This window comes from Castanea sativa, chromosome 3 (genome assembly GCF_040712315.1).
Source record: "Castanea sativa cultivar Marrone di Chiusa Pesio chromosome 3, ASM4071231v1".
Classification (NCBI taxonomy): Eukaryota; Viridiplantae; Streptophyta; class Magnoliopsida; order Fagales; family Fagaceae; genus Castanea; species Castanea sativa.
Window position 1 is genome coordinate 9,165,264 of NC_134015.1, and position 144,179 is coordinate 9,309,442.

At 35.7% G+C, this 144,179-nt stretch overlaps 6 protein-coding genes, 3 long non-coding RNA genes and 1 pseudogene across 37 annotated transcripts in view; 9 read left to right on the forward strand and 1 right to left on the reverse strand.

Annotated features, from left to right (window-relative positions):
- The first annotated feature begins 212 nt into the window (after positions 1–212).
- LOC142626934 (uncharacterized) lies at positions 213–33,544 on the forward strand. 16 transcript variants are annotated; one of them, XR_012842695.1, is made up of 8 exons: positions 24,193–25,029; positions 29,604–29,676; positions 29,784–29,899; positions 29,978–30,337; positions 30,440–31,734; positions 32,121–32,196; positions 32,290–32,375; positions 33,293–33,544. XR_012842695.1 is itself a non-coding variant. In XM_075800668.1 (7 exons), exons 1-6 carry the CDS (start codon positions 24,934–24,936, stop codon positions 32,184–32,186), a joined length of 1,896 nt encoding a protein of 631 aa, XP_075656783.1. In that variant the 5' UTR covers positions 24,193–24,933; the 3' UTR covers positions 32,187–32,196; positions 32,290–32,689. The 16 variants fall into 16 exon arrangements, 3 of the variants coding, with proteins under 3 accessions (XP_075656783.1, XP_075656781.1, XP_075656782.1); XR_012842696.1 differs by lacking the exon at positions 33,293–33,544 and adding an exon at positions 32,783–32,859 and having other exon boundaries at positions 32,290–32,387; XR_012842698.1 differs by lacking the exon at positions 33,293–33,544 and adding an exon at positions 32,783–32,859 and having other exon boundaries at positions 30,440–31,624; positions 32,290–32,387.
- On the forward strand, positions 9,424–11,669 carry LOC142626935 (uncharacterized). The gene has a single exon (XM_075800669.1). The coding sequence runs from the start codon at positions 9,615–9,617 to the stop codon at positions 11,322–11,324; it is 1,710 nt and encodes a 569-aa protein (XP_075656784.1). The 5' UTR covers positions 9,424–9,614; the 3' UTR covers positions 11,325–11,669.
- Positions 16,633–18,917, forward strand: LOC142629866 (uncharacterized). Its single transcript, XR_012843135.1, has 4 exons — positions 16,633–16,885; positions 16,969–17,056; positions 17,781–18,562; positions 18,690–18,917. It is a non-coding gene; the product is annotated as an uncharacterized LOC142629866 (long non-coding RNA).
- A 4,620-nt stretch (positions 33,545–38,164) lies between the features above and the next one.
- On the forward strand, positions 38,165–39,864 carry LOC142628460 (uncharacterized). The gene is made up of 2 exons (XM_075802560.1): positions 38,165–38,304; positions 38,665–39,864. The coding sequence occupies exons 1-2, from the start codon at positions 38,165–38,167 to the stop codon at positions 39,686–39,688; spliced, it is 1,164 nt and encodes a 387-aa protein (XP_075658675.1). The 3' UTR covers positions 39,689–39,864.
- An 8,041-nt stretch (positions 39,865–47,905) lies between these two features.
- Positions 47,906–54,016, forward strand: LOC142627175 (uncharacterized). 4 transcript variants are annotated; one of them, XR_012842776.1, is made up of 7 exons: positions 47,906–47,995; positions 48,347–48,435; positions 49,277–49,376; positions 51,364–52,204; positions 52,356–52,965; positions 53,123–53,340; positions 53,765–54,016. It is a non-coding gene; the product is annotated as an uncharacterized LOC142627175 (long non-coding RNA). The 4 variants fall into 4 exon arrangements; XR_012842777.1 differs by lacking the exon at positions 47,906–47,995 and having other exon boundaries at positions 48,071–49,376; positions 51,384–52,204; positions 52,592–52,667; positions 52,761–52,965; XR_012842778.1 differs by lacking the exon at positions 47,906–47,995 and having other exon boundaries at positions 48,071–49,376; positions 51,384–52,204; positions 52,592–52,667; positions 52,761–52,846; positions 53,254–53,340.
- A 3,131-nt stretch (positions 54,017–57,147) lies between these two features.
- On the forward strand, positions 57,148–58,911 carry LOC142628461 (uncharacterized; annotated as a pseudogene).
- Positions 58,912–59,204: 293 nt separating this feature from the next.
- LOC142626709 (uncharacterized) lies at positions 59,205–65,691 on the forward strand. Of its 2 annotated transcripts, XR_012842599.1 has the most exons (6): positions 59,205–59,447; positions 59,533–59,680; positions 60,924–60,998; positions 64,279–64,373; positions 64,457–64,544; positions 65,392–65,691. It is a non-coding gene; the product is annotated as an uncharacterized LOC142626709 (long non-coding RNA). The 2 variants fall into 2 exon arrangements; XR_012842600.1 differs by lacking the exons at positions 59,205–59,447; positions 59,533–59,680 and adding an exon at positions 60,635–60,760.
- Positions 65,692–82,735: 17,044 nt separating this feature from the next.
- Positions 82,736–94,758, forward strand: LOC142628036 (cysteine-tryptophan domain-containing zinc finger protein 3-like). Of its 3 annotated transcripts, XM_075801975.1 has the most exons (14): positions 82,736–83,542; positions 85,460–85,532; positions 85,640–85,755; positions 85,834–86,193; positions 86,296–87,797; positions 88,276–88,637; positions 89,267–89,986; positions 90,095–91,170; positions 91,320–91,477; positions 92,075–92,235; positions 92,980–93,140; positions 93,646–94,018; positions 94,132–94,426; positions 94,496–94,758. In XM_075801975.1, exons 1-12 carry the CDS (start codon positions 83,447–83,449, stop codon positions 93,841–93,843), a joined length of 4,983 nt encoding a protein of 1,660 aa, XP_075658090.1. In that variant the 5' UTR covers positions 82,736–83,446; the 3' UTR covers positions 93,844–94,018; positions 94,132–94,426; positions 94,496–94,758. The 3 variants fall into 3 exon arrangements, with proteins under 3 accessions (XP_075658090.1, XP_075658088.1, XP_075658089.1); XM_075801973.1 differs by having other exon boundaries at positions 89,267–91,170; XM_075801974.1 differs by having other exon boundaries at positions 89,267–91,170; positions 93,646–93,876.
- Positions 94,759–99,772: 5,014 nt separating this feature from the next.
- Positions 99,773–112,842, forward strand: LOC142627964 (sucrose nonfermenting 4-like protein). Of its 3 annotated transcripts, XM_075801873.1 has the most exons (14): positions 99,773–100,774; positions 100,975–101,062; positions 105,639–105,809; positions 106,430–106,537; positions 106,660–106,719; positions 107,246–107,335; positions 108,574–108,714; positions 109,546–109,690; positions 109,761–109,928; positions 110,454–110,517; positions 110,628–110,697; positions 111,876–111,937; positions 112,025–112,142; positions 112,226–112,842. In XM_075801873.1, exons 1-13 carry the CDS (start codon positions 100,650–100,652, stop codon positions 112,119–112,121), a joined length of 1,389 nt encoding a protein of 462 aa, XP_075657988.1. In that variant the 5' UTR covers positions 99,773–100,649; the 3' UTR covers positions 112,122–112,142; positions 112,226–112,842. The 3 variants fall into 3 exon arrangements, with proteins under 3 accessions (XP_075657988.1, XP_075657987.1, XP_075657989.1); XM_075801872.1 differs by lacking the exon at positions 111,876–111,937; XM_075801874.1 differs by lacking the exons at positions 99,773–100,774; positions 100,975–101,062; positions 111,876–111,937 and adding an exon at positions 105,904–105,946 and having other exon boundaries at positions 105,645–105,809.
- A 20,139-nt stretch (positions 112,843–132,981) lies between these two features.
- LOC142628306 (protein ALWAYS EARLY 2) overlaps positions 132,982–144,179 on the reverse strand; it is a 17,908-nt gene continuing 6,710 nt past the window's right edge. Inside the window, exons 6-20 of one of the 6 annotated variants that reach the window (XM_075802406.1) lie at positions 144,074–144,179; positions 142,939–143,204; positions 142,462–142,837; positions 141,600–141,677; positions 141,145–141,428; positions 140,962–141,018; positions 139,462–139,785; positions 139,199–139,377; positions 138,814–139,096; positions 137,918–138,124; positions 137,038–137,199; positions 136,303–136,413; positions 135,350–135,565; positions 134,482–134,763; positions 132,982–133,467 (exon numbers count right to left, since the gene is read on the reverse strand). The exon at positions 144,074–144,179 is cut by the window's right edge and continues 63 nt beyond it. In XM_075802406.1, the coding sequence (XP_075658521.1) occupies positions 133,300–133,467; positions 134,482–134,763; positions 135,350–135,565; positions 136,303–136,413; positions 137,038–137,199; positions 137,918–138,124; positions 138,814–139,096; positions 139,199–139,377; positions 139,462–139,785; positions 140,962–141,018; positions 141,145–141,428; positions 141,600–141,677; positions 142,462–142,837; positions 142,939–143,204; positions 144,074–144,179 (3,099 nt within the window). In that variant the 3' untranslated portion in view covers positions 132,982–133,299. Of the gene's footprint in view, positions 133,468–134,481; positions 134,764–135,349; positions 135,566–136,269; positions 136,414–137,037; positions 137,200–137,917; positions 138,125–138,813; positions 139,097–139,198; positions 139,378–139,461; positions 139,786–140,961; positions 141,025–141,144; positions 141,429–141,599; positions 141,678–142,461; positions 142,838–142,938; positions 143,205–144,073 lie in introns of all 6 variants that reach the window. The other 5 variants (XM_075802404.1, XM_075802405.1, XM_075802403.1 and 2 more) reach the window with 5 other exon arrangements.

Sequence of the window (144,179 nt, forward strand, 5' to 3'; positions counted from 1 at the left end):
TTTTGCCCCGACGATAACAACTAGTAATAACCTGTCACTTAAGATTTATTATGAAAATGTTGTGGATATATCATTTCTCTTTTTATATTTTTGTTATGTTTTTGGTGGATTACGAAAGTTTGACGAAGTAAACCTCATTAAATACGAACTTTTAAGCTACAAGTAAACAATTTAAATTTCAACTAAACAACAAATGAGTAAATTGTAATTTGTCATCCTCAACTGATTTCATAATTTGATGCGCATCACCACCCTCCAGTTTCTGATTTGTTCTCTGGTGAAGATTACGTGAAGTATTATAAGTATTCTTTCTTTGATTTTATTGGGTTCTCTTGGCTTCTTTTGTTGGTTGAGTAATTTGTTGTAACTTACGCGTTTATTTTGTTATGTTCATGTGGTTTTTCGAGTAATATTATAATGGGTTAAGTAAATTGTTGTCAAGTACAAGTTAATATGTTGTGTTCATGTAGTTTTTCAAGTACCCTTTTTCAAAATTATAATGGGTTTCTCTTGATTTGTTTTGTCGATTGATTTTCTGTTTAGAAACAATAAACAATTAGAAACATCCCTCACATAAATAGATGAGTTCCAACCATCTTCATTGCTCATCATTTTCCTACTGCACAATTCCAAAGATTGTTTTTTTTTTGTGGATTTTACAGCTAGCCTTGTCAAGAGTAACAGAGAAGGCGTGGAGAGTCATTTTGAAACTGAAAGTGGTGATCTTGATTAAATTTAGAGGTACGTTCCTTTTAGGTTAATGGACTGTTAAATATCAAGGATGAAGTTCTTGAGCGTGGTAATATCGATTAGCTTAGTTTTACTAAAAATTTTCAAATTAAATGAAGTCGGTATATGTATTTTTCTTATTATTAAGCATTTTCAAAAGCGATTCTATAATTTTTTGACACGTATAATACTTGAAACTTTATGCTATTAGCTAACGTTAGGACAATAATGCTATTTGCACACTTTGTATTAAAATAGAGATCGCATTTCCATTAAATTCAAATATGCTCTCATTTTTCCTGTATCACTCATGTAAGCTCATTTTGTAATAACTTGTTATTTAGTCTATGTCATAATCAAGCTCACATGCTATAAGATGCTACACTTATTTCTGTTGGGACCCTTTCTTCCTCTTTCTTCCTCCCTTTTGTTTTCTTCATGTAATGGATTCTGGTGCCATGTCATCTTGTAGGTCACTACTCTGGACATTAGTAGATGCAGACTTATCATTGGACATGGCGATTCTAATTTTTGGACTGAGTGTTGGTTTGATCTGAATTTGTTCCTTTAATTTATTTTTGCGCCATTATTTATAATCTTTGAGAGATGGAGTGAGGTTAAGGAATCAATTGGCATTCATTTGGAGCACAAGCTATAGTATTTGATTATACTAAAAACATTCATTTTCTTGTATCAAAGTTACCAAGCTTTAGGGTGTGGTTTTTGAGTGATGCATTAGTACAATTTTTTAATTTCATTCTGCCACATTATTGTAATTTCCTTTTGGTGATATTTTGAATCAATTTTCCCTCTATTTGGGTTACACTTTCTTCCTTCTTTCTTGAATGTGCAGACGCAGATAGTTTTTTATTCTCCAGTAGGTTTCATTAGCAATATTTTAATATATTGGGTGGAAATTTAGAGAAGCAATGCTTTCAACATCTTATTCTCAGGTACCTTCATTCTTTGACTCTTACAATCTTTAGCAAATCATATTTTATTTTATTTATTTATTTTTAAGTTTTGGAAGTTTTCACCTTTTGGAGTTTTATCTCTACACTGTTTTTTGTTTTTTGTTTTTTTTTTTCATTTTCTTGCTTATAAACAGTCAGTGCAAGTTCAACTTTTACTGCCATTGTTATAACTTAGGCACAGAGCAATCGTTACAAAATTTAATCGGAACATATTTTTGTCATGAATATGGAGATCTTTTTCTTAAAAGATCAAAAACCCAATTACTATAAAGGTTTATATTGTGGTTTGGATCAACCAATTATTCCAATGTGGTGGAGGGATTGTGTCTTGCTTTGCTGGTGTTTAATGAAATGGCTGTCTTCTTGCTCACAGCATTGGCTGCACTTAAGATTGTACTCCATTAAACGTTATTTTGTTTAGAATAACAAAAAATGTGACAGGTGCATGCAAGTCATTCCGCCTCCTTTTTTTAGTTGTGTGAAAAGTTGCTTCTTTCTTTGTAAATCTTGTGTTAATTACCTATAATAAAGAGACATCTACTAACTCACCTCCTAAAGACATAATATAGGACTGATTGTAATAACTTCAATTTGCCTACAAAGGATAAGTATTAAAATGTCCTAGAATTTATTCTTCTATTTTTTTTTTTTTCAATTAGGGGCTTGCATCATGATAGCTCAGTTTACCAGGTACTAGACGCATACCTAGATATATAACTAGGAAACTACCTTCCTTAAAGTGAAAGCACATCCAAAATCTAGTTTTTAGACCCACATACACCTGCACAAAATACTTTACTTTTAGAGTATTAATCTACCAGCCAGAAATCACTATAAAGTTTTCCAAACACTTTTCACTAACTGGACTGGGAGTAGATCAGCTCTTGTGAAAGTCATTTTAGTAGAATAAAGGTTTATAAGCTGCATATTCTCACATTTGCGATGGAATTTGAAGTCCTTGCAACCAATAATCCTTTTTTTTCAGCATCTAAGTTAGGAACTCCATTGCTAGCAAAAACAAAAAGGGGACAATGGATCCCTTTGTCTCTTCCCCTTAGCTCCTTGAAAATAACCAGCTAGCCTTCCTCCTCCATTTATGGCCACAAAGTACATAGGAATAGTAATACGCTCCCTTACCCGATCAACATATATTTTGGGAAAACCCACAACCTGAAGGCACTGAAAAGTAAACCATCATTCCACTGAATCATAAGCTTTCCTAATGCCCACCTGCCTTGGTGAGTTGGCATTTTTCTCTATGGTAATTCTTAACAATTTCATGAGTTAATGGGTTCTCTTGGTCTACTTTGTTAAGTGATTTGTTGTAAAGTACTAGTTAATTTGTTATGTTCATGTAGTTTTTTTTAGTACCCTTTTTGAAAATTATATTGGGTTGTCTTGGTTTGCTTTGTTAAGTAATTTTTATTAGAGTACGCACTTATTTGTTATATTCATGTAGTTTTTCAAGTATCATTTTTGAAATTATAATAGGTTCTCTTGGTTTGTTGTGTGAAGTTGTTTGTTGTAAGACTCATGTTAATTTGTCATGTAATGTAGTTTTTGGAGTATCCTTTATGAAAACTAAAATGAGTTGTCATGGTTTATTGTTAATTTTTTATGTGCATCTTATAATCATATCATTTTTGTGAAAATTTTAATTAATTCTTTTGGTTTTCTTTGTAATTTATTATTGCCGTTCACACATGTTAATTTCTTTTATTAATGAAGTTCTTTAAGTAACCTTTACTAAAATTATGATGAGCTCTCTTGGTTTCTTGTTTGTTTGTTATGTATATATATGCATGTGTGTTTGCTTACATTCTCAATTCTAATTAGATTATTACTAACTGTGAGGTGGTTGAAGTAAAGAATTACCGTAAGTTGCTATAATTAGATTTTTTTTTTTTTTTTTTCTGAAAAAAAACAGAAAGGTTGTTGTTTAGCTCTTTCCAGGAATATGTTAAGGGAATTATATATTCGTTGAGCTATGATTGCTTTTTGTCACATGATCATTCTTCTCCGTGAAGATTTCTTTAAAATATGCTTACATGTATTGAATATCCTTCACTTGGTTGATAGCTATGTTTACACCATGTGTTCTCACAGATGACCTTATGATTATTCAGGGCGGCTTTATGAAAGATACAAAACGGCTTTGGAAGAGAGCATTGCTTCAGTGGTGCGATTCTAAACGTTTAGACAACTTCTTCAATAGTTTAGTGTAATTTGCATATGGGATCAGTAGTGCAGAATGCATAATTGGATGGTAGAACTTTGGCTACTGAACACTTCCCCCTCCACACCATAAAACAAAAAAATAAAAAATGCAAATCAAAACAACAACAATAGAAAGAACCAATATTTTCTTTTGTATGTTAGCTTTACTAATAATAAGGTTGTTGATGTTCTAAAGAATATTTATATTCACTGTGTCTTTTATGTTGTCTTGGATGGATCCATAATGTAAGCTAAACTTGATATCACATTAGCCCTATTAGTCTGTGTCATGAGCTCTTTTTTCTAACGAAATGGTATCTTGGTGAAAATTAAGGACGGGCAAACAGATGGAGCTTTTCTACCTCATGTCTAGGGCTACCTAGCTACGTATAGATTAGCCTCCCAATTCACTCGACTAAGGTTTTTACAACTAGGCAATATCTGGACACCTTGGTTACCCTAATGTTTTACGGCATATAACCCCATCAACTTGTATTGCACTGTTATCCTCTGTTAATTTCCCTGCTTTCAAGTGTACTATTATTGGCTGCCATCTCTAAATGACAAATGCAACACCTATTTATTTATAGAACTTTTGCAAATGTTGGGAAATTACAAGGTGATGACAAAGTGTTTTTCAGGATTTTTTATGTACCTTGATCATCACTTTGTTGGTAGAAGAAGCATTCCATCACTCAATGATCTTGCAATTCTTTGCTTCCATGATCTTGTAAGCATGCTCTTTTATGTGTAAAATAGCTTCCTTGATTTCGCATGGTTCTTTTGTATCTTTTTTGTTTGTTATCACCTTCCTTTTCTGGTTAAGGCTTGTAGACAACCCATAGGCTAAGCTAAGTTTTACTTTCATTTTGAGTATCAGGTATGCAGTAAGTTGAATGGTAGCTTTAAAGATGCTGCAATTTCCCTTGTATGTTGACATGCTATATTAATTTTACGAATTGGTTACTACTCCAAATTAGTGTCAGAGTTGCTTTGCTGCATATCATATGCAGAGTACATTCGAAAGGTTGTTCTTTATCGACGGTAGCAGCTTGAAAAGTTAATATATTTAATACAAAGTGAAAAATGTGGGCTTACTTTTTCTGAATGATCCAGGTTGCGTGGTTTTTGATTCAAGAGAAAGAAAGAGTTTTTCAGTACTTACAGCAGGCCTCTACATAATTTACTTGAGGTATTTCTATCGTTTTATTAATTTTTTACCACCAATGCATAGTCGTTGATCATTGGGCTTCCTGATAGTGCTTTAAATTGATCTTACATGAAGGTGAAGAACTCAGCAAAGTAAATAAGTTGAAGCAACTCTATGTTTGATGATTAATTTGCTATGGAAGCTGGTCCATTTTCAAACATGTAAGGTGAAAGGTGTTCTAACCGGGTTGAGTTTTCCATGCTTTCAGAATTGGTCTTTACAGTTATAACTTGAATTAGCCATTGCCTTTCCTAGAAAAAGATTACAAAAGCTAGCACATTGTAAGATTTATTTTCTCCTAGAAGCACTTTTTGGTTTTATAGTTTTGCAATTATTTTTTTTCTCAAAAGAAGTTCACATTTATATCCAATTTATATCCACTCTTTCCTGCCAAATTCTATACACTGGGTATGCACTGCTTCTTTGTTTTGAGCTTTTCAGCATTGTGTGTAGGTAACTAGAAAGGATAAATCTGTTCACACTAATACTGGGATCTGAAATTTGGTTCTTATTACAAAGAGAATGGTCTTTCTCCTGAACAAACTGGTCCATTGATGTTCTGCTCTCTCTGGTATCTCTTGCAGATTGTGAAATGGAAGTTGATGGATGAAACTGCACAAGTATTGATTGAAAAACAAAAGACTGAGAACCGTGACACAGCAACTTATCATGTATTCTTCATTATTTTGTTTACTTGCCTCTGGGAAATTTAGGTTTGAGATTGGTTTCTCCTACAAAGTAACTTCCACTGTGTGACAGTTTTGTCATAGTTTCTTCATATTATTGGGCTGCAATCTGTCACCACCATGTTTTTGGTAGAACACGTATAATGGCTTCAGTGTTTGCTGTTTTATCCTTCTTCATTGTCTGTATTTTTTCTTTTCTATTTAAAAATGATATCTGTATTGATCCAGTAGAATGTCAATTCACTTTCTTTCAAACACATAAGAGCCAGACACTCATTTCTTTCCAAATTTTGATCGTCAGTTCATTTAATGCATGTCTTAGTGTTGTATTTATTTATGGACAGGAAGTTTTATACTCTCTCTCTCTCACACACACAAATGTTCTTCTGATTTATGGCTATTTCTGTAGGATTTTCTATTAAAATATGCTGACATGAGACTTGAAGTGGGAAGTTCTGTGTCACTGTCAAAACAATGGCCCATGCAATGGTGAAAGCTCATCTTTTTGTAATTAGGAGGTGTTAGTGGAACAAGCAACACAAATACACTGATTTTTGTAAGCAAATTAATGATGCGTAATCTATGCTGGAAGTGATAGGATTAACGTGCCATTTTGAAATAAAAAGTCCACATGTATGTGTATGTATGTGCCTTTCTTCAACGATTAAGCAGTTTTGGTTGTGATTTTGTGTGTTGATTCATTAAATTACTAGCAAACCACCTACAATTCTGACATTTTTTACACTTGCAAATAGTTTTTCTCTTTTGATGGAAGATCAAGTTAACTTTAGCTATAGTGGTGGTGACTGAACAGCTCTTAGTGGATGCAATTAAGTAATAGTGAGCACTTAGTGAAAAGTGTTGGTACAGACAAGCAAGCAAAAAGAAAGAAAACGTAAATGTCAATATGAGTTTTGGAAATGAATAAAAAAAGAAGAAGATTAAATTAAAGGGAATATATAAGTCTAAGTTGGCAAGTAAGCATAAATACTTGTCTACTTGTTTCTCTTGTTCCACATGAGTTATACAAGTATAAGTTGGCAAGTAAACATAAATGCCTTGCTTTGCCTACTTACTTCTCTTTTTTGACACAATGGCATAATAATTTTCTATATATAGTAGAGGTTATAGATGATTTCGACATGAATTTGGTTTTCACAAAACTGAAATTGAGGCTAACTTGGAAGCTTTCTTAGGGTGTCTTGAAGCCAAAATTGTATTCTAGTCTTTGTAAGTATTGATTATTTTTCTGCAAAGTTGTTCATATATATGTGTGTTTTTCTATCGTTATTCATAAACAATAGAGTGCTTTGCTTGCATAAAATTGGTCATATAGATGTTAAATGTGGTAAAATTTCATTGCACTTGAAATTGACACTAAATGGTCTAGTTTATGTTACATTTAATGTATCTTTGATAAAATGTATATCACCTAAATAGCTATTTTCTTGAATCCGAGTTTTATGTAATATCTATTATAAGTTTTTTTTGTGTTGAGCGACATCTATTATAAGTTAATCGCATACAATATTTCAAAATAATCAGTTGTCATTTACTTTTAAATCTATAAGATTAGTAATTTATTATACCTATATATGTCAATAGTGTTAAGTTTTTCACTTTTAACATTGCCTCCCACCACTTTTTACAGTTTAAAATTGAAAATACCCCACCAGGTTCAACCCAAAATTCTTAATTTCATTCAAAAAATCCAATTTTTGTACTTAAGTTTTGTTTGACCCAAGTAACATCAAACACGCACCCAAATCCTCCTCTGTATATTCTCTCGATAATGGAATGAACCCCAAAAGCTTTCAATCTTTCTTATTAAAATCCTATAATCACCTCAATATCTCTCGCAACCAAACTCCACATCAGTCATTTTACATTGAAATTGAGAGCAATTTAAGAAAATGTTGTTGTTAGATTCGAAACCAATTCTCACGCATTGTGCCCCTTTCTCTTTGTTTCTTTTCGTATGTGATCCATCTACATTTGGATGCACCTACCCTTTTGTGTCTAATGCCATTTTCTTTTCGTAGTTATAGATAAATGTTACATGAACTTCAACAAACTCAAAATTGAGGCCAATTGGAAGCCTTTTTTAGGTGTGTTTGGAAGCCAAATTGTATTATTCTTGCTGTAAGTATTGATACTTTTACAAATTTGTTCATATGTGTGTGTGTGTGTGTGTGTGTGTGTTTTATTGTTATTTATAAACTATAAGTTACTTTGCTTGATTAAAATTTTTCATATAAACATTAAATGTTGTAAAATTTGGGCTGTGTTTGGTTCAATTAAAATTGATTTCATGAATACATTTTCCTCATTTATGGGTGTTTGGGTGACTGAAAATGTTAGTCAACTATAAATTTTTTTTCCACTTGACCATAAGATAAGAGCATTTATGGCGAAAATTAATCTATGCTTTTATTTTTCATAAATCATTTTTCACATCACCCAAACTCATCAATTGAACTTCCATCCCCCACCCCCCACTTAAATTCCCGGCCTTTGGTGGCCAACCACTGACGCTTTGATTTTGCTTTTTTTTTTTAATCTAAAATTTTATTTTATTTTATTATATATGTGCTTGGGAGATGAGAATGTGTTAAAGTAGTAGAAAATATGTTTTTCATAACATTTATACAACTAGACACTTACAAATATTTTCCATAGTGTTTTTAGAAATGCAATCAAACGCTTGGAAATATTTTTTTTTTGAAAAACATTTTCACATGAAAATATTTTATTGGACATGAATTGGCTCTATAGTTTTGTGAGATATATTATTGTTAAATTATGAGATAATAATAGGTATATCATGTTTCTTTTGTTGGATTATGAAAGGTATATCTTTTAATTGTTTTTTTTTTTTATAAATCACTATTTTCTTGTTTCTAAGTTTTTTATTTGATATTTATTATAGGTTAATCACATGTAAAATTTCAAAACAATTAGTTGTCATTTACTATTAAATCTATAAAATTAGTTGTTTATTATGTTGAAGAATACCAAAAAAAAAACCTAATTTGTTTCATAGATTAGTGAGCTGTTAATGCCCAATTACCATAATATTTGAAAGAAAGAATAGATCACACTAATATTTGGTAAGGAAGGTAATTGTAGGAAATAAAATTATTCCAATAGTGGGTTTAGCAAAATTTTTTTTTTTTAGAAGAATCTAATCCCTATTAAATTTTGTCCCATAAAGATAGTTTACATTCTTTGTTGAGCTAAGCTGCAAAATCTTGTCAAAATATTATAAAGATTAAGGGAGTGGTAGAATGAGCATTAAAAAAAAAAATTAAAGAGAGTGATTGAATGAAAGAAAGAGACACGAAAAAAGAAGAAGAAGCCATTATTCTTATTATATATCCAAAGAAATAATATTTCTCTAGTCAAGTAAAAAAATCACGTTTTAATTATAATGAAATCAATTTATAAAATTCCTAATCCTGTGTCTATGTCAATAGTTTGTAGGTTATTAAAATTGTCTTCCACTTTTAACATTGCAAAATTGAAAAGACCCACCCAACAAAAATACCCACCCGGGCCAAACCCATGCCTTTTAAACAATCTGGTCCGAATAGAACTCTTCACGTCCAAATCCTCTATTTCTGAATCTTTGAATCTTTTTGTTTCTGACTCATCACTAATCCATCTGACTATCTACGTTTCTTCGATTCACCCACCCACCCCCCTTTGTGTCTGATCTGGTGCCCTTTTCTTTCTTTTTCTCTAAACTAAATTTGCTGACGATGTCTGTGATTGTGACTGTGCATGTCATAAAACCAGATGGCGGAGGAGGAGCAGCAGCAGCAGCTTCTACATTTTTGCGATTCAAGGCATCCATTGGTCTACCGTCAAGACTACAGAGGTGGAGATACTTGTTGTGGGTGCCAAGAATCAGTTTATGGTCCTTGCTACCGTTGTGAACAATGCGGACGCCTTCCGTGGTTCTTTTGGCCGATATACTTTCATCATAAATCATGTGCGGAATTACCCATTGGGTTGCACCATCCCTTGCACCCAATCCATCCTCTCATTCTCTTTGATGAAAAGACACATTATCCTGAAGATGAAGAAGACAAACAAAAGACCAAATGCCAACTCTGCAATGAATCTCGCCAACAATACACTTATCGCTGTTACCGCTGCGACTTCAACCTTCACGCCACTTGTGCTTCCTTACCGCCCACCATCGAATCTTCTCAAGTCCACCACCACCCATTAACCCCCTTTTGGAAGTGGATGTCCTTCACTTGTGACCTTTGTGCCAAAGAAGTCAAGGGTATACCCAATCAGTGTGCCCTATGTAGTTATTGTGTTGATAATACTTGTGCTTCTTTGCCACGCACACTCCAAGTTCTATTTCACTGGCACCCCCTCCACCTCACCCATTCTTCTCTTGAAGTTGAACTCCATCAATCCGACTCCCGATTTTGTCAGCTCTGTGCTCAAAAAGTGAACACAAACTTTGGGTTTTACTATTGCTCCAAATGCGATTTCATTGCCCACCTCGATTGTGCTGCGGACTTCAGAAATAGGGAGAACATAAATTTGCGGAAACTTAAAGAGGAGGAGAATGAAGATCCAGAGCTCGATCAATCTGTTAACTCGGCAGCTTACGAAGTCAAAAATATCAAAGTGGGGGAGGACGGAACTGAAATAGCCACAGAAATCCAACATTTCAGTCATGAGCATGACTTAAAGCTTTCGGATGATGAGGTACTAAATATTGAAAAATGCGACGGGTGCGTACAAGCTATTTTCCCTCCCTTTTATAGTTGTGTAAATTGTAGCTTCTTTCTACATGAATCTTGTGCTAAATTACCAAAGAAAAAGAGACACCCGCTTCATCAACACTTACTCACCCTCTTCCCAAAGTCACCTTATCGGCTTAATACATTTTGGTGTTATGCCTGTGAGCGTTATTGCAATGGCTTCATCTATAGCTGTGGGAGATGCAATTTTTATCTTGATGTTACATGTAGTTTAATCTCAGACATCCTTACCCACCCTGGTCATGAGCATCGACTTCTTCTCTCAAGCACAAGATTTAGACATAATTGCAGTTGTTGTGATTCTAAAATTAACCCCATATTCCGCTGTACCACTTGTGAATTTGCTTTGGACTTCAAATGTGCTACACTACCACAAACCGCAAGGTACAAACAACATGAGCATCCCTTCACTCTCCGTTATATTGCTGAAGATGATTTCGGTGAATATTATTGTGATATCTGTGAAGAAGAACGTGATCCAAAGCATTGGTTCTACTATTGTGCAAATTGTGATTATCCTGTACATCTCAAATGTATTCTTGGAAAATACCCAACTATCAAGTTTGGAAGTGCATACAAATTTTACTGTCACTCACACCCCCTTACTCTCATTGAGGAAACTAAAGACCACCTTAAATGTGACAGTTGTGGTAATGATTGCATAGAGTATTTTGGTCAATGTGCCCAGTGTAATTTCAACATACATTATGGATGTATATAATAAGGACAATTGTGGTTTTACTTTTTATTTATTTATTTTCCAGTTGGGTTGAGCCTTAGTTCTTTATTATGATACCAAATGTTTTATTACAACAATCCATTAGTGTAATTTACAGGGGAACTTTTTTTCTTTTTCTTAATTCCTTTTGCTTGTAAGCTTATTAGGATCGTTATTTCATACGTCCAAACTAACGAAAACAATTAACATGTTGTCACATTTATTAAAGTTAGATTTCAATTCTGCTAAATTTTTCAGTGAACCTACCAACCTACCAATAAGCCTGAGATGAGTTTTTTCTCTTTTTTTTTTTTTTAGTATGATTGGGTGTCTTGAGCAAAATCTGAGTTGCTGGTGTGTATGTTGGGACATTGGGCAATTGCCAATGATTTGATCGTTTTGGGGCTATGGGTGGTGGTTTGGGTGTATCCTACCTTATCGAAAAATGTCTTATAAACCTCTAGTGTTCAATTACATGGTACAGAAGCAGCATAATCTCATAAGTTTAAAAATAGTCTATGAGGGCAACCATGCAGTCTTAGAGAAGATAAGAATCCACAAAAGCAGGTAGCCAAATCAGCAAGAATATAAAGGTTGGTTTTTCTCTAAATTTGTAATTAATGAAGTCTTTTTTTTTTTTTTTTTACTTCCTTTAAGTGACTAATATTCTTTTGGCAGTGGACCTACTCCTTGCCTTTGGTGCCTCCTTGTGGTCCTTCCACTGCTAGTATGGGAAGTCCTTATCTATAAATGTCTGAATCTCACTTCCTCGTGTTCTATTCCATCTTTTAAGATGGGGTATTGGAGATATGATGTCACCATCCAGGTAGAAATTGCTCCTTCACCCATCTATTGACCTCGGTAATATTGTTACAAATGTAACTCAGCATTTCTTTTATTGTTGCAAATGATGAATTGCATATATTTGTGTAATCTTGTAGTTTTCCATCTAATAATTGATTTGTTAGCTCCAAAGATGCCAAAACATGATTAAAATTGAAATAGTAGATCAACTCAATGATTCATTTTATAAACTTGTTTGTGGATAACAGTGATGGTCATAGACTGTCCATTTCTGGCAAAGATTTTGCCACTTACAAGAAGGGTGGGTTTATCTTTGACAGAAAGAATATGATTAGTATCCCTTGAAGGGGAATGCTTTGAAGAGAGAAACGAAAAAGCTTATGCTGGATCTGATTAATGTGTTGATTAATACTAGAATAATGGAGAACGAGATCCAAACTTGTCTTTAGTAATTCTACTTGGCTCCTTCAAGTTTCAATGCTATAATAGCTTGGATAATTCAAGGCCACCTTATAGTAGTTCTTGTCTTCATTCGTCATCATTTGCCTACACACCTCCAAAGAGTGTATTTTTAGTAGGATTTTACAGCTAGCTTGGTCATTGTCTTGTGGTATACCCACAATGTTGAAATCAATCTTAGCAGGGGCAGAACCTGCAAGAATTCACAATGGCAGAGAATAAACTGAATGGGATGGTTCTTGGATGCCAATAGAAACCAAGGGCTTTGTAAATAATAATGCGATATGCTGCACTTATCTATGTAAAGACCCTTTCTTTCTCCCTTTTGTTTTCTTCCCAATTACTTGTATTTAATTGAACTTCTTCATGTAATGGCTTCCTGTGCCATGCTATCTTGGAGGTCACTAATCTGGACATTAGTAGACACTGTCTTATCATTAGCCATGGCAATTCTAATTTTTGGACTGAGTGTTGGTTTAATCTGAATTTGAGCCTTTATTTTATTTTTGCACCAGTAATTATAGTCTTTGAGAGATGGAGTAAGGTTAAGGAACCAATTGGCATTCATTTGGAGCACAGGCAACAACATATGATTATGCTAAAAAACTTACACTTGCTTGTACCTAAGTTACCAAGCTTTAGGGTGAGGTTTTCAAGTGATGCATTTGTACAAATTTTGAATTTCATTCTGCCTCATTATTTTAATATCCTTTTGGTCATATTTTAATCTATTTTCTCTCTTTTTGGGTTACAATCTCTTCCTTTTTTCTCAGATGTGCTGATGTGGATGATCTTTTATTCTCCAGCGGGGTTCATTAACAATATTTTAATATATTGGGTGGAAATTTAGAGAAGCAATGCTTTCAACATCTTATTCTAAGGTACCTTCATTCTTACACACTTACATTCTTTAGAATATCTCTTTTATTTGTTGTTTATTTATTTTCAAGTTTTGGGAGTTTTTCACTTTTTCGAGTTAAATCTCTATAGTGTGTGTGTGTGTGTGTGTGTGTGTTTTTTTTTTTTTTTTTGGGTTTATTTTCTTGCTTATACACAATCAGTACAAGTTCAACTTTTTAATGCTATTGTTATAACTTAGGTACAGAGCAGTCATTAAAAGTTAATAAGAACATATTTTTGTCATAGATATGGAGATCTTTTTTTAAGAAGATCAAAAATCCAATTGCTATAAAGATCTGTATTGTGGTTTGGATCAACCAGTTATTCCAATGTGATGGAGGGAATGAGTCTTGCTCTCATGATACACAGTAGAAATTGTAATAACTTCAATTTGCCTGCAAAGGATAAGTATTAAAATGTCCAAGCATTTATTCTTCTTGATGTTCTCTCAATTAAGGGCTTGCAATCATGACACCTCAATTTGTCAAGGACTAGAGGCATACCCAGATTTCTAGCCAAGAGATTACCATCCTTAAAGTGAAGAGCATCCAAATTTCTGGTTCCTTTGACCAGCAGATACCCCTGCACAAAATACTTACTTTTAGAGTATTAATCTATAATCCAAAAATCACTTTAAAGTTTTCCCCACACTTTTCACTAACTGGACTGGGAGTTGATAACTCTTGCGAAAATCATTCAGTCATTTGCAAAATAAAGATTAATAATCTGCATATTCTCACATCTGGGATGGAATTTGAAGTCCTTGCAACAAAGAATCCTTTTTTTAAGCATCTGAGATAGGAATTCTATTGCTAGCAAACAGATAAGGGGACAATGGATCCCTTTTTCTCATCCACTTGGCACCTCGAAAAAAACCAACTAGTCCTTCATTTACAGCCACAAGGTACATAGGGGTGGTAATACACTCCCTCACCCAATTAGCATATCTTGAGGGAAAAGCCACAACCTAAAGGCACTGAAAAATAAACCACCATTCCACTGACCCATAAGCTTTCCTAATTTCCACCTCTATGGTAGTTCTTAACAATTTCATGAGCTCATAACATAGTTTCTGCTATATTCCTGCCAGGCACAAAGGCAGTTTGGTTGGGGCTAATAATATAATTCTAGCCTGATTTAAGTCTTTTAATTAAGTTCTGTGTGATGAATTTATAAATTATATTTCAACAAGAATTGGTTTATAATTCCCCATGCTTGAAGGATTGCTCACTTTAGGGACAAGAGTAATAATTGTTGCATTCACCTCTCCAAGTAACCTACCTGAATTGAGAATCAATTGGATGGCATGGGCTACATCTGAATGGATAATAACAGGCCAAACTTTTTTGAAAAAACAAGATGTGAACCCATCAAGGCCTGGTGCCTTCTATCCATCCAAGAAAACATAGTCTGCTGGATCTCCAAACTTGAAACTAGAGAACTTGTTGAAAGTCTACCCAAATTTCTTGAGGCAGATGCTCCTTAGAGTTATCTAATAGATTCTGATTGTTTAATTTGTTGAGGATCCATTATCCTATTCCCCTGATCATCCTTCAGAAAAAGTATTGAGTTTCTAGCATTTCCTATTATAACAACTCGATGAAAGGATGCAGTACTGTTATCTCAAATTGAGGCAACTATTTTAAGATGTTTGTTTCATAAGTGCCTCCTCTCCTCTGCTAATATTCTCAGAGAATTCTCCAACATAGGATTGCGGCATCTGTGGGTTGGGCTGCAAAATTCACAGTATTGTCTTTGGGTCTTAATCCTTACGCTCATAATTGACGGTTATGCCCTCACCCACGTGCTTTAACTTTACCTACCAACAACAATGATTGATGTGGCAAAACAACTTTCTCAAATTGATCAGTCTATCTTACATTCTTGTTAGCTTATACCTTTGTGTTTTAAAGTTGCATGCGGTGGTATGAAATTGTCACCAAGAATGGTGTTGTAGAAATTGGCAGCCTTATTGTGATAGAACATGCAGTTAAAAGTTAGAAACTTAATTGGATTCCATTGGCAGTTCAATAGCCAATACATTAGAGGCCCTATGAAATACTACTAAAGATGGGGGGGGTGCATTTATGTTCATAGTGGTTTCTCATTCCCTGATTCAAGTTACCATGTCACAATATTATATATGGTTGAGATGGTGTGGTACAATTCACCAGTTTGACACTAAAAAGTAAACATATCTTCCCAATAAAACCATATATATATATATATATATATATATATATATTAAAACTAGCAATCCCAACAATATGATCTATCAGTCCAGCCCAAGCCCCAAAGAAGAAATTGGTGAGAATTAATAATAAAAAAATTAGACCTAAAGCACAATTGTTATGGCAAAGCAAAACAATAGGAGGTCCAAATAGGTCTCAAATCTTAACATGACATAGAAGCACTTAGTAAAATCCAACTTAGACTGGGAAAGGATCCCTCCAATTTCCTCTGATAATCCACATAGGATGCTTTCACAAAAATCCAGAATAATTTCTTTGGGTATGTTACATGTCTGCTGTGTGTTGCCAAAGTGCTATTGTGCTTTCTATGTGCTGCTGCACTGAAATGCTGGGCTGGATGCTTTACAGATGTGCTGTTTAGTCTCCTTCTTATCTTTAGCTTTAAAGGTAGCTAGACGATTGTGTTGTTTGTGCACTTTTGCTTTGCTACTAGCTTTCTTTTTTTCTTTTTCTTTTTTGATTTGTAATTTGGTTGCTGTAGTAGGGAGGTTCCCTATGCTGGTACCTTCCCTACTCTGGTTTTGGGGTTTATCCCTGTGTACTCTGTTTTTTTTCAATGAATATAAGCTGAATTAAAAAATAACAACAACAACAACAACAACAACAATAATAATAATATAAAAAAATTACAATTTACCACTTGTGGTTTGGCAGTGTCAAAATTTAATCCAAAAAGTTTCATTTACTACATTTATAGTTCTGTAGTTTGTACTCTTAGGACTAAAAAGAAACTATTAGGGTTCTATTTAAATTAATAGCTTTTATATTTTGTGGACAAATGTACCCTAAATTATCCAAGTTTGACCATGAATGAACAACACTAGTAATAATTAGTTGCCACTGCCAGCACTTCCATGCTATTAAAAAGAATCATGTGCAGTAAATATTGTGATATTAGATTTCTATTTGTTGGAGCCATGCAATTGAGAGAAACAGGACTAACATTGAAAACCTCACCTCCAATTAAAAGATTGATTAGGAAGTTGGTCCACTAATTTGATCTCTTTTACTTTTTGTTTGAATTTGTTTCTTAACAACCTGGTCTGGCACACATGTTTGTTGAAGAGAAACTCCAACTCCAAGAAAACAGCCAAGTCATTGTGATAAAATTTCCCACTAGTTTCCTGCTTGGTCATTATCAGTTTATTAGTAAGCCTTTCTTTGACTCTTTGAAAATATTTTATGATATGTACTATATAATTGAGCTCATACTATAATGATATTGTCAATAGGATAAGGGTAAGGCTCAGATCCACAAGCTACCAAATTCTGGAGCTTCTTATGTTATAGCTGCATCTCTCTTTCTCTGGGTAGAATAAGGTACATTCTCTATGAAACCCTTACTTAGTTTACAATAATTTTTTTTGCCTCCATGCCTATGAAGCTGTATTGAGTTTCAAGATTTCTGTTAATAGATCATGATATTTTGAGATTTATGTTCTTGGATCATGCTAATTTAATATTTGTGTTCCTAGTCCTACTGATTTGCTGCTAAAAAGTATTGTTTGAGGTGGATCTAGGTTCATATTTCAACTTCAAAAGTCAAAACTCACAGATTCATATCTCAAATTATCACTTTTGTTTAATATTTAAGTAAAATAATTATTATATAAATATTTCAAAAAACCTAATATGACATATATAATGCTTTAAAAGACTTAAGAATTCAATGGACAAGGTGTCCATGGAAAATTTCTTGAGGTACAAAACATTTGTTGATCGAACAAATAAACCATGATGACCTGATTGGTCTAAACTCTCGTATACTTCCAAATTGCTCAAAGATGTAAATCATGAGTTATGAGAATGGTCATAGAACATGTTTGATTTCTTATAGTGTAATATGTTTCAAATTCTAGTGATTCATTTTTTACATTGTGGTAGAGTACAACCAATTTCAAACTCTAAATTGTTCATGACCCTTGATCTCTAAGCAAAAAGATTGATCAATGGCCTCCAAGCATCTTGGTTTACAGCAATATTATAGCCTCTTCATGTCATAACATATTATGTGTATATTAATATTTCTATCTGTAATCTAAAGGTTTGGTGGACAAGATGAATTTGTGTTTGCAAATGAAGAGGAAAGCAAAATAGGAGACATCTCTTATGAAGAATGGAAGACTATTGTTATAGGAGCTAATTGCCTTTTGCAATGGGAAAAGCAATTCTATCCGTGTCTTCTCTACTGAGGAGCTCAAAAGAGCAACAAACTATGACCAGCATCAATGTATTTTGCAGGATAGTGATTTTAAGTTATTCAAGGGTTCTCTAGAAGGCCGCTTACTTCAGTTAAAAAGTACTACACAGAAGAAAAAGGATTTATTGTTATGGAAGAAGTTACGCTTGTCATTATTAAAGACATTCTGGTGGGATCGCAAATGAGTGTCCACCAAAATGTTCTAAAACTCTTAAGACGCTACTTAGAGACCAAATATCCAACTCCAGTGTATGAATTTGTCAAGGATAAAATTCTCTTCAATTATGTTGGGACAATCCATTTTGAGCCCTTAAAATGGAAATGCAGGACATAGTTAATGCCATTGCATATCTTCATACTTCATTTTAAGTCTGTTATCCATAGAGATATTAGGTCAGCCATCATTATATTAGACAAGAAAAATGTAGCCAAACTGATTGATTTCTCACTCTTATCTAAACCTAAAGGTGAACTGCATGTATTCGACGCCATACGTGAGAGAATGGGGTGTGGTGCACTGAATATATTGCTACAGGCTATATAACTGAGAAGGTTGGTGTGTATATTTATGGTGTGCTCCTACTTCTGCTTTTGGCTGGATGGATGTTGAATTCTCCACAGTACAGGTATAGTCCCTCCTTTCTACCAATGTTGGTGAACCCATATGATGAACAAAATTGGTTGATTGAAATCATAGATTCTATGTTACTAAAAGAAGGAATTAATCAGGAACATTTTCTTGCTTTTGCACAGATTGCCTTGCGTTGCATCTCTGATACAGCAGAAGATAGGCCGACAATTATTGATGCAGGAAAACAACTCAGTGAATTTTGAGTCTGTCTCACCTCCTTAGTTTATCTTAGCTCTAACCTGGTAGATTAACATACAAGATATTCTATGCTTTATATAGCATTTGAATGCACAAACTTGTCACCAAGACTGGAGTCACTAAATAAAATGGCAATCATGTTTATGATAAAACCATGGTTTGATTTCCATTGGGCAGCTAGAGTGGACTGTAATAAGACTTCTTATTTTTATTTTTGGATGGCTTGAATTGAACAAACTTTCTATCATTGCATGTAGTATTTTCTGGTCAATAGGAAAGTATCTCCTATGACAGGTATCTCAAATCAGCCATGTACGGGTAGTCTCTATTGCATTACCAGTCTCTTTTTCTTCTTCTTCTTCTTCTTCTTTTTTTTTTTTTTTTCTTTTTTTAATATACTCCATTGCATTACCAGTCATTTTTGCTTACTAATGTCACTAAAATTTCTTCATAAAGGTGACCGGTTAATGGTATAAGGCTTTTAAGTCTTAACGACTCAAATGTAAATTATGAATGTGACATAAATCGATATAAATCAATATAATTTACACTAAGATTACATTATTATATACTATAATTATATTGCAATGACTTAATTTGAGCACCAATAGTAATTGACCGAGTAACTCTTTAAAATTCATATTGAGTTTTAAAAAATAAAATAATTCAAGCAGCTTTAGTAATCTACTTGCTGACAAATAGCCTTATTTATATTTATCCACTTTGTTGATTTCATATTTAACATGCTTATATCTATAATAAAAAAAAAAAGTAGTACCTGATACCAAAAAAAAAAAAAAAAAACTCATTTTTGTAAAATCTATGAAAGGTTATGATAGACAATGTTAATTGGAGAGGCTAATTCACAAACTCAAAGCTGCTACTTTTTGTTTTTGATGGAGGACGCTTACCATCATATCAAGACCCAACCTCAGAAAGCCTTGGTAGTTGTATAGTAGTTCTAAAGGCCTCATGAAATTTATGAGATATTGAGTTCGAATCCCTACCCTTAATTTTTGGGACCCCTAAGGGATTCCTTCAATTAAGCCAATCTATTCTAATTTAGACTAGGATAAGATCTCTTCCTATTTAAATACTACAATTTTTATTGATCACACAATTTCAAATAAATGCCATGTGTCTCACATCTAATTAAAACCAGAAGAATTTTATGGGAGTGAATCTTATTCCAATTTTTTTTTAATTTAAAATTTAATTATCGTTAATTGAAATACAAAACTTTTTGTTTTTTGTGAATGAATTGAAATACGAACTTCAATGAAAAACTTATTGATAATATCATAGTCCAAAAAAATAATTTTACGTATGAAATAAATAAACTAAGTATATAAATAGTTAAATAAGATTCTTCTTCTTTTTATTTTTTACCAAAATGGAATAATAAATGAGCTATTCTACTCAAGTAACTAATATTTTTGCCCAAGGCCTTGTAACTCAACCAGTTGGTATCTCCTAGCTAGTCTTTCCAATTAAGGCATCCAATGTTTAAATCTCCATACTCCAAGGCCTCAATCTGACCCAACTATCATACTATCAATATATATATATATATATATATATATATATATATATATATATATATATATTGATAACCTTACCAAGGATTTTTCATGAGTTGGAAAAAATAGAAGCTAATTCTAAGATAATGCCTAAACATTCAATATTTTCTTTAAAAAAATGTAAAGTTATAATATATATATATATATATATATATCTTGTTGCTATTAATATATAAATAAATGAATTATGTGTACTAAATAAAATTCAAATATTTGAATTTCAATATTATTTTAAATTATGAACGCCACATATCATATGAACGGTATTAGTTTATGAAATAAACTCAAATAAAATTATTTAAAAATATATATTCTTTTAAAATAACATTACTTTAATAACAATAAATAAATAAAAATCCATGTTATAAAGGTAGAGTGGTAACTCTTTTTAAGAGTGATTTATCAACTAAATTGTGCTTCTAATCCTGTGCACTTGTAAATCATTTTAAGGTTTAGGAGTTGCAACTCCTTTGAGATTGTGTCGTTACAAAACAAAATTCTTTTTTCTCTTTTATAGCAAATGACATTCAATTTATTGAGAATGTAAATCAGATTATGAGGGCAACCCTCAAGCAAAACCTGGGTGGAGCCCTCCTTATATTGTGATGTCCTTGCCAAAGCAAAGCATGAGCAACTCTCTTGCAATGTCTAATTAAATATAGGAAAAAGAAACATTAGGGAACTCAAGAATAGGCACTTTCCTCCGCTGCTAAGCAACCCTTCTTTATTACCACTACGAATTTTGGTTCGATGGTACGAGCCTTTGTATAGTTTCACATGATGCTTGGTAAGAGTTAAATAATTTGTGTAGTGGCGTTTCAACTTTCAATGAATGTATTGTACCCACTGTGTTTCTCTTTTTATTCATTAAATACAAAAAACAAGCCTCCTTCAGCTAGACACATTTCAATTCCGTTATCCATTGGCAAATGGACCAACACTTTGTCCTCACAATCAACAAAGCATGAGTTTCACTTCTCAAAAAAAAAAAAAAAAGCATGAGTTTCAGATAGTTTAATTGAAAAAAAAAAATCAATAAAAAAATGTAAAATTTTGTGTCTTTAAATAAGAGATTTGAAGTCAAACCTTGCATATACTAAAATTTAATTTGTGTGAGTTTCAGTTAACTTAATTAGTAAAAAAATATTTGATGGTTAAATAAGAGATCTGAGATTCAATCTCAACCTACATTAAAAATCGATGAGTGTCTTGGTCTGATGATAAAATGCTATCTTATCAGGAGTGAACGCCATAGATTGAAACTCTCTCTAAAAAAAAAAAAAAATCTAATTGGTGTTTTGATCTATGATAGAATACAATATTCATAGAACATACATCATAATTTAAAATTTTATCTATATATTAAAAAAAATGATCCTCATAATTATTAGACTTTCACTTTTTAAAATTTTCTTTGCAACTCAAGAATTACAAAGAAAACAACATAAAAACAAAAGTTTTCAATTATTCTTGAAAACTCTAGAATCTTTTTGAGTATAAAACGCTCTGTTTGTTTTGTTGAAAAACTTTATGTGAAGATAGTTTTCCACATTTTTCAGTGTTTGGTAGCACAAAAAAAAACTGGTCAGAAAACTATCTTTAGTCAATAGAAAATCTTAATAAAAATAAAGCTTGTTTTTTATAGGTTGTTTTCCAAAAGAAAATTTTGGAAAACAATCTCTCTCTCACAGTACACTCTCTCATTCTTTCTCTCTTCCTTTTTCTTTTTCTTTCCTCACACCCTCACTATCACTAACTCTAGTCTTTCATCTTCCATAGATCTCTCTCCCTCACTCTCTCTCCATATTTCTCTTCCCCTTTATAACATAGTTCTCTGAGTAGATTTTTTTCCCTCATTGTTCAATAATTATTTCATTCCTCTCTACCAACTTGCAAAAGTAAACATATTTGCAGCGGTAATTATTTCATTCCTCTATACCGAAATCTCAATTCTTTACTTTGAATTTCAAACTTGATTTTATTTTTTCTCTAAGAAATTTTTGGTTTGATGGATTCCAAGTAGAAGTTTTTTTTGCACATAAAAGTGCTAAAAAGAAAAAGAAAAAAAGAAGAAAGAATGAATGAATGAATGAATAAAGTAAAAGACAAAAATTTTAAACACAGTGCCTATATGGCTCTAAATTGCTTTTACATAGGATAATCTTTTTTGTTGATAGATACATTATGCAGATACTATGTAGTGATAATATATTATGTAGATATATTATATGAATACATAATTTTGAGTAATCTTAAAAACTTGTGGTTGACTATAGTAGACAATTAGTGTACCAACAAAAAGAGTAAACAATTAAAAATTATTGTTATTTGTACTAATTAAAGATGTATTCTCCTGTCAATTCTATGTATATAGACAAATGGTTGATATATATATATATATATATATATATATATGTGTGTGTGTGTGTGTGTGTGTGTGTGTGTGTGTGGACGTTTCTGTCCATATATATGAGCAAAATAAGTGGTAAAGATCATGAAAATTTGACAACTAATTTTGATTGTATCTATTGTCAAAATTTTAGTATGAAAACCAAATTTATTCTTGGTTTATTATTATTATTTATATTGATTACTTTAGTTGGTTTACATAATACACATATTTTAAATTACACAAGAAATATAAAAAATAAAAATTTGCATACTAAACGCCAGAAAACATTCTTAAGCTCATTTTCAAAGCTGTTACCAAACACTGGAAAATGATATAGTTTTCCAGAAAATGTTCTTTGGAAAATGAACTATTTTCCAAAAAACGTTGATGCTGAAACAAACAGAGCGAAAGTTTTATTTGTATCCACAAACCTCCTATGTTTATTGGTCTTTTTATGCTTCCGTATATGTGTTTTAAAAATATTACAATTTTCCAAAATCATATTATGAAATTTTCCCTATGAAGTACTAAAAAAATAATGTCAATAGCCTTCTGACTTTGCATCGATTAATTCTTTCCTATAGAAGATTTCCCATTTCCATTTGCTATAAGGAAAAATAAAATATTAAAGTTAATAAATACACAATTACACCGTTCATGGGAATTTTATCTCATAGCTGTAATATATATAAAAATATAAAGGGAAAAAATCAATTTACCCACTTTTTATTTTTTATTATTATTTATCATTCCTATATTTTATTATGTTTTTCACACAAAAAAAAATTGAATGAACAAAAAGCAAGAAAACATAGAAAATACTTTATCCGTTTTCCAAAAGTAAAAACACAACCTTTTAAAAAAAATTCGTCAATTCATTGATATTTTTTACTACAAAACAGTTCCAAAAGCTAAATTATATATTTCAATATATTTTCCAAAATTACATTATGACTAATTCTTCATACCAATTACTAGTAAGATAATTTCAATAGTTCATATAAATAAAATAATAATAAGCATTCCTTCATTCCTAAAAAAGATTTCCATTTATTATAAGGAAAAAAAATTTAACTATCATAAAAATGTTAATAAATACACAATTACATCATTCATTGTATGGCTACATTAACATGCGAGTTTTATGATTATATGAAATTAAAAATAAAAATAAACACACACACACACTTTGCCCACGTTTTCATTTTGTATTTTTTTTATTATATATCATTCCAATATTTATTATAATTTATTATATAAAATCTTTTATATTTTCTTTTATAAAATCTTTTATATTTTCTTTTGGGATTTAAAATTTTCCTTTTCAAGTAATAAAGGAATATTTAAGTAATTTTAACTTAATTAGCAAAAACAAAAACAAAAATAAAAAATAAAATACTTGTAAGCTGTAACCCAATTTTGTGACTTTGTCAATGAGGTAGGTAAGCCAATTTCTTCACTTGAATGAACAAAAAACAAGAAAATACAGAAAACACTTTCTCTGTTTTCCAAAAGCAAAAACAAAACCTCAAAAAAAAAAAAAAAAAAAATCCCTCCTAGTCAGTTCCAACTTTTATAAGCACCGCATTATAGAGAACCTTTTTTTTCACTGACGTATTAAATGCTTGGCCGTGTACAGAGATTGCGTATTAAAGTGCTTTTACGAAACGTGTTTTGGGATTTTGTGTATATTTGGAAAAGTATCTGAAAGGTGGGTTTTGATTGGGCAAGTTGAATAAGGTCCAAGAATGGTGATTCTGAGGGATTTGCTTCATGGGTTTTTCTGGGTTTTGGATTTCCGGAGCGGGGTTTTCTGATATTTTGTGGTTTTGATCAAATATCAATTCAGTGCCTCTGATAGTTTGGAGGAAATTTTGGATGATCAAGAACTGAATTTGGTGATTTTCAGGGATTTTGGGATGTGGGTTTTTGATATTTTTTGGTCTTGATCAACTATTATTTCAGGGCATATGATATTTTTTGGAGGTTTTTTTTTTTTTTTTGGATGATCAAGAACTGAATTTGGTGATTTTAAGGGGTTTTGATTATTGGGTTTTACTGGGTTTTGGATTTTCTGAAGTGGGTTTTTGATATTTTGTGGCCTTGATCATAATTCAGTTGAGGCCAAGTGAAATATTTGGTTATTGTAGTTTAAATTAGGTTAGTGTTAAGGGTTTTCCATTGGTGGTAGTGAAGATGGGGAAGACTGAGCTTGAAGAGGGAGCGGCTTGTTGTTCTTCTTACATAGACAATGATCAAAACATCGATATTGATATTGCTTTCTCTTACATTGTAAGGGTTCTTTTATTGATGTTTTATGTTGATCCTTTTATGGTGTGATCAATGCAAATTTGGTTGCTTTTTGAGAATTTGTGTTTGGATGTTGTTATCATGGGCTGCACTTGTAAGCTTGAGCTAAAGTCCTAAATAAAGAATGAAAATAAAAATAAAAATAGAGCTGGAGTGTGTAATATTTTACAGTTTATGTCTTCCAGTCCTGTAAAAACCTTGTTCAATATAATAATATCTATCAGTTTGTTGTATATTGTTTTGTGTTCTATCCCATATTCTGCAGTTAGTTTCTATAGTATTTTAGCAATATATACCATCAATAAGCTTCCATGATCTTCTTACACCCTCCTATGTTCGTCTTGTAGTTGTCTCGTCCTTATCCACATTCCATCCTTTCCACTTCTCCTCCCGTAGCTTCCTAAGTTCATGAAATAAATTAGTTTTGTAGTTTTGTTGTTCTTTGTATTTTAGTTTTCTTTCGTCTTTTAGTCTTTTACATTTGGTTTCTCCTACTTCTTCGTCCCTTTCTCCCTATAATTGGTATCAGAGCCTTGCACTTGCACTTGCACTCTCCATGCACATGCACTCATCATACACACATGCAATTTCAAAAACCTGGTAAAGCCTCAGCATCGGTTTCTCTCTCCTTTGATTAGTACACTTGAATTATTGTCCTGATTAGTATGCTCTGTGATTAACAGTTGCCACTTATTGTGGATCCTCTGTAATAATCACATCAGAAAACGTGATTTGATAATCAAGTAGAAAACTAAGGAGTTGTACTAAAAGTGTCAAAGAATTATTTTTCCTGAGTAGTCTAGTGGACGTGAGCCTAGGAGTGGCGTTGTAGTCCTGTCAAGATCTTAGGAAAATTGTTCTTCATTTTAGAAACAGTCATGGCCAGTTCCAGTTCAACATCCTCAACAGTCACATCCTCAGCAATCACTGATACCATTACCACTTCTTGTGATCTTTCCCTTAGAAAATCTACTGCAAATAGATTAGAATATTTATATGAAATATCCCATATTCCTGAAGATAGTAAAATACCTATTACAGACTTTCCCATTGTAAATCCCTATACTGTGTTTGATAAACCCCAAAAAACTTTCAAAAAATCCATAAAAAAATTTCTAGGTCCTTCTCAACCTTCTAATGTTAAGGAGTATGTCCAAGCTTCAAAATTTGACCAGTTTAATATTCCGGCCAGTGAGAAAGAAAATTTCATCACTCTTGCTCTTCCTAGAGAATTTGTCATCCCATGGCAAAGACAAGGTTATACTCACCTCCATTTTGGTGCAGTAAGACTCGCACTCACTTTTCATGGCAGAAAAGGACTCCCTATAGCTTCTAGAATTGCTCTCCTTGATTCTAGATTTATGGAATATCACAATGCAGTCATAGGTACAGTCCAAACCACACTCAATGCGGGAACAATCTTTGTCACCCTTTTCCCCAATTTCAACATGTCCCTCAGAGACCCTCACCTTTGTGATGCTCTTAAAGTTCAAGTTCAGATTACAGGAGCCTCTCAAGTACCAGATACTTTTGCAGCCACACTTCACTATTAGCTTGCCTACAGACTCCAGAACCATGCTTTTGATGTAGCCATACCAGAGATAGCCCAATCCAATGATGCTCTTTTAATCCAAGTTGATCCAGGCATGACACCCATGTGTACATTTGTTCCAAGACAGTTGGATAAAGAACATATGAAAAAACTTTTTCCAGAGAAATGGATTACAAAATATGAGACTCTCCATCAGGCATCTCAGCCAATCCAGTCCAACACTCCTTTCTTCATCAGAAATCAAAATGGTGATGTTGAAGTCAGATTTATGACGACCACACCAGAAAAAGAAGAAGTGACAGTCTTTCCAACAGCTATGCTCCAGCCAGTTTCTTATGAAGGTCTTGATGGTCTTCAGATCAAAGCATTTCAAGAAAATGGAAAACCTGTCTATGAAGGAAAATCACCCACAGGCCACATATGGTGGGATGTTTGTAACTGTGAAGAATGCAGAGAAGAAGAAATTTTTGAAGAAGATAAGAAAAGAAGAAAGAAGAAGTCTTCACAGCAGATTCTTAAAGAAAGGTATGAAGCAGGTGACCCAGAAGTTGACCTCCTTGGAGAACCCTCAGGAAAGTTTGACTACTATGTCCTTTATCCCAGATCCAGAAAACAAAAACCTCCATCCCTTTTCCCATGCAAAGAAAGTCATGATCAAAACCAACAAAACCAGAAACCACCTTTGATCCCATATTACCAGAAAGTCTTTCCCCAAATACAAAAATGTCAACCCAAGCCTCCCAGTCAAACCCACACACAAAAGCCCTTACCCTGTTACATGTTTGACCATGCATCACCCTCATACTCACAAAATTTTCCTCCTTTAGAAAATTTTGATCACCCACAAGTCAATGTAAAACATGTTTGGAAGATAAAAAACCCTGTTGGAACCAATCCAGATGGAAGTAAAAAACAGGTCTCATCAGCTGAAGCAGCCCTCAATTGGCAGGCAGAAAATGCTGTAGCACAGAATCAAGTCCTTTCGAAGATTCTTGACAATCAACAAAAATTGACTGAAGCGGTATCCAATACCTTTTTATCCTCAAATTCCCTCATTGAAGATTTGAAGAAGAAGATAAAGTCAATTGAACAAGAATTTGAGACAATTGTTTCTACAGTAAAAGATTTGTCTGTCTCCTTTCCACTCATCGGGCAAAAAGAAAAAGAAAAAAAGCAGTTGTTGATGCAACTCCAGTCTTTGGAGAATTCACAAAAGGCAGCTACCCAAGCACTTCCAATGCAAGTTTACATGCCATACCAACCTCGTCAATCACTGTATAAAGATCTGTCCATACCAGTACCCTCACCATTTTCCCCAGTTTCCCCTGAAAAAATCTCCTCCAGCATGGAATTCAGTTCATACAGAAGCAGTAAAATGTTTGGTTTTCGTTGTTCATGTATTGATTTTTCATTATACAAAAGACTTATGTCAACAAATTGTTGGATTAGGAGGATGTTTCTTTAATGGATAATAGATGATTATGAGACTAGTCTAAATCAAGGAATTGTTTCAAGGATTATTACTGTTGATGTGTAGTTTATCAATTGAAAAGATTTGTATGTTTTATTTCTTTCTTTTCTATTTTCCTGCATCTTCTCAACTAGCAAAAGCATTTATAAATTAGTTGTGTAATAGAATACAACTAACTCATGGGAATATATCATGTTTTCTATTATTTCTGTTTGTGTCTAGAGACATTGTTGGTCATGTGGTTTTACAGTTCATACCAATGCTGCTCTTCATTAGATGCCTCAAGTGATTTACAAAATTTTTGGCTTGATTAATAGTTCAATTGATGCGATTTTGCTGGACTTTGAGATAATGGGATACTACATCCCATCTATATTGGATATTGCTTCTTCTGGGACTTCTTACTTGCTTGGATAGTCAAAGGCTGATCATCATCTCAAGCTTGAATGAGGTTGCTTCTGTTAATTTCTATCAAAAAGTTAACTAAGGCTATGTCCGAACCGTTTGGATTTATACCTCCAAATATAAAAATATCAAAAGATATGTTTGCTGTCACAAATTATCATGTTGAGGATGGAATAGCCATAATTTCCTAATTGTCACACGCTGACTAGATTCCAGAAGAAGGAAAGAGATATTTACTTTGAACAGTTTTTAAATGGTAGGGGGTGCCACAAGCCTAGATCCCCAACAGAGATATTTGATATGGGTTTGGTGGTGAGAGCCTAGGTTACCAAACCTAAAACTTGTGGCATAGAATGTAGATCACTATGTTTCAAGTTAGGCTGTGGTTGTATTTGCTGCATGGGGAATGTAGGTGTTTTGGGTGTGAATTAAATCATAAAGAGACACAATGAAAACTGGAAGAGCTTCCACATGCATAGGGAACATCATTTGTTGGTTTAACTGTTTCCTCTATTTCTGGTAGTCAACTGCAATTAAATCTCCATCTGAACTTATTCACTCATCAAATATGCTGCAAGAACATCAGTTCCATAGATTGCATTCAGTTGCTCCTTTCTCTGATTTTGATCATCAACCTGATAGTTCTTTTGTACTTTCTGAACATATTCCATATTGAAGTGCCAATATATGATATAAAAAAGTTCTTAAATAATAGAAACCACATCGTGGTTCTTTACATTTTAACTTGTAAGTGTAACAACATAATACTAGCTCCTGACCATTTATGATGCACCTTATGTCAAAACTTTCATTCAAAAGTGATTAATTTGAAGCATAAATAATTTCAGTTCCAATTATCATCCCCAATGTACTCGGTTTGACACTTTTTGCTTTATTGATAATATTCTTACGTTGCTTATCAAAAAAAAAAAAAAATTCAGTTCCAACTATAATGTCTAATGTACAATCTCATTGGTTTTTGTACTGGACTTGCTTTTCTATAACTCTAAGGCTTCACCACATTTTATGCCATGGTGGTTCTTGTAATTGGCCTCTTTCTTGATGTGACATTTTTTATGCAATATATTTCAAGTAATATTAAGGTTTGGTTCTGATTTTTTTTGGTAGGATAAGAGGATTCAAGATGTTTTGGGACATCATCAGAAAGAGTTTGAGGGTGGACTTTCTGCAGAAAACTTGGGTAAGTGATGAATTAAGGAGATGTTCATCTGTTAAGATACAATGTTATGATTAAATTTAGTATCATCATTGTTCAAAATGATGATAATGGGGACAACTGATTGACAGGGGCAAGATTTGGTGGATATGGTTCATTTTTACCTACGTATCAGTGGTCTCCTTCTACTTGCTCAAAGACTTCACAACAAGCTCAAAACAATCATTCTCATGATCTGCCCTTAGAGGTATATGGTTGGTTTCTTCCTTTATATTTTTCTTACTATTCTAGACGCTTGAGTTCTTTGCTTAATATGATCACGCAGGGTGCCCCACAGAATTCAAAAGTTATCATGAGACCTGAACTTGCTTCAACTTATCGTGCACTACATGAACTAAGGAATTCTTCTGTGGATAGTTTGTCCAAAGTTTGTAATTCAAGGAATTATATTTCAAATCACAAACCTCTCAAACTGTCAACCAATCAGTCTGATAAAAAAACACTGAAGTTCCGGATCAAGGTGGGGTCAGACAACATTTTAACTGAAAAGAGTGCTGCAATCTACAGCAATCTTGGTCTTGACATGTCTCCATCCTCATCATCAGATGGCAGCCATACAGAGTGGGAAGGGAACTCTCCAGATTCTCATAGTAAGCAGAGTGAATCTCCCTCCTGCATTATTAAGGTGAACCTTTTTTCCCCATTTTGTTATCTCTTCATGTGTTTCTTCAGGCAGATGTTCATATAATTCAATTATGTTTTTGGCCATGCCAATGTGATGAAGCAGATCTTGACTTCTTTTCCTATTCCAAATGGCGTGCTATTGTCGCCTCTTCATGATAATTTGGTTTGCCCATTGGAAGAAAAAAATCTCTTAGATGGAAGTAGATCTCCACCTTTTAAAGAGATGGATGCTGTCTTTGAAAATGAGTTTGCTTCAAAAATGCATTGTAAAAAGGTGCTCAGAGAGAAGAAAAAGAATTTTGGGGATAAAAATGAGAGGTTTGTTGAATCAAAGAATGGGAATTTTGAGGATCCTGTTAATCCTGTTAATGCTGGTTTGAAGAATGAAGAAAAAATTAAGATCTCAGTGAGCAAGGAGATTGCATCTGATATCTTGAAGCTTCCACCTAAATCTAGTAAACATACTAATGGTGGTGGCTTGGGAAATGGTATTGCTATGGCTGCATCTGAACCCAATATGGGTAAGGCAAAGGAAAAAAATTTCTCCTCACACTTGGTAAAAGAGGAAACTTTGGGGTCAATAGCTTCCAGGAGTGGTGATGAGCAGAATACAAAGAATGGTTTGGCAGAAATGATCCAGAAAGATAAAAATGTAGTCTATGATATAAGAAAAGATGGCAGAACCAAAGATGATAGAAGTTGTAATTTGTTTGGACGGAATTGTGACATGCGAAAGGGAAGCAAAGTTTGTGATTGGGGAACAGCAGCTCCCATAAAACAGAATTGTGCGAGCAAAGCCACCCACCAACAGGATGGAGTGAATATATCTCACGGGAAGGAATCAGCTGGGGGACAAAAGAAGTCTAAGGAAATCCAAAATCACGATAGCTCAGCTACCAGGAAGTCAAAAGTGAACTTGAAGGTTAGTTGTTCTTCCGCATCAAAAGATAATGTCACTTACAAAAGTGGCTTTCCATCCAAAAGTAAAGGAGATGAAAAATTACACAAGGATTTGGAGAAGGCAAAAGATAGCCATAGCGATAGCATGTCTAACAAAAAACTAGTTAAGAAAGAATGTGTAAGTGATACATCAAGGAATCCTCTCAAAGATCAGGGAAGGGACTCTAAACTAGAGGTTTTTGAGAAAAAATTCCTTGCATCCAGCAGCAAATCAAGGGACGGTTCAGGTACCGATCAGGCAAAGGACTCTAAGCTTGAAGTGTCTGGGAAAAAATCAGTCAAAGAACTATCTGGGAAAGGATACCATGCAATCAGCAACATATCTAAGGTGATGACAAAGTGTTTTCAGGATTTTTTATGTACCTTGATCATCACTTTGTTGGTAGAAGAGGCATTCCATCACTCAATGATCTTGCAATTCTTTGCTTCCATGATCTTGTAAGCATACTCTTTTATGTGTAAAATAGCTTCCTTGATTTCGCATGGTTCTTTTGTATCTTTTTTGTTTGTTATCACCTTCCTTTTCTGGTTAAGGCTTGTAGACAACCCATAGGCTAAGCTAAGTTTTACTTTCATTTTGAGTATCAGGTATGCAGTAAGTTGAATGGTAGCTTTAAAGATGCTGCAATTTCCCTTGTATGTTGACATGCTATATTAATTTTACGAATTGGTTGCTACTCCAAATTAGTGTCGGAGTTGCTTTGCTGCATATCATATGCAGAGTACATTCGAAAGGTTGTTCTTTATCGACGGTAGCAGCTTGAAAAGTTAATATATTTAATACAAAGTGAAAAATGTGGGCTTACTTTTTCTGAATGATCCAGGTTGCGTGGTTATTGATTCAAGAGAAAGAAAGAGCTTTTCAGTACTTACAGCAGGCCTCTACATAATTTACTTGAGGTATTTCTATCGTTTTATTAATTTTTTACCACCAATGCATAGTCGTTGATCATTGGGCTTCCTGATAGTGCTTTAAATTGATCTTACATGAAGGTGAAGAACTCAGCAAAGTAAATAAGTTGAAGCAACTCTATGTTTGATGATTAATTTGCTATGGAAGCTGGTCCATTTTCAAACATGTAAGGTGAAAGGTATTCTAACCGGGTTGAGTTTTCCATGCTTTCAGAATTGGTCTTTACAGTTATAACTTGAATTAGCCATTGCATTCCTAGAAAAAGATTACAAAAGCTAGCACATTGTAAGATTTATTTCCTCCTAGAAGCACTTTTTGGTTTTATAGTTTTGGAATTATTTTTTTCTCAAAAGTTCACATTTATATCCACTCTTTCCTGCCAAATTCTATACACTGGGTACGCACTGCTTCTTTATTTTGAGCTTTTCAGCATTGTGCGTAGGTAACTGGAAAGGATAAATCTGTTCACACTAATACTGGGATCTGAAATCTGGTTCTTGTTACAAAGAGAATGGTCTTTCTCCTGAACAAACTGGTCCATTGATGTTCTGCTCTCTCTGATATCTCTTGCAGATTGTGAAATGGAAGTTGATGGGTGAAACTGCACAAGCATTGATTGAAAAACAAAAGACTGAGAACCGTGACACAGCTACTTATCAGGTATTCTTCATTATTTTGTTTACTTGCCTCTGGGAAATTTAGGTTTGAGATTGGTTTCTCCTACAAAGTAACTTCCACTGTGTGACAGTTTTGTCATAGTTTCTTCATATTATTGGGCTGCAATCTGTCACCACCATGTTTTTGGTAGACACGTATAATGGCATCAGTGTTTGCTGTTTTATCCTTCTTCATTTTCTGTATTTTTTCTTTTCTATTTAAAAATGATATCTGTATTGATCCAGTAGAATGTCAATTCACTTTCTTTCAAACACATAAGAGCCAGACACTCATTTCTTTCCAAATTTTGATCGTCAGTTCATTTAATGCATGTCTTAGTGTTGTATTTATTTATGGACAGGAAGTTTTATACTCTCTCTCTCCCACACACACAAATGTTCTTCTGATTTATGGCTATTTCTGTAGGATTTTCTATCAAAATATGCTGACATGAGACTTGAAGTGGGAAGTTCTGTGTCACTGTCAAAACAATGGCCCATGCAATGGTGAAAGCTCATCTTTTTGTAATTAGGAGGTGTTAGTGGAACAAGCAACACAAATACACTGATTTTTGTAAGCAAATTAATGATGCGTAATCTATGCTGGAAGTGATAGGATTAACGTGCCATTTTGAAATAAAAAGTCCACATGTATGTGTATGTATGTGCCTTTCTTCAACGATTAAGCAGTTTTGGTTGTGATTTTGTGTGTTGATTCATTAAATTACTAGTAAACCACCTACAATTCTGACATTTTTTCCACTTGCAAATAGTTTTTCTCTTTTGATGGAAGATCAAGTTAACTTTAGCTATAGTGGTGGTGACTGAACAGCTCTTAGTGGATGCAATTAAGTAATAGTGAGCACTTAGTGAAAAGTGTTGGTACAGACAAGCAAGCAAAAAGAAAGAAAACGTAAATGTCAATATGAGTTTTGGAAATGAATAATAAAAGAATAAATTGAAGGGAATATATAAGTCTAAGTTGGCAAGTAAGCATAAATACTTGTCTACTTATTTCTCTTGTTCCACATGAGTTATACAAGTATAAGTTGGCAAGTAAACATAAATGCCTTGCTTTGCCTACTTCTCTTTTTTGACACAATGGCATAATAATTTTCTATATATAGTAGAAGTTATAGATGATTTTGACATAAATTTGGTTTTCACAAAACTAAAATTGAAGCTAATTTGGAAGCTTTCTTAGGGTGTCTTGAAGCCAAAATTGTATTCTTGTCTTTGTAAGTTTTGATTATTTTTCTGCAAAGTTGTTCATATATATATGTGTGTTTTTTTATTGTTATTCATAAACAATAGAGTGCTTTGCTTGCATAAAATTGGTCATATAGATGTTAAATGTGGTAAAATTTCATTGCACATGAAATTGACACTAAATGGTCTAGTTTATGTTACATTTAATGTATCTTTGATAAATTTATATCACCTAAATAACTATTCTTCTTGAATCCGAGTTTTATGTAATATCTATTATAATTTTTTTTTTTTTGAGCGACATCTATTATAAGTTAATCGCATACAATATTTCAAAATAATCAGTTGTCACTTACTATTAAATCTATAAGATTAGTAATTTATTATACCTATATATGTCAATAGTGTTAAGTTTTTCACTTTTAACATTGTCTCCCACCACTTTTTACAGTTTAAAATTGAAAACACCCCACTAGGGTCAACCCAAAATTCTTAATTTCATTCAAAAAATCCAATTTTTGTACTTAACTTTTATTTGACCCAAGTAACATCAAACACACACCCAAATCCTCCTCTGTATATTCTCCGATAATGGAATGAACCCCAAAAGCTTTCAATCTTTCTTATTAAAATCCTATAATCACCTCAATATCTCTCGCAACCAAACTCCACATCAGTCATTTTACATCGAAATTGAGAGCAATTTAAGAAAATGCTGTTGTTAGATTCGAAACCAATTCTCACGCATTGTGCCCCTTTCTCTTTGTTTCTTTTCGTATGTGATCCATCTACATTTGGATTCACCTACCCTTTTGTGTCTAATGCCATTTTCTTTTCGTAGTTATAGATAAATGTTACATGAACTTCAACAAACTCAAAATTGAGGCCAATTGGAAGCCATTTTTAGGTGTGTTTGGAAGCCAAATTGTATTATTCTTGCTGTAAGTATTAATACTTTTACAAATTTGTTCATATGTGTGTGTGTGTGTTTTATTATTATTTATAAACTATAGGTTACTTTGCTTGCTTAAAATTTTTCATATAAACATTAAATGTTGTAAAATTGGGGCTGAGTTTGGTTCAATTAAATTGATTTTATGAATACATTTTCCTCATTTATGGGTGTTTGGGGTTACTGAAAATGTTAGTCAACTATAAATTTTTTTCCACTTGACCATAAGATAAGAGTATTTATGGCGAAAATTAATCTATGCTTTTATTTTTCATAAATCATTTTTCACATCACCCAAACTCATCAATTGAACTTCCATCCCCCACCCCCCACTTAAATTCCCAGCCTTCGGTGGCCAACCACTGACGCTTTGATTTCGCTTTTTTTTTTTTAATCTAAAATTTTATTTTATTATATATGTGCTTGGGAGATGAGAATGTGTTAAAGTAGTAGAAAATATGTTTTTCATAACATTTATACAACTAGAAACTTACAAATATTTTCCATAGTGTTTTTAGAAATGCAATCAAACACTTGGAAATATTTTTTTTTTCGAAAAACATTTTCACATGAAAATATTTTATTAGACATGAATTGGCTCTATAGTTTTGTGAGATATATTATTGTTAAATTATGAGATAATAATAGGTATATCATGTTTCTTTTGTTGGATTATGAAAGATATATCTCTTAATTGTTTTTTTTATAAATCACTATTTTCTTGTTTCTAAGTTTTTTATTTGATATTTATTATAGGTTAATCACATGTAAAATTTCAAAACAATTAGTTGTCATTTACTATTAAATCTATAAAATTAGTTGTTTATTATGTTGAAGAATACCAAAAAAAAAAACCTAATTTTTTTTCATAGATTAGTGAGCTGTTAATGCCCAATTACCATAATATTTGAAAGAAAGAATAGATCACACTAATATTTGGTAAGGAAGGTAATTGTAGGAAATAAAATTATTCCAATAGTGGATTTAGCAAATTTTTTTTTTAGAAGAATCTAATCCCTATTAAATTTTGTCCCATAAAGATAGTTTACATTCTTTTTTGAACTAAGCTGCAAAATCTTGTCAAAATATTATAAAGATTAAGTGAGTGGTAGAATGAGCATTAAAAAAAAATTAAAGAGAGTGATTGAATGAAAGAAAGAGACATGAAAAAAGAAGAAGAAGCCATTATTCTTATTATATATCCAAAGAAATAATATTTTTCTAGTCAAGTAAAAAAATCACGTTTTAATTATAATGAAATCAATTTATAGAATTCCTAATCCTGTGTCTATGTCAATAGTTTGTAGGTTATTAAAATTGTCTTCCACTTTTAACATTGCAAAATTGAAAAGACCCACCCAACAAAAATACCCACCCGGGCCAAACCCATGCCTTTTAAACAATCTGGTCCGAATAGAAATCTTCACGTCCAAATTTATAAGATTAGTCATTTATTATATCAGAATACACACCCAAAAAAAAAAAACTTATAAGAACTCTTCATAGATCAGTAAGTTTTATATGCCTAATTACCTTTATATTTGAAAATAATAATAATAATAAATCACCTTAGCAAGATGGTTGTAGAAAAGAAATTTATTCCACAGTGGGTTTAGCAAACTATTGTTATTAAAAAAGAAAAAGTTTTGAGGAGTATAATTTTTATAAAAGTTTTGAGGAGTTTTTGAACCTAAATTTTCTTCATCAAGAACATCTAGCAATGTTATTCGGCTTTAAAACTCTTGTCAAAATATTAAAAGACATCAAGATTAAGGGAGTGATAGGTTGAATAACCAAAAAATATTTTTAAAAAAAAGATTAAGAAAATGATCTAATGGAAAAAAGGCATAGCTTTTATTCAAGTAGAAACTATACAATTACAAATAAGAAATTACCTTGTTGCATTTCTAATGGTAAAATTAGAGTAACATTGAACCATGTTCGTGTAAGCTTTATGTGAAATTCTAAACAATTTCTCCCTTTCATTCTTGTATATCCAAATAAAGTTTTTAGCTAAAATTTCTCCCGAAGATTTTGTTGGATTAGCTTTGTTGTTTTGAGTTATATTAGTTGATATGGATTAAGTAAAAACTTGCCTAAAAAATAAACTACATAAAATATAAAGGCAAACTTAGCTTCACTTTTTACTTGATATATTGAACAAAGACAAACTTAAAATTGGGTTAGACATTTTCATGAACGATGACAATGGACATAAAATGGAAAGAATAAAGTAAAAAATGACAACTGACATAATATTTATTTTTAAGGTGCATTGCTTTTAATTAAAAAAAATTATCATTTTATTTTATTTATTTGAAATTTTAAGAAGTTAGTTAAAAGACTTCCTATCTATGTGAATACAATAGTGTTAAGTTTTTCACTTTTGAACATTGCCACCCACCAATTTTTTACATTATAGAATTGAAAATACCCACCCGGCCCAACCCATGCCTTCAGAATTTTAAGTTATAAACAATGAGTCCAAATTTCCTAATTTCATTGTAAATCCAATTTCTTTACTTACTTTTATTAGACCCACTCAATCCCCAAAAAACCCAGCCGTGCAAACCCATCCTTTAAAACAAAGTCCAACACCTGATTCCCATCAAAAATAAAGAAAAAAGTGGAACACCTAATGTGCTGCTTATTACTAGTCACGCCCAAAATCCTCCTCCGTATGCTCTCTCCGTCTGTAAGTAATGGTATGAACCCATGCCAAAAGCTTTGAGTCTTTTTGTTATTAAAATCCTATTTATTTATAATCACCTATGTCTATGTCAATAGTTTGTAGGTTATTAAAATTGTCTTCCACTTTTAACATTGCAAAATTGAAAAGACCCACCCAACAAAAATACCCACCCGGGCGAAACCCATACCTTTTAAACAATCTGGTCCAAATAGAACTGCTCTTCAGTCTTCACGCCCAAATCCCTCTGTATACGCTCTGAAACCAAAAGCTTTGAAACTTTATTTAGAAAAAAAAAAAAAGCTTTGAATCAGTTTTTGTTATTAAAATCCAAACTCCAAAATGGGTCATTTTACATCGAAATTTAAAGAAAATGGTGTGTTGTTAGATAGATTCGAAACCAATTCTGACGCATCACTATTTTGATGATTATGTCATAGGACAAGAAGATGGAGCAGCCACAGCAGCAGCTTCTACATTTTTCCCATTCAAACCATCCCTTGGACTTCGAACAAGACCTCAGAGGTGGAGCTACTTGTTGTGGGTGCCAAGAATCAGTTTATGGTCCTGCCTACTATTGTGGAGAGTGGTGGGGTAAAAATTACCGCGTTCATCATAAATCATGTGCGGAATTACCCATTGGGTTGCACCATCCCTTGCACCCAATCCATCCTCTCATTCTCTTTGATGAAAAGACACATTATCCTGAAGAAGAAGACAAACAAAAGACCAAATGCCAACTCTGCAATGAATCTCGCCGACAATACACTTATCGCTGTTACCGCTGCGACTTCAACCTTCACGCCACTTGTGCTTCCTTACCGCCCCCCATCGAATCTTCTCAAGTCCACCACCACCCATTAACCCCCTTTTGGAAGTGGATGTCCTTCACTTGTGACCTTTGTGCCAAAGAAGTCAAGGGTATACCTAATTAGTGTGCCCTATGCAGTTTATGGTTTCATAATAGTTGCGCTTCTTTGCCACGCAGACTCAAAGTCATACGTCACAAGCACCTCCTCCACCTCACCCATTCTTATCTTGAAGTTAAACTCCATCAATCTGACTCCCGATTTTGTCAAATCTGTGTTAAAAAAGTGAACACAAACTTTGGGTTTTACTATTGCTCCAAATGCGATTTCGTTGCCCACCTCGATTGTGCTGCAGACTATAGAAATAGGGAGAACATAAATTTGCTGAAACTTAAAGAGGAGGAGAATGAAGATTCAGAGCTCAATCAATCTACAACTTACAAAGTCAAAAATATCAAAGTGGGGGTGGATGGAACTGAAATAGCCACAGAAATCCAACACTTAAGTCATGAGCATGACTTAAAGCTTTCGGATGATGAGGTACTAAATAATGAAAAGTGCAACGGGTGTGTACAAGCTATTTTTCCTCCCTTTTACAGCTGTGTAAATTGTAGATTCTTTCTTCATGAATCTTGTGCTAAATTACCTAGAAAAAAACGACACTCACTTCATCAACACTTACTCACCCTCTTCTCAAAGTCACCTTATTATTGGACAAATACATTTCGGTGTTATGCTTGTGAGCGTTATTGCAATGGCTTCAGCTATAGGTGTGGGAGATGCAATTTTAATCTTGATGTTCCATGTAGTTTAATCTCAGACATCCTTACCCACCCTGGTCATGAGCATCGACTTCTTCTCTCAAGCATAGAATCTAAACATAATTGCAGTTGTTGTGATTCTAAAATTTCCCCAATATTCCGTTGTACCACTTGTGACTTTGCTTTGGACTTCAAATGTGCTACACTACCACAAACCGCAAGGTACAAACAACATGAGCATCCCTTCACTCTTCGTTATATTGCTGAAGATGACTCCGGTGAATATTATTGTGATATCTGTGAAGAAGAACGTGACCCAAAGCATTGGTTCTACTATTGTGCAAATTGTGATTATCCTGCACATACCAAATGTATTCTTGGAAAACACCCAAATTGCAAGTAACACATATGATGGTCACCTATTTGAAGGTGCTAATGCATTTGTCTGTCACTTACACACCTTTAATTTCATTGAGGAAATCAAAGGCTGCCCTCAATGTAGTAGGTGCAATAGTTATTGTGAAGAGTTGATTTATCAATGTGCCCAATGTAATTTCTAGATGCACTATTATTGTTTATAGAAAGAAAAATGTTTAAATTTTTATTCTATACTAAACATCGCACAAAGAAAATACTAATAATAAATTTAATCTTTTTACCCCTTTTTTTTTGTCTGGCTCTTAACCAGGTGCATACAACACACAAGTGGATTAGGTGAAGGTAAAGTCCAAGGAAACTGCCAAGTCATTGTGATGAAATTTCTCAGTTTCCGGATTGGTCTTCTTAATTGTGATGATCTTTCTTAAGTGGACTAGGAATTTTTTTTTCCTATTCTCTTTGAATATAATCTTTTATAGATTATACAATATAGCTCATAAAATATTAAGTGTGTATGACTTCCACATCCACAAGCTAGCAAAATCTGATATAAGTTTGTTCTGCTTCACATTTTGTAGCTGAAACTCTCTCTCTCTCATTGGGTTCTTCACAGGTACATTCTCTTTGTCACTGAATTTTGAATTACTATATGTGTCTGCATGCCTATGAAATATGATTGTATGAACTTTTGCGCGGTCCAAAGTGTCCTTATCAATAGGTAGTATTAGAGGTTCTATTTCATTTCTGGATGACTTGTAATATAACTATGAATGCGTCTAAAGCAGGATTAAGATCATGCTATTTTTAGACTTCTGTTATTAGGTCATATGATATGTTTAAAAAAACTGTTCTTATTGATTTGCTGCTACATAATCAAACATTGTCTTAATTGGATCTATGTTTATATTTATCACCTGTTAATCCTAAGTGATTTTTATTTTTGGAAGTACTTTCAGTCAAATTGAACTCTAGGCAAAATAACCACTTTATGGTGTTTGGTTCTTGATATGGTTCATTTTTTTAGTTTATCTCATGGAACCAAGCCCTCAAATTTAAATGGCTTCAAAATACTAAGAAATTCAAGAGATAAAGAGTCCATGAAAAATCTGTTATGGTTTTATAGAATATTTCTTGTCAAAACAATTACCCATAATGAGCTGAATTGATCCAAGCTCTTGTATGATGTTCATAGTTTTGAGAATAGTCAGCCTGGGCCATCAGTAATAACATTTTTAGCCAAGAGATTTTTAGTTCAATGGCATAGCATGCTCTCCTTTATTAGGAGAACCAAGTTCAAATCTCCCCTCCCCCATGTCTTCTCTGCCGAAGATCTCAGAAGAGAAATAAAAAACTAGGACACTTATCAACGTTTTCTAGATGCCAATAGTTTTGAATTTTTCAAGGGCTCTCTTGGAGACTGCTTAATTTCAGTTAAAAAGTACAAAGGAGAATTTCTTTGGGATTTTGAAGTTGAAGACATTATTAAAGACGTTGTGGGTGGATCACAAATGGGTGTCCACGAAAATGTTCTAAAACTCTTAGCATTCTGCTTAGAGACCAATATGCCAATTCTAGTGTATGAATTTGTAGGGGGCAGAATTCTCTCCACGTGTATCCATCCAGTTGAGGGAGTCATCACAGAACCATTACCATGGAAATGGAGGTTAAGCATTGCAATGGGCATATAGCTAATGCAATTACATATCTCGATTAATTCATTATTTAGGCCTGTTATCCATAGAAATATTAATCCATCCACCATTATATTGGATGAGAACAATGTTGCCAAGCTGACAGATTTCTCTCTCTATATCTATTCCTAAAGATATATTGCAAGTAAAGTGATAGTAGCTTTGGAAGCTATAATTATATTTGATCTTTTTTGATTGAAAGTATGTACGCATCTGAATATACAGCTACAGGCTACATAACTTAGAAGATTGATATGTACAATTTTGGTGTGCTTTTACATCCTCTTTTGAAAGGACGGCCTTCACATTTCTATGTTATCTACCAAATTGGGTGTGTTCCTATGTCGAACAAAATCAGGTAATTGAAGTTGTATGGTACAAATGATTGGGCCTATTATCTACATACTCTTTGGTACCCTCACTTAATTTTTAATTCATTAAAATCTGGATCCATATGTAATTAACATAATTTTGAATGGTTTGAAGCGGGATCAAGATCATGCTAGTTTAAGATTCATGTTCCTACTTTTTTGCTGCATTTTTTAATCAAGTATTCTTTGTGGATATTGGTTTATATTTCAACTTCAAACATGTTTCTTAAAATTATCATATCTTTCTTTTTCTTGAAATATTTCAACTATAGCAGTTTATACTTTATTATTTCAAATTTGATTCTCTTAACAACTTACAATATCTGTTCGATCTTGAAATATTTCAACTATAGTAGTTTATATCATGAAACCAAGCTCGCATATTTATAATGCTTTCTATTAATGACTCAGAAATTCAATGGACAAGGATAAGGTGCCCCATGGAAAATATTTTAAGGTATTAAAAAATATATTTATCTATATTTTCATTTTAGGATTAAGATTTTGTTGTTGTTGTTGTTGTTGTTGTTGTTAGAAAACATTCGTTGCCCAATCCCTGTTTGTTACACATGTAAAATCTAAAAGAGGCTTAGTGTGGTACAAGATTGGGATTTGCCATGGGCCGCTTTTAGTGTGGTGATATTTGCTGATGGGCCACATTCATATAATATAATTGGGCCTTAAAGATAGTCCCTAGTTGTGTAGAGCTATAAGCTTAAGCTTAACAATTTTTGGTTTTTAAAAAACAAACCTCAACAATATTTATGTTAAAAAACTCAAAACTGTAATACTTTTTTTTTATATAAAAAATTAAGTTAACATAGAAGAGTTCTTCAAATGTTTGGAATTTGGTAACTATTTGACCACGTTGTATCTATGTGGTAACAACCACACATTTTGGATGCATTTATGAATTGCTAAAAAAAGTTTTGCTTTTTACTTTTTTCTCAATATATATATTTGTGTGTAAATAATCTAACTTTAACTTTTAACTTCTTGTAAAACATTTAATATAAAAGTTACCCAAAACCATTTATTTTGATCAAAACTATGCAAATAAGCAAAAGCCAAACACACACATGAGGCTCTTGTGAGACTTATTGACCATTTGAAGTCCTTGCTAATTCAAAGTTTGTACTTTTAACTTATTGTAAAACATTTAATATAAAAGTTACCTAAAACCATTTATTTTGATCAAAACTATGCAAATAAGCAAAAGCCAAACACACACGAGGCTCTTGTGAGACCTATTGACCATTTGAAGTCCTTGCTAATTTAAACTTTGATTAGTCTCGAGCTTAGAGATTTACACATTGTACTACCATTTTTGAATTTCTATTTGAGTTGTTTTTTATTATGTTTGGGACTTTTGTGTTCTTTATCATAAACATAGAATACTAGTTCCTTTCTTAATAAATTTTTTATTACTTATAATTATAAATAAATAAATAAAAATAGAATAGGTGTGTTGTACCATTGGTGTTGATTTTTCAAGCACCTTTAACCATTTTTCTAGGTATTTTATTTTACTATTTACTTTTTTAATATGTAATCCACTATCTAAATTTTCTCAAAAGTATAAAATGACCTTCCAAACTGAGACCGGAATAAAGTGGCAGCAAATAAGGCCATTGTTTTAAATTTATTTTCCTCTAATTTTAGAAGATAATTTGAAAATTAATAGGTTATTTTGTCCAATAAGTCAAATAACATATAATTGGGGTTTTCTTAGGGAATATTTAGCTTTTATGTTTTAGTTCTCCTAAACAAACAAGTCATTTTTATTTATTTATAGATCCTATGAGTTAAGGTCTTGAAAATATAATGTTTTCAATTGCCAATTTTGTTCTCCCATGCTTGGAGGTTTATTCTAAGCATTATATAAGTCATCTGGCTTAATTGAATAAAATCATATTATAGAGTGTTTTTAGAATTAGCCTTTGTACTTTTCAGAAAATGGATTTTTTCTAAATTAACTCTTATCCCTTGAGTGGATTCTTTTAGGTAGCGAGACTCGATTTATGTATTTCTTTAAGCAGTATCATCTGTACCCTTTTAGGTTTACTTTTGAGGTAAGCTTATCTATCATTTTAATTCTTGAGTACTTTTATAATTCCATATAACCAGAAAATATAAATATATATACACCCTCCTTGCCCTCATTCATCATATCAAATAAGTTTGGGTTGCTCCATACAAATCTAGTCTCACAAACTTTTTTTTTTTATCAATATTTTGAAAATTAATTTTGAAAGTGTGACTAAACAGGTATAATGCAAAAAAATATTTCTTTAAAAACTAGTTTTAAATTCAATTTTTCGCAAACTGTTTTCACAATATTTTAAAAACAAAAGCAAAAACCTACCATACAAGTCCTTACTTATTTTTTTGTTAATTTCATATTGAAATTAACATTTTCATGTTTCTAAAATACATTAATTGAACTTAGGTGAATATACCATTTCGTTCTAATGTCAGAATAGAAAACCCAAATGGATTCATTCCCTTATATGGAATCATGAAACACCATGTCGTCAGTGATGAGAACAAAGAGGAAAGAGACGTTGATAGAGATTTGGGTTTTCTATATATATTTTTTGAAAATCTAAAATTAATTAATGACTTAAAATCTGATGTGTCAATTGTTTTTCATAATGGCTGATGCATCACTTATATTTTAAGGATTTTTTTAATAAATTAATTATATGGTATTATTTAAACTATTTATTTATTTTGAGAAACATCTAAACCATTTATTATAAAATACAAAATTAAGAATAAAAAAACTCTATATAGTAGAGTTTCCTAGAAATTCTAGAAAATCCGGACCCATATTTTATCAAATACAGGTAATCTAATTCTTACCCGCTCAAGTCACTATTTTTTTTTTTTAATTTTTTATGCATGGAACATGTCACTAAAATTTATTTGTTGAGATGATTCAAATTTTATTAAGTCAAGAAAGATAGTCATGATATATTACAATTTTTGAGAAATGCTAAGGTTATTACAATTTTTTTTTTACATAACCTTTATAGCTAGTGGTTCACCAATTAAAAAAAAAAGAAAAAAGGTCATCAATCACAGAATTGTAATTCAAACAATCATTTATAATATTGTTAAACTCTACCAATGATATTCATTGTCACATCAGTTTGTAACCTTCATGTAATACATAACATTTGTAATATAACACAAGCCAAATAAAGTAATGAACATTTCTTTTAGAGAGATCCTTTCTCCAAATAGAGAGAGATATACATTCATAGAAAATAATTATTAGAATGAAAGAGTATTTTTCTCAACAAAAAAAAAAAAAAGAGAAGAAGAATGAAAGAGTGTGACTTTTGAATCCTTCATTAAATCAACATGAAACAATTACATTAACAATAATACAAAAATAATAATTGATGTTTGCTCAAAATAAATACATAGTTCCACATCATTAATTAATGTTTGCCCTTCTCTTGCATTTACATTAAAAATAATTTTTTAAAATGCTACACATAAACACATTGACCCAATTTTTAGGAAAAATAATAATATAAGACTAAATCACACCAAAGCTATAACTTACCAAATCAAGCAAACATTCCTAAGAATCAAATTGAATCAAAACGTGAGATCATAGAACAATATTTAATAGTTTTCAAGCATAAAACTTTATAAAGTTGTAGGAATGGAAGTAAATATTACTACCATAAAACTGCATAAAACATTCTTACATGGAATCGCATGACCCATCCAATCTTTTAAATTGCAGCGTTCAGAGACAAAGAGAAACGCTGACTATTTTACCGAAGAAGGAAAACTGCAAACATGGAAGTGTATACCATGGAGTAATAAGGATAACCAGTTTTATTTTGAAAACTGAAAAAAAAAAATGATAGTTATTCAAATGTTTTATTTTGAAAATCAATAGGAAAGTGGCCCTATTTTTTAGGCAATGTTTTAGTGGAAGTTAAGGTTTTATTTTTACTGGATTGTCCTTTAGTTTTGTCTCTATTTAAACATAGGAATGTAAGGGTATTTTAGAAGAAAAAAAAAAAACAAATTGTCCTTTAGTTTTATATATATATATATATATATATATATATATATATATATATATATATATTTCGATTTGTTTTTAGATAAACGTGGGGTGTTTAACTTATTTTTCTATTTAAAAAAAAAACGACGTATAGTTACTTTGAAGAAGTGGGTTAGTGGAAGAGTGTTCCTATTTTGTAGGCAATATTTTAGTGCAAGTTAGACATATATTTTTACCAAACTATCATTTGGTTCTGTCACTATTTAACCTAGAAGTGTAGGGGTATTTTGGAACAATTTTTTTTTTTTACCAAACTATCCTTTAGTTTTGTCTCTACTTAAACTTAGGGGTGTAAGGGTATTTTGGAACAAAAAAAAATCCACTCCAAACAGGGCCAACCGCTTAAATAGTAGTATATGCGATGAGGCTTTTTTTTTAATGGTCCTATTTTGTAGAAAAAAAAAACTATATTTAATTATTTTATACATATATATAATTTTTATTTTCAAAATTTAATTTATAAGTGAATAAATCAATTTAAAAATTAATAGGAAAGTGGTCCTATTTTTTAGGCAATATTTTAGTGGGAGTTAGAATTGCATTTTTACCAAATTATCATTTAGTTTTGTCTCTACTTAAACATAGGACTGTAGGGATATTTTTAAACTAAAAAATGAAGAATCCAAACAAGAGAGGTTCCTTAAATAATAGTATAGAAAATACAACTTACATACTTGTAGTTTGGCTTAAATTTAAATTGTCTACCTATAACTTAAAAGTTGACACTTTGTCCACTTCAGATTCACTTTGTTAGATTTTCATGACCCATCTCTGTACTTTCATAGTTAAAAACACAAAAAACATAACAGAAACATAAAAATCAAGATCTAAAAGCATATTTCTTAAAATTGTGAAGATTTGGCTTAATAACATTCTTCTTCTTCATAAGAACATTCTCAAGCATATCAATCCAAACAAAGCTGCCAAGGGATGGAAAAGATTGAGAAAGAAATTTGTATTGTGTTTGATTTGGTTTTAGACACTAAAAGGTAAGCCTAGAATTTTTGAACGTAAACCCAAACCAAAAACTAAACCCAGTGAAGATAAACCAAAAATTAAACTCATAAATTTTGAACATAAACCCACAACCACTACAACCAAAAATTAATACCAACAACACAGACTGTTCTGTTATACCCAAAAAGCACACGTATTGCATACACAACAACACGGACCAAGATTCATTTTGATTTTAGCATCAAGGCTGCAACTGTGCATGCTCTAATGGGTGCCACTGGAACTTCCTTCTTGCACTCTTCATTGCAATTCCGGGAATTCCCCGTTAGCCAAATACCCATTAATATTATATATGTAATTACGTATATATCGTATATTTCATTTTCATCAAACCAAATTCACAAGCACCAAAATTAATTTGACTATTTTAAATTAATTGCAAAATAAACAAAACACGTCCATTTACAGAGATGATTTAATTTGCAAATTAAAGATGGAGACCGATAGATCCATAACAAAAATACCAACAAGCAAAGGCACTGCCGTCTCTGGCCTGAAGGAGAGAAGTAGTAGAAGCGGCATCCTCTGATGACACCTCCACTCTCTTCCTCCCTTTCACTCCTCCACCTGCCCACAAACTGAGTTTGTTCTTTTTGTTTTTAATTTTTAATTTTAATTTTTAGTATGGCATGGCTGTACAGTTTGCGGTTAATGTGGTAGAAACTTTTTTTGAACATAAACCCAAACCATAAAACCATAAATCTTGAATAGGAAAAATGTTTTTAAGAAACATACTATTAGTTCTTGATTTTTATACAAGAGATGCTACATCCGCAATATTTTTATAATATTTTCATAACAAATCATAGTTGGTTAGTTGTTATTGGTTCAAATTTGAACCTAACACTAAGATTATTTTTTTGCCCCAACAATAACAACTAGTAATAACCTGCCACTTAAAATTTGTTATGAAAATATTGTGGACATATCATTTCTCTTTTTATATTTTTGTTATGTTTTTGGTAGATTACGGAAGTTTAACGGAATAAACCTCGTTAAATATGAACTTTTAAGCCACAAGTAAACAATTTAAATTTCGACTAAACAACAAGTGAGTAAATTGTAATTTATCATCCTCAACTGATTTCATAATTTGATGCGCATCACCACCCTCCAGTTTCTGATTTGTTCTCTGGTGAAGATTACGTGAAGTATTATAAGTATTCTTTCTTTGATTTTATTGGGTTCTCTTGGCTTCTTTTGTTGGTTGAGAATTTGTTGTAACTTAACGCGTTTATTTTGTTATGTTCATGTGGTTTTTCGAGTAAAATCATAATGGGTTAAGTAAATTGTTGTCAAGTACAAGTTAATATGTTGTGTTCATGTAGTTTTTCAAGTACCCTTTTTCAAAATTATAATGGGTTTCTCTTGATTTGTTTTGTCGATTGATTTTCTGTTTAGAAACAATAAACAATTAGAAACATCCCTCACATAAATAGATGAGTTCCAACCATCTTCATTGCTCATCATTTTCCTACTGCACAATTCCAAAGATTGTATTTTTTTTGTAGGATTTTACAGCTAGCCTTGTCAAGAGTAACAGAGAAGGCGTGGAGAGTCATTTTGAAACCGAAAGTGGTGATCTTGATTAAATTTAGAGGCACGTTCCCTTTAGGTTAATGGACTGTTAAATATCAAGGATGAAGTTCTTGAGCGTGGTAATATCGATTAGCTTAGTTTTACTTAAAATTTTCAAATTAAATGAAGTAGGTCTATGTATTTTTCTTATTATTAAGCATTTTCAAAAGCGATTCTATAATTTTTTGACACGTATAATACTTGAAACTTTATGCTATTAGCTAACGTTAGGACAATAATGCTATTTGCACACTTTGTATTAAAATAGAGATCGCATTTCCATTAAATTCAAATATGCTCTCATTTTTCCTGTATCACTCATGTAAGCTCATTTTGTAATAACTTGGTATTTAGTCTATGTCATAATCAAGCACACATGCTATAAGATGCTACACTTATTTCTGTTGGGACCCTTTCTTCCTCTTTCTTCCTCCCTTTTGTTTTCTTCATGTAATGGATTCCGGTGCCATGTCATCTTGTAGGTCACTACTCTGGACATTAGTAGATGCAGACTTATCATTGGACATGGCGATTCTAATTTTTGGACTGAGTGTTGGTTTGATCTGAATTTGTTCCTTTAATTTATTTTTGCGCCATTATTTATAATCTTTGAGAGATGGAGTGAGGTTAAGGAATCAATTGGCATTCACTTGGAGCACAAGCTATAGTATTTGATTATACTAAAAACATTCATTTTCTTGTATCAAAGTTACCAAGCTTTAGGGTGTGGTTTTTGAGTGATGCATTAGTACAATTTTTGAATTTCATTGTGCCACATTATTGTAATTTCCTTTTGGTAATATTTTGAATCAATTTTCCCTCTTTTTGGGTTACACTCTCTTCCTTCTTTCTTGAATGTGCAGACGCAGATAGTTTTTTATTCTCCAGTGGGTTTCATTAGCAATATCTTAATATATTGGGTGGAAATTTAGAGAAGCAATGCTTTCAACATCTTATTCTCAAGTACCTTCATTCTTACACTCTTACAATCTTTAGCAAATCATATTTTATTTTATTTATTTATTTTTAAGTTTTGGAAGTTTTCACCTTTTGGAGTTTTATCTCTACACTGTTTTTTGTTTTTTTCATTTTCTTGCTTATAAACAGTCAGTGCAAGTTCAACTTTTACTGCCATTGTTATAACTTAGGCACAGAGCAATCGTTACAAAATTTAATCGGAACATATTTTTGTCATAAATATGGAGATCTTTTTCTTAAAAGATCAAAAACCCAATTACTATAAAGGTTTGTATTGTGGTTTGGATCAACCAATTATTTCAATGTGGTGGAGGGAATGTGTCTTGCTTTGCTGGTGTTTAATGAAATGGCTGTCTTCTTGCTCACAGCATTGTGTTAATTACCTATAATAAAGAGACATCTACTAACTCACCTCCTAAAGACATAATATAGGACTGATTGTAATAACTTCAATTTGCCTACAAAGGATAAGTATTAAAATGTCCTAGAATTTATTCTTCTAGTTTTTTTTTTTTTTTTTTTTTTTTCAATTAGGGGCTTGCATCATGATAGCTCAGTTTACCAGGTACTAGACGCATACCTAGATATATAACTAGGAAACTACCTTCCATAAAGTGAAAGCACATCCAAAATCTAGTTTTTAGACCCACATACACCTGCACAAAATACTTTACTTTTAGAGTATTAATCTACCAGCCAGAAATCACTATAAAGTTTTCCAAACACTTTTCACTAACTGGACTGGGAGTAGATCAGCTCTTGTGAAAGTCATTCTAGTAGAATAAAGGTTTATAAGCTGCATATTCTCACATTTGCGATGGAATTTGAAGTCCTTGCAACCAATAATCCTTTTTTTCAGCATCTAAGTTAGGAACTCCATTGCTAGCAAAAACAAGAAGGGGACAATGGATCCCTTTGTCTCTTCCCCTTAGCTCCTCGAAAATAACCAGCTAGCCTTCCTCCTCCATTTATGGCCACAAAGTACATAGGAATAGTAATACGCTCCCTTACCCAATCAACATATATTTTGGGAAAACCCACAACCTGAAGGCACTGAAAAGTAAACCATCATTCCACTGAATCATAAGCTTTCCTAATGCCCCCTGCCTTGGTGAGTTGGCATTTTTCTCTATGGTAATTCTTAACAATTTCATGAGTTAATGGGTTCTCTTGGTCTACTTTGTTAAGTGATTTGTTGTAAAGTACTACTTAATTTGTTATGTTCATGTACTTTTTTTTAGTACCCTTTTTGAAAATTATATTGGGTTGTCTTGGTTTGCTTTGTTAAGTAATTTTTATTAGAGTACGCACTTATTTGTTATATTCATGTAGTTTTTCAAGTATCATTTTTGAAATTATAATGGGTTCTCTTGGTTTGTTGTGTGAAGTAGTTTGTTGTAAGACACATGTTAATTTGTCATGTAATGTAGTTTTTGGAGTATCCTTAATGAAAACTAAAATGAGTTGTCATGGTTTGTTGTTAATTTTTTATGTACATCTTATAATCATATCATTTTTGTGAAAATTTTAATTAATTCTTTTGGTTTTCTTTGTAATTTATTATTGCCGTTCACACATGTTAATTTCTTTTATTAATGAAGTTCTTTAAGTAACCTTTACTAAAATTATGATGAGCTCTCTTGGTTTCTTGTCTGTTTGTTATGTATATATATGCATGTGTGTTTGCTCACATTCTCAATTATAATTAGATTATTACTAACTGTGAGGTGGTTGAAGTAAAGAATTACCATAAGTTGCTATAATTAGATTTTTTTTTTTCTGAAAAAAAACAGAAAGGTTGTTGTTTTGCTCTTTCCAGGAATATGTTAAGGGAATTATATATTTGTTGAGCTATGATTGCTTTTTGTCACATGATCATTCTTCTCCGTGAAGATTTCTTTAAAATATGCTTACATGTATTGAATATCCTTCACTTGGTTGATAGCTATGTTTACACCATGTGTTCTCACAGATGACCTTATGATTATTCAGGGCGGCTTTATGAAAGATACAAAACGGCTTTGGAAGAGAGCATTGCTTCAGTAGTGCGATTCTAAACGTTCAGACAACTTCTTCAGTAGTTTAGTGTAATTTCCATATGAGATCAGTAGTGCAGAATGCATAACTGGATGGTAGAACTTTGGCTACTTAACACTTCCCCCTCCACACCATAAAACAAAAAAATAAAAAATGCAAATCAAAACAACAACAATAGAAAGAACCGATATTTTCTTTTGTATGTTAGCTTTACTAATAATAAGGTTGTTGATGTTCTAAAGAATATTTATATTCACTGTGTCTTTTATGTTGTTTTGGACAGATCCATAATGTAAGCTAAACTTGATATCACATTAGCCCTATTAGTCTGTGTCATGAGCTCTTTTTTCTAACGAAATGGGATTTTGGTGAAAATTAAGGACGGGCAAACAGATGGAGCTTTTCTACCTCATGTCTGGGGCTCGCTAGCTACATATAGATTAGCCTCCCAATTCACTCGACTAAGGTTTTTTCAACTAGGCAATATCTGGACACCTTGGTTACCCTAATGTTTTACGGCATATAACCCCATCAACTTGTATTGCACAGTTATCCTCTGTTAATTTCCCTGCTTTCAAGTGTACTATTAGGTGCTGCCATCTCTAAATGACAAATGCAACGCCTATTTACTTATAGAACTTTTGCAAATGTTGGGAAATTAAAAGGTGATGACAAAGTGTTTTTCAGGGTTTTTTATGTACCTTGATCATCACTTTGTTGGTAGAAGAAGCATTCCATCACTCAATGATCTTGCAATTCTTTGCTTCCATGATCTTGTAAGCATGCTCTTTTATGTGTAAAATAGCTTCCTTGATTTCGCATGGTTCTTTTGTATCTTTTTATGTTTGTTATCACCTTCCTTTTCTGGTTAAGGCTTGTAGACAACCCATAGGCTAAGCTAAGTTTTACTTTTATTTTGAGTATCAGGTATGCAGTAAGTTGAGTGGTAGCTTTAAAGATGCTGCAATTTCCCTTGTATGTTGACATGCTATATTAATTTTACGAATTGGTTACTACTCCAAATTAGTGTCAGAGTTGCTTTGCTGCATATCATATGCAGAGTACATTCGAAAGGTTATTCTTTATCGACGGTAGCAGCTTGAAAAGTTAATATATTTAATACAAAGTGAAAAATATGGGCTTACTTTTTCTGAATGATCCAGGTTGTGTGGTTATTGATTCAAGAGAAAGAAAGAGCTTTTCAGTACTTACAGCAGGCCTCTACATAATTTACTTGAGGCATTTCTATCGTTTTATTAATTTTTTACCACCAATGGATAGTCGTTGATCATTGGGCTTCCTGATAGTGCTTTAAATTGATCTTACATGAAGGTGAAGAACTCAGCAAAGTAAATAAGTTGAAGCAACTCTATGTTTGATGATTAATTTGCTATGGAAGCTGGTCCATTTTCAAACATGTAAGGTGAAAGGTATTCTAACCGGGTTGAGTTTTCCATGCTTTCAGAATTGGTCTTTACAGTTATAACTTGAATTAGCCATTGCATTCCTAGAAAAAGATTACAAAAGCTAGCACATTGTAAAATTTATTTCCTCCTAGAAGCACTTTTTGGTTTTATAGTTTTGGAATTATTTTTTTCTCAAAAGTTCACATTTATATCCACTCTTTCCTGCCAAATTCTATACACTGGGTATGCACTGCTTCTTTGTTTTGAGCTTTTCAGCACTGTGCGTAGGTAACTGGAAAGGATAAATCTGTTCACACTAACACTGGGATCTGAAATCTGGTTCTTATTACAAAGAGAATGGTCTTTCTCCTGAACAAACTGGTCCATTGATGTTCTGCTCTCTCTGGTATCTCTTGCAGATTGTGAAATGGAAGCTGATGGGTGAAACTGCACAAGTATTGATTGAAAAACAAAAGACTGAGAACCGTGACACAGCAACTTATCAGGTATTCTTCATTATTTTGTTTACTTGCCTCTGGGAAATTTAGGTTTGAGATTGGTTTCTCCTACAAAGTAACTTCCACTGTGTGACAGTTTTGTCATAGTTTCTTCATATTATTGGGCTGCAATCTGTCACCACCATGTTTTTGGTAGAACACGTATAATGGCTTCAGTGTTTGCTGTTTTATCCTTCTTCATTGTCTGTATTTTTTCTTTTCTATTTAAAAATGATATCTGTATTGATCCAGTAGAATGTCAATTCACTTTCTTTCAAACACATAAGAACCAGACACTCATTTCTTTCCAAATTTTGATCGTCAGTTCATTTAATGCATGTCTTAGTGTTGTATTTATTTATGGACAGGAAGTTTTATACTCTCTCTCTCTCACACACACAAATGTTCTTCTGATTTATGGCTATTTCTGTAGGATTTTCTATCAAAATATGCTGACATGAGACTTGAAGTGGGAAGTTCTGTGTCACTGTCAAAACAATGGCCCATGCAATGGTGAAAGCTCATCTTTTTGTAATTAGGAGGTGTTAGTGGAACAAGCAACACAAATACACTGATTTTTGTAAGCAAATTAATGATGCGTAATCTATGCTGGAAGTGATAGGATTAACGTGCCATTTTGAAATAAAAAGTCCACATGTATGTGTATGTATGTGCCTTTCTTCAACGATTAAGCAGTTTGGTTGTGATTTTGTGTGTTGATTCATTAAATTACTAGTAAACCACCTACAATTCTGACATTTTTTCCACTTGCAAATAGTTTTTCTCTTTTGATGGAAGATCAAGTTAACTTTAGCTATAGTGGTGGTGACTGAACAGCTCTTAGCGGATGCAATTAAGTAATAGTGAGCACTTAGTAAAAAGTGTTGGTACAGACAAGCAAGCAAAAAGAAAGAAAACGTAAATGTCAATATGAGTTTTGGAAATGAATAAAAAAAGAAGAAGATTAAATTAAGGGGAATATATAAGTCTAAGTTGGCAAGTAAGCATAAATACTTGTCTACTTGTTTCTCTTGTTCCACATGAGTTATACAAGTATATGTTGGCAAGTAAACATAAATGCCTTGCTTTGCCTACTTACTTCTCTTTTTTGACACAATGGCATAATAATTTTCTATATATAGTAGAAGTTATAGATGATTTCGACATGAATTTGGTTTTCACAAAACTAAAATTGAGGCTAGGAAGCTTTCTTAGGGTGTCTTGAAGCCAAAATTGTATTCTTGTCTTTGTAAGTATTGATTATTTTTCTGCAAAGTTGTTCATATATATGTGTGTTTTTCTATTGTTATTCATAAACAATAGAGTGCTTTGCTTGCATAAAATTGGTCATATAGATGTTAAATGTGGTAAAATTTCATTGCACTTGAAATTGACACTAAATGTTACGTTTAATGTATCTTTGATAAAATGTATATCACCTAAATAACTATTTTCTTGAATCCGAGTTTTATGTAATATCTATTATAAGTTTTTTTTTTTTTTTGTTGAGCGACATCTATTATAAGTTAATCGCATACAATATTTCAAAATAATCAATTGTCATTTACTATTAAATCTATAACATTAGTAATTTATCATCCCTATATATGTCAATAGTGTTAAGTTTTTCACTTTTAACATTGCCTCCCACCACTTTTTATAGTTTAAAATTGAAAATACCCCACTAGGTTCAACCCAAAATTCTTAATTTCATTCAAAAAATCCAATTTTTGTACTTGACTTTTATTTGACCCAAGTAACATCAAACACACACCCAAATCCTCCTTTGTATATTCTCTCGATAATGGAATGAACCCCAAAAGCTTTCAATATTTCTTATTAAAATCCTATAATCACCTCAATATCTCTCGCAACCAAACTCCACATCAGTCATTTTACATTGAAATTGAGAGCAATTTAAGAAAATGCTGTTGTTAGATTCGAAACCAATTCTCACGCATTGTGCCCCTTTCTCTTTGTTTCTTTTCGTATGTGATCCATCTACATTTGGATTCACCTACCCTTTTGTGTCTAATGCCATTTTCTTTTCATAGTTATAGATAAATGTTACATGAACTTCAACAAACTCAAAATTGAGGCCAATTGGAAGCCTTTTTTAGGTGTGTTTGGAAGCCAAATTGTATTATTCTTGCTGTAAGTATTGATACTTTTACAAATTTGTTCATATGTGCGTGTGTGTGTGTTTTATTGTTATTTATAAACTATAGGTTACTTTGCTTGCTTAAAATTTTTCATATAAACATTAAATGTTGTAAAATTTGGGCTGTGTTTGGTTCAATTAAATTGATTTTATGAATACATTTTCCTCATTTATGGGTATTTGGGGTGACTGAAAATGTTAGTCAACTATAAATTTTTTTCCACTTGACCATAAGATAAGAGCATTTATGGCGAAAATTAATCTGTGCTTTTATTTTTCATAAATCATTTTTCACATCACCCAAACTTATCAATTGAACTTCCATCCCTCACCCCCCACTTAAATTCCCGGCCTTTGGTGGCCAACCACTGACGCTTTGATTTCGCTTCTTTTTTTTTTAATCTAAATTTTATTTTATTTTGTTATATATGTGCTTGGGAGATGAGAATGTGTTAAAGTAGTAGAAAATATGTTTTTCATAACATTTATACAACTAGACACTTACAAATATTTTCCATTGTGTTTTTAGAAATGCAATCAAACACTTGGAAATATTTTTATTTTTCGAAAAACATTTTCACATGAAAATATTTTATTGGACATGAATTGGCTCTATAGTTTTGTGAGATATATTATTGTTAAATTATGAGATAATAATAGGTATATCATGTTTCTTTTGTTGGATTATGAAAGGTATATCTCTTAATTGTTTTTTTTATAAATCACTATTTTCTTGTTTCTAAGTTTTTTATTTGATATTTATTATAGGTTAATCACATGTAAAATTTCAAAACAATTAGTTGTCATTTACTATTAAATCTATAAAATTAGTTGTTTATTATGTTGAAGAATACCAAAAAAAAAAAAAAAAAAAAAACCTAATTTTTTTTTCATAGATTAGTGAGCTGTTAATGCCCAATTACCATAATATTTGAAAGAAAGAATAGATCACACTAATATTTGGTAGGGAAGGTAATTGTAGGAAATAAAATTATTCCAATAGTGGATTTAGCAAAATTTTTTTTTTTAGAAGAATCTAATCCCTATTAAATTTTGTCCCATAAAGATAGTTTACATTCTTTTTTGAACTAAGCTGCAAAATCTTGTCAAAATATTATAAAGATTAAGGGAGTGGTAGAATGAGCATTTAAAAAAAAAAAAAAATTAAAGAGAGTGATTGAATGAAAGAAAGAGACACGAAAAAAGAAGAAGAAGCCATTATTCTTATTATATATCCAAAGAAATAATATTTCTCTAGTGAAGTAAAAAAATCACGTTTTAATTATAATGAAATCAATTTATAGAATTCCTAATCCTGTGTCTATGTCAATAGTTTGTAGGTTATTAAAATTGTCTTCCACTTTTAACATTGCAAAATTGAAAAGACCCACCCAACAAAAATACCCACCCGGGCCAAACCCATGCCTTTTAAACAATCTGGTCCGAATAGAACTCTTCACAACCAAATCCTCTATTTCTGAATCTTTGAATCTTTTTGTTTCTGACTCATCACTAATCCATCTGACTATCTACGTTTCTTCGATTCACCCACCCACCCCCCTTTGTGTCTGATCTGGTGCCCTTTTCTTTCTTTTTCTCTAAACTAAATTTGCTGACGATGTCTGTGATTGTGACTATGCATGTCATAGAACCAGATGGCGGAGGAGCAGCAGCAGCAGCAGCTTCTACATTTTTGCGATTCAAAGCATCCATTGGTCTACCGTCAAGACTACAGAGGTGGAGGTACTTGTTGTGGGTGCCAAGAATCAGTTTATGGTCCTAGCTATTGCTGTAAAGAATCAGGATGCCCATGGTACGAGCATCATAAATTATGTGCGGAATTACCCATTGGGTTGCACCATCCCTTGCACCCAATCCATCCTCTCATTCTCTTTGATGAAAAGACACGTTATCCTGAAGATGAAGAAGAAGACAAACAAAAGACCAAATGCCAACTCTGCAATGAATCTCGCCGACAATACACTTATCGCTGTTACCGCTGTGACTTCAACCTTCACGCCACTTGTGCTTCCTTACCGCCCACCATCGAATCTTCTCAAGTCCACCACCACCCATTAACCCCCTTTTGGAAGTGGATGTCCTTCACTTGTGACCTTTGTGCCAAAAAAGTCGAGGGTATACCCAATCAGTGTGCCCTATGTAGTTATTGCGTTGATAATACTTGTGCTTCTTTGCCACGCACACTACAAGTTCTATTTCACTGGCACCCCCTCCACCTCACCCATTCTTCTCTTGAAGTTGAACTCCATCAATTCGACTCCCGATTTTGTCAGCTCTGTGCTCAAAAAGTGAACACAAACTTTGGGTTTTACTATTGCTCCAAATGCGAATTTATTGCCCACCTCGATTGTGCTGCGGACTTCAGAAATAGGGAGAACATAAATTTGCGGGAACTTAAAGAGGAGGAGAATGAAGATCCAGAGCTCGATCAATCTGTTAACTCGGCAGCTTATGAAGTCAAAGATATCAAAGTGGGGGAGGACGGAACTGAAATAGCCACAGAAATCCAACACTTCAGTCATAAGCATGACTTAAAGCTTTCAGATGATGAGGTACTAAATATTGAAAAATGCGACGGGTGCGTACAAGCTATTTTCCCTCCCTTTTATAGTTGTGTAAATTGTAGCTTCTTCTACATGAATCTTGTGCTAAATTACCAAAGAAAAAGAGACACCCGCTTCATCAACACTTACTCACCCTCTTCCCAAAGTCACCTTATTGGCCTAATACATTTTGGTGTTATGCCTGTGAGCGTTATTGCAATGGCTTCATCTATAGCTGTGGGAGATGCAATTTTAATCTTGATGTTACATGTAGTTTAATCTCAGACATCCTTACCCACCCTGGTCATGAGCATCAACTTCTTCTCTCAAGCACAAGATTTAGACATAATTGCAGTTGTTGTGATTCTAAAATTAACCCAATATTCCGCTGTATCACTTGTGACTTTGCTTTGGACTTCAAATGTGCTACACTACCACAAACCGCAAGGTACAAACAACATGAGCATCCCTTCACTCTCCGTTATATTGCTGAAGATGACTCCGGTGAATATTATTGTGATATCTGTGAAGAAGAACGTGACCCAAAGCATTGGTTCTACTATTGTGCAAATTGTGATTATCCTGCACATACCAAATGTATTCTTGGAAAATACCCAACTATCAAGTTTGGAAGTGCATACATATTTTACGATCACCCACACCCCCTTACTTTCATTGAGGAAACTAAAGACCACCTTAAATGTGACAGATGTGGTCGTGATTGCATAGAGTATTTTGGTCAATGTGCCCAGTGTAATTTCAACATACATTATGGATGTATATAATAAGGACAATTGTGGTTTTACTTTTTATTTATTTATTTTCCAGTTGGGTTGAGCCTTAGTTCTTTATTATGATACCAAATGTTTTATTACAACAATCCATTAGTGAAATTTACAGGGGAACTTTTTTTCTTTTTCTTAATTCCTTTTGCTTGTAAGCTTATTAGGATCGTTATTTCATACGTCCAAACTAACGAAAACAATTAACATGTTGTCACATTTATTAAAGTTAGATTTCAATTCTGCTAAATTTTTCATTGAACCTACCAACCTACCAATAAGCCTGAGATGAGTTTTTTCTCTTTTTTTTTTTAATTTTTATTATGTTTGGGTGTCTTGAGCAAAATCTGAGTTGCTGGTGTGTATGTTTGTTTGGATGTTGGGACATTGGGCAATTGCCAATGATTTGATTGTTTTGGGGCTGTGGGTGGTGGTTTGGGTGTATCCTACCTTATCGAAAAATGTCTTATAAACCTCAAGTGTTCAATTACATGGTACAGAAGCAGCATAATCTCATAAGTTTAAAAATAGTCTATGAGGGCAACCATGCAGTCTTAGAGAAGATAAGAATCCATAAAAGCAGGTAGCCAAATCAGCAAGAATATAAAGGTTGGTTTTTCTCTAAATTTGTAATTAATTAAGTTTTTTTTTTTTTTTTTTTACTTCCTTTAAGTGACTAATATTATTTTGGCAGTGGACCTACTCCTTGCCTTTGGTGCCTCCTTGTGGTCCTTCCACTGCTAGTATGGGAAGTCCTTATCTATAAAGGTCTGAATCTCACTTCCTCGTGTTCTATTCCATCTTTTAAGATGGAGTATTGGAGATATGATGTCACCATCCAGGTAGAAATTGCTCCTTCACCCATCTATTGACCTCAGTAATATTGTTACAAATGTAACTCAACATTTCTTTTATTGTTGCAAATGATGAATTGCATATATTTGTGTAATCTTGTAGTTTTCCACCTAATAATTGATTTGTTAGCTCCAAAGATGCCAAAACATGATTAAAATTGAAATAGTAGATCAACTCAATGATTCATTTTATAACCCTGTTTGTGGATAACAGTGATGGTCATAGACTGTCCATTTCTGGCAAAGATTTTGCCACTTACAAGAAGGGTGGGTTTATCTTTGACAGAAAGAATATGATTAGTATCCCTTGAAGGGGAATGCTTTGAAGAGAGAAACGAAAAAGCTTATGCTGGATCTGATTAATGTGTTGATCAACACAAGAATAATGGTGAACGAGATCCAAACTTGTCTTTAGTAATTCTACTTGGCTCCTTCAAGTTTCAATGCTATAATAGCTTGGATAATTCAAGGTCACCTTATAGTAGTTCTTGTCTTCATTCGTCATCATTTGCCTACACACTTCCAAAGAGTGTATTTATAGTAGGATTTTACAGCTAGCTTGGTCATTGTCTTGTGGTATACCCACAATGTTGAAATCAATCTTAGCAGGGGCAGAACCTACAAGAATTCACAATGGCAGAGAATAAACTGAATGGGATGGTTCTTGGATGCCAGTAGAAACCAAGGGCTTTGTAAATAATAATGCGATATGCTGCACTTATCTATGTAAAGACCCTTTCTTTCTCCCTTTTGTTTTCTTCCCAATTACTTGTATTTAATTGAACTTCTTCATGTAATGGCTTCCTGTGCCATGCTATCTTGTAGGTCACTAATCTGGACATTAGTAGACACTGTCTTATCATTAGCCATGGCAATTCTAATTTTTGGACTGAGTGTTGGTTTAATTTGAATTTGAGCCTTTATTTTATTTTTGCACCAGTAATTATAGTCTTTGAGAGATGGAGTAAGGTTAAGGAACCAATTGGCATTCATTTGGAGCATAGGCAACAACATATGATTATGCTAAAAAACTTACACTTGCTTGTACCTAAGTTACCAAGCTTTAGGGTGAGGTTTTCAAGTGATGCATTTGTACAAATTTTGAATTTCATTCTGCCTCATTATTTTAATTTCCTTTTGGTCATATTTTAATCTATTTTCTCTCTTTTTGGGTTACAATCTCTTCCTTTTTTCTCGGATGTGCTGATGTGGATGATCTTTTATTCTCCAGCGGGGTTCATTAACAATATTTTAATATATTGGGTGGAAATTTAGAGAAGCAATGCTTTCAACATCTTATTCTAATGTACCTTCATTCTTACACACTTACATTCTTTAGAAAATCTCTTTTATTTGTTGCTTATTTATTTTCAAGTTTTGGGAGTTTTTCACTTTTTCGAGTTAAATCTCTATAGTGTGTGTGTGTGTGTTTTTTTTTTTTTGGTTTATTTTCTTGCTTATACACAATCAATACAAGTTCAACTTTTTAATGCTATTGTTATAACTTAGGTACAGAGCAGTCATTAAAAGTTAATAAGAACATATTTTTGTCATAGATATGGAGATCTTTTTCTAAGAAGATCAAAAACCCAATTGCTATAAAGATCTGTATTGTGGTTTGGATCAACCAGTTATTCCAATGTGATGGAGGGAATGTGTCTTGCTCTCATGGTACACAGTAGAAATTGTAATAACTTCAATTTGCCTGCAAAGGATAAGTATTAAAATGTCCAAGCATTTATTCTTCTTCTTGTTCTCTCAATTAAGGGCTTGCAATCATGACACCTCAATTTGTCAGGGACTAGAGGCATACCCAGATTTCTAACCAAGAGATTACCATCCTTAAAGTGAAGAGCATCCAAATTTTTGGTTCCTTTGACTAGCAGATACCCCTGCACAAAATACTTACTTTTAGAGTATTAATCTATAATCCAAAAATCACTTTAAAGTTTTCCCCACACTTTTCACTAATTGGACTGGGAGTGGATAACTCTTGTGAAAATCATTCAGTCGTTTGCAAAATAAAGATTAATAATCTGCATATTCTCACATCTGGGATGGAGTTTGAAGCCCTTGCAACAAAGAATCCTTTTTTTAAGCATCTGAGATAGGAATTCCATTGCTAGCAAACAGATAAGGGGACAATGGATCCCTTTTTCTCATCCACTTGGCACCTCGAAAAAAACCAACTAGTCCTTCATTTACAGCCATAAGGTACATAGGGGTGGTAATACACTCCCTCACCCAATTAGCATATCTTGAGGGAAAAGCCACAACCTAAAGGCACTGAAAAATAAACCACTATTCCACTGACCCATAAGCTTTCCTAATTTCCACCTCTATGGTAGTTCTTAACAATTTCATGAGCTCATAGCACAGTTTCTGCTATATTCCTGCCAGGCACAAAGGCAGTTTGGTTGGGGGCTAATAATATCATTCAAGCCTGATTTAAGTCTTTTAATCAAGTTCTGTGTGATGAATTTATAAATTATATATCAACAAGAATTGGTTTATAATTCCCCATGCTTGAAGGATTGCTCACTTTAGGGACAAGAGTAATAATTGTTGCATTCACCTCTCCAAGTACCCTACCTGAATTGAGAATCAATTGGATGGCATGGGCTACATCTGAATGGATAATAACAAGCCAAGCATTTTTGAAAAAAACAATATGTGAACCCATCAAGGCCTGGGACCTTCTATCCATCCAAGAAAACATAGTCTGCTGGATCTCCAAACTTGAAACTGGAGAACTTGTTGAAAGTCTACCCAAATTTCTTGATGCAGATGTTCCTTAGAGTTATCTAATAGATTCTGATTGTTTAATTTGTTGAGGATCCATTATCCTATTCCCCTGATCATCCTTTAGAAAAAGTATTGAGTTTCTAGCATTTCCTATTATAACAACTCGATGAAAGGATGCAGTACTGTTATCTCCAATTGAGGCAACTATTTTAAGATGTTTGTTTCATAAGTGCCTCCTCTCCTCTGCTAATATTCTCAGAGAATTCTCCAACATAGGATTGCGGCATCTGTGGGTTGGGTTGCAAAATTCACAGTATTGTCTTTGGGTCTCAATCCTTTCGCTCATAATTGACGGTTATGCCCTCACCCACGTGCTTTAACTTTACCTGCCAACAACAATGATTGATGTGGCAAAACAACTTTCGCAAATTGATCAGTCTAGCTTACATTCTTGTTAGCTTATACCTTTGTGTTTTAAAGTTGCATGTGGTGGTATGGAATTGTCACCAAGAATGGTGTTGTAGAAATTGGCAGCCTTATTGTGATAGAACATGCAGTTAAAAGTTAGAAACTTAATTGGATTCCATTGGCAGTTCAATAGCCAATACATTAGAGGCCCTATGAAATACTACTGAAGATGGGGGGGGGTGCATTTATGTTCATAGTGGTTTCTCATTCCCTGATTCAAGTTACCATGTCACAATATTATATATGGTTGAGATGGTGTGGTACAATTCACCAGTTTGACACTAAAAAGTGAGCATATCTTCCCAATAAAACCAAAAAAAAATATATATATATTAAAACTAGCAATCCCAACAATATGATCTATCAGTCCAGCCCAAGCCCCAAAGAAGAAATTGGTGAGAATTAATAATCAACCAATTAAACCTAAAGCACAATTGTTATGGCAAAGCAAAACAATAGGAGGTCCAAATAGGTCTCAAATCTTAACATGACATAGAAGCACTTAGTAAAATTCAACTTAGACTGGGAAAGGATCCCTCCAATTTCCTCTAATAATCCACATAGGATGCTTTCACAAAAATCCAGAATAATTTCTTTGGGTATGTTACATGTCTGTTGTGTGTTGCCAAAGTGCTATTGTGCTTTCTATGTGCTGCTGCACTGAAATGCTGGGCTGGATGCTTTACAGATGTGCTGTTTAGTCTCCTTCTTATCTTTAGCTTTAAAGGTAGCTAGACGATTGTGTTGTTTGTGCACTTTTGCTTTGCTACTAGCTTTCTTTTTTTCTTTTTTTGATTTGTAATTTGGTTGCTGTAGTAGGGAGGTTCCCTATGCTGGTACCTTCCCTACTCTGGTTTTGGGGTTTATCCCTGTGTACTCTGTTTTTTTTCAATGAATATAAGCTAAATTAACAAAATAACAACAACAATAATAATAATATAAAAAAAATTACAATTTACCACTTGTGGTTTGGCAGTGTCAAAATTTAATCCAAAAAGTTTCATTTACTACATTTATAGTTCTGTAGTTTGTACTCTTAGGACTAAAAAGAAACTATTAGGGTTCTATTTAAATTAATAGCTTTTATAATTTGTGGAGAAATGTAACCTAAATTATCCAAGTTTGACCATGAATGAACAACACTAGTAATAATTAGTTGCCACTGCCAGCACTTCCATGCTATTAAAAAGAATCATGTGCAGTAAATATTGTGATATTAGATTTCTATTTGTTGGAGCCATGCAATTGAGAGAAACAGGACTAACATTGAAAACCTCACCTCCAATTAAAAGATTGATTAGAAAGTTGGTCCACTAATTTGATCTCTTTTACTTTTTGTTTGAATTTGTTTCTTAACCTGGTCTGGCACCCAGGTTTGTTGAAGAGAAACTCCAACTCCAAGAAAACAGCCAAGTCATTGTGATAAAATTTCTCACTAGTTTCCTGCTTGGTCATTATCAGTTTATTAGTAAGCCTTTCTTTGACTCTTTGAAAATATTTTATGATATGTACTATATAATTGAGCTCATGATATAATGATATTGTCAATAGGATAAGGGTAAGGCTCAGATCCACAAGCTACCAAATTCTGGAGCTTCTTATGTTATAGCTGCATCTCTCTTTCTCTGGGTAGAATAAGGTACATTCTCTATGAAACCCTTAGTTTACAATAATTTTTTTTGCCTCCATGCCTATGAAGCTGAGTTTCAAGATTTCTGTTAATAGATCATGATATTTTGAGATTTATGTTCTTGGATCATGCTAATTTAATATTTGTGTTCCTAGTCCTACTGATTTGCTGCTAAAAAGTATTGTTTGAGGTGGATCTAGGTTCATATTTCAACTTCAAAAGTCAAAACTCACAGATTCATATCTCAAATTATCACTTTTGTTTAATATTTAGGTAAAATAATTATTATATAAATATTTCAAAAAACCTAATATGACTATAGGCTGATGTACTTAAACCCCCCTCTCTCAGTTTTCTTTTTTCTTTATAAATGACTATAAGCTGATTGGATTTTGAAATAATTCAACAAATGTTTTCTATATGATTATAGCAAGAAACCAAGCTCTGACATATATAATGCTTTAAAAGACTTAAGAATTCAATGGACAAGGTGTCCATGGAAAATTTCTTGAGGTACAAAACATTTGTTGATCGAACAAATAAACCATGATGACCTGATTGGTCTAAACTCTCGTACACTTCCAAATTGCTCAAAGATGTAAATCATGAGTTATGAGAATGGTCATAGAACATGTTTGATTTCTTATAGTGTAATATGTTTCAAATTCTAGTGATTCATTTTTTACATTGTGGTAGAGTACAACCAATTTCAAACTCTAAATTGTTCATGACCCTTGATCTCTAAGCAAAAAGATTGATCAATGGCCTCCAAGCATCTTGGTTTACAGCAATATTATAGCCTCTTCATGTCATAACATATTATGTGTATATTAATATTTCTATCTGTAATCTAAAGGTTTGGTGGACAAGATGAATTTGTGTTTGAAAATGAAGAGGAAAGCAAAATAGGAGACATCTCTTATGAAGAATGGAAGACTATTATTATAGGAGCTAATTGCCTTTTGCAATGGGAAAAGCAATTCTATCCGTGTCTTCTCTACTGAGGAGCTCAAAAGAGCAACAAACTATGACCAGCATCAATGTATTTTGCAGGATAGTGATTTTAAGTTATTCAAGGGTTCTCTAGAAGGCCGCTTACTTCAGTTAAAAAGTACTACACAGAAGAAAAAGGATTTATTGTTATGGAAGAAGTTATGCTTGGAATTATTAAAGACATTCTGGTGGGATCGCAAATGAGTGTCCACCAAAATGTGCTAAAACTCTTAAGACGCTACTTAGAGACCAAATATCCAACTCCAGTGTATGAATTTGTCAAGTATAAAATTCTCTTCAATTATGTTGGGACAATCCATTTTGAGCCCTTAAAATGGAAATGCAGGACATAGTTAATGCCATTGCATATCTTCATACTTCATTTTAAGTCTGTTATCCATAGAGATATTAGGTCAGCCATCATTATATTAGACAAGAAAAATGTAGCCAAACTGATTGATTTCTCACTCTTATCTAAACCTAAAGGTGAACTGCATGTATTCGATGCCATGCGTGAGAGAATGGGGTGTGGTGCACTGAATATATTGCTACAGGCTATATAACTGAGAAGGTTGGTGTGTATATTTATGGTGTGCTCCTACTTTTGCTTTTGGCTGGATGGATGTTGAATACTCCACAGTACAGGTATAGTCCCTCCTTTCTACCAATGTTGGTGAACCCATATGATGAACAAAATTGGTTGATTGAAATCATAGATTCTATGTTACTAAAAGAAGGAATTAATCAGGAACATTTTCTTGCTTTTGCACAGATTGCCTTGCGTTGCATCTCTGATACAGCAGAAGATAGGCCGACAATTATTGATGCAGGAAAACAACTCAGTGAATTTTGAGTCTGTCTCACCTCCTTAGTTTATCTTAGCTCTAACCTGGTAGATTAACATACAAGATATTCTATGCTTTATATAGCATTTGAATGCACAAACTTGTCACCAAGACTGGAGTCACTAAATAAAATGGCAATCATGTTTATGATAAAACCATGGTTTGATTTCCATTGGGCAGCTAGAGTGGACTGTAATAAGACTTCTTATTTTTATTTTTGGATGGCTTGGATTGAACAAACTTTCTTTCATTGCATGTAGTATTTTCTGGTCAATAGGAAAGTATCTCCTATGACAGGTATCTCAAATCAGCCATGTACGGGTAGTCTCCATTGCATTACCAGTCTCTTTTTCTTCTTCTTTTTTTTTTTTCTTTTTTTCTTTTTTTCTTTTTTTAATGTACTCCATTGCATTACCAGTCATTTTTGCTTACTAATGTCACTAAAATTTCTTCATAAAGGTGACCGGTTAATGGTATAAGGCTTTTAAGTCTTAACGACTCAAAAGTAAATTATGAATGTGACATAAATCGATATAAATCAATATAATTTACACTAAGATTACATTATTATATACTATAATTATATTGCAATGACTTCATTTGAACACCAATAGTAATTGACCGAGTAACTCTTTAAAATTCATATTGAGTTTTAAAAAATAAAATAATTCAAGCAGCTTTAGTAATCTACTTGCTGACAAACAGCCTAATTTATATTTATCCACTTTGTTGATTTCATATTTAACATGCTTATATCTATAAAAAAAAAAGTAGTACCTGATACCCAAAAAAAAAAATCCCCATTTTTGTAAAATCTATGAAAGGTTATGATAGACAATGTTACTCCTAATCTTTTTTGGAGAGGCTAATTCACAAACTCAAAGCTGCTACTTTTTGTTTTTGATGGAGGACGCTTACCATCATATCAAGACCCAACCTCAGAAAGCCTTGGTAGCTGTATAGTAGTTCTAAAGGCCTCATGAAATTTATGAGATATTAAGTTCGAATCCCTAGCCTTAATTTTTGGGACCCTTAAGGGATTCCTTCAATTAAGCCAATCTATTCTAATTTAGACTAGGATAAGATCTCTTCCTATTTAAATACTACAATTTTTATTGATCACACAAATTCAAATAAATGTCATGTGTCTCACATCTAATTAAAAACCAGAAGAATTTTAATGGGAGTGAATCTTATTTCAATTTTTTTTAATTTAAAATTTAATTATCGTTAATTGAAATACAAAACTTTTTGTTTTTTGTGAATGAATTGAAATACAAACTTCAATGAAAAACTTATTGATAATTGTAAGTGCACAATTGCACCTGGCCTCAAGAACAGTTACGGGCTCAGGCCCAATGAGCCTTAAACAATATGAATTTGTAGAGTGTGGGCTTGAAACCCAGGTTAGAAGTGTATGGGAATTAAATAACAAACTAAGGATTGTAAATACTTGGAAAACAAAAAGGAATATTGCAAATTGGCCTCCTCGAACGTAAGCCAAGGGCTGTTCTTATATTATATCTTTCTTTGTTTCTTTTCTTTTTAGGTTACAAAAAAGTCCGTCCCCCCTTTCTGTCTTAAATTGCTCTTTATATATTACTCTTTTGAGTGCTTTGTACACGTGTTGCCTCACCTCCCCCTTAGACTAGATATTTCTTTTCTCAGTGCCTTTGAATAGTAACCAGAAGTTTCTCTTCCACTGTTCAGGTGTCACTTCCCCATAAATGCGGCCAGGGTGGTAGGTGCAGGGTTTTTAATGTGGAGGTAGCAGCCTTTATCTTTGACATTTCTTCAACACCGGTGCTTCTGGGGCGTTCTAGGGTTCACCCCTTTTAACCATTGGCCTTAACTGTGTCATCCCCTAACCTTTACTATAAAATCCCGAGTTCTTCGGTGCTCATCCGAGGGTAAGTTCACCCTCAGCTGGATCTTCGGATCCTCGGCGTATGGGCCGACCCATAGTACTAACAACTTCTAAACCCAGGGTCAGGTCGGCCTTCCTTAACACGGCCCAAAAGGCCCACGTTCCCATCAGGATCTTTTTACTCCCCACAATAGCCCCTCAAAACTCTAATTTTCAACGTCCGAGGAGAAAAATAGGGTTTTAATTCGACGAGAACCTACTCTACTCACTTTGCGAGTAATGGCACGTGTGGAAATTGTTTCGCGTCCCAGAGTATGCCATTTGGCGGTTTTATTTTGAACAACGCGCGTATTTATTACTGCCAGTTACATTTTGTCCCTCACGTACAACGGTGAGATGAACATCCAACGGCCCTCATCACTCCACGAAATTTTAGGCGGGACAAATATAATTTCGAGGCCGCCTTTTCGCACGTCGTGACGCTTCGGGAACCTGCGCCTTCATTTAATTCCTCTGGGGGTAATCCCATCAAGACATCAGCCATCATTCCTTACTTGCAGAAAACCGTGGAAATTTGCACTCCTTCAACCTTGTAAGTTCTTGCTCCTATTCTTAACCTTTTTCTCCCTGATATTTGTCCTCGGCTATCACTACAAACACTATCCCTTTTAGAGCTTAGTCTATCGTTCCTCTGTAATGGGAAAATTCAAGTGTCTAGTTGATACCGCCGCTGGGATGGAAGGCTTTAGAGTCAAATACCGTATTCCCAGCGACGTAGGGTTAGAATATTGCCCGGCAACTGCCGTGGCCGGTTCAAAGAAGGAGGGAGAGGTTATCATTCCTATGATAGCCTTTATAGAGGGTGGGATGACCCTTCCAATGAAACCTGTAACAAGGGAGTACCTTCGCAACCACCGGTTGTGTCCCGATCAATGCCTCCCAAACGTTTTTAGAGTGTTGGGTAGTGTAGATGCTCTAAACGAGCAAATGGGTTTAAACCTCACATGGCACGATGTCGTGTTCCTATATGAGTCCCATAAACTTTCTAAGGTAGGTTATTATATTAAGTCTCGGTCCAGCACCGTTAGGCTAATCTCCTGTCTGCCCAAGTCAAACAAAGGCATGAAGGACGACTACTTGATCGTGTCTGGGAACTGGCACGACGGCTTCCACTGCCCAGTAGAGTGGGGGGATCCAGGTGCGACGCCGTAGGATTAATCTCCCCACGACACAACTTCTCCTAACACACACACAGAAATGCGTATCGTACTTACTTAAATTTGTTAAACATCTATGTAAATCTGACCAAGTTTGTTTGTTTTGACGTCTTTTTTGCAGATAAGCAACACGTGCGTCCTCGTCTGAGTCACTGTAACATCGCAGATCTAAACCGGGTACTTCGCTCCGAGGTGTTCGTTAGTGAAGACCTACAACTCCGGGCTGCTCACCTTATTCTTGGGTACACCCCCCTTTCCAAAGATTTCCAGGAGATAGAGAACGCCATAATTGCGGGCGACCGAAGACGAAAGAGGATAAACGTAGCTCGGCCCCACTTTTTGGACGACCGTGACCTCCCGGGCGCTCCTAACACCATTTTGTACAACCGGCCGATAGCAGCAGTCCCCCTCGCCGTGCACTCACAAGCAACTGTCGTTCCAGAAGAGCAGGTGTCTTCTTCACACACACTTGACGACGAGATAGACCAATTCCATCTCGAAGACACCGAGAGACCTCGCGGGAACCAGTTTGTGGTACTTTCCGACGAGGAGGAAGAAGCCACCGAGGCCTCTGGAATTGCAGGGTTTGTGGTTGCCCTTTCGGAGGACGAACTTGAAGAAGACATGGGAAGAATGGAGGGTCTCCTCACCAATAGGGCTGCTAAGGTTGCCGAGAAAAAGAGGGGGACATCTCAAGTTCCCCCATCCTTACCACCTCCCCCTCCTCCAGCTGAGCCAAAACTTCCAACCGAGGATCCAAAGAAGAAGAGGAAGGGGGACAACGAGGGGATGATTAATAAAGACCCCAAGAAATCACGACAACAACTCCCACCGGCCCAGCAGCAGAAGGTGGATAAGGGCAAGGGTAGGGCCCACTCGGTTGAAATCGGGGAAATCGGGGAAATCAGGGACGAGGCTGAAGTGCGCCGAGCACCGACCACCTGGTCCCCCGATTTAAGACTGGACGGCGCTCCCATCTCCCCGCCACCCGCATAAGGGCGTTCAACAAGGTCATGCCCACCACCCGGCCGAGGTCCCGGAACGCCTCTCCCCGCGGCCCACGGACATGGAGACCTTGGAAAAAATGGGCCAGCCACAACTATTCCTCTCCCTAAAAAGAGACTTAGCGCTGGTAAGTGTTTCTCCTTTTAACAATATTTATAAGTAAGTTTGTTTTTTTACTGTTCCTAACTCCATCATACTTTACTACAGGCTATTCAGGAGGTCTTCGTAGCTGAGAAGTTTATTGAAGACACTCGGAAAATAGCCAGGACTGAGCTCGAAATCAGAATGGAAACTGAGAAGTCCTTGGGCACAGCCCTTGCTGCGAATGAGAAGTTGACCTCAGAGGTGGCTGATCTGAGGAGAGAGAAAAACGGGGTCGAGTCAAATTTGAAGACCATGAAGACCCAGATAGAAGGACAGCGCAAGCTCCTTCGTGAAAGAGATGAAGAGCTCTCCCAAGCTCAAAGGGAGTGCTCGGATCTGAAGAAGGAACTGGAGTTAATGAAGAAAGAAGCCAGCTCCTTCCAACTTTCTCTCCTCGCCGCTAAGCAGGAAAGTTTCGATGAAGGGGTAGCAACCACAGAGGAGCAGCTGACAGAGGAGTTCGCGGCTTTATGCCGGGAATACTGTCAAAAAGTATGGGGGGAAGCTTTAAACGCAGCAGGAGTTCCTCCATCTTCGGATCTGAGGAAATCTGAGAACGTTTGGCTTCCTCTGGAAATACAGGAGATTGAAGAGGCTCCTGCTGCAACTCCTACCCCCGAGACAATTCTTCCTGCTCTTCCTCCGGTGGTAACACAGCAGATTCCTGATCCTACAGAACCTTCTGGTTCCCACAAAGAGAAGGAAGGAGGAGGGGATGCAGAGAAGGGCTTGAGCCAGACAGCAGAACCCAACGTCCTTTCAATGAAGACAGCAGATAAGGGAAAGCAAGTCTTGACTCCCTTTGAGCTAGAGTTGAGAAAGACCGAAGGCACCAGTACCTCTCAGCAAGATCCTCCTCCACAAGCTTAGGACTTTAGCTTAGGGCTTCTCCTTTTCCATTTTTGAATTATATATGTAATGTACATTTAATCGGATTAATGAAGAACAATATCGTTTACTTTTTTATTTTGGGTTATATCTATTTTTACTTTATTCTTTTTGTACTTATTACAAAAGCTTCCCATTAAGCCATAACAGAAGTTTCTCGGAGTACGCAAATCTAACTCCAAGGATTGCACAATCATAACTTCCACATAATCACGCGTATATTATTAAAGATTCAATAGAAGGTGACATGGTTAATATATTTGAATAATGCCTCGCTTAAGAAGAACAGAGGGCCTGATCATACGATTAAACCCTTGTAATACATAGCTTTGTTTCTAGTAAGATGTAAGATCCGAGTTAGGAAACAGTAACGCCTTAACATCCAGACATAATAAGAGAATGACTTTGATAAGAGTTGTGGTCAGAAGATAAGATTTAATCAATTCTCCGTTTGACTCTTAAAGGTTATAACTTCAAAAGTAAAATTCCCCAAAGCAGGAGGTCCGAAAACCCAACATAACTGAGATTCTGTTTGATTCTAAAAATTGTAACTTCAAATGTTAATTTTCCCAAAGTAGGAGGTCCGAAGACCCGACATAACTAAGGTTCTGTTTAACAAATGACAAGACATCAATTTCCACAAGGTTTGTGGTCCGAGGACTGCACTTAACCAAGTTTCTGTTTGATTCTTAAAATTGTAACTTCAAATGTTAATTTTCCCAAAGTAGGAGGTCCGAAAACCCAACATAACTGAGATTCTGTTTGATTCTAAAAATTGTAACTTCAAATGTTAATTTTCCCAAAGTAGGAGGTCCGAAGACCCGACATAACTAAGGTTCTGTTTAACAAATGACAAGACATCAATTTCCACAAGGTTTGTGGTCCGAGGACTGCACTTAACCAAGTTTCTGTTTGATTCTTAAAATTGTAACTGCGAGCGTCGGAGCTACTCATAACTTTGAAATACAAACTGACAAAAGCTCATTTTATTAATAATAATACCTTCTAAGATTATTTACATTCCATGGACGTGGTACAATCCGTTCGTCTAGATCAGCTAGCCTATATGACCCTATGCCTGCTACTGAAACAATGCGATAGGGGCCTTCCCAGTTAGGTCCCAGCTTACCCCAAGCCGGGTTCTTAGAAGTGCCTACAACTTTCCTTAATACAAGATCACCAGGTGCAAGTGGTCTTAGCTTCACATGGGCATCATATCCTCGTTTTAGCTTCTGCTGATAATAGGCCATTTGGACCATAGCTGCCTCACGCCGTTCCTCAAGTAAATCAAGATCTTTCTCTAGAAGTCCCTTGTTATTCTCTGGGCTCAAAGAACTTGTCTTTAGAGTAGGAAAACCAGATTCCAAAGGTATCACCGCCTCGGCTCCATAAGTCATAGAGAATGGCGTTTCTCCAGTGGATCTGCGCGGTGTGGTCCGATACGTCCACAGGACATGAGGGAGCTCCTCTACCAATCTACCTTTCGCATCGTCCAACCTCTTCTTGAGCCCGTTAACTATGACCTTGTTAACGGCCTCGGCTTGTCCATTTCCCTGAGGATAAACAGGGGTGGAATATCTGTTTATGATACCCATCTCACCACAATACTTCCTAAAAGCCTTACTATCGAACTGGACACCATTGTCAGAGATGAGTGTGTGTGGTACACCAAATCTAGTAACGATGTTTTTCCATATAAATTTCTTCGAATCGACATCTCGGATATTGGCTAAGGGCTCAGCTTCAACCCATTTAGTGAAGTAGTCTGTTCCCACCAGCAGCCATCTTTTGTTGCCAACAGCCCTCGGAAATGGCCCTACAATGTCCAAGCCCCACTGTGCGAAAGGCCAAGGGCTGGAGAGAGGGTTAAGAACCCCTCCAGGTTGGTGGATATTAGGGGCGAACCTCTGACATTGATCACATCTTCTGGCATAGTCCTGAGCTTCCCTCTGCATATTAGGCCACCAATAACCCTGAGTCAAGGCTCTATGGGCTAAAGACCTTCCCCCAGTGTGGCTCCCACAAATTCCCTCATGCAATTCCTCCAGTAATGCCTCTGTTGATTCAGGGTGCACACATAACAAATACGGTCCTGAGAAGGATCGTTTGTATAGCTTCTGGTCCTCGGACAACCAGAAACGCGGCGCCTTTCGACGTATCTTTTCTGCTTCGACCTTAGCTTCGGGAAGAATGTCATTTTTAAGAAAAGATATGATTGAATCCATCCAACTAGGACCAGTCCTTATTAGATGGATGCGAGGTGCGTTAGCAGTTACAAGAGAAGGTTCTACCAAATCCTGAACGAGGATAACCCTTGGTAACCCTTGAGCCGAGGACGTTGCCAACGTAGCCAAGGAATCTGCATGAGTGTTTCCACTCCTAGAAACGTGAGCTAAGGAAAAGGAGTCGAATTCAGCCTGCTGGCATTTGACCTAGGCCAAATATTCCTGCATTCTGGGGTCTCTAGCCTCCATGGTTCCCATGACCTGGCCAACCACCAACTGAGAGTCTGAGAACACATGGATCTCCTTGCCACCCATCTTATGTACCATTTTCATGCCTACTAAGACTGCTTCATACTCGGCCTCATTGTTAGTAGCCGAGAAAGCCAATCTCAAAGATTTTTCGAAGACAATTCCTTCAGGGGACATTAGAACAAGTCCAACACCAGACCCTTTTTGATTAGCAGCCCCATCCACATAAACTCTCCAAGCCGAGGGCGATACGGCTGTAATCACACCAACCGATTTTTCACCCATGTGTGCTTCTTTTGAAGCTTCTTCTAGCAATGGTTCAGTAAACTCTGCCACCAAATCAGCGAGGACCTGTCCCTTCTCAAAAGTGCGAGGCTTGTATTTAACATCGAAGGCTCCCAAAATAGTTCCCCATTTTGCCACCCTGCCAGAATAATCAGCACTACGCAGCACAGCCTTAAGAGGCAACTGGGTCAAAACAACCACAGTATGAGATTGGAAATAATGGGGAAGATTGCGCGTGGCGTGGACTACAGCCAGAAGTGCTTTTTCCAAGGGCAGATAGCGCACCTCGGCCTCATTCAAGGACTTACTAACGTAGTAGATCGGTCTTTGTACTCCGCTTTCATTCCTTATAAGGACTAAGCTCACCGCGTGAATAGCCACGGCCAGATAAGCGAATAAAACCTCGTCCACCTCAAGGCGAGATAAAATAGGTGGCCGAGAAAGATATTGCTTAAGCTGTTGGAAAGCTAAATCGCAGTCCTCAGTCCATTGAAACCCTTTCCACTTGTGCAACAACTGAAAGAAAGGACGGCACCGGTCAACTGACCGAGAAATAAATCTATTCAACGCAGCCACCATTCCAGTCAATTTCTGAATCTCTTTTGGGTTCCTAGGCGGCTGCAAATTCTGAATAGCCTTAACCTGCACCGGGTTTACCTCTATGCCCCTATGAGTAATCATATATCCCAAGAACTTTCCAGATCCCACGCCAAAAGAACACTTGGAGGCGTTAAGGCGCAACTTATACTTCCTTAGCATCTGGAAGGTGTCGGCCGTATCCGTCATGTGCGATGGTACCGCCTTACTCTTCACCACCATATCATCCACGTATACTTCGATGGTTTTCCCCGATTCTTTGTTCAAACATTCGGGTCATCATTCTTTGATAAGTAGCCCCAAGTTTTTTAATCCAAACGGCATGACCTTATAATGATAGTTCCGGTTGGAGTAATGAAAGCGATCTTCTCCCGATCCTCTAACGCCAAGGGAATTTGGTGGTAACCCCGGAAGGCGTCCAAGAAACTCATCCGAGGATGTCCAACGGTGGCATCTACCGGTTGATCAATCCGTGGCATTGGGAACGAATCTTTAGGACAGGCCTTGTTCGGATCGCAAAGTCCACACATACTCTCCAATTACCGCTCTTCTTTTTAACAACAACAGTATGAGCCAACCATTCAGGGTAGAAAACTTCTTTGATAGCCCCCGCCCTTTTGAGTTTAAGAACCTCTTCCTTCACAGCCTCAGAATGCTCTCGGGAAGATCGCCGAGGTGGCTGCCTCCTCGGAACAATGGCAGGATTGACGTTTAGACGATGACAAATAAAGTTCGGATCTACGCCTGGAGCCTCATAGGGGTCCCACGCAAAGTCATCTAAATTATCCTTCAGAAATTTCAACAATTCTATCTTCTCTTGGGGTGGCAAAAGTATGCCAACCTGGAAGAACCTCTCTGGATCATCTGTTATTACAAACTTCTCTAACTCCTCACAAATAGCCTCGTCTCCTGTCATCGCTCCGGGTGCCTCCGGAGCTGTTAATTGCTATGACTCCTGGATGGGCAAGGTTGATGACTCAATTTCCGACTGACGAAGCACCGCAGCCGATATGCATTGCCTAGCCACTACCTGGCTGCCGAGGATTTCCTCAACATGCTCCCCCGAGGGGAATTTCACTTTAACATGTAAGGTAAAGGAGACAGCTCCCAGAGCGTGCATCCATGGCCTGGCGAGGATGGCTGTATATGGAGAGTACGCGTCAACCACAATGAAATCCACCTCAACCGTTTCTGTGCCGGATTGGACGGGTAAACGGATCTGTCCCTTCGGCACAACGGCCCTCCCTTCGAAGCTTATAAGTGGGGAGTCGTAAGAGGTTAAATCTTCCAACTTCAATCTCAGCCCTTTAAATAGATCAGGGTACATGATATCTGCACCGCTGCCCTGATCTATCATCACCCTCCTCACATCATAGTTCCCTATCCTGAGGGTAACCACAAGAGCATCGTCATGGGGCTGGATAGTCCCTACCTTATCCTCCTCAGAGAAACCCAAGACAGGTAAAGTACACTTTAATCTCTTCGGCCTGCTACCTACATCCTCGGCCTGCGGATGGGAAACCGCCATCACCCTGGTGGGACCTGAGCCGGTCCTACCAGGTGCGGCGAAGATAACATTAATTGTTCCCAATGCTGGCCGAGATGAACTGTTCCTCTGGTTGTTTGACCCAACTTGACTGACTTGCCCGGTGGGCCGACACAAGTGCCGCTTCAACTTTCCCTCACCGACGAGCCGCTCTAGATGGTTCCACGTAGTCCGACATTTCTCGGTAGTGTGACCCACATCCTGATGATACTGACAAAACAGGTTTTGATTTCTTCTCGCAGGGTCCCCTGCCATCTTGCCGGGCCATCTGAAGAAGGGCTCTTTACGAACTTTTTCTAATAACTGATGCACTGGTTCCCGGAAGATAGTATTTACAGCCTGAGGTGCTGCCGAGCCAGATTGTCCGAAGTAATCCCTCCTCGGTTTGTTGTTGTGATATCTGTCCGACCTGAAATCCCTTCTCTCCTGTGGGATAACCTTCTCCTTTCCTTTTCCCTGTTACTGGTCTTCCTCTACCCTCTTGTATTCATCAATACGATCCATAAGACGGCGTACGCTACGGACGGGCTTTTTCGTCAAAGACTTTCTTAGGTCGTGATCAATAGGGAGACCCACCTTAAAGGTATTAAGCGCCACCTCATCAAAGTCGCCATCTATTTCATTAAACATCTCCCAGTATCGGTCGGAGTATGCTTTCAGTGTCTCCCCTTCCTTCATGGCCATGGATAGTAACGAGTCCAATGGCCGAGGGACTCTGCTACACGTAATGAACCGCGAAGCAAATGCCCTGGTTAGCTCCCCAAATGAGCCTACAGATCCTGATTTGAGACCGTTAAACCATCTCATAGCCACAGGTCCCAAGCTAGAGGGGAAGACTTTACACATCAAAGTCTCGTTGTGAGAGTGCACTGCCATCCTCTGGTTGAAGTGACTCACGTGCTCCACCGGATCAGTCCGGCCATTATATATGGTAAACGTGGGCTGGGTGAACCTCCTGGGAAGCCTCCCCCTCTCAATCCTCCGTGAAAACGGAGATTTAGAGAGTTGGTGCAACGCCCTACTCATGGTATCGTTGCCTAAGCCCCTAGAACGAAACTTCTTACGTCTGCTTGTTGGTTGATCGTCCTCTTCACCGGAGGATGTTGCGCTGGCGGGGGAACGTGACCTTGAACTGTAGACAACCCCCCTATCTTTCTCTGAGGAAGAACTAGACGAGGACGGGGAAACCTTACGTTTAGCACGGCGTAACTTCCTCTTCAAACGATTGATTTCCTTCTGCATGGATTTAGAACCCTCATCGTGAGTAGTGCTACCTCCTCCATGAGTATGGCTAGCCCCTGGGTATTCTGTATGGACGCTTCCCTCACGATCCCTACGATGTTCAAGACGTTCAAAGTGATCTTCCGGTTGTGATCCTTGTGACTCTGCATGGTGAGAGCCTAAGCCTGCCATAATATCCCTACTTCTTCTAGACTAGATTCCCCACAGACGGCGCCAATTGTAAGTGCACAATTGCACCTGGCCTCAAGAACAGTTACGGGCTCAGGCCCAATGAGCCTTAAACAATATGAATTTGTAGAGTGTGGGCTTGAAACCCAGGTTAGAAGTGTATGGGAATTAAATAACAAACTAAGGATTGTAAATACTTGAAAAACAAAAAGGAATATTGCAAATTGGCCTCCTCGGACGTAAGCCAAGGGCTGTTCTTATATTATATCTTTCTTTGTTTCTTTTCTTTTTAGGTTACAAAAAAGTCCGTCCCCCCTTTCTGTCTTAAATTGCTCTTTATATATTACTCTTTTGAGTGCTTTGTACACGTGTTGCCTCACCTCCCCCTTAGACTAGATATTTCTTTTCTCAGTGCCTTTGAATAGTAACCAGAAGTTTCTCTTCCACTGTTCAGGTGTCACTTCCCCATAAATGCGGCCAGGGTGGTAGGTGCAGGGTTTTTAATGTGGAGGTAGAAGCCTTTATCTTTGACATTTCTTCAACACCGGTGCTTCTGGGGCGTTCTAGGGTTCACCCCTTTTAACCATTGGCCTTAACTGTGTCATCCCCTAACCTTTACTATAAAATCCCGAGTTCTTCGGTGCTCATCCGAGGGTAAGTTCACCCTCGGCTGGATCCTCGGCGTATGGGCCGACCCATAGTACTAACAACTTCTAAACCCAGGGTCAGGTCGGCCTTCCTTAACACGGCCCAAAAGGCCCACGTTCCCATCAAGATCTTTTTACTCCCCACAATAATATCATAGTCCAAAAAAATAATTTTACATTTTCAAGTTTTCAATAGATTTTTATAATGAATTCAATTTTATCACAATAACAAAGTTTACGTATGAAATAAATAAACTAAGTATATAAATAGTTGAATAAGATTCTTCTTCTTTTTCTATTTTACCAAAATGGAATAATAAATGAGCTATTCTACTCAAGTAACTAATATTCTTGCCCAAAATCTTGTAACTCAACCAGTTGGCATCTCCTAGCTAGTCTTTCCAATTAAGGCATCCAATATTCAAATCTCCCTACTCCAAGGCCCCAATCAGACCCAACTATCATACTATCAAAAATATATATATATTGATAACCTTACCAAGAATTTTTCATGAGTTGGAAAAAATAGAAGCTAATTCTAAGATAATGCCTAAACATTCAATATTTTCTTTAAAAAAATGGAAAGTTATAATATATATATATATATATATATATATATATATATATATATATATATATATATATATCTTGTTGCTATTAATATATAAATAAATGAATTATGTGTACTAAATAAAATTCAAATATTTGGATTTCAATATTATTTTAAATTATGAACGCCACATATCATATGAACGGTATTAGTTTATGAAATAAACTCAAATAAAATTATTTAAAAATAAATATTCTTTTAAAATAACATTACTTTAATAACAATAAATAATAAAAAAAAAACTCCACGTTATAAAGGTAGAGTGGTAACTCTTTTTAAGAGTGATTTATCAACTAAATTGTGCTTCTAATCCTGTGCACTTGTAAATCATTTTAAGGTTTAGGAGTTGCAACTCCTTTGAGATTGTGTCGTTATTACAAAACAAAATTCTTTTTTCTCTTTTATAGCAAATGACATTCAATTTATTGAGAATGTAAATCAGATTATGAGGGCAACCCTCAAGCAAAACCTGGATGGAGCATCCACATTGAATAGGGCATATGGCAAATGTAAGCTCAATTTGCAATTGAAGCCCAAAAACAGCACTCCATCGATTATGGTAAAACCCAACAATTGCAAATTTTTTTGCAATTCAGCTACAGTGCATTCTACATATAAAATTAAACAATTCCTATTCTTTCTCTCTTCTTTCTCTCTCTCTCTCCCGTTATTTCTCTGATCTGTTCCTTCTCTCTTCAGTCTTCAGACCCAAAACCCATAAACACCACACCACGGCAGATCTGCCTGGCTAACGGCGGCGACGTGGCTTGGTTTCTCTCTCTTTGGTTGACGGCGGTGACATGCATCGGTGTTGGTTTGGATTGATTGGGTTGAATTTTTGGAATGGGTTTTGGAGTGGCGATTGGGTGGTTGAACGAAATCAGGGGGTGCTCGCCATGGGTCTGAGTTTGCCGGCGTAAATCGGTGGTGGTTGCTGGGTATGTGGTGTGGGTTGGTTTCAAGTTCGACGGATCACGGTGGATCGGGTGTGGTTGAGGTGTGGGTCACGGTGATTGTGGGTTGTGTCGTTTTGGTGGTGTTGGGTGGAGGTGGGTTGCTGTGTATTTTTTTTTTTTTTTGTGGTGTTGATGATCGGAGAGGGTGGTGTTGATGGTCTGGGTTTTTTTTTTTTTTTGGGGGTTGTGTTGTTTTGGTTGTGGGTTTTTTTTTGGTGTTGACAGAGAGGGTGGAGGTGGTGTTGTTGTGTTCATGGTGTGGTTTTTTTTTTTTTTTTTTTTGGTGTTGAGGTGTGGGTCACCACTGGTGGTGGTGGTGGTGATGGTGTCAGGTGTGTGTATTGCAACCGTGGTAGTAATTGTTGTTCTGGAATAGAAAGAAAGAATAAATAATGTGTTGTATTGTAGATGATGGTGATTGTTTGATATATTATTTTATTGTGTAGAAATAATATTTTAATGAGTAGGATAGGAAAATAAAAGTTTGGATGTGGAAGTGTTGCAAAATTGTGTTGTATAATTGATAAAGTGACTTTTTGAATGGTAAAATAGGATAGAATTAGGAAAAATGAATGTGGATGCTTGTTGATTCCATAGACTTGTTCTATGGTCTTAACATGGTAGTCTGTTTTGAAAGCTGTTTTCAAAGACCATGAAGACTTATAGAATTGGCTGGTGGCTGCTTTTGGGATATTCCAATCTCCTATGTCTAGATCTAAATCGGATAGCTCAAAAGACTCCGAATTAAGTACTCCTTACATTGTGATGTCCTTGCCAAAGCAAAGCATGAGCAACTCTCTTGCAATGTCTAATTAAATATAGGAAAAAGAAACATTATGGAACTCAAGAATAGGCACTTTCCTCCGCTGCTAAGCAACCCTTCTTTGTTACCACTACGAATTTTGGGGTATGAGCCTTTGTATAGTTTCACATGATGCTTGGTAAGAGTTAAATAATTTGTGTAGTGGCGTTTCAACTTTCAATGAATGTATTGTACTCACTGTGATACCCTTTTTATTTATTAAATACAAAAAACAAGCCTCCTTCAGCTAGACACATTTCAATTCCGTTATCCATTGGCAAATGGACCAACACTTTGTCCTCACAATCAACAAAGCATGAGTTTCACTTCTCAAAAAAAAAAAAAAAGCATGAGTTTCAGATAATTAATTGAAAAAAAAAATCAATAAAAAAATGTAAAATTTTGTATCTTTAAATAAGAGATTTGGAGTCAAACCTTGCATATACTAAAATTTAATTTGTGTGGATTTCAGTTAACTCAATTAATAAAAAAAATTTTGATGGTTAAATAAGAGATCTGAAATTCAATCTCAACCTACATTAAAAATCGATGAGTGTCTTGGTCTGATGATAAAAAACTATCTCATCAGGAGTGAACACCATAGATTGAAACTCTCTCTAAAATTTAAAAAAAAAAAATCTAAGTGGTGTTTTGATCTATGATAGAATACAATATTCATAGAACATACATCATAATTTAAAATTTTATCTATATATTAAAAAAAAAAATGACCCTCATAATTATTAGACTTTCACTTTTTAAAATTTTCTTTGCAACTCAAGAATTACAAAGAAAACAACATGGGAACAAAAGTTTTCAATTATTCTTGAAAACTCTAGAATCTTTTTAGTATAGTTTTCTTTGTACCCACAAACCTCCTATGTTTATTGGTCTTTTTATGTTTCCGTCTATGTTTTTAAAAATATTACAATTTTCCAAAATCATATTATGAAATTTTCCCTATGAAGTACTAAAAAAATAATGTCAATAGCCTTCTGACTTTGCATCGACTAATTCTTTCCTATAGAAGATTTCCCATTTCCATTTGCTATAAGGAAAAATAAAATATTAAAGTTAATAAATACACAATTACACCATTCATGGGAGTTTTATCTCATAGCTGTAATATATATAAAAATATAAAGGGAAAAAATCAATTTACCCACTTTTTATTTTTTATTATTATTTATCATTCCTATATTTTATTATGTTTTTCACACCCAAAAAAAAAATTTTGAATGAACAAAAAGCAAGAAAACATAGAAAATACTTTATCTGTTTTCCAAAAGTAAAAACACAACCTTTTAAAAAAAAATCGTCAATTCATTGATATTTTTTTACTACAAAACAGTTCCAAAAGCTAAATTATATATTTCAACATATTTTCCAAAATTACATTATGACTAATTCTTCATACCAATTACTAGTAAAATAATTTCAATAGTTCATATAAATAAAATAATAATAAGCATTCCTTCATTCCTAAAAAAGATTTCCATTTATTATAAGGAAAAAAAATTTAACTATCATAAAAATGTTAATAAATACACAATTACATCATTCATTGTATGGCTACGTTAACATGCGAGTTTTATGATTATATGAAATTAAAATATAAAAAAAAACACACACACACACTTTGCCCACGTTTTCATTTTGTATTTTTTTTTATTATATATCATTCCAATATTTATTATAATTTATTATATAAAATCTTTTATATTTTCTTTTGGGATTTAAAATTTTCCTTTTCAAGTAATAAAGGAATATTTAAGTAATTTTAACTTAATTAGCAAAAACAAAAACAAAAATAAAAAATAAAATACTTGTAAGCTGTAACCCAATTTTGTGACTTTGTCAATGAGGTAGGTAAGCCAATTTCTTCACTTGAATGAACAAAAAACAAGAAAATACAGAAAACACTTTCTCTGTTTTCCAAAAGCAAAAACAAAACCTCAAAAAAAAATAAAATAAAAAAAAATCCCTCCTAGTCAGTTCCAACTTTTATAAGCACCGCATTATAGAGAACCTTTTTTTTCACTGACGTATTAAATGCTTGGCCGTGTACAGAGATTGCGTATTAAAGTGCTTTTACGAAACGTGTTTTGGGATTTTGTGTATATTTGGAAAAGTATCTGAAAGGTGGGTTTTGATTGGGCAAGTTGAATAAGGTCCAAGAATGGTGATTCTGAGGGATTTGCTTCATGGGTTTTTCTGGGTTTTGGATTTCCGGAGCGGGGTTTTCTGATATTTTGTGGTTTTGATCAAATATCAATTCAGTGCCTCTGATAGTTTGGAGGAAATTTTGGATGATCAAGAACTGAATTTGGTGATTTTCAGGGATTTTGGGATGTGGGTTTTTGATATTTTTTGGTCTTGATCAACTATTATTTCAGGGCATATGATATTTTTTGGAGGTTTTTTTTTTTTTTGGATGATCAAGAACTGAATTTAGTGATTTTAAGGGGTTTTGATTATTGGGTTTTACTGGGTTTTGGATTTTCTGAAGTGGGTTTTTGATATTTTGTGGCCTTGATCATAATTCAGTTGAGGGCAAGTGAAATATTTGGTTATTGTAGTTTAAATTAGGTTAGTGTTAAGGGTTTTCCATTGGTGGTAGTGAAGATGGGGAAGACTGAGCTTGAAGAGGGAGCGGCTTGTTGTTCTTCTTACATAGACAATGATCAAAACATCGATATTGATGTTGCTTTCTCTTACATTGTAAGGGTTCTTTTATTGATGTTTTATGTTGATCCTTATGGTGTGATCAATGCAAATTTGGTTGCTTTTTGAGAATTTGTGTTTGGATGTTGTTATCATGGGCTGCACTTGTAAGCTTGAGCTAAAGTCCTAAACAAAGAATGAAAATAAAAATAAAAATAGAGCTGGAGTTTGAACTAGAAATTGATGGTTGGGTGGTTTTGAGAATTCTGATGGATCGCTTAAATGCCCACATGCACTGGAATTTTATTTCCTTTTATTTGTTTGCTGAGATAACTAAGGAAAATGTTTGGTTTTCGTTGTTCATGTATTGATTTTTCATTATACAAAAGACTCATGTCAACAAATTGTTGGATTAGGAGGATGTTTCTTTCATGGATAATAGATGATTATGAGACTAGGCTAAATCAAGGAATTGTTTCAAGGATTATTACTGTTGATGTGTAGTTTATCAATTGAAAAGATTTGTATGTTTTATTTCTTTCTTTTCTATTTTCCTGCATCTTCTCAGCTAGCAAAGGCATTTATAAATTAGTTGTGTAATAGAATACAACTAACTCATGGGAATATATCATGTTTTCTATTATTTGTGTTTGTGTCTAGAGACATTGTTGGTCATGTGGTTTTACAGTTCATACCAATGCTGCTCTTCATTAGATGCCTCAAGTGATTTACCAAAATTTTTGGCTTGATTAATAGTTCAATTGATGTGATTTTGCTGGACTTTGAGATAATGGGATACTACATCCCATCTATATTGGATATTGTTTCTTCTGGGACTTCTTACTTGCTTTGATAGTCAAAGGCTGATCATCATCTCAAGCTTGAATGAGGTTGCTTCTGTTAATTTCTATCAAAAAGTTAACTAAGGCTATGTCCGAACCGTTTGGGTTTATACCTTCAAATATAAAATATCAAAAGATATGTTTGCTGTCACAAATTATCATGTTGAGGATGGAATAGCCATAATTTCCTAATTGTCACACGCTGACTAGATTCCAGAAGAATGAAAGAGATATTTACTTTGAACAGTCTTTAAATGGTAGGCGGTGCCACAAGCCTAGATCCCCCAACAGAGATATTTGATATGGGTTTGGTGGTGAGAGCCTAGGTTACCAAACCTAAAACTTGTGGCATAGAATGTAGATCACTATGTTTCAAGTTAGGCTGTGGTTGTATTTGCTGCATGGGGAATGTAGGTGTTTTGGGTGTGAATTAAATCATAAAGGACACAATGAAAACTGGAAGAGCTTCCACATGCATAGGGAACATCATTTGTTGGTTTAACTGTTTCCTCTATATCTGGTAGTCAACTGCAATTAAATCTCCATCTGAACTTATTCACTCATCAAATATGCTGCAAGAACATCAGTTCCATAGATTGCATTCAGTTGCTCCTTTCTCTGATTTTGATCGTCAACCTGATAGTTCTTTTGTACTTTCTGAACATATTCCATATTGAAGTGCCAATATATGATATAAAAAAGTTCTTAAATAATAGAAACCACGTCATGGTTCTTTACATTTTAACTTGTAAGTGTAACAACATAATACTAGCTCCTGACCATTTATGATGCACCTTATGTCAAAACTTTCATTCAAAAGTGATTAATTTGAAGCATAAATAATTTCAGTTCCAATTATCATCCCCAATGTACTCGGTTTGGCACTTTTTGTTTTAGTAATAATATTCTTACGTTGCTTATCAAAAAAAAAAAAAAATTCAGTTCCAATTATAGTGTCTAATGTACAGTCTCATTGGTTTATGTACTGGACTTGCTTTTCTATAACTCTAAGGCTTCACCACATTTTATGCCATGGTGGTTCTTGTAATTGGCCTCTTTCTTGATGTGACATTTTTTATGCAATATATTTCAAGTAATATTAAGGTTTGGTTCTGATTTTTTTTTTGGGTAGGATAAGAGGATTCAAGATGTTTTGGGACATCATCAGAAAGAGTTTGAGGGTGGACTTTCTGCAGAAAACTTGGGTAAGTGATGAATTAAGGAGATGTTCATCTGTTAAGATACAATGTTATGATTAAATTTAGTATCATCATTGTTCAAAATGATGATAATGGGGACAACTGATTGACAGGGGCAAGATTTGGTGGATATGGTTCATTTTTACCTACGTATCAGTGGTCTCCTTCTACTTGCTCAAAGACTTCACAACAAGCTCAAAACAATCATTCTCATGATCTGCCCTTAGAGGTATATGGTTGGTTTCTTCCTTTATATTTTTCTTACTATTCTAGATGCTTGAGTTCTTTGCTTAATGTGATCATGCAGGGTGCCCCACAGAATTCAAAAGTTATCATGAGACCTGAACTTGCTTCAACTTATCGTGCACTACCTGAACTAAGGAATTCTTCTGTGGATAGTTTGTCCAAAGTTTGTAATTCAAGGAATTATATTTCAAATCACAAACCTCTCAAACTGTCAACCAATCAGTCTGATAAAAAAACACTGAAGTTCCGGATCAAGGTGGGGTCAGACAACATTTTAACTGAAAAGAGTGCTGCAATCTACAGCAATCTTGGTCTTGACATGTCTCCATCCTCATCATCAGATGGCAGCCATACAGAGTGGGAAGAGAACTCTCCAGATTCTCATAGTAAACAGAGTGAATCTCCCTCCTGCATTATTAAGGTGAACCTTTTTTCACCATTTTGTTATCTCTTCATGTGTTTCTTCGGGCAGATGTTCATATAATTCAATTATGTTTTTGGCCATGCCAATGTGATGAAGCAGATCATGACTTCTTTTCCTATTCCAAATGGCGTGCTATTGTCGCCTCTTCATGATAATTTGGTTTGCCCATTGGAAGAAAAAAATCTCTTAGATGGAAGTAGATCTCCACCTTTTAAAGAGATGGATGCTGTCTTTGAAAATGAGTTTGCTTCAAAAATGCATTGTAAAAAGGTGCTCAGAGAGAAGAAAAAGAATTTTGGGGATAAAAATGAGAGGTTTGTTGAATCAAAGAATGGGAATTTTGAGGATCCTGTTAATCCTGTTAATGCTGGTTTGAAGAATGAAGAAAAAATTAAGATCTCAGTGAGTAAGGAGATTGCATCTGATATCTTGAAGCTTCCACCTAAATCTAGTAAACATACCAATGGTGGTGGCTTGGGAAATGGTATTGCTATGGCTGCATCTGAACCCAATATGGGTAAGGCAAAGGAAAAAAATTTCTCCTCACACTTGGTAAAAGAGGAAACTTTGGGGTCAATAGCTTCCAGGAGTGGTGATGAGCAGAATACCAAGAATGGTTTGGCAGAAATGATCCAGAAAGATAAAAATGTAGTCTATGATATAAGAAAAGATGGCAGAACCAAAGATGATAGAAGTTGGAATTTGTTTGAACGAAATTGTGACATACCAAAGGGAAGCAAAGTTTGTGATTGGGGAACAGCAGCTCCCATAAAACAGAATTGTGAGAGCAAAGCCACCCACCAACAGGATGGAGTGAATATATCTCACGGGAAGGAATCAGCTGGGGGACAAAAGAAGTCTAAGGAAATCCAAAATCACGATAGCTCAGCTACCAGGAAGTCAAAAGTGAACTTGAAGGTTAGTTGTTCTTCCGCGTCAAAAGATAATGTCGCTTACAAAAGTGGCTTTCCATCCAAAAGTAAAGGAGATGAAAAATTACACAAGGATTTGAAGAAGGCAAAAGATAGCCATAGTGATAGCATGTCTAACAAAAAACTAGTTAAGAAAGAATGTGTAAGTGATACATCAAGGAATCCTCTCAAAGATCAGGGAAGGGACTCTAAACTTGAGGTTTTTGAGAAAAAATTCCTTGCATCCAGCAGCAAATCAAGGGACGGTTCAGGTACCGATCAGGCAAAGGACTCTAAGCTTGAAGTGTCTGGGAAAAAATCAGTCAAAGAACTATCCGGGAAAGGATACCGTGCAATCAGCAACAAATCTAAGGAGTCCTTAGGTACAGATCTTGCGAAGGACCATAAGCTTGATGTTTCTGAGAAAGAATCCTATGCATTCAGTCATAAACTAAAGGAGAGATCAGGTTATAAACAGAATGATCTCCCATCATCTTCTGAAGCACATCTGAAAGGACACATGAAAGATGCAACTAAGATACCTGATTCTCGTCCTTCTGAGGTTGCTCCAGTAGTCATAGAGGAAAATTGGGTGTGTTGTGACAAGTGTGAGAAATGGCGGCTTCTACCATATGGTACAAATCCTGACCACCTGCCAAAGAAGTGGCTGTGCAGCATGCTTACTTGGCTGTAAGTTCTCTTCTTGGTTTTTTGAAGTTTTATGTAAAAGATAAACTGTATGAATTTTGAATGATGATTATGGATAAATTGTGATTATGAACAAACTGAGAATTATGCTGTGGTGATTTGTGATCTCATGAAAAGTACATGAGTTCTTGGTCAAGAGAGGTTTTATAACATGGAAAATGACCAAGCTTTGGCTGCAATATCTGAAATGCTTCTTTTTTCTTTCCCTGTTGTTTTTATTCACTTGGAAATTAATTATTTAGCTTGCAAGGTCGGTTCACAACTCACGTCATAAGTGTTGAAGTCTACAATTAAGTCAACATTGGGTCTTGGAAATATGTTTGCTAACGTTACCTTTTATGTAGTAAGCAGATAGTAGTAGTCTAGTAGTAGAGTACCCATCTAGATGTTTGGATAGAGATTTTTTTGTAATCCTCTCTCTTGCTCTCTTCCCGATGATTGAGTGATAAAACTGTTTCAGGCCTGGAATGAATCGGTGTAGTTTTAGTGAGGAGGAGACAACAAATGCTCTGAATGCATTATACCAAGTTCCCATTTCTCAGATACAAAATAATCAGCAGACTTACCCTGTTGGAACTGCACCTGGTGGAACTTTGCTTGAGGCCCCGCATCTTAACCAAAACTGCCAAGATCTCGTTTTCAGTGCAGTGACCAGTGGTGGAAAGAACAAACTTGGAGCAAAAACAGTATCAAATGAAGATCCTCATATTGGTTCCAAGGATGTGTTGAACTTCAAAAAGAACCAACAGGTCCCTGTTAAAAGCAAAGGTTTACAGAATCTCAGCCAATGTTCCCTGGAATCGAAATCAGAGGAAAGACCTAGTAAGAACTACTAACTGCTGGCATACTGTAAATAACTTGTAAGATCTAGTATTTATGGTTGTCTTTCCTGAACTCCATTTGTAAGCATCAATACATATAGTGAATTGACTTGATGGAACTTATAAAATTTTATTTTAGGATAGTGAATTCTCAGAATCTTGTCGATAAGCATGTTTTGATGACTTCAATGTTTTTAGTGAATTTTATTTGATGAATGATTCCCAATGTTGATGCCTTTAATATGACTTATTAAAAAAAAGGGTTAAATGCAGATAACCACCCTAAACTATGGGATACTTGCAATGCACACAATAAACTCTAAAAAGATTGCAGTCCTTTCCATTGTGCCAATTAGCACCTTCTCATCCAAATCAATTTTAAATTTAACAGTCACATGACATGCACATGACCATTAAGTGGCAAAAGATGCAAATGCCCTTTTAGTCAACAAGTGGTAATAAAAGGACAGACATACCCCCAAACATTCCTCTCTTCCCTCTCTCAGTCTCCTCACCCATCTCTTCTCACTCCTTACTAAAACACAGCCATGTTTGTATTGGCAGTGTTTATGGTCATCCTAAATGTTTCTTGAAGTCCACTATTTTGCTGATGTCTGTTTCTGTTTACAGGTAATACCAAGTCACTGAAAACAAATATCAGGAGAGAGTATGGTCAAGATGGTTGTAGACCTTCTAAGAAAGCAAAGACAGAAAGCACACATTATACCAATCAAGATCAGAATCCTGGTGGGTTGTCAAAGAAGGAAGTTGAAACTGATATTCAAAAATATAATGAAAGATGTTCCAGCGATATAAAGGGTGTTCCTCAGGATGGTTCATTTCCTTCTGTTAAACAATCTAAGAAACAGGGTCACAGGACTTTTGTGGAAGATAATGATAAGAGTTCTTTTGCTAGAAAGAAGAGAAAGTTGAATAAGCAGCAGGGTATTCAAATTCATATGAATGACCTTCCTAGTAATAGGCAGGATTTTAAGAATGAACAGATTTCTATGGAGGAGACGAGTGGGAGACAATGCAGAAAAGAAAAGAAAGGCAGAGCATTGAAGCTTCAAGGAAATGAAACCAATACTAGGAAGGCCATTAGTGAACCAGAAAAACAAGGTACAGTGACCAGGATCCTTTTGTCAAGTAGCAAAAACAATCCTTTAGACAGAACTGGTTCATATGAAGGCAGAAAAATTTCGAAGAAGGACCAGCATTTTGGGCAGTATGATGGATATAATTTATCTCAGTGGACTGTTGATGGTAACAATTCTTTTAGAAGGGACTTTGGAGGTAGACATCCTTGTATTGCAGCCACCTCTAGTTCGTCCATGATTTCAGGCCCAGGTAAAATTAAAGTGAATTTCAATGAATTTAAAGGTTCGCCTGCAGAATCAGTTTGTTCTTCTCCTTTGAGAATTTCCAACCCAGAAACTTATACAAGGAGCCTTTCAGGGAAGGATGGCGGTGCAGATGTAGGTTTGGCTCTCACTAATAGCCCAGGAACATACTTAGTGGTTGAAGATGATGGCAGAAGCCAGCATTATGAGTCCATAAGGAAGGAAAAAGCCTTCACTGTGATTCAAGATGACTCTTCTGTGTCCCCCTCATTTGATTATCAAGGCAGGTTTACTGAGCACAAAATACATGGGAAAGCTAAATTATCGACTGTCCACACTTCAAACACAAGAAACTCCCACCTGTTGAATGTTTGTATTGAAAATGACAAACATACCAATGAACCAAGCAAGAACCACCGTTTCCATGATATGGCAAGAGTTAACAGCCATTGCTCTCCACAGAAATATCTGCCTGAGAAATCTACAAACGGTTGCTCTTCACAGGCCAAAGAAAGGCACTCAACTCCAATATCTGATTTGGATAAAAGCAATATTAGGATTTCTGAGTCATTTAGCGAGCAGGAAGAATCGGATAATGTGCACTATGAGGTGGAGAATGGATCTCATGATATTGCACCTTACAAGAAAGACATAAAGGTTAGAAAAATTAAAATTCAGGGAAATAAGTCTAGTAAAATTGAGAAAAATCATTCTGGAAAGAAAGCATCTGCTGGCAAATGTTTGAGTGACAGTAGTAAAAGAGTGAGCCAAACTCTATGTGATAGACTTGAGGACCCATATTCGAAAATTATTACTGTTTTTCCTAAGGGTGGAGAATCTACTGCCAGCAGGCAGAATCTGTTGCAGAATCATGATGATGAGAAATATTTAAAATGGCTCCCTTCAGAAAGAAACTTTCAAGAAGAAGCTACAGAGAACAGTGATGACTTTGATGTATTGCCGTTTGATGATTTTAATGGAGGTGATTCAGTGAAGGCTTCACAACAACGTGGGAAGGATGATTGCCAAAATAAACTTCATCATGTTAGTTCAAGACACCCCACATGTAATAGGGATGGGAATAGGGATATAGTTGCACCAAGTCATAGAAGAAAGGATGCCTCTACTCGCGCAGCAAATAAGACTTTAAAAGAAGCAGAAGATCTTAAGCATTCGGCAGATCAGCTTAAGGTCTGTCCATATTTTGCAACTTTGATTTTTTGTTGTTTATTTAAATGTTCATATGGTTATATCTTTCAATTTTAACATTACCCCAACTTGGACATATGGGGAAAAAAACATAACCCTAACTTTTTGTATGTTTTTTATTTGCTTTCTAGATTTCTGGTTCAGAACTTGAAAGTATAGAGGCACGCTTCCAGGCAGCTCTGAAGTTTCTCCATGGGGCAGCACTGTTAGATCCTTGTAATAGCAAGAGTGCCAAATATGGGGAAATGACATCAACTGCAGCATATAGTTCTACCGCAAAGCTATTTGAGTAAGTGTTGAATGAATGCAATCCATGCAAAGACTCTTCATTTCTCTCTTGCTGAAGGGGAAAAAAGTATTTAAAAGGGAGGACTGAAAGTTTAGAAAATCGAGACAAAGAAGACAAAATTGAAAATAGCAGGGCCATAGAATAGATTGTGGGATAAGCAGCATTTCTCCTTGTAGGCTTTTGCAGTATTTTGATTATAGAAATTATAGAAGTTATTTTAAGGTGCTAGCGTTAGTATTATTTCAGAAGGCAGCGTAATATACTTGGGAAAACTGGGAATGAGTCTGCATTAAAGTAATGATAATATTATGAAATCCTGATATGTCCAAAAACAATCAAAACAAATATCCTAAGGCTCTAACAATCTGAAACGTGTGACTCCTCGAGAGTATTTATGAAATATTTTATGAAGAGTTACCCAGGGTTTGGTTTAATGCGTTTAAGGTAGATATGTTTCGTCTCAACTTAACTGAGTTGCATCACCCTTAAGATTTTATTTTATTTTTAATTATCTAAGCTATGATGTATGCCACAATTGGGTGTATACAGAACATTTAAAGCTACATGTTGATGTTTTTGAACTGCTTAAATTTACAGATATTGTGCCTGTGAATATGAGAGATGCAAAGACATGGCTTCTGCTGCCTTGGCATACAAATGCTTGGAAGTGACGTTTATGCGAATGATCTATGTTAATCATTTCATTGCAAGCAGTGACCAAAATGAGTTGCAAAAGACACTACAAATGGTTTCTCCAGGTAAAAATAAGGATGCTGTGGTTGGAAGGTAATTATGATTTTTTCTAGGTTAACAAAAATGTAAAAGAAGGAAGGTAGAAATGCCAATGACAAAACTTTTCTAATTTATATGGAACTAGTACTTATCCAACTCACACTTAACTCAGCTATATAGTTTGATTAGTGATGGAGCATAAGGTGATGATCTAAAAGAAGTATCAGAATGCACAATATAAGTCCTCAAAAGGCCAGGGCCTTGTTTCTTCTAAGTGTGGTTTTCGGTTGGCTTCATAGGCCCAAGCTTGACTCAATTCAGCACTGTAAATGCTAATGAATGGTGCTCTGCCCGGTCTATGGACAACCTATTGGCCTAAAATGGTTTTCCTTTTTCTTGGCCTGAAATTGTTAGTGCAAAAGCTGGAGCTACCATTGAAGTTGATCCATTTGTTGAGCAAAATTAAGTGCTTTTTCTTCTTTTGAAAGTGGTACTAAATGCGTGCTTATAAAAATAAAAAATAAAAGTAAAGGTTTAAAGAAAAAGGGGTAGTAAAGGCTAAAAACTCTAAGGAGTAGCACAATCAGCTGGGGACCACGTCTCATGTCACTGGTTCGAATTCCCCTTCCTCCTCTGCTTAGGACCAAAAGTTACTTATAAAAAGGGAGGAGGGGGTGGTTGTTAGTAAATTCTTATCTATCTTGCTATCATTCAAACTAATTTTCCTTATGACATTTTGTTAACATTGTCAATATTTATATTGTTTTCAGTTCAGTCTCCATCATCCTCTGCCTCTGATGTTGATAACTTATATAATCAAGCAATGATGGACAAGATGGATATAGCCAAGGATGGTAGTTCATTGCAGGTTACTGGTAATCATGTCATTGCTGCCAGAAACCATCCCAAGCTTGTGCGGCTGCTCGACTTTGTATGTATAGTCATATTAGTTTTCCTTGTTTCCCTATCATCATGGAAATTTTATTTAAGGAAAAAACTTGTGCTGGATGAAAAAAAATAAATATCTTCAAAAATGGCTGTTGCATTTGCTAGTTATGGATGGTAAGGCTTAAAAGGATCCTTAGGTGCCCAACCAAGGACCTTAAGATCAAATGACGTTAGCACCCTCTTTGTATAAATGGAGGACGAGATTTCAAACTCCTGGTCCTTGGGAGTTGCATGGGAGTTTATCCTAACCAGCGGGTCTGGGATTATTAAAGCTTTAAAAAAAGAATCTTGTGATTCCTAGAGGACTTAGATTAGGAAAAGGTTAGAAGAAAGTTTTGGTCTTGGCCTTATAATATATCTGGCAAGTTCCTAGCATCGTACCTTGCATGCTAGTAATTCTTTTTACACAAACCTCTGGGAACATCACATTGCCTTTGACTATATATGTTAAAAATAGTTTGATGGTCTTTGTGTGGAACTACTTGCAGGCACAAGATGTAAACTTTGCAATGGAGGCCTCAAGGAAATCCCAGATTTCCTTTGCAGCTGCTAATGTAGTACTTGCAAAGACAAGGAACGAGGAGGTTATCTCTTCCATTAAAAGGACCCTTGATTTCAGCTTCCATGATGTAGAGGAACTTTTACGGCTAGTGCACCTTGCAATGGAGGCTCTTAGTAGCAGTTGAAGTCCTGGATGCTGTGTAGGGTTCTCATGAATGGTGAGAGTGTATTCTCTCTCTCTCTCTCTCTCTCTCTCTCTCTCCAACTTATAAACATGTATCAGCATCCATGCTTGAGGAATAGTTTCATGAAAACAGAGAAACTGCAATGAAGTCCAATCTAATTTCTGGACCTGAGCAGGTAATGACAGAGAGATGTTGCTGTTGGTTATGATTTTCTAAGGTTAGACACTGCATATATACAAATTAAATTTAATGTGCAAGTCGTATGGATTCTAATTTGTGGGCTTTCAGGTCTGACATGAATAATGCAATAAGGCCTTGATTGTGGTCCAGACTTGTGCTAGAACTTTCAGAGGTTATACGCCATGCAGCCTTTGCAGCTGTTGAAAATAAGGATCAATAACGGAATTGGAAACTTTGAAATGATGCAGAGTTTTCCAAGTTGAGTCTGATTTTTTCTGGTTTTGAGGTTCCACAAGTTATGCACACATCTTTCAGAATTTTCAAGCTCAGCTTTACCAATTCTTTTCCCTAATCCCTTTGGAGGTTGGACACAAAAAGAACATGAAGGGGACAGTGACCTTAGGTATGTGATCTTACTATACTCTTTCTCTCTCTTTTTTAAAAATATTCTGATGCATGTTATTCTTTGCAGGTTGCGGCACATTCAATTTTCTTACTGTGCAGTTGTGATCAAGATCATAGTTTTTGATAAAGGAAACAAACGAGTGTAAAGAAGTTAGTTAGATAGGAAAAACAAATAATTATCACACATACAAAGTTTACACATTAGGATACGATAGAAGAAACAAATGAACATTTATATATGAATATATCTATACAAAATACTTAACACTGTAACATTGACCACAGTGTTCCCAAATTGAAGATGGCAACAGATGGAGTTTTTAGTTTTTCCATGAAAAGTTGCAAAGTATGTTTCTTCTTTCCCTCTTTAAACTTGTGTTTAAGCAAGACGTGCAATGTATATATATGCTCTTTCAAAATTTGCAATAGATACCACCCTGCAATTGTGTGTAGTGTCTCCAACCCACTGGCATGTGGGCCTCACTGAAAGTAAACTAGACTGAGTTTTCAATGTTAATTTCACTGTCTCAGTTCAAAAAAAAAAAAAAAACTTACACAACCAATAGTATAGAATGGTGGAAAAATTCCATGTAATCAAATTTGATTAGTTTGTTGATATCTATAGACCTAAATTTTAGAATTAAGGCTTGATTATTGTTGCACCCAAAATTTTAGAACCAGTTGATTATAATTTTTGATAAGAGAACTATTTGATTATTGTTGTGTTTGTATTAACCAATGATACCAAAAAAATTAGACAAAATTGACAAATCCAGAGCTGGAAAGATGTGGTATACGTGTCTTGTTAATAGGATTAAAATATTATTTAATATTTTTCTAAAAAAAAATAGACATCATTAAATATAAAATTTGCTAGATTCGTTCACAAGAAAAATTATTTCTCAACCTTATTAGGTTGGAATAACAAATTAAATATATGTGTACTCGTGTGCTGAATCAAAATCATGAATGCTATACTATTATTTTTAAATTAAAAAAAAAAAAAATCATGTATGCTATACAAAAACCACCATAGTTTTCACTAATGATTGTGGAATAGACATTACTTGACTTGGGAAAAGGGTCTTTTTTTAGTGTCTAATCATAAGATTGGAATCTCGTATTTAATGGTTTCAATCAGGGTCTCTTCATGTCCTCTAACCACCCGACCAAATTGCTTGAAAACCCTTCCAAGACAATGTGACATTTCACACCAAATACTAAAACGTTATCACTTCATAGCTTGACTTCTAATATCAAAGATGGCCATGTCCTTGTAATCGTACAATAAAAACTTGTCTAGGAGCACCTCAGGCCTTGCAATGTGAAAATTTTAATAATTTCTTTGAAAGAAAAAATTGAATAGAAAAGGATTGAGATTACTTTAGTGAGAAGTCTAAGCAGTGTTGAATTAGAGATAATAGAGATTCAAATGTCAAATATCAAATGTCATTCTTTGAATATTAGCAGTCACAATTCAAATAAGTTGAAAACAGTATCCTATATTGATGGGCACACTTCAAGTTGGTCCAATCAACCTTTTGGCTTTTTCAAAGTGTAGGACAAGCAAATGAATGGTGTATTTTCTATTGCACAGTTGATCAATGTATTGATAACAATACTTTCAACCCAAAATTGAGTCCCACTTTTAATTGATTTTTCTATTCTTATTAAAGTGTCTAATTTTGAAACAACTTATTTAACTTTTTGCATAATTTTTTTATCATTAAAAGTGTGCTAAATTATACTTGTACCTTGAAATAATTTGAAAAAGTAAAAAAATGCAGAAAAAACAATGTTTTAAAAAGTTGTACATAAAAGTTAAAATTTTAAAATGATGCCAAACATATACTAAATATTAAATTAACTTTTATTTACAAAAAAAAAATTAATACTTATTACATATAACTAACCATAAAATAAAATAAATTCCACTGTAAACATCTACTGGTAGTCTTTTTATAACTAAACAAAGTGATAAAAATAAAATCCTTTTGCTTGTGAATTAAAAAACCCGAAGATTATTTCTCTCTCTCTCTCTCCCTCTTCCCGTAGTGGTGGAGCTACCCGTGAATCACGGTCAGCTAAGGCCCACACATAAATGGCCATGATCTCTGGGACCCAGAAACACATCACTTCATCACCGTCCAAATCAACTTACCCTAGCCCATCACATCACATAAAACCAGTCCGCTATTCTTTTTTCTTCTTGGGTAATTTGGTTGGGTACTTTTTTTTTTTTTTGCTATGAATTTGATTGGATATTGGGCTTTGATTAAGAGAGCCCGCAGTCTTTTTCACCTCCTAGGAGACCACAGTCCCTTGACTCTTCTCCCTTTGTTTTGTCTTTCACTTCTCTTTGAAAGAGAAATGTATAATTTTTCTTCTGAAAATAACATGATGATTATTATGGTCTTGGCATCAAATAGTATATTACTATGCATCACTTAGAAACATGGGTTTTAACGGGTGACTTCAAGGCATAGAATTAAGAATATTCACTGTTGATTTCTTAATGATTAAGTCGTCTACATACACAAATTAAGATCATGATTATGTGTAATTTATTTTTTATTTCTATACAATTTGATGATATATTTGATAGTAATAAAAAAAAGTATTTTATAGTGTATTATACCTTAACTTATATTCTTTGAGTCTTCCCACCAAAAAAAGAAGAAGCTAATATTATTAGAGCACTTGTTAACAACACTAATCTATAAGTAAACATTCTCCATATTCTATACTAACTTATATGATAGTTTATTAAAAAAAAATTAAATTAAATACTAGCTTATATGATATGGTTTCTTAAATAGTTCAATTCATATGTGCATAACAAATTGGAAAGTAATTAGAAATATATTCTGTGGTTCATAATTGTTGGCTGCCCAAAAGATGAAAATGATAAAATCAAGTTGGGTACAATAAAAAATAATAATAAGGGATTATCAATTAACATTTGGTTAAGTTTCTAAAAATAAATAATAAAAACAAACAAATTTGGTTAATCAATAAGGTTACATAGAGTCCCATACAATTTTTTTTTTTTTTTTTAAGTTACATAGAGGAATCGTGAACCCCAAAACTATTTATTTCCCTTCCCATATCTTTAAAAGCGTAGAGCCACAGATCTTTCCTTAGGGAGGAAAAATTGATCATTCTACATAGAGCAAGACTTATGTACAGTACTTAGGTATTGTTCCTTAAGTTCTCCTTCATGTGGATTTTTTTTCATGGGAATGAAGTGTATTTTTTAATTAAGTAGTTACATGGCTGAATCTTAAGAATGGAACCTAAGGAATAGCACTTAAGGTATTGTACCTAAATTTTGTCCTTTTACATAACATATTATTTGATGGTAGTGTACGTATTGTTTCTCAACCAAAAAAAAGGTACCGTACGTATAAAATCCTAACCGTTCATCTATATTAAGTAAAACTAGTCACTTGTTTAGTAGGCAATACTTATATTTTTTCCAAAAAAAGATTGGTGTTACTTTACTCTTTGCAAAAGTCAAAACCCATATTGAAGAATCCATTTAGGTCACACTTTTTGTAAAACCCCCCGAAATTTCATCAAAATCACACGCACAAAAAACTCTTACACTTCTATAAAACCTCAAGGACAATTTTGTCATTTTACATGTATATTTATATTCTTTCAACCATTGTCACAGGGTTAAAAATACCAAAATTAAGTAAAGAATAAGAAGATAGATTAAGTAGATTAATCAATTTAGAAACTAGTTATCATTCTATTGTGTGTGTGTGTGTGTGTGTATATTTAGTTACAATAAGGAAGGGGGGAAAGAATTTTGGATGTCATTGACACATTAGAAGGTACTAATCAATTAAATTACAAGACTCTTAGTTATTTGATTTAACTTATTTTCATCACAAAAGATAGTATGCTTTGTCAAGAGCCTTATAAGTTAATGGTATTGTGTTTGACCTCCCTTATCAAAAGAACTAAGATTCAAATCCCCTTCTTCTACTTATTGTAACCATGAGAGAGAGAGAGAGAGTAGTATTTTAGGGCATTAGACAAAGACAAATGACTTTCTTTTTTGGTGTAGATAATATTCATTATACAATACTCTAATTTATAGATGAGAGACTATACTTAGCTTTAGCAAAACAAACTAATAAGAATAAGCTATACCAAACGAATACTTTGATCACTCACATACGACTCTTCAATCTAGCATTTTAGCTAAATTAGCCACAACGTAGGAAAAAATCTCCCACACCCAATTAGGCAATACTTTTTGGAAATTTATAAAAAGCTAATGTACATTCTTACTCTCTCAAAATAAAGTATTATATCCTTTTGTAAATCCTTTATCTTTTTCCTTTTTTTATTTTTGTATGTTCACATCTCTCTCTGTCTCTCTCTCAATGGTTAATCTGGTCATGGGGTGTTGAGGTGGTCATTGTGTTGTGGGTGTTGCCCTAGGTGTTGACTTGAAACATTGTTGATCACTCGATTTAGTTGTTTGGCACCATCATCGATTGCAGTTATATGTAGCAACAAGTTGTTGATTGTGGTTGTAGGCTGGACAATGGGGGAATGTGGTAAAAAAACTATTAAAAAAATATAAATTTATTTTAAATTGTTTTAATAGGAATACATGAAATGTAAGGTATATTGTAAAAGTGGAAAACTAAAGTAACAAATGTGTTTTTTTAGAGAGACAATATGGCCAAAAAGAATACAAAACTAGATTGTTATAAAATTATAAGTGGACTACAATTTTTTCCATTTTAATTTTTATGTGCCATAAAAAAATCCATATAAAATTATAAACACTGTTCAAAAGTAAACACTTGGAAATATCATTTTTTTTAATTTATAAAATAAAAAATATAAATTTAGAAGGATATAAAAGTAAAATAACCAATTTAAAATTAGTAGTGGACAACTAAAATAAACATATATGCTTTTTTAGAGAGACAATATGGTCAAAAGAATACAAAACCAAACATGAGTACTCTTATTATTAAAATTTAAAAAGTATTAAGTGGACTACAATTTTTTTTGTACCAATTTTTATGTCTCATCAAAAACATCTATTTAATAAAATTATAAAGAGTCCGATTAATGTATATCCTTAAGACATACGTTAATCATCTATATTTAAAAACATTTTATAAAAAATTGAAAAAATCTATCAAATTATAAATAAGGTTCAAAGAATCAAAAGTAAACCCTTGGAAATATAATTGTTTTTTTTTATAAAATAAGAAAATATATTTTTTTATTTGATAAAGAGAATTTTTTTTAGAAGGATATAAAAGTAAAATACCCAATTTAAAACTAGTAGGAGTAGTTATTAATTAATAGCATTTTGGCATTTTGTTTCCCCTTTTTTCCTTTTTCTCTCTTTTACACTTTTTCCTCTCTCTCTCTCTCACGCAGAGATTCCTCATTCAGAGCCCACAAAAACAAAAACCCCCTCGAAGATCCAACAATGCCACACACGCACACGCACGCGCACACACACTCTCACTCTCTCTCTCTCTCTCTCTGCTTCCTTTTGCAAAACTAGGGTTCTCTCTGTGTTTCTCTCTCTCTCTCTAGGTCACACTTTGTAAACCCTCAAATTTCATCATAATTACACCAAAAAAATAGTCTCTCTCTATTTCCCACTTCTAATTCCTCGTCAAGTTTCAAAATTTCGGAGCTTTGGATTCGATTCAGCTCTGAATTCTTCATTTCCTGTCAGATCAGAGCTAAATTTGTGGAAAAGTTTGAAACTTTTTTTTGTGGGGTTTTGTTTTTTGATTTGGGGGAGGTGTTGGATTTTGTGGGTTTTTGCATGTTGTGTTTTTTGGTGGAAATTTGAGTGATTTTGTGAAATTGGGGATTGATGATTTGGTTTTGTTGAATATAGAAAATTAAAAAAGAGTAAAAATTAGGGTTTTTCAGGGTTTGGTTTTGATTTGGTAGGGTCTACATGTCTAAGCCTTAGGGGGGTCCTCCTCTGCTCAGTTGTGGAGGATCCCTATTGAAAATATGTTAAAAAGAGAAAATAAAAATTGGGTTTTGAAGCCTGGGATTCTCTGAGGGCATGTGTGTTTGTGTGTGAATTTTTTTGATGAAAATTGTTATGTTGGTTGAGTTCTGGGTGGAAAATCAAGTGGTTTAGTAGCTGAAAAGGTTTGTATATTTCCTGTGGATTGGTTTTCTTGTGGGTTTTGTATTAGATTTTGGTGGAAATGTTTGGTTCTGTTCCGGACAGAGGCCATGATAGCAGTGGAATTTCGGTTCCGGTTTTGATTCCCTATACATTCCTGTGGCGAAATGGGGGAAGAAGCGTGGCACTTTGTGGGACTTTCACAAGGTTGGAGGCTAAAAATGATCATATTTTGACGTTTATGTTAATACCCAGATCTGTATTTTTTTTATATTATTGATACTTCTAAAGGTTTTTCATCTTTTGGTGATCAAAATATGTTTAATTTGCATTCGTTTGGATGTGGCTTTTAGTATATAGATTAAATATGTGATATGGGGTTTTTATTGGATTTATTGTTTGAATAGGTGGTCAGGAAGTATACCTATGTCTCTGGTGGAGGGACGCGATGACGTGTTTCAAGTTGTTTGCAATTTGACACCGGGAAATCACCAGGTTAATGAGCTATTGTGATTGATATGGTTATACTAGGCTCTAGGAAACAGACATACCCCTTATTTTTAACTGCTGTTATGTCTTAACATTTTTTTTGTAACGTAGAAGTCAATATGATTGGATTTTAGAAACATAAAAATCAAAGATGGTTAGAGTTAACCGTCAATTTTAGCTATTAAAGCTGCTACTAAACTTATTTCAAGGTTAATATATAATGCCAAACATGTCATTCCACTGTGAGCAAAAATGGTTCATGGAACTAAAGTATTAAACCTACAGCCTACTTGATATTAGATTTGAAGAAGATATGATTGTAGAAGTTTGAAGCTTGCCTTCACTTTCCAAAAAAAAAAAAAAAGAGAAGAAGTTGAGTTATGTCTTCTGAATGTTGACTCTTTTATTTTTTTGGGGGGTGAGGCTTGGTGGTTGTTGTAGAGACATATAATGGAAAACATTTTGAAATTAATCAATAACAGGATCATGAAATCTACAGCCTTCCCAATATTTTATTTGAAGTGGAAATGATTGAAGAAGTTTGAAGCATGCCTCTTTGGGCATTGATGGTTCTTTGTAATAGATGAGTCGGAGTTCATATTCGCTTGCAAGGTCCATATCTTTTCCTGATCACTGTGTGCTAGACACTTTTATCTGCCGTTCCATTGCTACATAGTATTGAGTACTGTGTACTTCTAAGCCATAATTCACTTCATAGCTTACAGTCTCCCTACAATCAATCAAATAGCCTTAATTTTCCCATCCTTAATCCTAGCCTAGTAGGCAACTGGGGCTTTTTTTTATTATTTTATTTAAATAATTTTTTATTTGAAGAGTAAGGGGATGTAAAATCTTGGTGGAATTTTAACTAGTGTTACGTAGTAGAGAAAATTATTTACTATGACTGGTTTTGAGACATCAACAATTGAGGATAAGCCCGGTATAGTCAAAGGTGAGCCGGGTGCTCGCCTAGGCACCCGGGCGAGGCGAGGCGCCTTTAGTGAGGTGCTTGCCTTTAGAGCCTAGGCGAGCAAGGCGACCTCCTTAAGCCATGAAAAAGGCGCTAAGGCGAGAGCCTCAAGTTTTTATTTTTATTTTTTTAATTAATTTTTTTTTTATAGAAGTTTGTTGTGAAACCTATTTTTAGACTATTAATTTCAAAAGGCATGTTATAAAACTTATTGTTAGGATCCTTACAGGGGATAATTTGAGGGGTAGAGGGTTGGATTTTGTCGATTGGTGTATCATGTGTCGCAGTAATAGGGAGACGGTGGATCATTTGTTACTACACTGTGAAAAGGCTTCTCGACTGTGGAGTTTGGTATTTAGATCTTTTGGGTTTTCTTGGGTCTTGCCTATATCAGTTGCGGATACTCTATTCAGTTGGAGGAATTGGCCTGGAAAGCATTTGTCTAGCATTTGGAATTTAGCTCCTTTATGCTTGATGTGGTGTCTCTGGAGGGAGCGCAATAGGAGGACGTTCGAGGACATGGAAAGCTCAGATGACCAGTTTTTGGCCTCTCTTAGTGGCACTCTGTTTCATTGGTCTAGGGTTTGGAGACTCACCTCTAGTAATTCTCTCCCTATGTTCCTTAGTTCTCTCCTGTGTACTTAGTTTCTTTTCCTTTCTTTTTCTTTTTACTCTTTCTTTTCCCTTTGTATTTATCTCTCTGTCTTATGTTTTTTTGCATAAGGTAGGGTTCTTGAATATATATCTTTTTTACCTATCAAAAAAAAAAAAAAGCCTATTGTTAGTTAAATTAATTTACAAATTTGTTTTGTAAGACTTATTGTTATATAGAAGCTAATTGTAAAATGTATTGTTAGAAATAACTAATAGAGCCTAAACCATGTTAATCCTATTTTGAAATAATTTGGTAGACCTAATTTCTTCATGCTACACATTGGAAAGCACTTCATTATAATATTATAATACACTAGGTACATATGATTGAAGTTCTATATGTAAAATAAATATATTAAGAATTTGGCGCCTCGCTTTACTCGGGCTAGCGCCTTTTTGTCGCCTCATGCCTCGGGCGATACAAGGCCTTGGCTCCTCAAGGTCGCCTTTCGCCTTCGGAGAAAATTGAGCAGAAATTAGCCGGTTGGAAGAAGTTGTACTTGTTAAAGGGGGTCGATTGATGTTACTCAAGAGTACATTATCTAGTCTTCCTACCTATTTCCTATCTTTATTCACCATTCCTATTTATGTGGTTAATGAAATTGAGAAGTTGCAAAGGGATTTTCTTTGGGGTGATAGCAAGACTCATCTGGTAGGATGAGATAAAGTTTGTGCACCTATAGCTAACGATGGCTTGGGGATAAGAAAACTTACTACTTTCAATAAGGCTTTATTGGGGAAATGGTTGTGGCGATTCGGGAAGGAAGAGGATTGGTTATGGAGGAGGGTGGTAGTTTCAAAATATGGGGAAGAATGGGGGGATGGACCTCAAAGCTAGGGAGGAGAGTTCATGGGTGTGGTTTGTGGAGAGGTATTCGTATGGGATGGGAGGATTTTAGCAAAAATTGTTAGTTTGTTGTTGGGTTGGGGAATAGAGTGAGATTTTGGCAGGGGGTGGTATGGGGATCAACCTTTCAAATTGGCTTTCCCAAGGCTGCATGGTGTTGCCATTGATAAGGAGACATCTGTAGAAGCTTCTTTGTCAAGGCAGGGGGCAGAGGATAGAAGAATTTGGGATGTTCATTTTAGTCGAAGACTTAATGATTGGGAGATGGATGAAGGACTGCATTTTCTTTTTATTTTGGGTGCTAATACTCCTCCACTGGATGTTGGAGACCGGATGAGTTGGAAGTTGAAACCTAATGGGGAGTTCGACATCTGGTCGTATTATAACAAATTGCGGGATTCCCCGTCAATTGTCTTCCTTGGAAAGGTATTTGGAGAGTAAAGGCACCTAGACGGGTTTCTTTTTTTTTGTTTAGTGTGTAGCTTGGAATAAGATTCTAACAGGTGATAAATTGAGATTGAGGAGATTGGATTTTGTAGACTCGTGCATTATGTGTCGACATTGTGGAAAGATGGTAGACCACTTACTTCTTCATTGTGAGATGGCTCATCGGTTGTAGAGTTTTGCCTTAGCAACTTTTGGTTTGTCTTGGGTTATCCCTAGATCGATCCCAGATTTGCTTTTTGGTTGGTGGAATTGGTTGAGGAAGCACTCGTCTCAGATTTTGAACTTAGTTCCGTTGTGCATCCTAAGGTGTATTTGGAAGGAATCGAATTGGCGGACTTTTGAGGATTTGGACAGTTTCGGTGATCAGATGCTTGCTTCTTTTAGTGGGACTCTTTTTGATTGGTCTTGGGCTTGGGAACTCACGACTAGTGATTTTCTCCTTTCTTTTCTTAGTTCTCTGTCTTCTTTGTAATTAATTTGTTGTTTGGTTTTCTTTTATGTTTCTCTTTGTTTTTCTTCTTGTATTTTCTGAGTCTGCTCTATGTTTTTCGTGCATAGAGCAGCCGTTCGCATATCAAACATTCTTACTTATCAAAAAAAAAAAAGAAGCCCAATACCTTAAGGAGGCGTGATTGCTTTCAGGGAAAACTTAGGTAGTCAAAGGCTTAGTAGCTATGCTGATAGATGTTTGGAAGAGCTGCCAACAGATTCTTATCATCACGATGGTGTCAAAGAAACATTTCTTTCCTCCAATGAGCTCTAGTTCAAACAGTACCTCCTCTCCCTATAAAAGTGGTTGGAGGTAAGGTCAATGCTCAAAACTCTTTGGGTGTGTGTTTTAAACATAATAATAGTAAAAAAAAACCCCTCTCGTCATTATTTCTAAAGCCCAAACACGATTGAAGGATCTGTAGATATAGGCTCCGTTTGTTTTGTTGTAATATAATTTTCTGATGTAAAAATATTTTACAACTGAAATTTTTTTTTGTTATACAACCTAACAAGCACTGGAAAATGTTTTCTAGAGCATTTTCAGGAATTGTAAAATATTTTACAAAGAAACAAATGTAGCCATAATTGTGACTGGCCTAGACATGAAGCATGGCCTTTAAAAAAGTACATGGTGGTGTTGTGTGCGCTGTTGTAGTGGACATTGGAGCATCTTTTGTTATGCTATAAGGTTGCTCTTGAGTAGTGGAGCTTCTTTTTTCATATTTTCTGGTTTCAGTGGGTGCTCCCAGAAAAGTTGGCAGAATTGGGTAGGCAAGCATTCTTTGGATGTTTGGAATATTTTCCTGTTATTTGATGTGGACTTTGTGGAGGGAACGAAATTGTCGTATATTTAAGGACATCAAAAATTCACTGGCTCAGTTGATAGCTTTGTTTTCTCAATTGTTGTTTGATTGGTGCTGTGCATGGGTTTTACTAGTAGTAACTCCATTGCTGATTTCTTTGAGTCTTCATCCTTCTGTACGTAATCTTTTGTGATTCTTTAGATTTTGTCCATTAAGGTGCTGCTGCATATTCTTAGAGGCACAAATATATACTTCTAATTGTTTTAGAGGTCTTCATTGTTGTGCTGAGTAATAATGGATATTAATACATAATATAGTTATTGAAAGCTGCTGTTGATGCTGAGATTTGATGTTTTCATACCCATGCAGTACAAGTTTTGCGTTGATGGAGTGTGGCGGCATGATGAGAGTCAGCCCTTCATAACAGGGGATTATGGGTTAGTGAATACCATCTTAATAAGGGAACCGGATATGATTCCCCCTACTTATAGTCATCAACCACCTGACATGGACATGGATTATGATGTCGTTATGCCCCCGGTAAGGCAACATATATATATTAAAAAATTTAAGTTCTGTTTCTCAAATGCTGCTAGCATTCCAATAACTGTTTTATTTTTCTTGGTTGCGACAGTAATTATAGTTACTGTCCAAGTGTCATAATATGGCAATCAGATGTAAGTTTCCCCCACATTCTTGAAAGTTCTTCACACCTACGAATAATTTGTGATAATAATTTCTTACTTTGCTTGCAACTGTCCAAGTGTCATAATGTGGTTATCAGACAAAGCAATAAATTGCAGAGAGATAAATTTCCCCCTAAAAAAAGATGAAGAATTAAGGGAGGACTTGAAAATTTTCTGAAAAGTCTTTTTAGGTTTTGATTAGCCAGAAAATCTGTTGTTGATTTTGCTTCTTCCTGCTTGCCAGAAAAGAACAATCCAAAGAGCTATATACATTGTTGATAATCATGATAGTGTTTCATGGTAATATTTTTCGCTGATCAAGTTTCTTGGATTTAGTATTAATTTTAATAAAAAGATTTTTTATTTTATTTATAGGGGGAGTTCTAAAGTCATTGTTAGTATTTTGTTTTAATACTTTTATGTTTACTATCTGGTAATATAAAATAGGTCACTTTGTTGCATGGTCCTTTGCAGGAAGCAGTTCCAAGGATATCAGTGACTGATTTGGAGGTTTCTCGACACCGTATATCTTTGTTCCTGTCTACACATAATGCTTATGAGTTGCTTCCTGAGTCAGGCAAGGTTCGAATGCTTTTACCCTTTTAAGGAGCTATTTATGTTTTAATTATCTATGATTTTGCCACTCTTTGCTTGGTAAACTCATTGCTTTCAAGTTCAATTGTCTTAAATCTTTCATTGTGCAGATCATTGCCCTGGATGTTAACTTACCTGTGAAGCAAGCATTTCATATTCTCTATGAGCAGGTGACTGTCCTTTTACATGCAGAAACCCATTTAATCAATTAGAGCACATGCACTGACAGAAGTGCGCGTGTGTGTGTATTGATATGTGCGTGTGTGTGTGTGTATTGGTGGTTGGGAGGGGGGGGGGGGTGTTGAACTAACCCAATTGCTTTATATTAGTTTCTAGGGCCTGTCTTTTTATTATGAGAGTTGTTTGGCTTTTTCATTTTCTTTTGAGAAAAAGGGTGTTCCAAGGGGTGTAGTTGATCTTTTGATGCTTATAAGTTTGATGCTTATTATCCTTCTCCTTTGGGTAATGTAAATTAGCAGCTTTGGTGTTTTTTTTTATATATATATATATATATATATATTTTTTTTATGCCTGTCTTTAGGTTTTTCTGTCATTCACTTTTTTAATTACTATTTTGTTCTAGCATATGATCTTTTTACTTGTGTGTCTTTGCTGATTATTAGCCTTTCTTTTTGGGTACTGAATTGCTGATTATTAGCTTAGATGTACGTCTTTGCTGATATAAGCTACTTCCAGGGAATCTCTGTGGCTCCTCTCTGGGATTTTTGCAAGGGCCAGTTTGTTGGAGTTCTTAGTGCGTTGGACTTCATCCTAATATTGAAAGAGGTATCCTTGGCTTGAAGTAAACTTCAATGTTACCTTGTGCTGTGGTGGTTTTGAAGGAAAACTGTCCTTTGTTTTAAAATTTAAAATGTACATGGATTGACATCAGAATATCAGAAACTTTTATGTGCTGGTGATAGCTATAAAGGACAACTATATTTGTAATTTGAAAAAAAAAAAGAATGTACTAGGGTTTACATAAGAAGTATTAGAAAACTATTGATTTTATGAAAATTTACAACTCTCCTAAGACTTGTGGTTGTGCAAGGTACACAATGCTTCTTAGTCTTGTGAAACCTGCCAAATTAAAAAGTAGCACCAATGTGGTGCTACATTACTGCCATAAGACTCTTCATTTAATTATTCTATATTCTCTTCATCTGCTGACATCACAAGTCACTGTATCATGAGCTTGGGTAAAAAGGGGACTGCCTCCGGGTCACTTGATTTGTTATGATTCAGTAAATAAACCACTTTACAAGGTTTTCTGATTTATGCATCTTTGAAAGATACCTATCAAAAAAAAAAAAAAGCATCTTTGAAAGATCAGTTAGTTAAGATTAAATTCAGTAGCTTATTTTGTATGTTAAGGAGAGTATTATTTAATGGGTATACATCCACCTGCTTGAAAAACTATTATTTGATTGCTCTTACGAGGAGAGGAGGTGCCATTTGAGCTAGAGTTTATTGGGAGAAAGTAGTTTGGGCAATCATTTGCGTGATAGTTTTAGTTTTCATGCATCATAGTTTTGTTGTGTTGTTGGTACCTTAGTACACTGCCCGTGTGCTTTGGTTCCTTTTATTATTTTAATTCTTCAATAAAGCATTATTACTTATCAAAAAGGTAGTTTGGGCAACCATTTAAAAAAAGATCCATGCTTTGGAAAATCCTTCTTGGAGTACTGTACACCTTAGCATGGTTAGCTTTTGTTATGCTCATCAATATGTTTATCCTTAGCTCTTGAATTTTCATGGCTGCCAATCCCAATTTATTTATTTTGATAACTTCACCTACCGCAATCCTACAGAAAAGCATTTGTAAAATGATTCTTATATATTTGTATATTGTCTGTGGTTCATCCCTTCTTATATCTTGACTGCTTGCTTGATCGTCCAAGTTTATTTTGTCTTCTGGATGCTCGTTTCCTCAATGTTTTCTTTGAAAAACAAACAAACACTTGCGCTTGTAGATAAAAGCATACCTTAGGTCCTTTTAACACGTGTAACCCTCTGAATTTCAGCTTGGGAGTCATGGATCAAACTTGACAGAGGAAGAGCTTGAAACACATACTATAGCAGCTTGGAAAGAGGGGGGAAAACTACATCTTACTAGAACAATGGATGGCAATGGGGCATCATTTTCTCGTCGACATCTTGTTCATGTAAGTGCTTCTTGAGATTCTGTGCCAAAAGGATCTAGCAAGCACGTCTGAAAACTTAAATTTCTAATGATTATCATCTTTTGAGCTATTCGAAAAAAGGTGCTTCTTAGCTGCATTTTGACTGCATATTCTGCTCTTACATGAATGTGGTGATCATATTGCTAACTCGTAAAGATCTAGATATAAAAATTTGAAAAATGTGATGAGGGTGCCAGAATTTGCAGCTTCTTTAGTGTCCTCTTTAGTTTTAGATTTCCGTAAGAACCGTATGTAGTGTTGATGGGATTTGGAGGGAGAGAATTTGCTTAACTTGTCCCGACAATCAATGCTTCCTGTCAAATAAATTTACACTACCTTACACTTTGTCAGATGGTTGGACTTCCCTTTTATGTTGAACTTTTTTTGGAGGTTTACATCAAGAAAGTCTTTGATCAGATGGTGTGAAGGAGTCTATTGTATATTTTGGCATGCAGGTGGCATGTTGTGCAATTTAGCCAGACTTGTGTTATATTGGACTCTGGTGTTAATATGTATCGACATATATTGCAACAACCTTAGATCCTAGCGTTTGTATCACCCCTCTGCAATTTCTCCCCCCATTCTGTAGTTAGCTGGCTATGTGTATCTGTTAACCTATTTACCCTCATTGTAGTTCTGTTGATTGGTTAAAGATGTTAAAACTGTTTGTTGATTATTTAAAGTATGAGTTTTATAATCAAATATCCTTTTTGCTGATTGATGGGGGAACTAGGATTCAGTTACCTCAAAATATCTTGATGCTGGAGTGTGCTGTCTCAATAGTCTAATATTTATTACTTCTGTTTTCCACAGGCTGGGCCAAATGATTGTCTGAAAGATGTTGCTTTGAAAATTTTGCAAAACAAGGTGGCAACAGTTCCCATAATCCATTTTTCTTCGCAGGATGGTTCAGTTCCGCAGCTACTACATCTTGCTTCCCTGTCTGGGATACTAAAATGTAAGCTTCTTCCAGGTTTGTCACTTAAAAGTTACATGTTTTGAAACTAATCCATGGGCCTAATTTTCAGGTATATACAGGTATTTTAGACATTCGTCTAGCTCCTTGCCCATTCTTCAACAACCAATTTGTTCAATTCCTTGTGGAACATGGGTACCAAAAATTGGTGACTCGAAGCCATTTGCAATGTTAAGGCCAAATGCCTCTCTTAGTGCTGCTCTAGCTTTGTTGGTTCAAGGTGATTTTCCTTCTCTTCTGTAACAACTGCATGAAGGTTTTGGTGATGTTCTTGGAATGGAAATAATAAAATCTTACTGTAAAAACTAAGGTTTGTGATTGGAGGATTAATTTTCCCCCCCAATTTATAGGAGGAAAAGAAAAATCAATCACATGCTTTTTTTTTTTAATCTTGTAAGAATTGGCTTGTTTGTTTTGGTCTTCTGCATCACATACCTGGGCTTAATCCTCTTCTTACTGCACTTTGTTTTTGGCCTTCAAGTATTTCTTGAGGATTGTGCTAATCCAACCATATCTGTATGAGAAGGCATCTTTCTTCCGCATATCCATTGATGAACGTTTGAGAGGAATTATATTTTTTCCAGGCTAGGAGTATTCTAGTTGCTGAGAATTCTTTGTTCCTCCTGATTTTAACTTCATTAGCTTTTGCATTATAACACTTGACTTTGTAAGCAGCAAGCTGGTTTTCTTTCAATTATTCTACCTCATCTGTTGGCCTTGTGTTATTACATTTTCCCTTTTGCAGCTGGAGTTAGTTCAATACCGATTGTGGATGATAACGGCTCGTTGCTGGATATTTATTCACGGAGGTAATCTGCTGTCTCACTTTTGGATTTGTATAAAGGTATTCTTTATTACTGCTTTGGCAAAAAATAAAGTACATGCACAAATTCACAGATGTGTGCTATTTCCTTCTCAGTGATATTACTGCTTTGGCAAAAGATAAAGTATATGCACAAATTCGCCTCGATGAAATGAGTATTCTTGAGGTAATTTTTCATTGGCACTCATCTGATTGCATTAGGCACATAGACTGTATGGTAGCTAGCCACCTCTTTTGTAAGAAGATATTTCCTTGGTTGCATAATGTATGATGTATGACAATTTAGTATTTATGAGGTTAGTTTCTCATTGTCACTCATCCAACTGCAGTACTTAATTTACAACAAAAAAAAAACACACACACACACACTTATCCAACGCATTAGGCATGTAGGTATGGTAGCCAGCCAGCTCTTTTGAAAGAAAATATTCTTTTTGTTAAGTGAGCTTTTTGCTCCAAGAAGATATATCCTGGGTTGCATTAATTGATGAAAATTTCTAATTTCTGTGATTACTTTGACTTATCATTATTACATTAGTGTTTGGGTTTCAGATGAGACCTAGAATCTATTCAGTTCAATCCAGTGCATCTTCTACTCTTAGAAAAATGTTCAGCTTGATAAAGCTTAGAAGATAAGAGATAATTTTATATTCTTTGGGTTTTTTAGTTAAAAGCACGTAAGCATGGTGCCACTGAATCATCACTTATTATTACTTATTAGCAGTAAAATGAAGGGAGAGTTTCATGGTTTATAATATTTATGAGGGTGATTGGGCTTCTTAAGTTGTGACTCTTGTTAGGCCCTGCACGCCATACTTGGCGAGAAATATATTTGTAATGTACTTTATTGTTCTTGCTCTTATTGATGGTTGTTACATTTTCCTGAAAAAGCATTATTTGTTGTGGACAATAATGGAATATCTTAGTTTTATGGGGATAAGCTTACTCCCACCCCAACTGGCAGCTACTGTCTCACCATCTCCTAAATTTTCATCATCCTGATGACTCAGAGAAGTGATGATTTCCCATTGCTTTGATTCTGGTTATTTGCATTTGGTACTTACTAATCAAATAATTTTGACCAAAATGCAATGAATTGTTCCACTTACGTCTTTTCTGAGCTTGCTTGGAGTCCTTTTTCTTTGGGTAACAAGTCTAAATATCTACATTTGTTGATATAAATTTCCCAGAGGAATGTGCTTATCTTTAATTTCTCCAAAGTGCAAAATTTTAAAGAAATTTGTAGTTTATTCTTTGGTTGGAAAACAATTATGAATTTTCATTGTTATACTGATTTTGAGGATCAATCAGTAATTGTATATTCTCATAATTTACTTGAGCCAGTTGCTGCAGTGTCTGCCCAAACTTCTGGATGTCAAATGTTCAGTCGTTAAGTCAGGCACAATGCAAGTAGTTTTACTTACACTAGTAGTTAATTCAGGCACAATGCTTTACCTTATCTCTCTAAGTGTGCCAATGTTCTATGCATTTAGGCATTGCGATTGGGACAAGATGCAAACTCACCTCATGGGGTCTTCAATGGACAGAGATGTCAGATGTGTTTGCGATCTGATCCCCTGCATGAAGTGATGAAACGGTTGGCAAATCCTGGTAATTTGCTTAGCTCTCTTTAAGATGGTTTATGTTATTTCCCCTTGATCAATTAAGTAGCTTGTTCACGTGTATCCTTTCAGGGGTTAGGAGACTTATAATTGTGGAGGCTGGCAGCAATCGTGTGGAAGGTATAATATCATTGAGTGATGTGTTCAAATTCTTGCTAGGTTATCCAGACTTTGTTGGCCACCATTTCACATGAAGGGGTTGACGATGGTGCCATTTGGGAAGTCCCATTGATTTATTGACATCTTGTATCTTTGAGCTGTGATCTCCTTCCCATTGTGAAAGCTCTAATTTCTTTCTCCAAGTCTTGATTGGACTAGCCTCATGCTTCTGAGCACCACCCCCATCTTTAGGATAGAAAATTTTAAAGAGAAAAAAAAATTCTGTAAATTGTGAGGTTTCAATTTTTTACCTTTTCAACACCTAATTATTATCAACTGTGCAGCTGGCACAGCTGCCATGTTTGTGTCTAGTGCTAACAGAAAATGAGGCAGGAAAAAAGAAGTGAAGACTTTATATGGCACCCTTTGCCACTTGTTCGGCTGTACGTAAAAAAGTCTGTTAGTTCAATTTCAATTTCAGTTGCTGTTCTTCGATTGTTTTATTGTAACATTGCTGTTTGTTGGGCTGTGACAATTTATGTCACGGGGTTTAATTGTCTATAAATTTAAGATGGCTTGTTTGTGTCTCTTGTTTAGAGCTTCAATATGATATCATTGCTTTCAGTCTAATTTACAGTGAAGAGTGAACCCTACTGTTGTAGAGATCATGTCCAACCACTAACTAGGCTATCCTAGTCATAGCTAGAGTTGAGATTGAAAAGTGACCATATATCCTACCATTCACTGTTAGAATTTTACAAATCTTATTAATTTATGTATATGGATTTATCTGGGATTAATGTGAGATTATTGTGAAATGGAAGGTCAGATTTCATTAGGGGTTGTATGCTTATATTCTCAATAAAAAGAAAAGGGTTATGTTAATCTTGGTGTTGAAGCGTGTGCACAGTTTATGGTTGTAGAACAAAACAAGGCCTTTCTATAGCAAAGTTTATGCTATGTTAATCTTAGGCACCATCTTTCCGGACCTGCACAACGGTTCACACCACCAACCCTAATAAACAATTACTTGCCTCAATTTGTTTCTGTATTTACGGTAGGTGTGGATTACACAAGGGGAGGAAAGGTTAGGGAATCTCCAACAGCCTAGCTATACTACCTTATTTTTGTTTAATTTAATTAGCCTATTTCCTTAAAAACTCTTTTTCAAAAGCCTCAAGAGTTTGCAAGCTATTTTGGATTAGAAACTAGTAAGTTACCTGTAGGGATAATATTTTAATATTTGATTTAAGATAGTTTTGGAGAATATTTTACATGTACTATGGCATAGCATTATTGTTATAAAACTTTATTAGTAATGAGTTTATTATACAAAGCAACCATTGTAAATTGTTTACATATCCATTACAATTATTCAATTAAAGTATTTTAAGGAAAAAAAAAACTTTTGGAAGAATATTGTGGAGTAAAAGTTGATATAGAACATGTTTATCTCTTTTTTTTTTTTTTTTTTTTTTTAAATTTTAAATCAAACTACACATTCCAAATATCTACACATTACAAAATTTACAAACTTACAATATCTAACATAAACATCAAAATCGTAATTGTCGTTGTCACTCAATATAAAATGTATACTCCATTTCTTTGGTTGTAGTTAATTCATACGGGTTAAGATTAGATGAGACAACCATATTGGAGTGAGGTAGGTGTTGAAAGATTGAAGGTAAATAATATTATTTTTTGTCATTACGTATTTGATATGAAGGGGTATGAGTAGGTATATATAAAGGGGTAGAAGTGCAAAATGTGAAAATGATGAATTAAAATGTAAAGAGTTTTGTGTGTGTGTATGAGGGATGAAATGTTTTAAAACATTGAATCAGAAGATACAAAGAATATTTATTTTTTAGTTAGAAAAGTCTTGAAATATTGAATTAAATGAAGCAAAAAGTCAATATTTAATTTGTTCTTATATTTGATGTAGCACTTGAGAATATTTGAATTCTCTTTACATAGAATGCGTCACTTGACAAAATCTCATACTTTTCCACATGAGATTTTTGCTTTTATATCTATATTGATTGATGACTTGATACAAGAGTCAATCAAATGTGGCTAGCAGACTTAGACTTGCCAAAAAATTTATAAGGTAAATTACAAATTTGTTTCCTAATCCTTTCTCTGCATGTCAATTTGGACTTCTGCATGTCAATTTGGACTTCTAACATTTTAAACGTGTCATCTTAGTCTCTTACTTTTTGATATTGTATCAAAATTATCTCTGCCATGAATAAAAAAAGTTGTTATAACTAATTGTTAAAATAAAATATATGTTATTTTCATGACACATAAAATGCCATGTATACTGCGACATCAACCTAGACTTTTATATATATAGCAGAATTGATCACCGACCACCAATCCACCTGTTTGCTGACCAGATCTTCCCTCGAAATCAAGGAAGAATGCAGATCACAAGATTGAAACAACCCCACCTCTTCTTTAAACTCTCCCTCTCTATATTTCTGCCTTTCCCAACATTTAGTCACACAGGTTTTTTGGTATGATTATTTTGTTTCAAATATTGTGTGCTAACAGAAGGATGTTTTTGAAATTAGTGTTTAACCAGTTTGAAGGCTAAGTTGTTAATTAGATCTAGTATGAGAGTTTTATGTTAAACAACCAAGCATACACATCATATACAACATAATATAAATATGACACATGATGTGATTACCTAGAAAATCTTATGAAACAACTTGTTCCAAAGGAAAAATTTGGGAGGACTTGACTTAATCAATCTAGGTAACAGTTCCACTATAAGCTTATAAGATGAAGACTTGCAATTAAGACTAAACAATTTACAGTAAACCTAACTTCAGTCACCAAAGTTTTGAATCTCATAGATCTCTTTTACAGTAAATTGTTGCAACATGAACCTCCAATTCACACACTTCAAAATCCCATTGAAGATTTGAATCTCCAGTACACTTGATAGCTGAAGGTTAGCAACTTGATTCCACCGGTTTCATGAGTGTGTGAGAGATCACTAGTAGTGATTTTGAAAAAGCAATAGACACAAACCTCTAGGTCTCAAATTGAGTTACTGCAAAGTCTAAAAAACACGACTTACAGTTTTCCTTAAATTCTTAGTGAAGTAGGTTTGAAACCTTAAACATATGATGGACTAATGGGCTGCAAAATAAAATTTATAGATTCGACTTTTGATCGGTCGAACTTTACTTTCTATTGGTTGAAACTATTAAAACTTGATTCCTTGAATTTGTAGCTTCTTTATTCTCTTCTACATTGAATACCAGCTTCTTGAGCATTATCTACTCAATTCTATAGACTCTATGAGCTATATTTAGACAAGTTTGTGTTCACGTGTTTGCCAACAAAAAAGTATACAAGCATAGAACCTACAAGTTCTTCACTTTGTTTTGCCGGAGGAGCTTATCAACGGTGGTAGGACATGCTGGTTTTGTCGCTGAGACCTTTAACGCATACAACACACCCCTTTTTGATAAAGTAGCTTTTGCCTTTCAAGCTTCCCAACAGGACATTCTTGCCAAAAAAAATATTTGTTGAATTGCTCAGAGTAGAAACTTTTCTTTTGCGCCTTCCCAAAATCAAACGTTAAATCATCAGTAGCAATACAACAGTGAAAAAGTGTACTTTAATATTTTCAAAAAAAAAAAAAAAAAAACTCATTTCGTATGTAGTATACAGCACAGAGAAGAGGAAGGCAAAGGGAAATTTTTTTTTTTAAAGAAAAATACAAAGCAATCGATAGATTGGGTTGCGTTCACATAATCACATTCCATTGTTTTACCTTTCTGGGTAACTCTTAATTCTTTTTATTTGAGCGGAAGAAATTCAACAAAAATGAAAAACCACAAGAATGCAAATAAGATATGTTCTTTTTGAGGTAGAGCTTTTAAAGAAGACGTGAGTTTGTTTCAATTTTGTGATCTGAATTCTTCCTTGGTTTCGTGGGAAATATGGTCGGCAAACATGGTGTGCTCAGCGTAGCCACGTCGAGACTGAAGAGGGCTCTGGTCCTCCCAATTTTTTTTTTGAATTCACAGGAACGTTATGAGCTTGACTTTATCTTGTCTCAGTTTTGTGTCTGGGAAAATTTTTCTTCTTTGGTGTAACTTGTTTTCTGAAGCCTTTTGTGCTTTACAGACTTTTTAAGTCCAAAAATATTTTAATATATTCTCTAATTCTAAGAGATCACCAAGTGTATGGTTTAAAACAATACACTTCAAAAGAAAAACTGATGTCATTTCTTCCACAAGTCCCCATGTATGTGGTTTTCCTCCTCTGGTTCTCGTGTTGTTTATTTTTAAATAAATCAAGACTATACTATTTTGATGAATGATAAATATACCATATTCTATATAGCATATAAATATAATACATCATTTTAATTTGACAAAAATATATGATTGGTTATTCACTTATTTGATTATATTATTTTTTTATGCTTTCAATGATTGTAGTATTTTATTTATAATTTTATTTTAGACTGTTGTATATAGAAAAATGTTATGTTCACAACATTTCACAATAACATCACTTAAGATTTGTTTTGAAAAAAGTGTGAACATAGCACTTTTCATTATATATAATATAGATATAGTATATAAAGAGAAAAAAATTATAGTCTTGTTTTATACTTGGCATTTCCTCCCCAAGACAAATTCCTGGCTCTGCAGCGTGATAAACTATGTACTATTGATTTTTTTTTTAAAGCTTAGGCTGATGTGGCATTACACATGGCATTTTCTGTGGCATGAAAATAATATTTTATTTTATTTGTTGGTCACGTTATCATTTTCCTTAATGACAATGATTATTTTGACACAATACCAAAAGATTAAAGAATAAATTGATACATTTGAAATATTAGATACCAAATTGACCCAGTGTAAAAGTTAAGGACCAAATACATAATTTTCTCAATTTATAGGATTGATCTTTTGTATTGTACCGTGTATCTGTCTTGTACTCTCTCTCTCTCTCTCTCTCTCTATATATATATATATATATATATTTTTTTTTTTTTTGAGAAACTTTATATTTTTAATCAAAAGAGATGGAAGAAAGAATATTTGAAAGGTGACTGGTTAAAAGAGAGAGCTATGTTGGAGTGTTGAAAAAAATGGTTAGTTAATTGAGTAAATGTCCTTTTTGCTTGCTATTTCAATTAGTAGGAAAAGGTTTTGATCCATACATATATCTTTTTCCAACTCACTATGTGAGGATTGAAGAGATTATTTATGTGTAATTTTAGTTACATTAGTCTCAGACTCGCATAATGTGCGAAAAAATTTGACGATTTTTTTTTGTTAAGTGTTAATCCCAAACTTTTCTTAAAATGGTGCAATTATTTTCTATCTAAGTATATTCGGTTTTCTAAATTAAGCTATCTATATTTGTTATTTGAAACTATTTTTATATTTTGTATTTTTTTTTCCAAGAGAACATAACGCATTTTACATTCAATTTTTATATAAGGCGAGATATTTCCCAAATAATGTAATGTGTGAGTGAAATTTGTTTCTAGTACTCCTTATAAACGGTTTATCCTCTATACGTCTTGAATGACCTAAAAAGAAAGACAATATAAGTGAATCCATCACTTATAGTAGGAAAAAAAAAAACATACAAGAATTTAATAACATAAAAAAGTAATTTTATCAAGAACCTACCAACATTATGCTAAGAGAAAACATAATTGTCAATAAAATAACTCCTCTTTCTACACAAAATCTCCTCTCAAAGCATCACCGAAGTGGATTGAAATGGATCATAGTGGATCAAAATAAACCAAAATGAATTGAATAGACCAAAGTAGATCGAAATGGACTGAATTTGACAGAAGTAAACTGCAATGAACCAAAATACTTTGCATATGGCCCAACAGGGACATAACAATAATAAATACTATGATTTAGCTTTTAAATATATATAGATATCTATATAACTTTGTTTTTTTTTTTTTAGAGAATATATATGACTTTGTTAATGAGCCATGGAAAGTATTAGAAATCATTCCGTAATAGGTTGAATAAGATAATTCTAAATATGCTTAGAGTCAAACTTTATTTTTTCAATTAATGCTATTAGAGATGTTATTGTCTTTTTTCTTTGGGTCTAACCACGTGTTCTAAGGCATTTGATAATAAAAAATTTAATAGGATGTATATCCTATGCATTAACTATTGCACGAGGTGCCATACCTTATCAATGGTTGGGAGGAAAAAATTTAAAAAGTTTGACTTTCCTCTTTAGTCGGGACCAAAACAAACAAAGTAACTTCGTAACTTTTTAATTTTGTACCTTTTAACTTTTATTTTGATCAGATAATTAAGAAAAAAAGAAGAAGTTAATTCTAACTTTTTCTCCCAATCATCCTTTAGGTATTACATCATGTGCAATAACCTAGTGATTGCATGGGATTCAAATGCCATTTAATACAACTCGTTGCAATCCTGTTGCAGCCATTTCCATGCTTTTATTACACAAATGTGTGCTTGCCACTCTTCTTTTCTCAATCCCATAAAAAAAAGAAGTTATTTTGGTATATATCTAATGCAATCTTTATAGCGTAACGCCTTTTTCTTTTTGTAACACAAGCCTATTTAATGTTAGAGATTTAACCCTTTTTTTCCTTCTTTTTTAGAGTTATTTAATATATATATATAAAATTTGATAGTTATGGGTGGAAGGATGTAGATATCTTCATTAAAAAATCATGAAATATTAGTTGACCTATAAGATTCTTAGCAAGATTTAATCTTGCACCACCATTGATTTTGAGATTTTCGTTCTCCACTTTCTTTTCTTTTTGGGTCCTTGGTACTTTTACGAATAACAAATGATGAAGCCTAAGAGATCACCAGTAAGCTGCTAGTACTCCACCGATTTGAAGCAACACCTGCGAAGAAGAAAGTAGGTGATCGACAGAGAGCACCGGTGTGGTGCCGGCCAAAGACCCTCCGACGATCAAGTTAGAATCTTTAAACAACCCTAGAGTGCCAGAGTTGAGGTAATTGTGCGTACCTTTGGGTCATGAGGGTCTTGGGGTATATATAGTGGTGTGTGGCCGAAATATGCGCCTTGGTGAAGGAGTACTTTCCTTTTTAAAAGAGTAATTCGCGGATCCTTGCCTATTGTGTTGAGCCCTTTCCTTATAGGAATCTTCTTAACTAAGTCGAACGCGTAGCGCAAGAACTTTCCTTATATTCATATAAGCAGAGGTCAAGATAGGCTAAAAATGAAAGTTGGATTATTCCTTCAGCCTTCACCTGCCAAGGTCGTCAGCCAACGTGTAACTCCTATACTGTCGTCAGCTTACGTACGCCAACGTGGTCCGTCAGCCAAGGACGTCAGCCAAAGACCTTACAGCCAAGGTCGTCACCGCTGACTCGTCCACGTGATCCGTCAGCTTAACGTTGCTGCGTGAGGGGCATGGCTATGAATGCTAAAGAGGTGTCAATGACAGTAGTTGACGGATAGCGTATTGTCGTCAGTTTCTTAACGTGCATTTAGTATGCAACAAGTGAACTTCCGTCAGCTTCTTAATGTTCCGTCACCTTGTAATAACGTCACTATCAGCTGCCCCCACTCCATTATCCCGTCAGCTATGAGTGACGGGTCATGGAGTTCTTGTTATTGGGGAAAGGGTTCGTGCATGGTAGTTTGTGCCATCTTCATTAAATGGTGGGACACATGTCATTGACTGATTGGCTCCGCGTTTGGACGGGTATGTCGCTTCGTCTTCCGCGCCTCCTCTCTCCTATATATATACTTCACTATTTACCTTTTTTCCACTTTTTCTGCCTTGTCCATCTTGAGAGAACGAATCCGTCACTGCTAGCCTTGTCACATCGTCAACCGCGCAGCCGTCAGCTTCCTGAGACCGTCCTCCTACACGTAAGTTTTCGCTACTCTACTTTTTAATTTTTATAGTGTCGCCCTTTAGTGAAGTCGTCTGCCTAGGATCTTAGAAAGAAACCCGTCGTTTGTAGGTAGTCAGATGTCTAGGGAGACGCCGAGTGACCAGTCGTCGATCCGCGACGGAGCGGGTTACGACGAAGTTTTCCCGTCAGGTCGTGAGCCCGCAGAGGGCCTATCCTGGTTGTCAGAAAGAGAATCGTCAACTCATTCTGACGGTGAAGTAGAGAGTTCTAGAGGAAGTGGGGTGAGCGGTGATGTAGACGATAAAGACCAGGGAGTTCCCGAAAATGCAAGTGTCAGTGACGGGGGCGAGAGTGACGACGATGAGGAAGCCTTAGAGAGCACCTCGGGATCCTCTAGTGATGACCGTCCTTTCATCTTACCCTCAGAGTGGTCCGTCAACAATTTTCTCCCAAGAATGACGGAGAACGTTTTTAAAAGTTTGCGGTCCGTTATCAAATACCGACGACATTCCCATTCGTCTTCTGAGGAAGGTGAGAAGTGTTACTCGGACGAACCGCGGACGTCGGCATGTATGATGCCATGTTCGCGAGGGCTGAGCTGCCTCGACGGCATTACACCGTCGGCTAACTTCCTTGGGATATCCGTCGGCCAGTTGCCCCCAATGCTTGGCGAACCTTCATTGGTGCGAGATCTTGTGGGGCCGTCGAGGTGGTGGGAAGCCGTCAGTGACCTTGGACGAGTTCTTTTGGTGTTATCGTCCTCGGCACATTTCCTCGTCAAAAGGAGTGTACCACTTTGCGATGTAAGGGATAAGGAGTTGAAGTTAGTGTCGATATGCACGACTCCAATAGGAAGTGGAAGGGCGGATACTTCTTTGTAGAAGGGACGAATTGGGTATGTCGTCCGGAAAAGTGGGAGACAATGCCTAGTGGTTTTGACAACACATGGGCATATGTTAGAGATTCGAGTTAATACCGTCGGCCCTTCTCGCTCAGTCTACTTATTTCTTTGTCTTAACCGTCACTTTTCAACTGCGGCTAACAACCGTCCACGTATCACCGCGGAGCAAGAGGATTTCATTCGTCGAGTGACGGCCATTCCCTTGGACGAGAGGAAGTGTCGGGATCTAATCACGCTAGACACCCTTCACTTATATTGTGGTGGCCACACACCGACGGAGGAGGCTTGCAAATTGAACGCCTATTCTCGCCGACGTGAGTGTCCTTCAACTTCTTGTCTTTATCTGACGTTGTTTCTTTCTAACCCTTATTCTTTGCGAAATGGAGTCGGCTAAGCAAAAAGGTCGAGGCTGCAGTGCGGCTAAGAAAAAACGGCAAGAGAAGGCTGGGGGCGAGTTAACCCCGTCGGCTCTCGAGCCCGTTGAACGGCGCGGCCAGAGAAAACGGACGGCGGGGTAGGCCGTCCGGGGAAGAAGGTTGCCCCCACTCCTAGGGACCCGGTCGTCTCGGAGGCCGTCACCTCCTGGGTACGCTCATGGGGCGAGGCAAGGGTCCGATGACCTCGTCGGGGCCCATTGTCCAAGGATCCGTACGCCGTCTGGCCGGCCACAAGGATTATGCTTTGTAGAGGTGACGGAATCCATTTTAAAGGATGAGGAGACGGATCCTTGTGCGGAGCAAACTGCGACGAGATAGGGGCGTCGGCCCTGCTTTGACCTCACTAGGGTATGTGTCTCTTTTTACTTTACTTTTGGTGTTCGATCGATGCTTAATCATCCTGACGTTGTTCTATCTTTTTTAATGTAGGCTATGGTTCGCGTGAAGGCCTTGTCGAATAGGTGCTTTGCCAAGGAGGGGGTGATCACCGTCGAGCGAGCGCGTCGAGTACCTAGGCGACGGTCGGGCGCGAGTTCAAGGAGAAGCAAACAAAATTTTGGGCACGGAGGGCGAGGGACTATAAGGAGAAGGCGGCGGAGGAAACCCGTCGCGGGAGGGCGGAGACGGAGGCCAAGGTGGCGGCGAGAAAAGGAGCTAAGGTCCATCCTAGTCCAAGTGGAAACGGCTGGGAATGACGGCGTGAAGGAGTTTAAAGATTCGTCGGCCTTCATAGACGCTTGTCCGCCTACTATGGTGACGGGTTTGAGGGGCTGAGCAAGTAAAATCGGTGTATCTGACTTGGATTTGTCAAGGATTTCAATGGATGAGTCCATCCGTCAACCCCTGCGGAGTGACGCCGTTCTGAAGAAGGCGGCGCCAACGACGAGGAGAGACAACGGCGTCGTCCTAGCTCGGCCGGCGGCGGACCACTCCGTCACTCGACTCCGGCAAATCCTCGTAATGGCGACCCAAATGCGCCGGCCACTTTCTCTCTGTGCCCGGCCTGTTGATGTCGAAGACGATGGAGGGACAACGCGCTCACGGAACTTAAAGTTTTCTGTTTTTTTTTTTTTTTTTTTTTTTTTTGAGAATTTTAGAAGGAAAATTAAAAAATGATTCCCATTTTTCTGGGCCTTTGTACAGACATTGTCTACTTTAATTTTAATGTCGTTTTATGCTTCAATTATGTGTGTTTTGTGTTGTAAGTCAGAATTATGTTTGTGATGAGCTTCGTCAGCTTAGGGGTGACGGGGTTTTTCTCTTTCAATTCAATTTTTTGAACTGATGACGGCGTCAGCTTCTTTTCCATGAAAACTCAGGGTCATTTTTTATCATTCCGTCAGTTTCATGGGCGACGTCATTTGATAACTTAATTGCATGCCCGATAGTTTCCTAACGGCGTCAGCCTTTTTCTTTCAGCTAATCTAGCTTGATGTATCCATTTGGCAATACGCCCATTTTTCTATGAACAATGCCGTCAGCTAACTTTGAACATAACACTATTATTAAGTCGTCACTTTGAACATAACGCCGTCATTTTGAACATAACGCCGTCACTTTGAACATAACGCCGTCATTTTGAACATGACACCGTCATTTTAGGTGTAAGATTGTCCACTTTGTGGACTTATTTATGACGCCGTCCACTTTGTGGACTTAGATGTAGATCGTCCACTTTGTGGACTTAGAGGCAGACCGTCCACTTTGTGGACTTATAAGCAGGTCGTCCACTTTGTGGACTTGGATGTAGGTCGTCCACTTTGTGGACTTATAAGCATGTCGTCCACTTTGTGGACTTAGATGTAGGCCGTCCACTTTGTGGACTTAGACGTAGGCCGTCCACTTTGTGGACTTATAAGCATGTCGTCCACTTTGTGGACTTAGATGTAGGCCGTCCACTTTGTGGACTTAGATGTAGGCCGTCCACTTTGTGGACTTAGATGTAGGCCGTCCACTTTGTGGACTTAGACGTAGGCCGTCCACTTTGTGGACTTATAAGCATGTCGTCCACTTTGTGGACTTAGATGTAGGCCGTCCACTTTGTGAACTTAGATGTAGGCCGTCCACTTTGTGGACTTAGACGTAGGCCGTCCACTTTGTGGACTTAGACGTAGGCCGTCCACTTTGTGGACTTATAAGCATGTCGTCCACTTTGTGGACTTAGATATAGAGGACCTGTTGTTTTCTTCAAAAAAATTCACTAGTCGTTTCTGAATGAACCTCCTCTTATTATGATGAATGCATAAGTAAAATTTTGTTCAAAAATAGGAAAGATAAGTTTTCAGCCCTTTGGGCTTAAAATATACTGTAGGCAAGAATAAGCTAAGACAAATAATTAAGGATCGTAAACTGGTTAGGAGGAGTAACGTTACCTTGCTATCTTCTGCTGGTAGTACTTTACGAGGTGCTCGGCGTTCCATGGGTGTCGCGGTTTACGCCGTCGAGAGTCTCTAGGTGATAGGTGCCCTTTCTTCGCCATGATACGATCTTGTAGGGTCCTTCCGGTTCGGGCCGAGCTTTCCTTGTGTGGGATCTGCGGTCGCGCCCATTACTTTCCTTAAAACAAGATCTCCCGACTTTGAAGTCTCGGTGCTTGACTCGGGAGTTGTAGTGCTTGCTTACGAGGTCCTGGTATCGCGCGAGTCTGCTGCTCGGCCACCGCCCTTACTTCGTCGATTAGATCCGGTTGTAAACGAAGCTCTTGATCATTTCTTCCCTCGTCGTGATTGGCCACCCTATAACTTGTGAGTCCTATCTCTGGAATGGCAAGCTTCACTTCCGTATGTCGGTTGGAAAGGGGTTTCTCTGTGAGTTCGCCTTGTCGTTCGTATGCCCACAACACGGCGGGTAGCATCTCGGGCCATACGCCACTTTGCCCCCTCGGCGAGTCTTGATGATTCGAAGCAAGGATCGGTTGGTGACTTCTACTTGTCCATTTGCTTGAGGATGGGGTAGGGAAGAATAATGGTTCTTGATTCCTAACTGCGAACGAGAAGGCCGGAAGGAGTCGTTGTCAAATTGTTTACCGTTGTCGAGATTAAGACTCTTGGAATTCCATACACACTGCAAACAATGTTTCTCCATACAAAACCCCTTATGTTCTTTTCGGTAATTGTGGCTAGGGCTTCGGCTTCAACCCATTTGGTGAAGTAATCGATGCGACGACGAGGAATTTCATTGCCTTCTTTGCCATCGGGAATGGTCCCGTGATGTCCAACCCCCGTTGGGCGAATGGTCATGGGGCAGATTATGGGGGTCAATTCTTCCGCCGGTTGCCGAATGATGTTCTTGAACCTTTGACACTTGTCGCGAGCTCTCGCATAAACACAGGCGTCATTCGCATTGTTGGCCGGTAGTATCCGGCCCGAATCAACTTTTGTACCAATGACCGTGACCCGGAATGGTTGCCGCATATCCCCTCGTGTACTTCTCTCATAATATAGCTTGCTTCTTCGGGGTCCACGCACCTTAGGTACGGTCGAGAAAAGCCCCTTTTGTAGAGAACATCCTTTATCAAGACAAATCGTGCAGACCGGACCTTCAGCTTCCTGGCAGCCTCCTTTTCATCAGGCAACGTGCCATCTTTTAGGTAGGAGATCAGGGGCGTGGTCCAATTGTTTTCGGAACCAATTTCCTGTATGCAGACAACGTCAATTAGCGGTGAGGCGAATGAAAGAAAGTACCTTGTCGATGGGGGTCATAGTTTGCAGATGCGGTTTTGGAAAGTCGGTCGGCATGTTCGTTTTCTCCTCTTGGAATTTGGACTATTTTGGCTTGGAGCCCGTCCATCCTCTTTTTTGCTTGCTCCCAGTACCTCTTCATTCTTTCGCCCTTGCACTCATACTCGCCGTTTACCTGGTTTGTGACGACTTGGGAGTCGCAATGAACAACCACGTTCGTGGCCCCTACAACTTGAGCAAGGTCTAAACCTGCTATCGGGGCTTAAATACTGCTTCATTGTTAGTTGTAGGAAAGTCGAGGCGAATCATGCATTTGAGCTCGTCGCCTTCGGAGAGTTAAGCACGACCCCTACCCGCCGACCTTCTTGTTGGATGACCGTCGGTGAAAATGCCCCATTGGGGATTCTTCTCCTCTTCGCCTTCCGCGGCGGTGAACTCGGCGATGAAGTCGGCCACCGCTTGTCCCTTGATGGCGGCGCGGGGCGATATTGTATATCAAATTCACTTAGTTCTATGGACCATAACGCCATTCGTCCGACGTGAAAGGGCTGCACGTGCGCGCCGCAAAGGTTTGTCGGTTAGAACGACTAGTGTATGGGCTTGAAAATTTGGCTTGAGCTTACGGGCCGGTGTAACCTTATCGATGGCAAGTTTCTCCATGTGTGGATATCTCTCTTCTGCTCCGTGCAATGCCTTTCTCGCGTAGTACACGGGTCGGCTGGATCTTATCGTCTTCTGCGATTAAGGCCGCGGCGGCGGCTGTGGGGAAACGGCCGGATAGAGGAACGAGTTCCTCTCCTGGTTGCGAGGGGCTTAGCAATGGCGGGGAAGAGAGGTAGGCCTTTAAATCTTCGAATGCTTGTTGACACTCGGCGGTCCATTCAAAGGATTTTTTCAATGTTCGGAAAAAAGGTAGACATCTATCTGCCGGCCTTCGACACAAATGCAGCTAAGCGCGGCGACCCTACCATTGAGGCTTTGTACTTCCTTGATATTTTTAGGAGGGGCCATCCCATGTGCTTTGAATCTTGTACAGGTTGGCCTCGATCCCTCTTTGGGATACCATGTACCCCAAGAACTTTCCTGCCCGTCACTCCAAAGGCACACTTACTTCAGGTTGAGCTTCATGTTGTAGGAGCGAAGAGTATCAAATGTTTCCTTAAGATCCTCCGGATGAGCTTCTTCTTCTTGGCTCTTGACTAGCATGTCGTCGACATACACACGGACGTTCCTTCCAATCTGCCGCGCAAACATCTTGTTCATGAGCCTCGATAGGTAGCGCCGGCGTTTTCGAGCCGAAGGGCATGACCTTGTAGCAAAAAAGGCCTTGGCTTGTCACGAACGAAGTCTTCTCTTGATCGGCCTCATCCATTCGGATTTGGTTATACCGGAGAACGCATCCATGAAGCTTAGCAGGCGATGTTTGGCCGTAGAATCCACCGGGACGTCGACCGCGGGAGGGGTAGCTATCTTTGGGGCATGCTTTGTTCAAAGTACGTGAAGTCAACGCACATCCTCCATTTCCGTTGTTCTTTTTGACCATTACGACGTTCGCCAACCAATCGGGGTAATACACTTCCACGATAAATCCCGCTTCTTGCGGTTTGCGGACTTCTTCCGCTATTGCTTGGTCTCTTTCTTGGGCAAAGGTTCTTTTCTTGTCGGACGGGCGGAAAAGATGGCGACACGTTCAACTTTGTGCACCATGGCCGACGGGTCGATTCCGGCATGTCTTCGTGGCTCCATGCGAACACATCTTTGTTTTCTTTCAAGAAAGTTGCGAGTTTACGGCGTACCGCCGGGTCGGCCGGGGGTTCGAGCTTTTGTTGTTCGCTCCGGGTAGGCTTCGTCGAGATGTACGTCTTCGAGCCTCTCGACGGGCTGCGCTCGCCATCCCGACGTTCTTCTATGTTCATGGCTTGAATGTGATTGTCCATCTCCATCATGGCCACGTAACATTCTCGTGCGGATTCTGATCTCCTCTCAATTCTCCAATTCCATGATCGGTGGGGAATTTTATCATCAAATGGTATGTCGAGGTTACGGCTTTCCATGAGTTAAGGGTTGGACGCCCTATGATGGCATTGTAGGCCGACGAGCAATCGACTACCGGGAATGTTATGTTCCGGGTGACACAACTGTGGGTAGTCTCCAACGGTTACCGCTAAAGTGACGGTACCAAGTGGGTGTACCCTCGCCCCTCCAAAGCCAATGAGTGGGGCATTAACCGAAATTAGTCGCTCCCTTTTAATTCGCATACGCACGAAAAGCGGGATAGTAAAGGATGTACGCTGAACTACCGTTGTCTACGAGGAACTCGGTGTATGTTGTAGTCTCTGCCCGTATGGTGACGACCGGAGCGTCGTCGTGGGGATGGTGAAGGCGGCGGCGTCTACGAGAATTCAATGGGGGGATTCCCGATCCGTGACCTTCCAAGCGCGGGGACTTGCCCGGCGGACGTTGGATCGTTCGATGTATGCCTTTCGGGCTTTCTTGGAAGATCCGGCCCTCGCCGGTGCCTCCTACAATCATCCTTATGTCTCTCACGGGTTGCACAGGGCGATCATTATCTTGCCGAGGGGCTTGATTTTGTGGCGGGTTCGCCTCTCTTTGTTGACGAACCTTTGTAACCTCCCTCGCCTAATGAGGGCTTCTATTTGTTGTTTCGGGTCGTAGCAATCGGCGGTGTCATGGCCGTGGTCTTGATGGAAACCGGCGGTATTTATCCCTTGGTCTCTGTTAGGATCTCCCTTCGAGTTTTCCGGGGAAGGCCAAGTTTTCCTCGTCTTTAATACGCATCAACACCTGGTCGATGGGCGTATTCGGGGAGTGAAGTTCGTGTACCTTCCTGTAGGCGGCTTGGGTCGTCGATCATCTCGTCCCTCTCTGGTTCTCCCCCTCTTTTGTCCATTATCGGGTTTCGTATCTTCTGTCTCTCCCTTTCTACGGGTTTGTAGTCGTCCTGGCCGGCCAAGGCGTCCTCAAGCGTTCATATACTTCGTCGCCCTGTAGTATACGTCGGACATAGTCTTTGGGTCGTTCTTGCAAAGAGAGAACAAGAACTTACCCTCTTGTAACCCGTTCATGAATGCTGCCACAAGTGTCTTGTCGTCTGCCTCGTCTATCGAGAGGGATTCCTTGTTAAAGCGGGCTATATAAGACCTTAATGTCTCACCTTCTCGTTGTTTAATTCCCAGTATACATGCAATAGACCTCTTGTGTCGATGACTTCCAATGAAGTGTGATACAAACTGTGCACCTAATTCCTTAAAAGTGCGATGGAATTAGGCGTCAACCTGTTGTACCAATCCCTCGCGAGGCCCTTTCAAGGTGGTGAGGAAAGCCACGCACATGATTTCGTCAGGGTACACCCACGAAGATGCATTAGTGTTCTGAAAGACTCCAGGTGATCCAGCGGGTCCTTGGATCCGTCATAGTTTTCCACATGGGGCATTTTAAACTTTGAAGGGACGGGGCATGAGTTCACCAACGCTGTGAAAGGTGAATCCGTTCTATGGACTAGGTCGTCCGAGTTCTGGATGCCGTCCCTTAAGGGCGTTCATCATTGCATCCATGCGCTCCCTCGTCTCCTGCATCTCGGCTGTGATATGAGGTGGCGGGGAGTCGAGGCGGATGGCGGGTTTGTCTCCCGGCCGCTCCGGCCTAGTCGGTGCGGTACTACCTTCGGGCTTTGACGGCATTCCTCCCCTCGGGCTCGCTACTTCTGGTCCTCCCTGGCGCACTTTGGTGCGCGGTCATCTACCGTAGTTGCTCTTAAGTTGTGATTACGTTTAGTAAGGCGCTCGACGGCGGCGGCCGGCGTCTAAACTTGCCTTTCTAGCGGCGTAGCATGCGGTTCGTCGCCTTGGTTGTTGGCCATGTTGCCATCGATCGAGTGAGTACCATACAACTTTTTGTCTCGGGAATAGAGCAAGGCTAAATGCTTGTCGCTTCCCACGACGGCGCCAAGCTGATGAAGCCTAAGAGATCACCGATGGGTTGCTAGTACTCCACCGATTTGAAGCTTAACACTGCGAAGAAGAAAAGTAGGTGATCGACGAGCACGGTGTGGTGCCGGCCAAAGACCCTCCAGAACGATCAAGTTAGAATCTTTAAACAACCCTAGAGTGCCAGAGTTGAGACAATTGTGCGTACCTTTGGGTCATGAGGGTCTTGGGGTATATATAGTGGTGTGTGGCCGAAATATGCGCCTTGGTGAAGAAGTACTTTCCTTTTTAAAAGAGTAATTTGCGGATCTTTGCCTATTGTGTTGAGCCCTTTCCTTATAGGAATCTTCTTAACTAAGTCGAACGCGTAGCGCAAGAACTTTCCTTATATTCACATAAGCAGAGGTCAAGATAGGCTAAAAATGAAAGTTGGATTATTCCTTCAGCCTTCACCTGCCAAGGTCGTCAGCCAACGTGTAACTCCTATACTGTCGTCAGCTTACGTACGCCAACGTGGTCCGTCAGCCAAGGACGTCAGCCAAAGACCTTACAGCCAAGGTCGTCACCACTGACTCGTCCACGTGATCCGTCAGCTTAACGTTGCTGCGTGAGGGGCATGGCTATGAATGCTAAAGAGGTGTCAATGACAGTAGTTGACGGATAGTGTATTGTCGTCAGTTTCTTAACGTGCATTTAGTATGTAACAAGTGAACTTCCGTCAGCTTCTTAATGTTCCGTCACCTTGTAATAACGTCACTATCAACAAAGATTTCTAATTATTCGGCCAAAAAAAAAAAAAATCATCTCTCTCTCTCTCAAAGCAGAGAATTGGATTTGGTTCACAAACGGATGGGAGACCATATAAAATTTTCAACCCAAAAAAAAAAAAGGTTAGTACAATTCTTTATTATCGTTTCTGGGAAAAAAAAAAAAAACAAGGGGGGGTGGTACTTTTTTGGTTTTTGGATGAAATAATATAGAAATTTAATTTGTGCAATAACAAACTGTACATGATACGTAAGAAAGAAATGGAGAAAAGGAGCACTACCAACCCATTCCTCATCCCCATCCTTTTGCCAAATTTGCAAAAACATTTGAAGAGCCCCAATCATCATTCATTCATCAATCAACAACCCAGTAGCCCGTTGTGCTAACAGTTGAGCCTCAATTCGTTGTTGAATTCGTTTCTTGTTCTCCACATATACCATAGCATGTCAAGCAAATTATCTCAGATCCTGGTTGTTCACAGGTTGCGTAAGAGCCCTCCTTGAGTAAAAAACTCTACTACTTGAATTGATTTGCCAAGCAATCGAAGAGTTCCTGTGAGCAGGAGCTTCCAAAAAAGAGTAGTGGGGGAAATATTTTGCTTTATAGAGCTGGTAAAATAAAGAATCAGTACTGTGAAGAAGTATCCGAAACAGTGATGGCTCCAAGAATTTTTTCTTAATATGATTATTAAGAAGTTAAAATTATACAAAATCTATAAAAAAAATTCATATATTAACAAAAAACACACACACATACACGCAAATACATAAAGTCTTACAATTCTCTTCTACCAAATTTTTTATTATGAAATCATTGTATTATAGTTTTATTATCAACTCTGTAAGTTACATCTTTTTAAAAAAATTTAGCTAAATAAAATTTTTCTTGAGTTTTTTTTTTTTTTTTTGTGTGCTTGTAATGACCAAATATATAGTGAAGGGGACCAAAGTTTATAGATAAATTTTGGCTACAAACTTAATTGTAGTCTAAGTTTACAGCTTTTACTAATCAAATTAACATTTCTACATATTTTAAAAATCTAATCGTTGAATTTCATAATCTTTATGTTCTTAAAACATATGTCAAATTTCATACCAATTGGATTTTATTTACTATTTGATCTATAAATTTATTTTTTATGTATAATTTTAGACTACAAAAACTCAAAATTTAAACAATTAATTGATAATATAACTATTGATTTTTTATTTTTTTGAAAATTTTCAAGTGTGGAGAATATAAAAAATATAATCAAAATGATGGATTTGTCAAAATTCACCTCTAGTAAAAAACTATTGAGTGGAGTTTAGCCTTGTCCAAAGTTTAATTATATTGTGCCTAAAAAAAATTTATGGTGGTCACAAATTTTTTTTAAAGATAAAAAAATCATAACCTTTTAAAATTTATATATAATAATAATTTTTTTTCTAGATCAAGGTGGTCCTGTGACCACCCTGAACTCAATGTGGAGCCGCTTCTGATCTGGAAAAAAAAAAATTTGAGGGTAAGATTGCGTACATAACCTCTCTTCAACCCTGCAAAAGTGAGAGTTTTGTGCACTGGATATGATATTTTATTGTGAATAAGTCTGTGTACCAGGTTAGCCACGTTAAAAGTCTTGAGATATATGAAATCCATACCCCCTTTCTGTTTGGATGTCACGTGCACATTTATTCTACTTAACCAAGGTAGTGTCCTATGTTGATGATATTGACACCACCAAAACCGACTTACCATTGAATTCCAATAAACACAACCAATCCTCTAATCTAAAATAACTCTTAGCATAGGTTGGATTTGCTTGAGTCACTGCCATAATTAAAATTTCATTTCCAACTTAGTGATAACAATTTTTCTTTCCTACCTATAGTCTGTACCACACCTTTGTCCTAATTTCTGAAAATGTTTGCCTCCTAGAATGACCAACTACTGGGGATAATCCTAAACATTTCTCCATATTCGAATAGGCTTGGGCACCCAAAGTAGTTGTGATGTTTCTTTGTATATTTGGAGGGATATTCTCACTAAAAACCATAGTGGTCGTCTAAATTCACCTTTTGATCAGAAACTCCATAAACCTGTAAAATTTGTTGTAAAGTCTAACACTTAGCCTCCACTGCTCTACTAAACAATAAAGTATACTTAATTATAAACAATTAAAAAAGAAGAAAAGGAAGAAGAAGAAGATGGGTGATCCGCGGGAGCAGAAAGAGATAAGAAGACAGAATAAATAATACAAGATTCGCACTCCAAAATCATATTAACAAAATCAACATGAAACCTCTTTTTTATTATAGCTCTTAGTAAAACCCATTCAGCCCTATCATAAAATATGTTCATGTCCAACTTGACTACCATGTAAGTGTTTCTAGTTCTCTTATGCTTCTTGCTTCATATAATGCATGATTCAAAAGCTAGTAAAATATTAGCAATAATTAATCTAACTATACTCTAACTAGAACATAAGCACTTTGATTTTCTAAAATAATCAGGGGTAGAACTCCTTTTGTGTCTTTTAGCCAACACCTTTAAGACAATTTTGTAAATCAAATTGGACAAACTAATCGGACAAAATTGGGTCATAGATTAAGAAGACTTTTAGCACAATATAAGTACGATTTATGGCTTTAGTTAATTTGCCTCATTTAAGACAAGCACTTCTAAAGTCACATCTACACCTATATGCCAATAAGTTCGGTAAAAAATGGGTGCAATCATACCAGCAAGCCCTGGACTCCTTTCGGGTGCATCTAAAAGAGAGCATCTTTTACCTTATATCATATGCACAAAATTCTGGCACAGGTTGAGCATTCTTTGGGTGTATTTTCCATCCAACTGGGCTTCAATAATTTGAATAGCAAGGCCATGAGGGACTAATATTAGTAGCATCAAGTTTGTAGCCAAATTTTGTTCTTTAACTATTGTTCACTAATGCATTATTTTCCATCAGAAAATATTTTTCAAGGACGAACTGCAAAGAATCAATTTTTTCCCCTTTCCCCCATCCTTTTCTAAATGATAACGTGGTGGTAGATAAAGAACTACAACCGATACACAATTTAGTGGTCACATAGTCAGGGTAAGACAATATGATGCTACTAAAAGTCTCTCAGAATTCAAAAACTTCTCATTAGGCTCGTATGTTGCCATGCATCTTAATCACAATTTCCTTGCAAAAAGAGGATGGTCCTATCAGGATGTAGCATTCTCTTCTAATAAATTCAAAATTGGACGCTACTTGGGAAAAGGGAAAAATAAATTACAAGATGAAGCTAGATTACATTAGCACTGTTCACTAGTAAGTATTAATCCCAGCTAGCTAAATCACAAGGGGGGTGGGACTGAGGTTTAAACCAAATCTTCCAGCATAATATTTACAAGGTTAATTGTACAGACTGAACGGCGCAGCATAATTTTTAAGTTGTTGGTACAAGAGCTAATATTTGAGTCTTGATTCTTCCCATACACATTTGAATCTCTCTATAAATAGAAAGATTCTGAGTACAGTATGGATGCAAGCTTTTAAGAGCAGAGTCTAATATCTGAGCCACATCAGCTGGAGGATACTGTCTTTCAGTACAAGTCTGCACATTACAAGAATATTATACTAAAAATTCATCCAAAAATAAAACTAATACCCAGTATAACAAGTATTTATGAGAATAAAGTTGTAAATGGAAATTCTTAATCTTTGCTGAGGAGAAATAGTGAAAAATGACAGCAGCAAGTATCGGTCACAGTTGAGTGGAGTAATCACAAAACTAAATTTTGTTGGCATGGCATTGAGACCAAAAATTAAATGATAATCCACTGAACTAAATCTGGATATTACTTGAGCATATCTTGTGATGTAAGTACGAACAAAGTTACTGTCACAAAAAGTGCCGAAATATAGCTTAAAGATGGTTCGTTAGTAGAAAGAAGATACCAAATTAGAAGTTGACAGCTGATCATGACCAATCAAGACATTGTCATGGAATCAAAGTGCAACAGGAATTACTCAAAATTAAATGCAGTATAGAATGCAACAAAGTTAAGATTAATGAAAAGAAAAAAGAAAAAAAAAACTATAATGGCTGAATTATCCATAAGGACACAGATTGAAGATGTTTCCCGAAGATTTTGGCCAGATGCATCAACAATCAAGAGCATGGTATCAATTATTACCCATCATGTTCAAGAAGAACAGAACAATTAGTGCATATGTGAGAAACAGCAGTTGATGGAAAAAAAAAACCCATTATGCTTGGGCCAAATGATCACATATTAACCAGCATGTTCAAGAAAGGATATAATTTAAAATGATTGCATGTGAGAAGTAGCAATAGATGAAACAAAGAAAGAAAATTGAAGATGCTTTGGCCATGCATAAAAATCAAGCAATATGCCACAAAGAAGTGACTGTTTATATTATGGTATTAAGATCTGAATTGAACGTTCACTATTGCAGTTCAATAAAACAGTATTTGGGCAACATAATTTGTGTGGAAATATATAAGGCTTCATCATAGATACGCATGCGAGAGAGAGAGAGAGAGAGAGAGAGAGAGAGATTGCTTTTTGAATCCATTAGCGTTAGAAAAAAATCTTCAAGTTACCTGTATCATGAGCAATGTAGCAACACAGGAAGTGATAAGCCCTGATGGTATTCGTGCCTCATTTTCATCAGAATCATTACATGGTTTTGCACCAGATGCATCACTAGCAAAAAGGGGCTCTGCTTTGCAGGAACTCAGCTGATTCTGGTTACCCAGACCGCCATTGACCAGCTGCTGAGACCTGATTACCGGTACACCAGAGTCGGACTGATTATCAATAGAATCTAAAGTCTCTCCAATCCTCACAAAAGCGTCTTCCCCTTCCTTCCTCAATGTGAATGCCTGAGATGAATATTACATCATAAAGTGTAATTAAGCAAGTGCTTTCTCCTTGAAAAAAAAAATCAATAAAAAAAAAGATTCTTAGACTAAGGCAAACAAACAACATATAGCTGCATTAGAAGCGGTTAATTCAGGCCGTATCACAGCAGAAACATTAAAGACTAGTGTACCCACAAAATAAATGATATCGTATCCTACAAGCCCAACATCATACACCATATTGAGCATTAAGAAATAAAATGTGTAACATAAACACTACTGATAATATAGCAATGTAAGGGCCCATATTATATGAAATCCATGTTTGCCATGTTGGACCAAATAAAGACCAAATGAATGAAAAAAAAAAAACCCTATTTGGATTGTAATTTTGGAGAATAACCTGTAACTTAACTGTGTATTTGAGCATTCTCTTCTTACTAATAAATTTGTTCTTTGAAAAAAAAGGAAACCAACAGTACATAGTTGTGTTACAACTTGCAAAAATGAGAATATAAAAGAAAATAAAATTATAAAGTTCTTCATCACACTCAACCCCGACCCCCCAACCATAGAGAGAGAGAAAGAGTACTGAAGCTCTTCATACCTGAATAGCAGCATCTACCATTGTATGTGCTCTCAATCTTGACCCGTTGACAATTTCAACTACGCTAGATCCTGATTCTTGAGATATGAAAGAATTATCATAACAACTTGTAAGGCTGCCATTTAAACTGGAATTGCTTGGGGGCTTTAGCCAGGGATGCAGGGTGTTTCCTGGATAAGTATTGCGCTGCCTCAAATTAAGTAAAGCAGAAGAAACCTGAACATGAGGACAATCAATCAAAAGTTGCTTCAACCTTTTTTTTTTATAGGTAATAAAACTTTTATTCAAAAATGCTGAGCATCTTGTTCATGATGGTGAACATTCTGATCAAGAAAAAATACAGCAGGTTCAAAAACTTAATCTAAGGCAGTGTTTGGATAGCGGCTGCATTTCAAGAGTATGCGTTTTCAGCTTTTTTTTTTTTTTACTGAGAAGTGCTCCATTACATCTGTCAGTGGGTCCCGTGCACTGTGCATGGGACCCACTACCATTTTGAAAGTCCACACTCCACACATTTCAAGCGTCTGCATTTGTTTTTGTTTTTGTTTTTTTCAAGCTCGTTTCTGTGTGGCTGTGGTGTTTCCAGTGGGTCCTGTGCACTGTTCACGAGACCCCAAACCTCTTTTTTCAGCAACTTTTTCATTAAAAAGGAGTCCCACAACACTATTCACACATTTAAAAAATATTTTGCTATAGTGTTTTCAGTTTTCAACTGTATCCAAACAGACCCTAATAGTGTAAGAAATCAGAAATGGAAATACAATTTGTAAAACCCCAAACATGCGCCCACTGAAACAAAGTACCAAATAGAAGAGCTTTTAAAAGATCTAAGGGTCTCTCATTGTCTTCAAAGACAAAGCAGAGAATGGTACACTAATGCAGGGATGTCAAGCATAATATAATTAATGGAAGCCACATGCCTGGCCACTGGCTTCCTTTAGCTGTACAAGTACCATGGCGTAATGCTTCTTGAAAGGTTCAGAATCCTTCAAAGAGCAATCTCCCTCATTTTGGTTTTCCACTATGTCATTATTCGTACTCCTAAGTTCCATTAACAATGCTTCCTACAAGAAAGCAACAGAAAAGCTTCATAGCATAAGTATTACATGCAACAGGAAAGTTTCCATTAGAACCCCACAGAAAAGCTTCATACTCTTAATTGACAAAGTACCAGCATGTCTGACTACAATGTCTAAAGAGGATGAACAAGAGTGATAAAAATTACAATGTCCTATAATTATGAAATTGATAAGTTTGGTTGGCAAAAGCTTGCTATTAGGGTGAATTTAATCATTTAACTATCACTCTATCACTTCCCTCACATATGGGTGCTATCCCTCAAGTGGGGCCCAACACATGTAATTTTTAACTTTTAAATGGGGAACTGGAGTGGAAATAGGGTTCAAACCAAGGATCAGCTGCTCTGTTACTTACCACCATGTTAAACAATCACTTGTCCATAAAGCTTATACTGACAGTGACAGGAAAGGTCAATTCAATCATTTAACCTTTACTACAACACAGGCACATATTGAAGATAGATTAATCCAATAAAAGCCTTGAGATTTAAGGTAAATGCGTGGGATGATAGAGAATTTGAACTTTAACACCCTAGTTCCTACTGAACATTAATTTTTGAGATGATTCACATTTTTATGATCAGTTGCGCATATATTATAATGTATGACCTTTTTATCAAGAGCACGAGTCAGCTCAGTAAGAGCTCTTATATCAGCTTCCTTTGCATGATTTTGGGGCAGCATAGAAGGTTGACTATAGGCTTCTTGTTGTAAACTACCAATATCAATAGCTGCTGTCTTAGCTTGTGCAATGGCATGGTTTGTATCCACCTGGGCAAAATATTGGATTATTTTAGAGAACATTTAATATTCTTAAGTTCAAAAATATTCACCCTATGATAGTGAATTTCCAATATAGCAAAATAAGGCACTAGCTTCAGTCAATGCCATTATCATCACACAGTTAAGAACTTAAGATTGTGTCTTAATTTTACCTCTGATGTTCTCATTTTGCAAAAGAATAAGACATTGGAACCATAAGTGAATTACAACTAATTAAGGTATTTTTCAACCCACGCAGGACAAGGGACCAATATGTAACTAGGTTGCAAAAAAAGGTGCTGTAAAAGATCCTAATAGCCAATGGATTGGTTGGTCGAGTATCTAGAGCTTCCCTCTTGACTTTACAGTGATAGGTCAGGAGTTCAAGCTACATTGTGATATGTAGGGTAAGAGTGCAATTTATATGTGCCAGAGAAAACAACAAAGTTTGTTGCCCGGTACCCAATTTTTCTGCTAAAATTGAAGTCTAGCACCTTCTTATAACCATCAATCTCCAAAGTCCAGCAGCATAAATTTTGGTAACTAGACTTTGGCAGGTGACAACATGAGCAACAGAACAAGGTCAGAATTTAAAAATATAGAAAAAGAAAATGGCAATCCAAAAAAATATAAAATATACTTATAGTTGATTGCGATGTAATGGGCATTAGAGTATGTTTGCAATTATCAAAATAAATATATTATTGTATTTGTTAAGCACTCTCACCTTTCCTTGCTGTACAAAGGTATTCATGGGGCTTGTGACCTTGTCCAGATTCCCACTTGAAGCAAACATCGTAGATCCACCAAAATTTGGATGCCCGTTCATTTGTGGCTCCTTGGATAGAAGAGAGAATTTGTCAATGGTAATGTTCTGTCTCTTGAGAGCTTCTGGCATATTGTCCAATGGATTTAAAGGCATGCAATCAATATCCTGTAATGAATTTTCTTGTGTCATTTGAGAGAGAATATATGGATAATTCCATATCATTTCTAAAATTTACTGGAGGCAACAAGTTCTTCACTAGAAAAAGAAGATTAAAGAAACAAATAGCAAACCAACACTAGGTGGACAAATAGGAAGCCCACCAAATATAACAAAAGAACTGTAAAACAGAGTAACTTCAATTAAAACAACGTCACTATGTTCTAACCCAGAAATGTTCATCATTCAATCATAAAATAGTAAAAGGTAAAAGATTATGTTTCCTGTAATCCTCATGACACCACTCATTTCATTGTGGTCTGTAAGCTTAGAAACAATCAAAACGAAGTAATTTTTAAGACAGGCAACTTACCACATATGGAGAATAAATAGCAGCAGATGGAGATGTACATACTTGAATAGCACAAAATAATTTTATTATGGAAATAAGACCAACTAATTCAATATTACAAACTTAACCTATTATCAGCAGTCTATTTTGTGCTCTAAATGAATTAAGAGCAGCAACAGACAGGCACGTGAATCTTGTTTGCAGTTAATGTTCAAAAGGAAAAATACTCACCTACTGTAATAAAATTGTACCAATCTCTCTCACAAGTCACAACACACACAAACAAGCACGTGCACACACACGAGCAGGCACAAATGCAATGAAATTATGTCAAAGAAAGTGATACCTTGACAAACCAAACTCCTATCTCAGGACGGTCAAACTGAACCCTGCACTTATCTTGATCAACTGTAAGCACACTTCCATCATGAAGTTCTCTTGTTTTTGGATGAAGAGCAATTACTCGTTGTCCTACTGATAGAGGTCTGGCCAAATCTGTTGGAAGTCCTTCCCTAATACCAGTACGAAGTTCTGTATAATGTTTTCTCACAGAATCCCGATACTGTTTAAGTTTCTCCCTTTCTTCAAGAAGAAAATGTTCAGAAAACCTCCTAGGCTTGCCAAGAGAACTGCATTTATAAGAAAACGTTAAAAATGTGTCAACGGCGTTTTCAATAATTCCTAGCCATATGCCAAGCTGCATAGACATGTAACAGCAGTATATGACATACCTCCTTATGACGCCCCATTCAACACGAGTTAGTCTTGGGATGTGTCCCAGTCCAACATGATTTAAGTACTCCACAAACTCCCTTTTTGCAAACCAAGGGTAGTCAATTGCACTATAAAACCATTCAAAAGTGCACCATCTACGGACCAAAGAAGATGAAAGGCAACAAAGAAGCATTTGCTACAATTTTAAAAAATAAATAAATGAGGCTCTAAGCTTCAGAAAGCTGCATATTTTAAAATATAAGAGGATGGGACATTTTACCTTTAAATAGGGTGGTCTATCTGATAGTGAGGTGGAGTATTTATGTCGATTTATAAACCTGTTCCCATGAGAAGACTTTGTCTCTTTCAAGAATGGTTTCGGTTGACCCATTTTACGTCTACTCTTTCGTTTAGAAGGTAAACTACTTTGACTTGCAGCAGGAATTTCCGTGGTTGATACTGATAGATCAGTCTCTGCTCTTTTCTGATCACTATCCAAGGAACCGTCTGATGATCTGACTGATTTCCAGGGTTTCAAAAGAGTAAAACTTTGACCAGTACGTTTTCCTATGATCACTGGTTTATTCTCTTCTTCAGCTAAGACCTAGAACACATGCATATGAAATAAAGAAAATCACATCACTTTGATTACCCAAAAAAAAAAGCTGACATCCAACATATAACCAGAGACTTCCCAAATATAAATACACCCAAATATATTACATGATCATGTGTGTGTATACATATCTATATATGGCTAAACAGAAAACAAGTTTTATTTTTTCCTTGCTTTGTTGGGATAGCAGGATTGGTAATAATTTAAGTGATGAGTAATGAGTGATGAGTGACAAAAATTGGTGAGTAATGAGTGACGAGTGATGAGTGACGAAAACTGAGTGATGAAAATTCTCTAACCAAACAAGGCCTTAGGCACCTGCATGGGATTGAACCTTTGACCTTACCTCCATCCCCTATGGAGAAAGAGAAGCCATTTGACCCAATGACCATTGGAAACAAGTATTCCTACTTTTTCCCTTTATTGGCAAGAAGCATTACTTGCACTACTTTTAATGCAACAAAACTAACAATCTTCTCATCTTCCGCATACACAATGTGTGTGTGTCTATGCATCTGTGTGAACATACATATGGATTAAAAAAAAAATTGTTGGGATAGCTGGATTGGTAAGGACTTAGGCATCCATACGGGAATGAACCTGTGACCTTAGTACCTCAATCCAATGACCACTAGCCAGAATTATTACTACTTCTAATACAACAAATTAACAATCTCCTCCTGCTTCACACATAAATTCTTGGAAGAACTGGATAACTATATAGTTTCTACATAAATGAAGGCAATTTGGGCTTAAAGCTTGTCTCTAGTAAACATTGAAGACAAGCTTTTTAACTGATGATCCAATGACAGAGGTGGAATTCGTTACCCATTTGTAGTTTTGACCATATATAAATCATTAAGAGTCTGCCTTTGAGTCCATGGCAGGATAAAGGTAAGAAACCTCTGCAGTATTCTCATTTTCACCTTTTTTTTTTTGGGTAACAAACATCAAGAGGTCAGATTAATTCAATTGCAGATGTAATTGTGAATATCACCCAAACAGGAACAAAGCTATTCTAACTATTATATAGCAATATGGCCAGAAATACTTATAAAACCATATTAAGGTAGTGTGAATTGTTAGAGAATTTAACATTACAAATCAATCACAGAGATCGTACACGTCTTTATAACAACAAAACAAAGGCATTTGTTCTTGTACCTCAGTCTTCAAAGGTTCACTTAGAAGAGAATCAGTATGAGCTTTGTCATTTGACATCTGCAACTTGAGCAAGAATTGGCTTGTCATCAATCAACTAATAGAAAAATATATTCAAATGAAAAGTTTAATGTGTGTGTGAGATAATTTATTCATCCACAGCATGACAATCAGTCCTTATTTTACCTTTGATACCATGGACTTGCGCTTTCTTTTCCATGCTTTATCGGCAAGCTGAAGCTGTTCTTTCTCTTCAGAAGCAACATTAACATCAATAGCTGAGTCCCTCCCAATTTTCAATTTTCTGGAGGTTGTACCATCAACTCCAGCAATTGCATGACGTGCCTTCTGTTTTGACCCCAGAAATTTAATTTTGTCTGCACAATGGCTTGTAGACATAGCTTCTGGTAAACTGGCCTTATCATCCATATCAAGAATTGCTCTTTCTTCCTTCAACTGGACAGATGAGTCTAGATCCAACAAAAAAACAGTAAAAAATAAGAGAAAACAACAGATTAAATGACTTACCAGGCAAAGAAATATTTAAAGAAAGAACAAGAATAGCAATAGCAACAGCAATGTCATGTAAATCCTGGGAAGCACCCTCCAAAGCAAATAGACTACACTCATAAATCACTTACCAGATTCCATTGTTGATATGGGCATCTTTAGAGACAAATCAGCCAGTTCCAGCAGAGCATCCAAGCCAGTACTTTCACCTACAAGAACAAACCAGACATTAGAACATCATTGATTCATTGTATGAAGATTAGTCTATCTAATGAACCGAACAACAGCATGCATTCAACCCAACCAAAAGATGAATTGTAATTAAAAATAGAAAGATGCTATTTAGAACAAATCCATTAAAAAAAAAAAAAGAGTAATAATTCCCAAAGTTTATATTATCATTAAATTCCAGAAATTATTTCACTCTAAGATATGTTTATCTAGACCGTTGTCAAAAAATGACTCAGTTTTAATGTGGTACCGGTAAAAAAAACCCTGCTGAGGTTCTTGTACATACATAGCTGCAGATATGTTTACTGGCCTGTTTGGCAATATCAGTGAACTGAATATAAGGATCATGCGTCCCATAAATTTAAGCCATACCTCCACTTTTGCTTCCTATGTTATAATCCATCACCTTACTCTAAAATGGTGGCTATGGATTTGAATAAAAAATAAATAAAGAGCTAAAGAGAAGCTTCAAAAAACTTGGAAAGCATTTTCTTTACAAAGATAATATCAACTTCGCTCTATGAAAGAAAGGAAATATTTGAACTTGCAATTTCAGAAACAAAATAACAGGGGTTTTATTAGTGAGGATTTGAGAGCACAAATATTTGTAACATGAAAACAAAAAAGAAAAAAGAAAAAAAATGAGCAATCATATAGAACCCCCACCGGCCCCCCCCCCCCCCCCCATCAGAGAATTAAAGGAATAATTAAAAAATTATGGGCATAACCAACTTATAATTCAATTATTAGTAAGGAAGGTACCTCCAAAGGAGAGTTTCTTGCTTCTCTTCCGTTGACCTTGTGGAGAGAATCTATCATACTTTGAATTTGAAACTTCAATGTCAAATTTTCCTTTGGAGACACCAGAGTTAAGTCCTTCTTCAGTACCACTACAGGCTTCTCCACCATCATCATACTGATGGTTTGCAATGTCTTGAACTTTCTCTTTCTTTCTGTAAAACTTCTTCCCCTTTAGACGAACTTCTACTGTGCCTACACCTTCCATATCCATCAAGGAGCTAGTATCTCTTGCATAATCGCCATTTTCAACTCCTCTACTTCCTATACTACCTTCCAACCAGTTTTCATCCATGGCAGCATAACGAAGGTTGGCCTGAGCTGTGTCAGATTGTTGATGCTAAATCACATCAAAGAAATAAAGATAAATAAGTCATTTTAAGTGATAATAAAAGGAAGGAAAAAGGTAATAGAAGGACATGTAAATGAATGGTTAAATACCATTTTTCCCCAGGTCCGAAGAGGTGCAGATTTGATGTGCTCTGTTCTTCTGTATGGTGTTTGAGAAATCTGGGGAGAGCCTCCTCTCTGTGAAACCTCAGCTAAAGCCAATGCTGCCCCATGGGCGACTTCATCATCATTAGCATCAGAATCAGACTTCCGGCCTCTTTTATTTGGTGAAACATTAATTTCTGCATCATCTCTCTTAAGTGAATATGAAACGGGAAACCGAGGTGTCCTTTTCCCCTTTGCACAAGGCTCATTACCTAATACGAGATTTGAATTTAGAAACACTGGAATTTAAGCTTTAAAGAGGTTCAGGTTTCAAACGGTGATATCTCTAGACAAAAGAATAATGTTAAAGTAAAATTTTAGCGCGCAAATCTAAATGTACAGGATTATAACCACTAAAGAACCAAAAATAATAATAATAAAAAAGAAGCTAAAGCAGAAAACTCCAACTGCTTAATAACTATTTTCTTAATTTTGATTAATGGGAAATGAACCCTGACCAACATATCCTGCAGAAGGAGAAATGGCAAGTAGCATGTCCTGACACTTGGAATCAAATTCCAGGATATAATTTTTCAAACTCCTCGACTGAAGTTTAAAACAAATTCTGTTAAGCATTCTGCTTATTACTTCATCTTGCCTTCTATTTATGATATCGGTACAATTTTAGGCAATTCCCACCCCCACCCCTTCTTTTTTTTCATATTAATGATTTCCCCCTCATTTTTCCTGTTTTTATATTCTCAAATGGTTTACCACAATCAGCTAGGAACCATGCCTCATGAATCAGAGGTTACTAATTTGAATTTCCCCTTCCCCTCCCATGGGGCCAAAAACATATCAAAAGAAGTAATATTACTTTTTTGATACGATGGACATCCCAATTTCCACCATATTAAAATTCAAAACAACTAAAATTACTGCTTTCTTTTATAAGATTTTACTGTGCATATCCCATTTACCTTCCATTCTCCATAAAGGAAAACAACATTATTGATATAATGAAGACAATAACATAGTCCAAGCATGAAGCACCGCCAACATATATAACAAGTGTACGATGCATAATAGAACGCCAGCAAGATACCAACTAGAATCAAATAACAATGTAATTAAATTATACCATCAAAGCATCTCCTCTTCAAAAAAGATAAATAACCATCACTAGATGCAATTGACCGAGACTGGCAAGGATCTTTTGAGACACTTGGCTGAACTTTACCCCGTTT

Excerpts from the sequence above, each read along its gene's own strand:
- LOC142626935 (XM_075800669.1), top strand. The coding sequence starts at position 9,615 with ATGGCGGAGGAGGAGCAGCAGCAGCAGCTTCTACATTTTTGCGATTCA.
- LOC142626934 (XM_075800666.1), top strand. The coding sequence starts at position 24,934 with ATGGGGAAGACTGAGCTTGAAGAGGGAGCGGCTTGTTGTTCTTCTTAC. Across the intron at positions 29,900-29,977 it reads CTCATGATCTGCCCTTAGAG|GGTGCCCCACAGAATTCAAA; the intron begins GTATATGGTTGG and ends ATGATCACGCAG. Across the intron at positions 30,338-30,439 it reads CTCCCTCCTGCATTATTAAG|ATCTTGACTTCTTTTCCTAT; the intron begins GTGAACCTTTTT and ends GTGATGAAGCAG.
- LOC142628460 (XM_075802560.1), top strand. The coding sequence starts at position 38,165 with ATGGAGCAGCCACAGCAGCAGCTTCTACATTTTTCCCATTCAAACCAT. Across the intron at positions 38,305-38,664 it reads GCCTACTATTGTGGAGAGTG|TTTATGGTTTCATAATAGTT; the intron begins GTGGGGTAAAAA and ends TGCCCTATGCAG.
- LOC142628036 (XM_075801973.1), top strand. The coding sequence starts at position 83,447 with ATGGGGAAGACTGAGCTTGAAGAGGGAGCGGCTTGTTGTTCTTCTTAC. Across the intron at positions 87,798-88,275 it reads TGCAGCATGCTTACTTGGCT|GCCTGGAATGAATCGGTGTA; the intron begins GTAAGTTCTCTT and ends AAACTGTTTCAG. Across the intron at positions 93,141-93,645 it reads TTGTGCGGCTGCTCGACTTT|GCACAAGATGTAAACTTTGC; the intron begins GTATGTATAGTC and ends AACTACTTGCAG.
- LOC142627964 (XM_075801872.1), top strand. The coding sequence starts at position 100,650 with ATGTTTGGTTCTGTTCCGGACAGAGGCCATGATAGCAGTGGAATTTCG. Across the intron at positions 105,810-106,429 it reads ATGATGTCGTTATGCCCCCG|GAAGCAGTTCCAAGGATATC; the intron begins GTAAGGCAACAT and ends GGTCCTTTGCAG. Across the intron at positions 112,143-112,225 it reads GAAACGGTTGGCAAATCCTG|GGGTTAGGAGACTTATAATT; the intron begins GTAATTTGCTTA and ends GTATCCTTTCAG.